The sequence below is a fragment of the Xiphophorus couchianus genome, chromosome 8, assembly GCF_001444195.1.
Source record: "Xiphophorus couchianus chromosome 8, X_couchianus-1.0, whole genome shotgun sequence".
NCBI classification, from domain to species: domain Eukaryota; kingdom Metazoa; phylum Chordata; class Actinopteri; order Cyprinodontiformes; family Poeciliidae; genus Xiphophorus; species Xiphophorus couchianus.
This window is the reverse complement of record NC_040235.1, coordinates 22,818,111-22,926,444: the sequence shown is the minus strand read 5'-3', so window position 1 is coordinate 22,926,444 and position 108,334 is coordinate 22,818,111. Positions and strand designations below refer to the sequence as shown.

Below are 108,334 nucleotides of genomic sequence, written 5' to 3'. Positions count from 1 at the left end.
CCTTTCCAAGCTTTATCCTAGACTTTTATGAAACAAAAAGAATAAAAATGAATCTTGGACAATGAATTCCAGCTTTGCACAACTGCTCAGTTATTTCTAAGCTAGACTTGGAACAATTTAGGTCAAGCGAAAGGGGAAAAACTCCTGTTGACAAATGTTTTAAAAAAGAATCTGTCTTCTTTTGAATTTCTAAGGGGACCGTGTCAAAACGTCAGGTCGTAACCCACTTCGATGTGTTGTCCTGGGCGTGTGCATCTTTTTTGTAGCTTAAGATAACTTTGTTACAATATAGTCAGCAAAGAATACGTTGCATTAACGTGCTCCAGTTTCATTGTGTCCTTCATTTGTCACCCAGAAGCTTTGCTGTGACAAGACAACATTTTTTGTCACGGTTGACATAGCGTGACCGACGTGTTGGCTGTGATTTATTGATATACAAACATCACATTTTCTAAGGTAGACTCACATTCACCCTTGATGTGTAAACATCAATGCGGAATGCCGTATTTTAACAGGGAGCCATTGTGTCTCATTCTGCAACACAAAGAAGATGCGTATTTAAAAAATTTTCCTGTCGATGTTGTGTTTGTTGTGTGATTGCAATAGGCTTAAGCGATGGATATCTGCAAGCTGCCCCCTTTCCAGTCTAACAGAGTGAGTTGTGGCAACAGCCCATATAAATAGGTACCATTGTATAGAACCGTCCTGTTGAAATGGTGCAAGGAATGTCCAACCCTTTAACTCGGCATTAACTCCCGCGGTGCAAGAATTTTATAAACGTGGCTGCTGGAAAATTCCACTCAATTCCTTTCCAAATAGAGATGAAGACTTTAAAAAAAAAGACTGAGGAAATAAAGTATAAGATTTAATCTTCACATATTTGTTTTCACACGTAGGACTTTCCTGTGCTATTGGTAGTGATTAGGCCCCTAGGCTGGTTGTTGGCATGTCTAAAAAAAAAAAAAAAAAAAAAAAAAAGTTGAGATTTCAAAACCACAATATTTCTCTTACATAATTTTTCCAGTTTAAAGTCATTTTAGCTTTACTGTGACAGGCTGTGCAGCCGTGACTGGGGTTCGTTTTCGCTTTACAAAGTTTAGAGTAACAAACCGAGTCGGTGTTCGGGCCAGATTAAACACTAAGCCTGCCAATAAATCACAAACGGGAGCTGGGGATGTATTTTCAAAACTTTAGTTGCTTAAAAATATGGCCATGCTAAGAAAAAATAATATTAAAAAACTAAAGTCATAAAACGTAAGTCTCAAAATTACGAGAATAAAGCCGCAGCATTACAAGAATGAACTCGTACATGAATAAAGTAGAAAAAAAAAAAAATACAAAAATAAAGTCATAACATTTTGACAGTTGAAATAATATAAGCATAAAATAATATTTTCTGAATAAAGTCAATATTACAAGAACAAAGTATTACCAGAATAAAGTTGTAACATTACCAGAGTAAAGTATGTTAATATTGTAACTACTTGAAAATTGCTGCAAAATTCAGCACCAGCGATGGATGGAATATATGACTTTTTTTTTTTTGCTTAAATTATTTTGTAAATGTTGATGTAGTGCATTTGTAGTATTTTCACTCAAAGTTACCATCCGCTGACACCGACTAGGGCAAAAACCTATTTTAAAAGCATTTAATCAAATCTTTCTTCTGCATGCAGCAATCAAGTTTTCTTTTTTCCCCCAGTAAATTTGTGTATTTTGATTCTGATCCATTAGTCCATCCACTTTTACTCTGTTCACTTCAATTTGGGGCACAGTTCGTGTTGTCGGCTGAATACTTATTCTGTTGCCGCCAGACAAATGAAGCAGCAACTTTACCGTAACACCCGCTGAAACCAATCAGAAGGTCTCTGATAGGGTTTAAGACTGAGCTACTTACTCCAGTTCTGCAGAAATCTCATAAATAAATTCGGTGGTGAACATGTCGCCAGAATTCAGTGAGACATGAACTTCCTCTATTTGGCATGGCCGACAGGCTCCAAACATAAAACCGATAGATTTTCTTCCGATCTCTGAGAAACGTCCTTCCCTCCTGCCCCCAATGCGTCTAGTTTATCCACAGATATCACTGATGTTACAGTATACAATTGCATAATACAAAGTCAGAAGAAAAAAAAAAACACAACGCTAATTACCAAAGAATGCTTTCACAATGCTGATTTGACAGAGAAGCTTTAGAGGATTTAAGTAAATGGATTTCACCCGTTTGACTCATCCGGGTTTCTGGTTTCTATATTTGTATCGTCGCAGGTTCAGCTCGGTGCAGCAGCGGAGTTTTGACAGGGACGGCGCCCCACCCTTCGGATTCCTATGATAGCCTGAGAACCACACACACACGCACACACACACACACACACACCCCGACAGATGCCACGGTGCCGGATAAATGCAAGAGTTTATTCTGAGGAGACCAAACACCGATTGAACTTCCTGATAGAAGCCTTCGCTCTGGACATCTGTGGAAATGTTTTAACACCAACCTTGAATTTACCGTTTTCGGTTTTCTGGTTCCCATTAAGCCGGGCTGCTGGCTGTTTTTAAAAGTGAAAAACTTTGCGACATTTGGAAAGTTTTCATGATCCTGTTTGCTTTCAGAAAAGTTTAATGGACGCTTGACTGGCTTCCGTCAAAAGACTAAGAATGTCATAGTTATAGGGGGTTAAATATGAAGTTATATTAAATAAATTAGAATACGTGTCCATTTATCAGTCAAAAGGTTCCTTTTGAAAACTATCTTTAAAAAGATATTAACCATGCTTTTCTGTATTAAATGTTTTTTATTAGGCCAATGTGTAAAAAAAGAGGTAATTTAACGCTAGTTTTGGACAAAAAGTTTTGGCTCTTTCCTCTTTTCTCTCCCGAGTCCCTGGCGAGTGGCGGCGCGCTGCTAAAAAGAAACAACAACAAAGCGTGTTGACGTCACAGATCACAGAGTTTAATCTCATACAAAGCAATCGACAACAAAGCTGTGAACAACAAAGCTGCAGAGGAACAGAGATATGCATTTTCTCATGAAAATAAAGACACACAAAGGGGAAGACAGACAGACACAAAACAAAGACAAACAAAAAGCAAAGATGTCTTTGGAGAGAGAGCCAATGCAAAAAAGGCAAAATGGTGGCCGCTCTCTCTGGATTTTCTCTCCTAACACGAAATCATATAGTAAAGAGGTGTTTCTCTATTTAATTTATGCATTCTAGGCGTTCCCCTTGTTGACCTATTGGAAACTCCCAGGGAAACTTGGAAACTCCCCTCAATCTACGCAAAGATCAAAGGACCATCTGCCTTCTACCGAAACAAAAGAGCGGATAGCTGGCCCTGACCCCCCGTGGCTCCCAAGGTCATTCTGAGTACAGAACGATCCTGAGATAAGACCTCACAGATACCTGAGAAATCTAACGTCTCTGTCTCCCAAGGAAAATGCTAATTTTATGGCTTCGCCTGTGGCCTGGCCTCACAGTGGGGGTCCCATTGAGAGATCTCGCTTAATCTGCATTTGGTTCCTGTGTCTCTGAATGCTTACCCCTCTGGTTTAGTTTTAAATGCTCAACACAAACCTGTTCAAAATAAGAGTGTTCCATATATCTTTTAAGATTAACTGTATTAAGCACTAAAATAATCATATTTCCTTAACAAATGTTAGATTTTAATTTTGAAATATCATGTTTTTGATACCTGTAAGTGAAAAATTAGCATAAGAGTAAAAGGTTTTCAAACATCCACCTGTGTAAAACTATTCTACATAACGTGTTGCATTCAGTAATAAAATTTCTGAAATAAATGTTAAGCTTTTTAAAGCAAAATTCTAAGTTATAGAATGGGCTGTAAATTCACGGTACACTTTTCAGATTTTGATATTCCATTATTTTTCATCCGCATCACATTTCTGTACTAATTAGTTTGTGTTGATTTGTGAAATAATCAAAATACAATATGATTAATTTTTTTTTTTTTTTACAATCATTTACTGTGACAACATAGTTATTTAGTTGTGAGGAACATTTTATTTATCTATTATCCTGAAACATTGACTACAGATACATATTGCGTACATGGTAGACTAAATCCTGACCTTATTTATTTTCTAAATGATAAATATGTTCTCTTTTTCTGCTTTGTGTATGAAAGTTAAAGAGATTCCCAAAACCTAAACTACATGCTGTAAAAACACTATTTGATTGTTCCAGTTGTGACAAAGTAAACAGCACAAACTCCTGGGGGTATAAAAAAAAAAAAAAACACTCCAGAAATACTTTTTGCCAACTTCATACTTCCTTCTTCCTTATTGATAATCATCAACATTTTTCATCAGCTAGAAAGGTCAGTTATTTCGAGAGCTTATTTTAGTTTGAGTTCATTTTTTTCTACTTTGGTCATATGTCAAGGTCAATAGAGTGAAATCTTAATCCGAACTTCTTTGGCAGAAATTCTACATACAGCTGCAGCGTATGAACCGCTTTTTTAGACACACAACAGCTACTACTAGGTTGGTCTCTGTTTTGCTCTTTAGAGATCTTTCATTATTCAACAAGATGTCAGAAACGTTCGGCGGTTTTGGTCCAAAGTGACGTCATGGCATCACACCGTTGTTGCAGAGCTGTTCGCTGCACGGCACCAGCTGCGTTTCCATTCCAAATGTGCTGTGAAAAATTGACTGTATTCCGCTAATGTTCAAAAAACACAATCTCGCAATTGCAATGTTTCCACCATATAAGAAACACAATAAAAAAGACACGTGAATACGGCTGCTCACGCGATAAGTCGTTAAAGAAAACCATGCAGTGCCATCGTCCTTCTGCCACTTCCTGTGACCTTCGTCTTTCCCGAAGAAGGCTTTTTTTGATCATCTGACTCATGACGTAAAAAGCGCTCCCATTGCAATTTTGCAAAATATGCTAACTTCAATTCCAATCTCCCATCTCACTACATCGCAAATGGTCTTGTTTGGATTGAGGCCTGGTGACTGGTGGTCATGGGGCGAAGTCATGCTTAAGAAACCAGTTTGAGATTATTTGAGCTTCTTGTGATTTGGTGTGACATAGTTCTGGATCAGTTGTCACTTTAGTGTGCTATAAAAATACCCTCCACACCATTAGCGTCCATTACCAGCCAAAACGTTTGCTGCCAGTCAGCATGCACACGTGATTTCTTGGAGGAGGTTTTGACCTGCTATCTACACATGATATCAGATTTCAGTGTTTCAGGCAAAGTCTTTCCAATCTGTCAACGCCCAGTTTTAATGAGTCTATAAAGCCGGGGGCCTTAATTTCCTGTTTCCTGGTTGACAGGAGTGACACCCGGTGGGGTCTTCTGCTGCTGTAGCCCATCTGCTTCGAAGCTCGACTTCTTGTGCGTTCAGAGATAATGTTCTGCATGGTTATAGTAGGTATTTATTTGAGCAGGAAGAAACTGGTGCAGCAGAGTGTGAATCAATTTTAGCAGCCTAATTCAACATGAGGAACCTGCTGTGGTCCAAAATTAACTCAAGCGACGGACATGTCAGTAGATTTGCACAATATGCTTCAACAGCTTCGCACATTTAGAAAGTTGTGTTTCTGAGAAATGCAAAACATTGATTTGATGTCCTGATTAGACCATTTTTGGTGCTATTCCCGTTGCTGGACTGCTTTCCTGTTAAAGACCAAACACACTGGAATGTCTCTGAAAGGTTATGCAATCTCTCATATGTGTTTAAATAAAAAAAAATAACAATAATAATTACAGAATAAGACATGTCCGAATAGAGAATATGATGGGAGCAATTTTTCACCGTTCCGAGTCATGATTAATTTCTATGATGTTTTGTTTTCTTTTCTGGTCACATAACTCAGGAACGAGTCGAACTGGTCGGACAATAAGAATCTCAGCAGGAAGTTGTTAAAGTAAACACCTCCTTTCTCCTACTTTATCACTTTGTCACCAAGACTCAAGGGACAAATGTGCGACTGACGTGACGGGGCCTTAATAAGCTGCTGCCGTGATCGAAAGTTGTCTTTTAAACTTCCTGCGGGGATCATTAACCCACACAGTTTTCTCGGCGTGTTTCCTCACCGCCTTTCCAAATTTATCGTCTTCTGGAGAACAAAAGGTAAGAGATACTTTGGTTAAAATCCAGATGTAATTATCTCATGATATCTAATCTTGATATATTTTTTTTTTAATCATGTTGGTCGATTTTTCTGGTCACCGTTCATCTTTGTCATTGAGTGATTTCATTTGGATGCCATAAAAAAACTCTTTTTGACATTTATTTTGCATTATGGATGAAAATGGGACAGCAAAATCTTTAAATACCTGAAATAATGTGAACTCTAATATTTTAATATCTACTCTAACTAATATTATGGTGCTATAATTGACATGTAAGGAAACAGATTTTACTAAGTGGATAAAAGACGCATTGAAAGCATGCTGTTTTTACGCCTCATGCTGATGCTGTGAGTCGCTAACACTGTTGACATTAGTCAAAAAGTTTCAGTATCACACGATGTGGCCGTGTTGCATCGATTCATCGAGGTGTTGCAGCAAGGCCCCCGATACATTTGAGAACAGCAGGAGAAAGTTCATTGGGATAACATCTTGAAATAAAGTGGGGAAGAAAATGAAATCTTAAATTTGCTCTCCTAAAAATTCTTGTTTGTTATTGTTTTCAGGTTGCAAGTGAAAATGGCGCAGGTGGAAGTCCGAGAGGAGAGCACCAAAAAGCTGATGGAGGAGATCACGGAGGAGCAGTTCCTGAAAAATCTTTACCTTTTCATGAAGAAGCGAGACACCCCGATAGAGAGGATCCCCAATCTGGGCTTCAAGCAAAGTAATTATCTGCATAAACGCTTTGAGAGGAATGTCAATATGCCCTCACTTTGTGTTTTACAAAAAAAAATGTTTACATACCGTTGTCCGTTGTAACATCCTTACGCAATTCATGTGCATCGCATTCCAGCTGCGTCAACAAACATATCAAATGTCGGATCGATTAAAAATGATCTTAGGAAACATCCTACACATCAAGATGTGAGATTTGGTGTTGAAATAGTTATTAGAGGAATTTAGATCAATATATACAGTATATATTATATTGCTAATTTTTTTAGCTAAAAACCTTTGCATACCTCTATGAATTAAGAAATATTTTCTAAAAAGTAATCCTACTGAGCATTTTATGTGGTTTATTTTTGTTCTCCCTGTGAATATTTTGTATGATCTCAAAATCAAGAAAGGGAAAAAAATTGTCTAAAAAGGCAACCAAATATGAAAAAAAGAACTGATTTGCAATAAATGACAAATACATTGATTTTACTTTTGAGTAATAATTATCACCTCACCTAGGACCTGTCTGCCCCAAGGCAGACAGGTCCTAGGTGAGGGACCAGACAAAGTGCAGCCCGAAGACCCCAATGATGAAGGAAAACCTTGGACTTGGTGTTCCCTCGCCCGGACGCGGGTCACCGGGGCCCCACTCTGGAGCCAGGCCTGGAGGGGGGGCACGATGGCGAGCGTCTGGTGGCCGGGCTTTTACCCATGGAGCCCGGCCGGGCTCAGCCCGAAGAGGAAACATGGGCCCCCCCTCCCATGGGCCCACCACCCGTGGGAGGGGCCAAAGGGGTCGGGTGCACTGTGTGATGGGTGGCGGCCAAGGGAGGGGACCCTGGCGGTCCGATCCTCGGTTGCAGAAACTGGCTCTTGGGACGTGGAATGTCACCTCTCTGGTGGGGAAGGAGCCGGAGCTAGTGCGTGAGGTCGAGAGGTTCCGGCTAGAAATAGTCGGTCTCACCTCGACGCATGGCTCTGGTTCTGGAACCAGTCTCCTTGAGAGGGGCTGGACATACTTCCACTCTGGAGTTGCCCAGGGAGAGAGACGTCGGGCAGGAGTGGGCATACTTGTTGCTCCCCATCTCGGCGCCTGTACGTTGGGGTTTACCCCGGTGAACGAGAGGGTAGGATCCCTCCGCCTACGGGTGGGGGGACGGGTTCTGACTGTCGTTTGTGCTTACGGGCCGAACGACAGTTCAGATTACCCACCCTTTTTGGAGTCCTTAGAGGGGGTACTGGAGAGTGCTCCTCCTGGGGACTCCCTTGTTCTGCTGGGGGACTTCAACGCTCACGTGGGCAACGACAGTGAGACCTGGAGGGGCGTGGTTGGGAGGAACGGCCCACCCGACCTGAACTCGAGTGGTGTTCTGTTGCTGGACTTCTGTGCTCGCCATGGATTGTCCATAATGAACACCATGTTCAAGCATAAGGGTGTCCATATGTGCACTTGGCCCCAGGACACCCTAGGCCGCAGTTCGATGATCGACTTTGTCATCGTTTCATCGGATCTGTGGCCGTATGTCTTGGACACTCGGGTGAAGAGAGGTGCGGAGCTGTCCACTGACCACTACCTGGTGGTGAGTTGGCTCCGGTGGCGGGGGCGAAAGCCGGTCAGACCTGGCAGGCCCAAACGTGTTGTGAGGGTCTGCTGGGAACGTCTGGCGGAATCCCCTGTGAGACGGAGCTTTAACTCCCATCTCCGGCAAAACTTCGAACACGTCCCGGGGGAGGTGGGGGACATGGAGTCTGAGTGGACCGTGTTCCGTGCCTCCATTGTCGAGGCGGCCGATCGGAGCTGTGGCCGCAAGGTTGTCGGTGCCTGTCGCGGCGGCAACCCTCGAACCCGTTGGTGGACACCTTCGGTGAGGGATGCCGTCAGGCTGAAGAAGGAGTCCTATCGAGCCTTTTTGGCCTGTGGGACTCCGGAAGCAGCTGATGGGTACCGGCGGGCGAAGCGGCATGCGGCTCAGGCGGTTGCTGAGGCAAAAACTCGGGCGTGGGAGGAGTTTGGAGAGGCCATGGAGAAAGACTTCCGCACGGCTTCGAGGCGATTCTGGTCCACCATCCGGCGTCTCAGGGGGGGGAAGCGGTGCAGCACCAACACTGTTTATAGTGGGGATGGTGTGCTGCTGACCTCTACGCGGGACGTTGTGGGCCGGTGGGCAGAGTACTTCGAAGACCTCCTCAATCCCACCAACATGCCTTCCACTGAGGAAGCGGAGCCTGGGGACTCTGGGTTGGGCTCTCCAATCTCTGGGGGCGAGGTCGCCGAGGTGGTTAAAAAGCTCCTCGGTGGCAAGGCCCCGGGGGTGGATGAGATCCGCCCGGAGTTCCTTAAGGCTCTGGATGTTGTAGGGTTGTGTTGGTTGACGCGACTCTGCAATATCGCATGGACATCGGGGGCAGTTCCCCTGGATTGGCAGACTGGGGTGGTGGTCCCCCTGTTCAAAAAGGGGGACCGGAGGGTGTGCTCCAATTATAGAGGGGTCACACTCTTAAGCCTCCCTGGCAAGGTCTATTCAGGGGTCCTGGAGAGGAGGGTCCGTCGGATAGTCGAACCTCGGATTCAGGAAGAGCAGTGTGGTTTTCGTCCTGGTCGTGGAACACTGGACCAGCTCTACACCCTCAGCAGGGTCCTGGAGGGTGCATGGGAGTTCGCCCAACCAGTCTACATGTGTTTTGTGGACTTGGAGAAGGCGTTCGACCGTGTCCCTCGGGGAGCCCTGTGGGGGGTTCTCCGGGAGTATGGGGTACCGGGCCCTTTGATACGGGCTGTCAGGTCCCTGTATGACCGGTGTCAGAGTCTGGTCCGCATTGCCGGCAGTAAGTCGGGCTCGTTTCCGGTGAGAGTTGGACTCCGCCAGGGCTGCCCTTTGTCACCGATTCTGTTCATCACTTTCATGGACAGAATTTCTAGGCGCAGCCAAGGTGTTGAGGGGATCCGATTTGGTGGCCTCAGGATCTCATCTCTGCTTTTCGCAGACGATGTGGTCCTTTTGGCTTCATCAGATCGTGATCTGCAGCTCTCGCTGGATCGGTTCGCAGCCGAGTGTGAAGCGGCCGGGATGGGGATCAGTGCCTCCAAATCCGAGGCCATGGTCTTGAGCCGGAAAAGGGTAGAGTGCCTTCTCCGGGTCAGGGGGGGTGTCCTGCCCCAAGTGGAGGAGTTTAAGTATCTCGGGATCTTGTTCACGAATGGGGGAAGAAGGGAGCGGGAGATCGACAGGCGGATTGGCGCAGCGTCTGCTGTCAAGCGGGCGCTGTACCGGTCCGTCGTGGTGAAGAGAGAGCTGAGCCAAAAAGCGAAGCTCTCGATTTACCGGTCGATCTACGTTCCCACCCTCATCTATGGTCATGAGCTTTGGGTCATGACCGAAAGAACGAGATCGCGGATACAAGCGGCCGAAATGGGTTTTCTCCGTAGGGTGGCTGGGCTCTCCCTTAGAGATAGGGTGAGAAGCTCAGTCATCCGGGAGGGACTCAGAGTAGAGCCGCTGCTCCTTCACATCGAGAGGAGCCAGTTGAGGTGGCTTGGGCATCTGGTCAGGATGCCTCCTGGACGCCTCCCTGGTGAGGTGTTCCGGGCACGTCCCACCGGGAGGAGGCCCCGGGGAAGACCCAGGACACGCTGGAGGGACTATGTCTCTCGGCTGGCCTGGGAACGCCTCGGGATTCCCCCGGAGGAGCTGGAAGAAGTGGCTGGGGAGAGGGAAGTCTGGGCCTCCCTTCTGAAGCTGCTACCCCCGCGACCCGACCTCGGATAAGCGGAAGAAGATGGATGGATGGATGGATGGAGTAATAATTATATTAACATATATTCATGTTTTTGTTTGTTTGTTTTTGCTTTCCAGTTGATTTATTTTTGATGTTCAAGACTGTCAATGACTTGGGTGGCTACCATCAGGTAATTCTTTTTTTCTATGTCATACATGGTATAATCATTATTTTTATAACAGTAGATTAAATGGTCTATGAGGTTAAGCTATGTTTATTGATGGGTATTGCTGAATTATATAACCAAAAACTAGCCTTTTTATTTATTTATTTTTGCCTTACAGCATCTTTTAATGTCAAATTTATGAAGACACATTTATTATAGATGTCTGAATGGAAAGCAACTGAATTTTCTTAGTTATTTGTAGTGGTTGATATTGATTGAGCACTAAACCCTTACTTCATTTTTTTAGTCAAACTGTCATGGTGCGTCTCTGTGTTTTTAATGCCGTTTCCAGACAAACAAACATGAACTAATCTCTCCTCTACACTCCAGGTGACATCTCATCAGCTGTGGAAACGGGTTTACAACACGCTGGGAGGAAACCCCCGAAGCACAAGTGCAGCCACCTGCACACGCAGACACTACGAAAAGTGAGTGGGGTTATCTGCGAGAGCAGCGCGACTGGGTGGTTTTATCTTCGCTGGAAGCTTTTGTCTGACTCGGTCCCCATTTGTTTAGGTTGCTTCTGCCTTACGAGTGTCAGCTGAAAGGCATATTGATGAGCTCCATGTCGCAGCATCAGTCGAGGCCCTACCGCGACCCCAAAGACAATGAAGGCCAGAGGCCGTCCAAACGTGGCATGGTTGGTTTCATTTCAAACTCATTTTGAGCTGTATTTCATAAGCTAATGATGTGAATAAAGTCGTTCTAATGCAAGGAATAATTCACTGAACTATGTAGGAAGGCTTACTTTTTAATTTACAGACAAGAGAAATGAGTCTCACTGAGATAATCTCTGATTTCCCCTCAGGTAAACCACTACTTCCAACCGGACCCACATGGGAATATCTACTCTCTACCTTTCCATTACTACCCAACTGGGTGGTCAGCTCACCCAGTTCTGCCACATTTTGTGTCTATTCCGTCCGCTGTAATACCACCACATATCCCCCCTCCTCCCAAGGTCCCATGTCTCTCCTCCCACCCGACTCATCGGGACACGGTGAACATGGTAAAAGGGCATGTAGGTGACCTGCGTAGGCGGGCGAAGGAGTACAAGCACTCAACTGGATTGTCAGCCTCTGAACCCCTGAACCTGAGCACGAAAGCTCCAGCTCGAGAGCCCGACACCGATACTGACCCTCCCTCGTCGTTCGGCCCACCCTCGTCCAGCAAGACCCCAAAGTTTCTGAACAAGCCCTCCACGCTCTACGCCCCCCTTAGTGCAGGCACAATAAGAAGCGACGGAACCGAGACGCAGGAGTCTGGCAAAGGTGTCCCGACCCTCTCCGAGTTTGAGAAGAAAGAGAGCAGCAACGCCGACGTCCAAGCCCCGATGCCCTCAGACAGCCCCATATTCATTTCTGCTTTGACGCCGGAGCCAAACAAAGGCATCCTCGAGATGACACCGAAACCCGGCTCTCTGAAAGCAGACTTTCCAGTCCAGCTGCCAGAGGACAGAGAGGCCAGGACAGAAGCAGAGGGTTTCGATCTCAGTCACGTTCTACATAGGACACCCAAAGACGAGGAAGGCAAGATGGAAATCGAGGTACCGCTGTCCGTGGTTCGTAACTGGCTCAGGTTTTACGGTCCTTCGGCAAAGCTTCCTGAAGCGAAAGAGCTACCTGTCCCAGATTACGACGTCTCCATGGGGAAAAAACGAGTGTCGGATGTGGACGTTCTCCCGACAGACTACGAAACACCTCGTAGTCCTCAATGCCAGAGCTCAGCTGAGGACCTGAGGCTAAGGAACAAACCAGGACTCATGCCAAACGCTCAGGCAGATCACCACCAGGAGAGCCACCTCACCAGCTGCAAGACTTCCGGTGGTCTTCTGAGAAAAGTCGGAGGTGGCTGGAACGTCTGGCCACTCGACCAGCTGGATATCAATAAGCCATACAAGCTCAACTCAACAGATTTCTGGGATGCCTGTTCCAAAGAGACGACGGCTCCCCGCAGTCCGGTGAAACCCGAATGCAGTCCCCCGAGAAGGTCTTCCAAGTTCTACATGGAAGACCTGCTGCAGAGAGGGAGGCAGAGGTTGGAAGTGGAGCCTTCAGCTGTGCTGATGCTGAACTCCAGCCCCACGTCCAGGTTTCCTCTGACCACCGACGAGATGATGAAGCTGCAGAACATCATCTCAAGTTCATCGTGACGATCAGGGAAGGACCTCCAACAGCACATTCAACTGCCTCCCATTATTAACTCAACTCAAAGCATCTTATTAGCGTCGTTGCACATCCGGATGACGTCTATGCGTCATTAACAAAGAACAGCAGGATGGCAAACTCAGCAGTTTGAATGGACATATTAAAGTAATTTGCATGATTTTCAGTATTATTGGCACAAACATGAGGGAAAACGTATATGCATAAACATTGTAAATCATTCCTAATATACTTAATTAACCCAGTGTCATAACAAATATCAGAAGATGGAGATTAAAGTCATGCATGTTCAAAAATAAAAGATTTTCACTGTCTTTTATTCTGCTTAAAATTAAGTTTATTCTTTTTTTTACATTTGGAATTTACTGTAAAGATGCAAATTAATTTGTCTTATTTTTTTTTAAACTAAGTTTTTTATTTTACCCTAATACTATTTTTTTATTATTATTAAGCTTTCTGTCTTTCTGTTGAAATGTCTGAAATAAAAAAACAAACATGAATGTAATTCAACAGTGAGGAAGTTAAAGGCACAATGTAGCAGAATGTGATTTGAAGAAAATGTCGTCATCGACATTAAGTCGTCCTGTAAATAGACGTGACTTGTACATACATTTGATTGTGAAAATAAAATAAATTCCATTAAACAATCTGATTGGCTTGCTCGTGGAATGAAGAACTTGCTACTAATGTTTTTATTTTCCGTTTGTCTCTTTTGATTTGCTTTGCATATTTGTTTGACGGCTGTGCGAAGTGCGTGCCCACAGAAAGCAATAACAAAAGCAAAACGTAGCTGCATATTTTTCTGCCAGTGGTTTTGCCACATGACTGCTCAGGGGTACTTCTTCTTTTTTCTTTTTAACCTTTGGGAGCAGTTTCAGCTTGGGAAGTTGCTTTGATTAGAAATCAACACTTACTTTAGCAACAGTGAGAAAAAAAAACGGTTTTTATGCAAGAAAACAAATATCTGGATTAAGATTTCGGTGACGTATCAGATTGAGACAAAATGTTCAGAACAGCTTTTTGTTTGGAAAGCATTACCAACAAAAGAATTGCAGTATAACACGTTTGAATTGGTGCAACAATGCTAGCTAGCTATAGCAACCATTAATATAACACAGTATATACACCTTAAAGAATCTAATTCCTCCCATTCCTTGGAAGCATTTCTGAACCTTTTTTTTTATTATTATTTTATGAAATATTTAAGAAGAAATTCCCCTGCATCAAGCAAACTTTTTTTTAAGTTTTATTATCTCTGTTTATTTTTCTGAACACTGGCACGACACGTGCAACCTGTTCTGTTACTGTCCGGGCCTCGGATACAACTGTCTCATCCACAAATACGTGCACAGATCTGCGGCGAGACAATAACATGCGGGCAGAGGCGACACGCCCTGGACTCCAACCAAACCGACTATCGCGTGCACATCGTTTGCTGACGTGACAGACGTATTGTTTTTATCACACTCCATTACGATCTGCGCTTCAGAATCTCTGTCAGGCGAATTGAGCTTTAAAATTATTAGCAGCAGAAGCGACGAGGAGAAAACTTTTACTGTGCGAGCTACTAAACACTTCTCCTGGTAGATTTGGTGACGTGTTCGGAAGGAACCCGATAGTCAACAAGATGCAGGTCCGGACAGGCATTGTACCGTCTCTTCAATTAAGTTGTTCCTTTGCTGATGATCGGCAAAGGAACTTCAGGTGTCAGTTCTGTTGCATTAAATTCCACCGAGTTTCTTGATTTGAAACCCGAGCTGCAAGCTTAAGAACACAAATGGTTCAAGGAAGATATGTTACACCAACAATCTATTAAACCCTGATATCCTATATGGATATTATAGAATTAGGCATATTGAATGCTTAATTCCAGAGCTATAAAAGTAATCTGACTAGATGGTGTTTTTGATGCTTCACTCCCAAATTCTATTGTACATCAGTATTGCAATGAGAGTTTTTGCTCATTTTTTTAATTTCATACATGCTACACTGTAAACACACTTCTTACCAAGTATTTTTGATCTAGTTTCTGAGTGTAAATGTTAGCACACTTGAATTAAGACAAAAAACCCCAAACAAAACGTAGGAACGTTTCTGCAAGATGTAGGAGCTTGTTTTAAGTCAATTCCTGAATTTTGATGAAAAGTGATAGACTATTTTTTGCAGCGTCTTGTGATAAATGAAATAATCCACCTGTGGAGCTACTACTTTTATCAATATTGAGGAATTTTCTACTTAAAACACGTTCCTATATCTTGCTGAAATGTTACTTGAAACTTAGTACACTTGATTTAAAACAAAACTAACATATTTGCATTACAATCTAGAACAAAAATACTCAGGATTTTCTTTGCAGTGTAGATATTTTTTATTCATATATTTTCTCAAGAGGTTACTGACATATGGGAAAATATGATAAACCTAAAAATCCACATATAGACTGTATAACCAGATACCTCCATAAGCGCTATAACGCTCAAGAACGTCATTACCAAGAGAAGCATGTCTTTATGAATAAAGGAAAAACCTTAAACAAAACCTTCACAACCTTATTATTGAAGATCATTTCTGCTAGAGTTTGATAAAAACCAGATGCTCAACAGGTTTGATTTTAAACGAAGTCACAGAGAGTTGTGAAGACCCAGTGGTCACTAGTAAAAGCGTCAGAGACACCTGGAATGAGGACGAACGGTTAACGAGAAGCAGTGCGCTCAGCCATATTGGCCTCCACACACACACACTCATTCAACACACATTAACCATGTTTCAATTGACCATATAATTGCACAATTTAACATCTTAAATGTAAATCTTCACAAAGGAGACGCCAATTTTGAACAAAAAAACAAAGGTCTTGTTTTGGCAGTGGGATAAGGTGCCGTTTTTTTTATTGGCCGTAATCTAAATTGGTTTATTTTCCAAAACTGCAACAGAAACACTTTTTTTCCACATCACACAAGTCACATGATCAATACCTGGATGCCACTGCCGCATACTCAGCCGTTGCAGTGGAAACGCCGCAATGGCAAAATTGCGCATTGGCAAAGTTTTGCGCACATTTGCAATGGAAACGCAGCTGCTGCTTAGACTTGATGCGCACTGGGCATCACCCACAAAACATCATTTCAAACCTGCAGTTTGGAAGTGGGAACATTACAATGTGGGACTGTTTTCCAGCCCTGGCAGACTTTGTGTATTTGAAGAAAAGATGGATGTAGAAATTTACCGGGACTTTCTTGACCAGAGTTCGAAGGTGAAAAAAAAAAAGAAAGATGGATTTTGAAACTCAAAGGCCAAGAAAACCTTCAGCTGACTTCAACACACGGCCACGACGGCCCAGTCAGTCACCTGACACGACTCTATTAGGTAATCTATAGAGAGAACAGAGTCGGATCAGAGGCCATAGACGATTTAAAGAGAATGGATCAAACCCACACCCAGTATGAGGTATTAAAAACATTTCAGTAAAAGTGTGTAATAATTAATCCCTGTATCTTTCAACTTCACTGCACATAATTTGATCCGTGGAATTTTGTTTTGATTTCTTTTGGTGTGCGGATTAACTGGGCTGCTACCGAGATACGGTTTGAACTTTATTCGCCGTTTCTTTGTTGTTTTTATTTTTATTTCCATGCAGCGTATTTGCATTCCGCAAGGTCACACATGGAATACAGAATAAACAATGCATCAAAAAGCTATGCAGCTAAACAGCTGCCATGCAGCGCTTGCCAAAGGGTGGGGTGATGTCAGCTTACGGGAAAAAATATTTGTCTGGTGAGTCAGCCCGAAAGCAGCCAGACTGGGCCTTTGGTTTCAGGAAGAGAGTCTGAGAGCTGACAGAACACTTTACTTATAGCTAATCGTAAAATTTATTTCGACAGAAATAAATAAATCAGAAGGATGGTCTATATGCACAACAACAAAAAGAAATTGACTGGATTTTGATTAGTTTATTCGCTCCGGTTCACCAACGCAAATGCTAACATATTTGTAGACAAGTGTACCATTTTCTGAAACTTAGCTAGTATCTTTTTGTGACTTTCTTTTATTTTTTTTCCTTTTTAAAATTGCAAACCAACATTCAAATGAAGTCCTGGATTTGCGTACGGGTAGAAAAAACAGCCGTAGGAGCCGTACGGTGCGCCTGGCGTCCTTAAAGAATTTGAACGAGCCGCATTCATCATGTTCTTGTCCATTTCGACCAGGTTTGAAACGAGGAGAATGGGAGCAATCGTCTGCCCGCCGCTGTATCCCTGTCAGGATGATTAATAGCTGGAAAAGAGAAGAAGAAAAGAAAAATGGTCACTGAAGTTGAGCGCTAAACAATGAATTAGTGTCCTGAATTGACACTAAAGAGGCCTTGGTGAGGCCATCCTGATTTATTTCAGGCTTTTTAAAATGTCCAATTCCTGTCCTGGCTGCTTAGCCAATCAGGACGGTGGATTTGGCAGCTTTATGTTTGTGTTGCTAGTGGAGGATTTGCCGTACAATGTAAGGGAGGAAAGGGAATATTTTTTGCGTATTTAATTTCACTCTGCAACTGGGTCATGCAGTAAGGAACACAGGCCAGAGTAATTATACATACTTTCATTATTTTATTTTATTTTTTTTGCCAGAGTTAGTGGCAAGACTAGTAGCTACAACTACCTGGAATGGCACGGTCGACTCGAGTAGCCATTTTTTTTCTCCACAATAAATAGAATCTACTCTCAAGACTCCATGTTGTATTAACTTGAGGTTGTCTGATATTAACTTTTTTTCTTTATGACCTGAAATATGTGATGTGTTGGTGAATGTGTGTTGACACAAAGGTGACTTCTTCACAAACGAGTGACGGATGGTACGGGACGGGCGGGGGCCAAGGTCCATATTTTATTTACAGATATTCAACAGTCCCTGTGCAACTCGAAGGAGGACTGTGTAGACGCAGGAACTTTCTTTTTTCCTTGTGGTTTGCACACACCCCATTTAAAAATCCTATCAATCCTAACAATCCTCCTATTAAAAAAAAATCACACCCCTCTGACAGTTGAAACTATTCAGACAGGCACTTCTCAAAAACCACAATTTGCTCTCATGTGGGGATTTGTAAGAATGAGGATATGAAGCAGCTTTTTTTTTTTTTAATGGCACGATAACACAAAACCTGATGAATCATTCTGACCAGGATGTCAGCTTCTGTTTATCAGTTTAATGAAGTGTCTTGCTTTGTTTCAGCGACGAGCCACGCAGGAGATTTCTATCATCATCATCTGGTTATTCGGTGATAAGATCAGAACGCTGCGCTGTCGCATTGTAACCTCGCAGAATTAGAAATATATTTTTTTGATTTAATATACCCCAATGTTTTGTTTAATCCCAACTTTGAAGCCATGTTGATTTTTGTTTTTCTTAAATTTATTTTTATTTATTTGTAAAGCACATTTCAGCATTTCAGCAATCCGAGTTTGGGGCCCAGATTATGTCACATCTTCTTGGAAATTGTTTCAACAATACGATATTTGTTTTTCCGTCAGAGAGAAATTCAAAGCTACCAAATAAAAAGCCAAACAAAACATACAAATTGTAATTTTTTTTTTTTCTGACTGGCAGCATGACATTCAAAGTGCCAACGCCAGGCCCAACAGGTTTACTCTCACAAGTAGAGCATTAAAGCCTTTGCCAAGATATACAACTATTAGAAATGTAATGGACACACACACACAAGGGAAAAGAGGTTTAAAAGGAATACAGACAACACAAGTCGCCCTTGTGCTCTCTTGTTTAAAACTTATTTTGCTGAAATGACTCACATCAGAAAGCACTCTGGTGGAAATGAGTGTATTCAAGGCAAAGAGAGGCCATTGTTGTAAAAGCCGAACTTTGCTGCCGTGTCCCATTGTCACCTGGCATATATCAAATATCAAACTTTGCGGTACAACCTGCTCTGTGACCAAAGGCTGGATTTCTCTCAGTACATCTCGCAGCTGTCGAACAATAGCCGTCTTTCTTTCCCGACTTGAACTTACGACTTTTGTTTGCCGGCCTGTGTAACAACTTAAATTATAGGTCTGGTTTTATTTTTTTGACTTCGACTACGTTGTGTTACAAAGTGCCATTGTGTTTCAGCTCAGAAGGCGTTTGTCTTGCCTAGTGACACCAGTGAAGGAATGCCGGCGCTGACCTGAAAAAGTCCATCATCTTGATCAACGTCTACTTATGTCGTTATTGTGAACGACTTAAATAAGCTGCGATACATGGTATAAAAATATTTGTATATTTATTGGGATGGCATCTTAATTGCTATAAATGGCAGAACACAAATATTGTCAAGCTTTGTCCATCGTCACAAAAGATGGCAAATTATCTTTCCGCTGCGGCTCGGGGAAGCATTCATGTCCGTTGAGCTGTTTGTTTGTTTGTCGTGTCACAATTCAGTGGATCTTATCGGTACTCGTTGTGACTCAGCAACACGAAGCAGCGCGATTTCGTGCAGTGGACAGAAAATTGTATAATGTCTTCCAATTTTGGTGTATGAAATTCTGAAAAGTGTGGCATGCATTTCTAGTTGGTCACACTTTACGTTAATAAACCCCAAAATAAAACTGCCTTCAGAAGACGCCATTTGTAAACCGACTAGGTATTAATACACCAGTTCTGTGAAGGCACAAATGAATATTTAAATATATATTCTTTTTTTTTTTTGGCAACATTAGTGAACAAATTAACATACCAGAAAGTTTTGGTATGTACTAGCAGAAAGGTCTAGGCGAGGTTTGTGTTATAAAATCCTCTAGGGTTTTGTAACCTCGTGGGTATTTGTGGTGACGTTATCTCCCTGTGCATGGAGATGATGTTGTGCTTTGAAAAACCGATCGTTATCTAAAGACTTGTTCCTCGTCTTATTCAACTGTTAGAGTGTCTTGAAGCCACCAGTTGTTCCAGTTAAAATTTTAAAAAAGCATTTCATCCTGAATTGAATCAGAACTGCGCAGAGTCACGGCCTCTGACATTTTCGAACAATTTGGCTTCGACGGGCTCCCTTCTTTGAGACGAAGAAGCGACAAGGTGGAGACGGGCCGGCTCAGAGTTGAAATAAAAAGAAATACCTGATATTCAGACTGCAGCTGTTCAGCACTTTTTCCTTTCCTGCTAATCATTCTGATGAATAGGTCTCACAGTTTACAATAGGAACAGAATGTTCTCCAAGAACGCTGCTTCAATCAGACTATTGTCAGCCTAAGTAGCGACGGTTAAATATAGATATTCTTTTATATATATATAATGAAAATGCTTAATATAATACAAAACCAAGTTAACTGGAAGCAGTAAAACGTGGCAAGCACCTGCAATGACGAGAGGTCAGAGCTGGCATGAAGCATCTTTAAATCACACAGCTACAGGAAAACAGACAAACTGCCTTCACTCACTGAATACTCAATAATAATTAAATTAGGTTGGTTTAATTTCAATATTTATTTATTTTTTCCTTTGCTTTCCTTTTTTAATCATAGGCCTCCATTTTTTTTTTAAAGACAGTATCAATAACAAATTAACAAGGACCAAGAAACACTCCAGAAAATTGAGAATTTGTTTTTTGGTGTTTTGTTTTGGAGTTTCTTCGTCATAGAATAATGGTAAACTGAATAAGATTTTTCCAGGCCTGGGTGTGTCTTGTAAAATTGAACTTTGCTGTCCAAAAATTATGGGTATAAAAATGAGCACACATAGGGTCAACTTGCATGACACCATCGCTTGAAAACTGCTTCCTGAAGTCATTATTGTCTGGTGCTGAAATTTGCTGGATGACAGTTTGACGTTCATGGATGTAATTCATCAAATCTCTGAATTCATCAAATCAAATTCAGTGAATTCACTGAATTCGAATTCAGTGAATGCAAATTCAAATTGTTTTTTCTTCTTTTGGGGAAGAAGAAGAAGAAAAAAAGGACTGTTTTGTGCATTTCTTTAAGGCAAAGCCTTAAGGAAATGCAGCTGCCAGTGGAGCAAAGAATAGTTGTGTGCAGATTCAAATGCCTGACACTGATTTTTATTTGTAAAAAAAAAAAAAAAAAAAATCCAAATACCCATAACAGATAGAGATTTGTGGTTGTGTCAAAAACGTTAAAAGCGCATGACTACATTAGCAAAGCGCAAATTACATTTAAGATTAATAATAAATTGGCTCCTAAGACACGTTTCAAACCATTGGCCATTTAAGTCTTTGTCAGTTCTTAGAAATCTAGATATCTTAGATAGAATAATTCTGCTCGGTGCTGGAATGTTGAACAGATTGTTCTCGGAAGTGTTTTTACCAAGTTACGAGAAAAATGACGCAAACTGTGTTGTGGATCATGTTACAGGATTGTACCGTGTAGAATGATTGATCGTCCTTCTGCAGCTACTTGTACGGCTTATTTAACGGCAACTATGGAGTATTTAAAAATATGTATACGTATTTATGCAAAGTTAGGCTCTTCAGCTGAGGATTTAGCTACTAAATACGGTGAATTTGGCTCCTGCATTTCTTTTGGAATGACGTTTGGTTTTTCTAGATAGATAGATAGCAGATAGATAGCATTTATTGTCATTGAACAGGATTCAACGAAATTTCTATTGCAACTCCCGTGCAAAAAGTCACATGTATACAATAAATAAAATAAACAAACACACAATAATAATAATAAGAATATATACAACTAAAATTAACTAAAGGCACTCAACCTTTAGTTAATTTTAGTTGTATATATTGTTATTATTATTAATTAATTATTAATTCTAGGCGGTGTGGATCACTTTCTTCTGGATGCCAGGCGATTACATTACACTGCATTGCAGTTGATCAACTACTGTATGTATCGTAGGCAGCAAGGAAGTTTATTTTTGTTGTCCGTTTTTTTTTTTTTCAAGAGGAAATGCAAACTGCATCTTTGGAGGGAAATTTTCAGATGAAATATGAGGAAAGGACAAGCTGGTGTTGGGTGATCATTCTCTACTCATTTGTTCAACATCGCCGCTTCTGAAGTGACTTTTTTAATTTGCTTTACCAGATCCCTGAGATGTGGTAAAGCGATCTCTGAGACATCTCTGAGATGTGATAAAGAGAGTAATGCACGTGCCAGAGATGCACGCCTTCGATGTGCATTACTGGCACCAATCGACTCGTGTCGTATGATTAGGTGCTCTGCAGGGTCGCCAATACGTTTTCTTTTTGCTTTCGGCCGTCTTTGGACTCATGAAACCCGTTCAGCCTTGGAATCAACACTAATGTGGAGATTTCAAACTGCGTGGAACCACTGATTACATCTGCTGCAGTGGTTAAAGCCTCAAATCCAACAAAAGAGAAACAGAAACAATGCATGCAGAAGGTTATAAAAAAAACCTGCTTTATCACTTTTAATGAATTTTCCAATCAAGGAAGAAACTAAAAATAGGGTGTGACTTATTCCCCTTCCACATCCAAATCCAATCCAGAGTATCTTGTTTAGATTCCTCCTGTGTGGTTTTTTGTTGTTGTTAATCACTCAGGCTGTTCACTGTCGACTCCCGTAAATCCTAAGCGTAACGATCTCTTCCAGACTTCAGTAACGTCAGATGATAAGTGGAAATTTCTACTTTTAGGAGAAAATTTTCTTTTAAGTTTTAAAGTGGGACAAAGAGCAGCTCACAAATTTGATTAACGTGAAGCTGAGAAAGCACCTCAAGTTTATAAATTTGAAATGAAACGAGCACATTGGGAATTAATCTCTTAACATCTTTTGCTGACATTTTGCATAAATTCAAAATGTAACATTGGGTATTTAGCTAGGGAACCGATTTTCTTCCTAAATTTACTGAAAGTGCAAGAAGGGAAAAGTTTAAACGTTCTCCGTTTAGCGTGAGCCGTGTCCGTCCAGCTGTCGCAGCAACTCAAGTGATTGTGCACGCCAGCTGAGCATTGAGAGAACTTTCTGCGATTTATCCTGAGAGCAGAAACAGAAGCAGCAGTTTGACTGCTGCAACCAAGCACACCTTTCACTGCAGTAAGACAGCAACGTTCGTATTTCACGAGACAGATCTGGAATGGCAGGACATTTTCTCAGAGAGGAGGGAGTTACTGTAAAGGAAGAGGAAGATGGACATAATAAATCCAACTATCAAACTCAAATATTTCAAGTATAGCTCGCAGAGCCAGTAAACATCTCAAGGCGAAGTTATGATGATTGGATATGAGGAAGTTGTTTGTTTTTTTTCCGGCTTCCCGCCCCTTCCTCCCTGTCGCATTAAAACTCTGCAACATCTCTTAACCACAAACATCTTGTATATATTTTCATCGGCATGACTGACGTTTTTGTCAGCAGGTGTGAGAGATAACGCGGTCGGTCCTGACGACAGCGTCTGACATTCTGTCCCGGCTCATTTATGGGTTCTGCTGTTAATCACTCAGACTCGTTTGTCTGCTTTAAGGTCTGGTTTCTCCCCAACTTGTTGGTGAGAAACACTGAACCTCTGTGTGTGTGTGTGTGTTTTATTTTTGTTTTTAGTCTGAATTTCTGGCGTGAAAGAACAGGCACAATTGCTGAAATATCAATGTGTGTATTGATGTGAAGATTTAAGTCTTCCACAATAAAGTGGTTTTTGAACTGGCGTTACGCGCAATCTGGTTTTTACAAATTCTGCTCGTCTCTACTTGATCTGTGCGGCTATCAAGTCTGCATAGATTTAATATTTCTTATCAATAATGGAGAAATCTATTCAAAAATCATATTGTAAAAAAAACAATCTTAATTCAAAAGTGTTGCAAATACAGATATTAAATATTCTCAGACGTTTTAGCTGAAATTTCAACACAATTTTGCAATATTTTTTTTGCCATACTTGTGTTTTAAATCATTTTAACAGCTGCTTTCATTTAGTTTGCACCTAAAAAAAACAACAAAACTGTATTTAAATATTAGTACTGAATTGGAAACAAGAAAAGCTGATAACTAATTCACTGAGTCTTTGAGCCAGAGGCTGCAAACGTTGGAGCCAGAAATCAATATTTTAAATTAATGTGGAAACAGAAAATTAAGATTTGTGTCAACTGCACAAAACCATAATCTTGGATTGTTGAGTATGTCTGACAAAGCAGTAAGTTCAGTGCTGTATGATTATTATATGAAGAAAAACCTCTTGCTCTGGTCCCAGTTTGTCAAATAGAAAAGCCTGTAAAGTAGTTGATTTATGACTTTCACGTCTTGAAGATTTATAGTTTTTTTTCTTCTTCAGTCATTAAGCTTTCTGAATGAACCGAATTGATTTAATATAAACGACAGTTTCTCTCTCACTGACATTAAATCAAACCAGGCGATTCTTGTTCTTGGTTTTGAATCATTACCAACGTATTTGCTAAATGCCTGAATGGAAAAAAAAAATCTTATTTACCTTCTTAAAATTCAGAAGTTTACATCCACTGATCTCATCGTTTTATGCCTTTCTAGGGTTACTTGCGCACAAATATGGATACATTTTACATCGCTGTGTGACGTCATGGAAATCCAAGACAAATTATCCAAGATATCAGGAAAATAATTATGTCTGGTTCACCGTTTAGTATCGTTTTTCAGATGTCTGAGTGTCACATTAATCTGTCCAAAAACAAAATCTTAACAAGACATTTTGGTCCAGCTTCTAGTGCAAATATCTTAGTATTCTTTGAATAAGAAACCTAACATACAAGTAATTTTTAGCTAAATATAGGAGCATGCTCCAAATTGATAATTCCTTAATATTGATGAAAAAGTTCCTGTTCCACTGGCAGATAAATTCACTTGGACATTTTTCTCATGTTACAAGTGAAATAATTTGCCATCGGAACGAGTACTTTTTCAAAATTACTAAGGATTTGCGTTAAAACGAGCACCTACATACATCTCTGTGAAAAGTTACGTTCATACATTAGTTTTGTCTTATTTCAAGCGTACTTAGACATTTGCACCAGAAACTAGTCCAAAAACACTTGGTAAGATGGGGTTCATACCTGCATACACTGCAAAAACACAATGTGGGTGTTCAGCTTTCACATGATTCAGGAAATAGTCGGGGTCTGCTTACCAGGAATTCATGTACTTTGGCACAAAACTGTACGCATCACCCCCACGTCAAATACACGTAAAAGACCAAAATCCTGTGCCTACATGGGCTGAAAGGCCACGGAGAGAAGAACGACAGATATGTCAATTTAAATCGAGGATGCCTTTCATGGCATCTTTTCAAGTCTCGTTTTCTGTACTGTAACTATGAATTGTTTGGCCTTCATTAGCATAGTTATATTTTAAATAAAATATGAAAAGCCTGGGAACTTGAAGCATCGGGGAGGCAGCATCGTGTTTTGGTGAAGGAGGGACTGGTGTACTTCAAGAATTAAATCGGCATAATGCGGAAAAACGTTATGTGGAAATATAGCAGCAACATCAGTCAGGAAGTTAAAGCTTGAGCACAAGTAAGGCTTACATTGTGGATGCCCCTCATCATATCACCAAAATAATTACAAAGTGTCTTATCCACAGCAAAGTCAATGTCTTGGAGCGGCCATCACTACGCTCAGTTCTCTCAGAACTGCTGCATTTATGCTGAGATTACTTCAGACAGCGTTGGAGTTATTTTAATTTAATTTAATTCATGTCTGAAGGAAAATGGTAAAGCAAAGTCTCATTTAGGATTTCAGTAAAAGGGGCAGACAAAAACTTTGTACCACACACACACAAATAAAATCTTTAAAACCATACATTAAAAAAATAGGAAATATATTGAAATATGTGGCTGTAGCACAAGAGTTAACTTCTAGAGGTAAGAACAGTTTTGAAATGCTCTGTAAATGTTGATATTTTCTTTGTCAGATGAGACGTTTGTCTGCCAACACTTTAAACTGAGGGCGATGGCAGCGACTGCCGTTTCAGCTCGTCTCCATAACAGTAACGTAAACAACCGTACAGCCGTAAAACACACACACACACACACACACACAGAAAACAAAACGCTGCATTGCTGTCAATTTAAATCAAGGATCCCTTTCATGGCATCTTTTCAAGTCTCATTTTCTGCACTGGCATCGGTTCAGAGGGACGTCTCAAACAAAAGGACAAAGCAAGAGGAAATTAACTGAATTGAAAAAGAATGTGTTAACTAATCGTTTTGAAAGAGGAGGAAAAAAAAAACACCTCCAAGAAAAACCTCTGAAATCAGAGATGTGGTGTGGCATCTCAGAAATGCTTGAATGCAACGGCGCCGCTGTGCGTTTAGAGACGTTACCCGTTTCATGAAACAGAGATCCCTGCTTGGCCGTTTTGGGTTTCCTGGACCGCGGCGCCTCAATCTCCATCACCTCGTCGCAACACCGTTTCCTCTGACCTGAAACAGCCCAAGTCGGCAATTACACACGCCGTAATACGAACAAAGAAGTATTCATTAACAGATTTTTGTGATTATGCTATCATGACGTCTAGTCAAGTTCAGGTTTTCGTTATACCTGCTGTACCACATGTCAGTCAGGAGGCCCAGAGGGTGAAAACACACACACACCATTACACACATGTGTGATTTTTTCAGTTGTTCCGTCTTTACATTTTCATCATTCATTGTAGTGACAGATTACCAACAGCAATTTTTCTTTTCTTTTTTTTTTTTGAGGCTTCAGCAAATTTGTGCTGACCACAAAGCAGCTTATTTTATGTCAACTAATAAAAGTCTAAGTCTAATGTTCTGTAAGAGGAATGCAGTAGTAGTCTGCTATAGTCAGGAAAACCAATCAGAAGCATTTTCAGCAACTTTGTTAAGAGTAAAGACCTTTTTTGGTTGATAAAAATGCATCAAAGTCTTTATTGGACTTTGTTTTGCCATTTCAGCAACATCCTAATTGTTTAGACCTGCCTTAAATAATGAAGGCAACAGCATAATTGGCACATGAAAAGAAAAGTGTCCAGTTTCTAGGTGTGGAAGATATGAACTCAAAGTTTTAGCACAATATTTTGCGGTGCTGTTGTAATAATGACAAAAGTGATAAGAACTATTTGTTACGCCTTTTTTTATTTTTTTTAAAGGTAACTCTACGGCTCAGACTGCGTCACAGCAATAATAGTCCCACAAACAAATGCTGCCCTGGAGGATCATTCCCACTGGAAATACTTTTCTTTAGGACTCCAGTCACACTGTGACCAGTTGCAAATTTGTTGGCTTTTGATGCTTTCATTGAACAAACAACGCAGAAAACAGTAAAACCCTCCTGACATAAAGGAGACGTTTAATCATCACTACTAATGGCAAAGAAAAATCAAAAACATTACAATAAAGGAAACAATATGGTAGGTTTCTAGATTTTGTACAATGAGCGTTAAAAGTGAACCTACCAACACTTTACATCCCCCTGAAACGGCGACGCATTGTCGAGTTGGGAGGGTAGAAAGACAGAAACTTTAAAAGATTTCACACTGGGGCAATTGTTTACCTTCTGGCAGGATGATGCCAGATGAGAAATGAACTGGTTTTAAGGTGTTAGTGGCCTAGCAAAAGTCCAAACAGTGATCTGCTTCATGGGAGAAAACTCTAGAAGACTCTAGATGTGCAAAAGTGTTAGGTGGTTCTACAAAGTATCGACTCTGTAGAAGTAAACAAACACCAATCAGGCTTTTCTTCGTAAAACCTTTTGAAAACTATGCACCATGCAGCCGAAACACAAAATCTTATCAAGTATTTTTAGTAGTTCTTTTGTGCAAAAGTCTTGGTAAACTTAAAAATATGGAGCCCTCAAGAGGACATGCTGCAACAAATGTATTTTGCGTTCCCTCGCAATACTGTACTGGTCAGTTATGCAACATAATTGAATACTGTAAGCCTTTTTTACGGTGGGCGCCGTACTTTATGCTTTAATATAAGGTTATGTGAGGTTTTTCTATGAATGTTAGTATCTTTTTGTGAAATATCTGAAGTTTTATATCTTTCTTTAGGATAGAAAGGCGCCACAAACCTACGATATAAACAGAAACTTTCCGTAAGTAGGAAAGAAATAAAAATACATCCTAATCTGGACTATTTCTGAGTTATTACTGCGGTGTAATAAGTCGTCTGACAGTTTTGATTGTGTCTCTGTTGTGCTGGTTGTCTAAAGGGCCGTTTTCATGTTCAGCTCCATCTCAGCCTTAACAGACATAAACATGCAGTGAATAAATCGATTTTCAATCAGTGTTTTGCACCAAAGACTTAATAATAACAAACAAGTTTTATTATTAAAAACACGACAAACTGATGATGGTAAAGAGCCGCACTGGTTTAACCTCATCTGTCCGTGTATCAATCAACTCCAAACCTCTTCTTTCTTTGTTCTGTCACAATTATCGATTTATTCCATTTTGATCATCAGGCTCCAAACTTTGCAAGGACTGACCGCCCCGCTCACCCGCTTCCTCACACACACAAAGCCAGCAGACTAGTATCCTTCCCATTCATACCTGATGACGTCACGCCCACATCGACACACCCACCACCCAGGTGTCAAAGTCGCGTGCTCCTGTCAGAGGAGGACATATAAAACGTCAGATATTTCACAAGGAGATATTAGCATACATCGAAAATCCTCATATAACCTTATATTAAAGCAGGAAGAACGACGGCCACAGTAAGAAAGGCTTACAGTATTCAATTATGCCGCATAACTGATCAGTAGATTATTGCGAGGGAACGCAAAAGAAAAAAAAATCCCCATGACCCCTGGAGGACTCCGTACAAAATAAGACTGAACTAATTGTAAAGTAATTTTTCAGCAAGAAATAAGAGCTTGTTTTAGGTCGGTAATGCTTTATTATTGATAAGATAGATAAGAAAATGAACTGAGATTATTTCACTTCTAATAAAACATTTTCCCCCATAAGTGAAATAACCTGCCAGTGGATCTAATACTTTATCAATACTGAGAAATGATTTACTAAAACCCACCTCCTTTAATATCTGGCTGAAAAGTTGCTTATTAGTCACTTGAAATGAGACAAAACTAAAATAAATAAATAAACTACCGAGTAAAACGTTGCGGTTCACGTTTGCTTCGGTACCTGTGAATTCCGCAAAGCTCGTCGGTTCGCTCCAAATTCCCCTCTGCTCAGTTCCCGCAAGCGGCGACAACGCCCTGCGCTGCATCGGTTTGAAACCAACGACCTGCTTTCACTTTGCTAATAATAGCCCGAGAAGTTTTCATAGCAGGAAATAGCTTAAAATTAACAAGATTTATAACTCAGATAACTCCCTTACTCAGGTTGTAGACATGTTGCTGGAGGGCCTTGTTCCAGCCTGGCAGGTCTGCGTAGGCCGCATTGTATCCTGAAGGCGGGGCGGGGGGGGGGACGGACGACGACGACGACGACAAAATACAGAAATGGTGTAAGCTTGATATTTAATTTAGATTTCTCAGACGTTTTCTGCATAAACATCTACATTAATATGATAACATAGTATATATGTATATGTACCGTATTTTCCGCACTATAAGGCGCACCGCATTATAAGGCGCACTGTCGGCTTTTGAGAAAATTGAAGGGTTTTAGGTGCGCCTTATAGTGCGGAAAATACCGTACACATTTTGGTATATATATCCAAATTTAGACTAGTCTAAATTCTCGTCAGCTAAGGCTCAGGGCAAAGGTTCTCTGATAAATCCCTTCACAGACCAGCTGTATTTATGATTAAATCACATACAGGTAGACTGTTTACTGTTTGAGGGACTTCTCTTCAATGTGTTGAAATAGATTTCATTTAAGGGCGTCGGCCCCAGTCTGTTACCATGACGCTGCCAGCACCAATGTTCTACCCAGTGCTTGTTTTTTTTAATCATTATTATTTTTAGGGCAGTTTTGGTTGAATTTGGTCTGTCCTGACCAGAGCACCTTCCTCCACATGCGAGTTTGACTTTTTTGTGAAAGAATTGGAGAAAGTTCAGGTAACAAATAAACACTTTGGACTGCAGGTGCATCCTTTACCAGGAATGGAAATTCGAGTGAACTTCCTCTTCATCTCGTGAGACAGGACAAGATCGATAGGCATTTCTTTTGGTTTCCTGAGCCGGGTCACATTTTACCACGTTGGAAGAACTGGCTTGGTGGAAGAGTACACGTGGCTTTTGAATATTGCAATGATAAACGTACTTAGCTCGTCTGAACTTCATCTCAAGTGTAACATTATCAAGATCCGTCGTCAGGAAGGTGTTTAATGTTCAAGCGCTAAGAGAAAACATCCTTTTTGCATTGGGATTTTCTTTTTTCCAACATTTGCAGTTAAATCTAACGTGACAACGATGATGGAAAAACAAAACACCGAAAAAAACACACGTCAAAGAGATTTGACATGGAATCAGAAGTAGACGCAAAACACAATACGAGCCAAAACACAGCTTTTATTTCCCCCCCCTCCTGTTTAACAATGGCTTTTCCGCTTAGCAAGCAGGTTATGCCAGTCTGTGATTGATGAGGAGGGATCCGATTGCCCGTGTTGAATGAGTGGCCTCGCATTCAGCACGACAGCAATCGATGCATAAAAGGTTTATTTTCTATCCAACGCTCAAGAATCAAGAGTGAGAAACTTACAGGAATCAGGATATGCCACTCGCTGATCAGATTAAAAGTTAAATTTGAAAATAACCTTTAAGCGGGTATTTAAATTTTTTTATTTATTGTTCTGGTGTAATATTTTAATCTTAAATATCATGTTTGTGTCAGCCCCCAGCAGAAAATCATCATGATTATTGAATATGATTGCACATTGGAATGCATTGCATTGATAAAATGTACAAATAACTTCAAGAAAAACAAAAACTCCCATCCTCATGCAGTGTATAATCCATAAGCAAAAAGTTAATGAACCGTATTAAAAGAACATTTCCTCTTCACTCTCACTTCCTCATAATTGTTTTATACTGATGCACTGGTATGTGGTAGCTGGCATTTACCAAAAATAAATGTAAAAAGAGATCCATCTGCAAAGGAGGAAACAAAGGTATCACAAGGAACAACATTTGATAAATTGTCATTATGTAAGAAAAGAGTCAGGTGGACTTTTTTTTTCTTTTAACACATGTCTGTCTGCAGGTTTCTTGGTTAAACTGGTCCTTTTTGACGTCACTGGTTAATGCCTTATCCTAAACCGTACAGATTAACCATGAGATTATTTTCTCTCCCCACCCCCCTTTCCTCGTCATCCCGCAGGCAACAACAGTCAGACATGCTGTCCAAACTCGAGGTATTTCTCAGGAAGGTCTCCAGGATGTTTGGTAAATTTGGCATAACCCAGTGGTTACATATGTACATCTGAAATAAATACTGTTTTGCGTCTGAAAAGTCAGCGATCAAAGTTAGAGGAAACATGGCTCACGTTTCATCAAGATCAACTCTGCATGCGAAATTGCAACACACTGGGAAACCTATATTTGTGTTTCGACACAATAAAAATCCACAAAACTGAAGCGCCGCACTATCGTAATTGAAAATCTTAACTCCGCTAGTGAGCCAATATTGGGTTATCATTGGGGCTTTAACCACATCATGATCCAAAGCATATGTCAAATCATTATAGGAATAATTTATCAGAAACTAAAATCTACTGTGGGTTTAAAGGAGGAACGGTGACTGTACAATCTCTCTAGATCACCTACAGAGGAATGGCGAATGATCCGCTCTGCATCCTTTCGTCTTGTGAAAAATTGTTTGCACTGCGTGATTATCCTGCCCTGCGACAGACTGGCGACCTGTCCAGGGTGTACCCCGCCTCCCGCCTGGAACGTAGCTGGAGATAGGCACCAGCAACCCTCCCGACCCCATTAGGGACAAGGGTGAACAGACAATGGATGGATGGATGGATGGATGGATGCGTGATTATCCAGGTGCAATATTGATAAATTTAGTCACTTAAATAGGTGTCCCTATAACACGCTGTGGTTAATTTAGAAGTTATTCCGTCATACTTATAGTACAAGTTATACTGTCAAATTTATACTGTCACAAACACCCTGCAAAAGTGCCTGAGGAAAAACTGCAGAGCTTCAAATGACACGCCGCAAGCTGATGAGCTATAAATCAGTAGACTGTAGCTCAGGCTGGTTTTTCTCAACTGTGCAACAGGTGAGTAGTTTGAGGTAAACAACTTCATTTCTTTACAAATCAAAAATGTTTTTTAAAAAATAAATAAATGAAAGCAGCTAAAAAAAACAAAATAAAAAAAACAGACGGCTCAGTTCCTGTGTAGATCAGCGTTTTGATGAACATGTCACTGGGTGCAATTAGTCAAGTCCTATTTTTGAGCATTCATTTTTAATAATCAACTACACCGCTCACAATTAACCCAAGACGCTAATAGACCTCAGCCATGAATGTTTAAAGAAAGTAAAAGGGGGGGTTTAACTTTCATATTTTCTAAAAATATGTTTGTGCACGACTATTGGACAAATATTACTTTACAAAACGATCAGGCAACTAAATGAAAAACGTTTTCACACCACACTTATGTTCATCTCTTGAAAGCAACACTATGTATCCTGTGAAAAACATGTCATTCACATATTTGCTATTATGTCGGCGACAGAATGGCATGACAGATAATCTGAATGAACACAAAGAGCTACTCTGCCTTCTCCTCGTCGACAGGCCGCTGCCTCCCCGTTTCCCTCTGCTGCGCTACAGCCTGTTCGGCACAGTGTAGGGTGACGAGTTCACGGCTAACGTCACGCTTCTCGTCAAACGTTCTGCACTTACTTTGCTTCTATTCTCAACGCGTTTCTTGCCGCCCTGTGGACTGTATGCGACAAAACGTTGGATGGTGATCATGTTCCTACATCAGAGCAATTTCAAACGAGACTTTTGGTCTTTTAACTGACTCAAAGTAAAAACAAAATCTCTTTTTTTTTTGGTCCATTTTGCCTAAATTAAAGAAGTTGCCTCATATATACACACATTTCGATATAAAGGGCATCGACCTCCTTCGGCCACACGCTCCCTCTTTACACAGATGCACCTCTTTACCACCTGCTGCACTTGAATGAATTGGAGTTAGAATAAAATGCCTAAAAATAATTCCAAATAATTGCAAACAGAGCAATCTCTCAATATTTTTGTTTCCCCTTAATGACATGCGGATCCTTCCATGTTCATGGACTTTGTGTAAATAATATGAATATGTTAACTTAAATGGACTTGCAGAAGAGTAGCCGTTTCAACCCCACTTCCTGAACTTGTCAAAAGCAGAGAAGGGCAACACTCGTTGCCACCCGCAGTAAAAATGTGTAGAAGTCTAAGAAATTCTAATTCCTCACCTCCCCCCACAAAAAAAAGAAAGAAAAAACACAATTAAAGCTCTTGTGGCTGATCTGAGATTTTTATTTCACCTCCCTCTGCTTGGTAAGAAAAATCTCGGCTCCTCATCCAACACCGTTTGTCACAGCCGTCTATTTTATTTTATTTTATTTTTTTTCATAAGCAGGGCTTGACATGCAGATATTTTGTCGCAGCCACTTCCTGACTCACAGCTCAACAAACCTCTGATCTACTTCAGTGTGTCGTCCGTTTTTCTCTCCGTTTGTTTACTTATTTATTTATTTAAGAGTCGGTGAGAGAATTGGGCAATCTGCTTGACATCACCAGCCTAGCAGGAAGTCGCAGATAACTTAAAAATTAAAGTGTATATTTGAAAGGAATGCTTCAGTTATGGTTGTTAAATAGGAAAATAATTGTGACACCAGACGATGTTTCTTCTTACCACAACACGCAATAAATACTCTAAAGGTGTGAATTTCAGTGGGGAATGACATTACTGTGAAGACGATCCATTTATCGATGGCTACAACATGAATTCTTATACACACTTATAAGATGATCTTATAAGTGTGTAGGAAGCTGCAACATAAAAACACTTTTGCTGTTTTAAGTGTGCATCTGCAGCTGCATTTGAGTGAATTCATTCCATACTCTGATCTTTGACAAATCCTCTTTATTAAACTACATTATTAAATAACCAAATAGATTAGTGTGATATCTGACCGAGAGTGGGGAGAAATAACCCGGATTTAAACCGTGAAACTCTCAAAACAGCTTTGTTCCGTGTTTTTACTCACTACTCTAATAGGTTTGTCCTGCGACTGCAACCGACCCAAGAAGCAACATGTCTGCATCTTTGCATTGACCTCATTCTGACTTTGCATATTTCAAACCCAAACCTTTGTGACGGGGATCACAAGCAGAGGCTCGTCCTCCGACTCCAGTTCTTCTCCACAGCAGACAGCAGAGAAGACTTTGGCCTGCGAGGACACAGTAGAAGTTTCCCCAATGACCTGCGTCGTCCTCAAGCTGAGTGAGAGCAATAAAGAAACAAAGACACACTCAAGTAAATCGGAATCAAAGGGAGTTGTTGTGATTGGTGGCAAAAAGAAATGTTACAATATGTATTCACCTTGATCTTAAATTGACACCTCTTCGCTGGCCGAGTCATGCATAAAGGCTGGGCGACTAAGCAGCAGCACATGTTTCCGTACCGAGGCAACCAGAATGGAATGGACTATCCTCTGGAAAAAAAAAAAAAGCCTAAATCATACTTAAAAAAATACAATAAGAGGGAAACAACAGGAAATTACCAGTTGCTGAAAGTGTTAAATCATGCGTCTTGAAACCCTCTCTGACATGTTCAATAGTCAGTGTTGTCTGGGCCAACAGGTTATACTTTGGGCCCCTATGAATGCAAAGAAATTCATACAATCAGAGTTTCTTTAAAAAATAAAATCATAATAATTAAACGTGTTCTAAGGGCCGCGCCCACAGTGCAGAAGGAGGTGAAACATGTCCAGGCCTCGGGCAGACGGAGCCGCACGCAGGACGCAGACTCAAACGCGGCCCGGATCTTTTTCCGGGCATCCCAACAGTTGCTGAACGAGCCTCCCAGGAAGATCATTCTCCAGAGAGCCGGGGCCGCCAGAGGGAAATCCTTGGACTCGCAGCACCTGTAGATCTCGACGCGGAGCGAGAAGCCCGGACCCGCCTCGTCGCTGGGCTGCTGGTAGCACTGTTGCCTTGCAGCAAGAAGGTCCTGGGTTCGAATCCCGGCCGGGGATCTTTCTACACAGAGTTTGCATGTTCTCCCTGTGCATGCGTGGGTTCTCTCAGGGTTCTCCAGCTTCCCCCCACAGTCCAACAACATGACTGTCAGGTTAATTGGTCTCTCTAAATTCTCCCCAGATGTGAGTGTGTGTGTGCATGGTTGTTTGTCCTGTGTGTCTCTGTGTTGCCCTGCGCCAGACTGGCGACCTGTCCAGGGTGAACCTGCCTCTCGCCCGGAACGTTAGCTGGAGATAGACACCAGCACCTCCTGACCCCACTAGGGACAAGGGTGTTAGAAAATGGATGGATGGATAATAATAATAATAATAATAATAATAATAATATTAATCTGGGTTTTGAGACACTTTTTTAGTCACCTACAATTTGTCCCTGAGACATTTAGACAAGTTCAATGAATTATTTTTAAAAACTATTACAAAGCGAAACAAAGATGCAACTATTTTTATTAAACAGGATCGTTTTTCCACTGATGTGAAAACGTGACATCTAAAATGAAAATATTACATCAGAACAACAACAAAACTAATTTAATAAAAAGGTGAGTACTTTTTTTAATCTGACAAATCTGGACACATTTTAATTTATGCATTAATGTTTTAGAACTGTGGGAGGAAGCCAGAGTAAGGCGACAGTGCTACCAGCTGCACGAAACTTACATTTGATCACTCTATGGCTATGAAGTTTTGGGGGTTTTTTGCCCTCATCTCTGCCATCCTTTGTTTTTGAAGTACTCAGTCTTTCCACATGAGGGGGATTCGCAGGTCTGCAGAGTGCAAATTAATAAGTCAGAGATGCAAAAAAAAAAAAAAGTTTGTTGCAACAAGCAGCTAAGTACAATTTGTACAAAAGACATTTTGTTACCTGAAAGTGACCCAGTACATGGCACTGCATCTTTAGATATCCTGCTGTCAAAATAACCAGTAGTCAGCCGTCCACGTCCAGGAAATATGGAAAATAAAAGAAGCAAAACGGGTTTTTTTGTCTGTTCTAAAATCGAGAAGCAATTCCCTTAAGCAGTATTGACACATCGGTTGCATGTTCACGATTCTCGCACCTGAAGATACAACTTAGAAATGGAAATTCTGGATCTATTCATTGTGTAATGTAAACACAGCTCATACATCTCCAAGTAACCTTGCCTGACATCTTGTCTGCTGGCACAGGCCCCGCATTTTCTCGCAAAAATTACTTCTTCGGTTCGCTTTTTAACGAAGAAAAGAAAGAAAAAAAATACTTTTTAAGTTCCTCATTTACATGCGTCTCCCTGAGCAATTACCTTCCAGTGAAAACATGCACACGCTCAAACCCTGTGCTTCTACCGACCCGTGTCCCTCTCTCTCCTCCCTAAGATCTGTGCTCTCCTCATCCTCTGCAGCTGGCCGAGCAGAGCCAGGATGCGGGCGTTGCAGGTCAGCAGGCTCTTGGGGGCCTCCAGGGCCTGATCTCTCTGGGAGCAGGCGGCCAGCAGTTTGTAGGCTCCCTCTCCTGCATGCGCACCTCCCTCTCAATCTGCTGCAGCGCTCTCTCCTCCTGTTAGGGACGAGACAACGGCATTAGCAACAAACAGACATTAGAAAGGTGTCAATCAAGGGAATCTTAATTATATAAGACATTTTCAGCAATAAGGCAGTTCAAAGTGCTTTACATGAATTAGAAGGAGGTACTAGAAAAAAAAGACAAAAGTACTACACAATTTAAACTCATGGGACATTCTCTAGATCTAAAGTTTGTTCTCGATTAGTAAGGTGAAGAACAAGTGCTCCACAATTTATAAACTCGCAGGAGTTTCTGTGTCTCCGTGTTTGATTCTTGTTCTGGGTCGGTGCTTAGTAAGAATAAAGCTGAATATTGGTCCCACGTGTTTAATAAGAATAAGCACTTCATAGTCTATGAACTATGAAACTACGATCTCTGGATCTTAAGTTTGTTCTGGATTAACTAGGTGTAAAACTAAATGTTGGCTCCAGTTGTTCTGGGTTGCTAAGTCAATAGTGTTTTCTAAGCTTGTTCCAGATTTGGAAAGTACAAAACTAAATGTCCGCAGATAAGACTCCCATGGCGATGCTGGAGGAGCTGCAGAAGTCCACACCTCAGGTGGGACTGTTGACATGACAACTATTTGGCCCGCTGTCCACATGTCTGACCTTTTCGAACGAATAGCAAGAACTGTGCCAAGTTTGCCACAAGGGGGCGCTGAGCTGAGACCGAAATGACAAAAGCTGTGTGTTAAATACGACGCTGCACATGGAGAATCCTTTGAATTTGAGTTTTGGATTTTATTTATTTCATAAAGGGAACAATGCATGCTAAACATGGATGCATCACGCAAGTATGCTTGATTTATCCAAATTTTCATCTGTAGTGGCAGGTTGATGGAAGGGATTTAAAAAAAAAAAACAAAATAAAAATACAATGGACATGCATAAAAACATACATGACCTGTGATTCTTGACAGATTCCAATGGATTGCATCATTTACAGAAGACGTCAATAAAAATTAAAAGTCACATCCTTAAGTAATCATTGGTTCATTGAAAAATTATTCAAAACATGAGTACAGTTTTGATGACGCAACCACTGAATAAGTCATTTCCCAAATGATGTAACATTTTAGCTCCAATGGTAGCGTATTCCACGAATTTGAAGCCCGACCACAAAATGACGATTAGCTGAAAGAACCTCTTCTGCATGGCATTTTACAGTCTCTTCCCACTAATTGCTCTTGTAGTTGTGTTTGATCATAAAACAGAAACGTAACCCATCCCTTCATCGACTCCTTGTTCAGAGGAGTTGATGACAAGATAGATGGGAACCTGTTGGAACCTGCGTTAGACTTACCGGGGCAGAAAGGCTCATCTTCCAGCAGGAAAACGACGCTCCGCCCAGACAGACCAGGCCTCGTCTGGTCTGACTGAGCTGGAGCCGTTTTGTAAAGAATGGGCAAATCATCGGTCTGCAGCACCCAAAACAACATGCAACTGTAACCGCAGAGAAAAGATGCAGTTGTAGAAAGAACTGATTCAGGTAGATTAGATCCAAATCATGGAGCGTTTCTCAAATTTTTTCCCCGTCATCCCCCTAAACACACACACATCACAAATATGCACCATTTTGAGTTGAACTTTTATAAAAAGGGAACCCAGTGAAATACACAAATATTTGTCACATTAATGTGGCAAAATGTGAAAAAGTTTAAGGTAAATTAATACAAGGCCCTGTATAGTTAATCATGCAATGGTACTGAACACTGAAATGTTTTAAATAGTCGGCGTAGCCGCCAACCTCACAATAAGCATCTACTGTCCTCAGATTCAGACTCCTTTCTCTTTCATCGGCTGTACTGTACGAATTTGCTTCTTACCAAAAGTGTTGGAGTAGTGCAAGTGTCCAAGTGTCAGTGACCCTGATAACCAAAGTTCCTTACACAAGTTTCAGTGTTGATTTGTTACTCGGAAGCAGTGTGAAAAGTGCGTTGTGCTAATTAATTTGTTTTGGAAGTCAACAAAACGTGGGATCATTTCGGCCTCGTCATTTTTCAGTTTTCTTGTCACAATTCAGCTCGTCGATAAACTACGGTGATCAGACTTCGTGGAGATTTTTCCCCCCTCTTACAAGCGAGTGTAAGGGTTTTGTGCGACACCATTAATTCTGATGTTGACTGTACACGTGAAAATGAGAACCATGACCATTAGTAACCTCGACTGAAACGCCCGGCAGACAAAGGAGGCTTTGAACCTCCAGACAGGTTGCATAAGCTCTCAGGAATCAGGGGCAGAACACGGTACGTCTGCAATGCAGGAAGAAGTTGTCGAACAACAAACCAATGCTACGCTTTGTGGCACAAAACACAACGTTCTTTGTGTCCGTAATTATTTTTTGTCCTCTTTCCAAACACTGAAAACTGCAGAGGAAGAAATCCACGTAATAAGAATTCCCAAATGCTTAAACTTTTTTTCTTCCTTTTTTAACCAAACGTACAAGAATACAGCTGCAGTTGCTGTTTTATTCATGGTTGCAATGCATTGATCATGCCCATGGTGTGGTCTGCAGTGTTTAATGCAGCTTTTGGCCTTCCACACTGAAGGACTCCACCACTGGGTTATTTACGGCCACCCCAAAACAATCGACAGCATTTAAAATGAGTGGGATGCCTTTATTCTGCCTGAAGTTTGCATTTCCCTGTTGATCCAGCATCAGATGAAACGTCCATCTGTTAACAAAACTATTGCCGGCATAACTTTGAATCTCAGAATTGTTATAAAACGTAGTGGATTCACAACGGACTCGCTTCATTAACAAGTCATGCGTTTGAGCTTTGGGGGGGATCAGAACCATGTTTCATAATTCAGCCGTGCTGGTCTGGATTCAATCTCGATGTATAATGAATAGTACATGTACCTCACTCAATAAGTTATATATAAACTCTTTTAATATTAAAGAGTTTTCTTCCTTTAATATTAAAAAACCTGATGACAAATGTTTTGTTTTGGAAACCATATGAAGGTTTTCTTTTTCTCATTGATTACTTTTTAGAGGAAATAATCGTTGATCTGCTTATCAGAACCCTGGTTTTCAGCACAGGAACCTTTTCTCCTCCGTTTGCTTACCTGGCTCCACTCAGCTGAGCCTCCGTTCTGTTCGGGATGTTCGCTCTCTGGGAGCGGGAGGATCCTGCAGCTGACTGGACCGCCGTTCGGGCTGGATCTGCAGACGGAGCAGTTAGCTACTCAACAGAGATCAAAACTATCTTAAGCCTCCATACAAGAGGCTGGAGCACGAAGGATTAGAGTCTCAAACATTACACTCGTTCGTTCAAGCAGCTCTGTAGCGGGAATAATTCAGGCCCATGTATAGAGTACTAGCTGTATAAATCATTATGAATGAATGTAAAAAATTTAACAAATATGGAAGTAAGTCTTGTCACAGTCTTCATATGAAAAACGTACTGTGGATTTCCGTGTGGGGAATGGGAGTTAGATGAACACAGCCAGTTCATTTGTGAATTTACAATAGAGTTGAAGTATTGCGTGATTCATTTGCAGGGTATCCAGCAATTACCGAGAGAGGATCAATGGTACCTTGCATAACTGGCAAAGTCAGCAGGAGTATTTCCTTACTGCCTGGTCACTTTCCAAAAATTGTCTCTGTAAGAGAGATTCAAAAATGGAGATTCATCAGAATCTCAAGTCAGGAAACAAATTATTAATGTTTTTTTTTTTTATGCAGACAGTTCCTAACAAAGTTGAAACCAGAAAAGAAAAAAGGTTGAAATTACAGCTTTACATCCTGGTATTCTCTTCAAAAACATAGCTGGACTGTTGCCTTGATTCCTTCATGCGTGTTTAAGAAATCTTTTGATCTCCCATGGCAACCATGCAGCTGTGCAAAACACCTGGGTGGAGCTAGCGCCACCTTAGAGAACAAAGTTCCTCCTTGGGGTTGCAGTTGCCCTCCCCCCAAAACTCCTTCAGACTAGCCAACAGCAATTAGCAAACACCTAGTGGAGCTGCTGAGCTCATATGAGCCACTTCTCAGTGGAACACTGGTAAAACAAACAAAAAAAACCGTTAGAGCGATATAACTTCTTAAAGGTAGAGTTTCAGAAAGGAATTTCTTTAAGAGACAAAGGCCCAAGTTCAAAGCTTTATGTGTTAAATTTCTTTTAAGTCATAATTTGCGCCATGCCACTGTTGTAAATGCTGGAAAATTTCACTTACATTGGTGAAGTTAGAGCCAAACAAAACGTCACCTGCGTCTAGTCGGAGGATCTTGCATGTTGTCCGTGAAAACACAAGCAAATCCTGGACTCAAATTAAGGCCCTCACTAATGCTGACTGCCGTCCAGTAACCATAAGGTGGGACCTGTGAGGGAAGGGCCTAAAGAACAAGCACCATGTTGGGAGGAAGTCTGACCCACATGCAGAATCACACAGAAACAGAGGTGAGTTTAAGCATTTATTTTAAATATGTACAAAAAGGTAAGAATATTGCAGAAGCTCTCCTCGGTTCAGGTCTGAGGTTCATCTGCAGGAGGAGAGGCAGATTAACGGGAAAAAAAATCTGATGTTGCAGGTTAAATGGGCTTATAGTACCTTGCAGGCTTCTCAGAGGGAGGAAGGGAGTATAGGAACCGGCTGCAGGTGAGCACACAGTTCTGGTTAGGGCTCGAAAACATGAGAGGACCGCTGAGAATCAGAGAGAGAAAAGTGAACCAAACAGAGACGGTGGAGCTAAAAAAACAAACAAACACAGGCGAGTCACATAAATCCTAGCATTTCTCAGAAGAGTCATACACAGACCAGAGGCTACCATGTTTGCGTAATCATCCAGCAGAGAGTGGAGGCCTTGCAGCTCCTTAAATCCTCCCTGGGCTGATGATCCAATGAGCTGCAGGTGTGTGGCTCTGCTGCAGCCAATCAGGAGAGACTCCAACTCGCACAAGCTCCTGAGAAGAAGACGCATTTCAAATGCCACATCTACACATCTTTAGTGAACGTAAGTATTCAGACGAGTAAATAAAATTTGTGGAGTCCAGTTGACGCCGGTAATGTTTGTAAGCTGCTGGGAGAAGAAAAAGAAGATATTCAAATGTTAGGATTTCTCAGACTTGCCTTCATTGCAGTTAAGTTCAAAATGATGCAGAACGCCAACAGATTTGGATTTAAAGTGATATTTTCATCTAACCAGCATGTGCTTTTCCCGATCTGAGTGCTGTGTGGAGCGGAGAGTCCTGATTTGAACCTGGTTAGGCCTTTCTGACTTCCAACACCTGAAGCTCATCCCTCATCCATCAAATATGAACCGTCAGAATACCAGAGGAAGCAAGTGTTGCGTTGCAGAGCTCAGCTTCGATTCACTTTTAAACAAACACAGACGAGCTGAACTCCTGAGCCGCCTGCAGTTATTATTCTGAACTAGTCTCCGAACAAAAGGCCGAGACATTTGTCTCAAAACACTGACAGCAAGGTTTGTCACAAAAGAAAAAAAAGGAAATGGCAGAACTGACGGGACAGTTAAGAGCATTAGGCCTGCACTGACAGCTGCTGTCTTCACTTGCACTGCAGAAGATGATACAAATGACAAGCATGTTTGTGTTTGGAGTTGATAAATTGCTTTTTGCAGAATGTTTAAAAAAAAAAAAAATCCCTTGAAGGGAAATTGTGTGTAGCAACGACTGTTCAGAGCAGCAGGTGGGACATGAAGATAAACTAAAACATATCAGTGTTAAAAAAACAAACAAGCCCAGACTGCCATGAAAGGGATCTAATAGTGTTGAATTTTCTTAAGTGGTTCTGGACCTGAGTGAAGTTGGCCCCCCCACCTTCTTCAAATTAGACAAAATTGGTGTCAATCAACTCGGCTACGTTTGTGCTGGTTTGTGCAGCAAATTTTTTTGTTTGTGCCGCTATCATTTTAAAGATATAAAGAAATGTTTTTAGAGGTCATCAAAGGTCAACCAGCCCCCCACCTTCTTCAAATCAGACGAAATGGGTGTCAATCAACTCGGCTACGTTTGTGCTGGTTTGTGCAGCAAAAATTTTTGTTTGTGCTGCTTCGGTTTTCAAGATATTAAGGAAAGGGTAAAGGTCAAAAGGTCAACCAGCCCCCCCACCTTCTTCAAATCAGACGAAATGGGTGTCAATCAACTCGGCTACATTTGTGCTGGTTTGTGCAGCAAAGATTTTCATTTGTGCAGCTATCATTTTAAAGATATTAAGAGGGCTGGTTGACCTTTGATGACCTCTAAAAACATTTCTTTATATCTTTAAAATGATAGCGGCACAAACAAAAATTTTTGCTGCACAAACCAGCACAAACGTAGCCGAGTTGATTGACACCAATTTTGTCTAATTTGAAGAAGGCGGGGGGGCCAACTTCACTCAGGTTGTTTCTGGCCATTAAAGGGTTTAATTCTACAACTTAATAAATTGTACTGTTGAGCAACTTAGAAATAGTTTAAGAACTTTATCAATAAAAGCAGAGAAAATGCTGGTTGGATATAATTTTATATATTGCCCCCTCCCGCCACACCGTACAGGTGTTTAAGGAGTAGTTAAAACCTTGGAGGGAACACGGGTTTAACTATCTTCTAGAAAAAGAAAAACTTTATTAAATATGTAGTAAGCGTTAATTTCATTAAGTCATAGAGAATTATGAACAGGGTTTCTTCCAATGTAATGCTTCTCTAGATGCAAATTTAAAACATTTCCCAACCATTTGAATGCAAACATTTTTCAAAAGCATAGAAAAAAAAAACACAAAACAAAACAAAATGCTGGGGAAACCAAAAGTATCAGTAAGTTCAATAAATGCTGAAGTGGAGATGTGGCGACATATGGATTGTGGATGTAAATTGGAGTTAGATTTCTGGAACTTTAAATTTCTTCCAAGAGAATGATTTAAATAGAGTCTGGCAACTAAGCTAAGCTGACGTTTTCTCCTCACACTTTTACAAATAACTCCAAGAAATTCCAGATTTTTAAGGGACCCTGTAGCTACATGACATCAAGGTAAGAGCATCAAGTGATTAGAAAAACATATTACAGTGTTGAAGTAGATAACTTATAGATTTCAGCCAGATTTGCCATGTAAATTACCCTTGGCTGACAATAACATAAATAAAACTGACAGTGAAGAGGCTGATAGTTTTATTTAAGACAGAGAAATATTTAGTATTTCAGCGACATTAGAGGGAGTTTGACAGCAGAGAGCAACTACAACTGAAAAGCATATTTCTATTAATTAATTCCATTAAATATTTGTTGCTTATACTAAATCATAAAGCACTTAGATAAGTCACTAAATCTAATAAATCTAAAGCATTCAATTAATATTTTGTGGCAACTGACTTCTGGTTGTTCTAAATTTGTTGCATTGTGCAATCATCTGCACGCCTAAAAAACAAATATTACACACTGGATGTTCAAGTTGCAAACATAAGTAGTTCAAGGTATCAAATATAATATTTTGACGGCTTCTCATCTGTACAAGGTCAGGACACACACAGCTACATATGGAAAACATTGGATCCGGCCTATTTTACAGAATGACATCTTTTGAAGTTCCGACGAACAGAAAATAAAAACATCAACTATATGTATGAGCATATATGCAGACACGGCTTCTTCTTATGCAGTTAAGTTTCTATTCAAAATCAATGACGTTGCCTAAAGTCTGAAAAAGTAAGAACATGGAGAAAAGAGGAAAAATCCCTTCTACTGTACAATATTTACATTTTCACAGCTGGTTGATGAAATTTGATAGCGATGTGTCAGTCAGCTGCCACGTGTTCAGTCTACAGCATTTTGTCGGCCATATTTACACCGTTTCACATTTGTATTTAACAGAATGTTAAAAATCGCATTTCGGTACATCTGTACACATTCAAAGTGCTGGTTAAAGTTCGTGAAATACGTCTGGTAAAAGAACTGAGAAAAAAAAAGTAAAAATAAAATACAACCTTAAATAAACCACTGTAGAAATGATAGAAGAGCGTCAAAACACAAAAAAAAAGTGGAACTATAAGTGCTTTGCAGCTTTTATCCCTCATCAACTTCTGTGAAGATGTCGCTTAGGAAGTACTGCGACACGCTCGTAGGCTCGTTGTCAACAAAGCCGCTCTCCCTTTCCGGGGAAGTTAAAGCCTGCGACAGAGAGCAAACGTTTAGGCTTTATTAAAGCTCATGTTGGAGATCAAAGATGAGCAAACACAAATCTGTATCCTCCTTACCGTAGACCTCAGGCCAATATGCGCACAATCTGCTGCTGCTGCTGTTTGACTGGGAATATTAGAATTTGATGCGGAGGCTGTAGGTTTTGAAGATGTCTGTTCTGCTTTGGTTGGAGTTTTCTTCTGATTTCTCTTACTTGCTGCTTTCCTACACTTGGAACTCCTCGTTTCAGCAACGCTCGCCTCGGAAACTTTGGCTTTCCTGTGACATATAAAAAATAAAGTTAAACTAAAAGTGTCTACCTTGACAATCTGGAGAATTACTCCCGATTTTCTTCCTCACCTGCTGAGAAGAGTTTCCTTGTCGCCTAAATCATCACCGGCTTTTTCATTCGGCCCAGCGATGGAGTTCTTGAAGACTTTAGGTTCAACAGAAACTTTTGGATGGTTTTCTTCTGCTTTCAAACTCACCTCAGAAACACTGCAAAGGGACAAGAAATGTGTGTGTGTGTGGGATCAGAAATGAAACTAAACATCCCAAATTTCCCTGAATGGAGAGCCGGTACGAACCTCGGCTGCTGTCCCGATGCACCTGCTGCGGGACAATAAGAGAGGTTCTGGGCTCCACTCACTCCCACTTCCCCTGCTGAGGGGACCGGGATCTCCGTCAGGGAGAGGATGAAAAAGGGCTCATCTGGATCTGAAGGCACTTGCTCTGGCAGTACTGAGAGGGAGCGAGGCATAATTCAGTCAAAAAAAAACCACAAAACAAAAAACAGGAAAGAGAAAGCAAACCTCAAACAAAACGACAAGAGTGGGAGAAAATCTCTGATCGACTTACTCTGAGACAGGAGCGGATCTCTCTGAATCGCCTCGGCTCTTGATGTTTCATGCTGGGATTAAAGGAATCAAAGGGAGAAAAATTGAGGGGAAAGTAACAGCGTCTTTTTGTGTAGTACAATCAAAGTGACGACACTCAGTACTACAAAGCACGAGTTCTCAGACTTATTTAGTCAAAGGTTGTTCTACAGTCTTTGGGAAAATATTTCTCACCCTTTGTGCTTTCCACATTTTGAGTTTGTCAAGTAGAACAAAGAAAAACTCAAACTTATTTTATTAGCGATTTGTTTTTTTGTTTTTTTCTTGATCTACAAAAATTTTATTTTTACCGCTGGATTATATTGGGATCAATTACCCGCTTACAAATTAGATCAGTGGTCCCCAAACCCTGGGCCGGTACCGGTCCGTGGACCAATTGGTACCGGGCCGCACAAGAAATAATTAAATATTTCTGTTTTATGAAATATTTGAGCCTGGAGGATCTTTTATTTTGAAAATCCTTTAACTGGATTCTCTCGGTTACGTCTTGCGCGCCAACATTGAGCCAACAAGTAACAAAGTGAGTCAGAAACAGATCAGATTCTTTGGAAAGTTTCTTTACGAAGGGAAAAAGGCCCAGAGAAGAGACAGGATAATGGATTTATCCCGGTAGGTGATTCCCACATTCCAAGCTCTGCATGATACGGTGACCGGATGTTAATGAGGGAATGAAGCTTCAAACTGCTTTGCTACTTAGAGACCATGAATACCCTGTGCATCACTTCAGGAGTTATTGTCTCTCTTCACTCCCAGATGGGATCGTCTGGTTGCAGAGAAACAAGCTCAGGGCTCCCATTAGTCGTTATCATGAGTTAAAATTTTCACGAAAGTAAAATGTTCGTTTTTGTGGGGCATCTGTATCTTATTTTGAAGGGATATGTAAACGTTACCATAGCGACCAGAGTCAGAGCGTTAGGGCGGTGGTCGAGACGAGAGGAGTGGAGCTTGTGAGTTTTAGGTCTGGTTCACACGATTTAAGGAATGTCGGCCGATTTTCTAAACCTCAGTGACCACAGAGCCGATAAAAGTCCAACAGGTTCGATCGGTTCGTGAGTCCAGCCACACGGCAGGAGCAACACACCACAACACGAACCGATTCCAGAGGAAAATCCAGAAAAACCCCCAACATGCCATACAGGAATTTAGAATAATCAAACACGGATGACGATGTAGAAGCAGCAGTGATAGTTTGTGGCTCATTTTAAGCGATAAAAGACGCAAAAAGAAAAGGCGTTTGATAAAAGACGGCGGGATCAGCAGCTCTATTTGCTGCTCTATGATTTGGAGGTGAGTTATGTTTTTTCGTAGTTAACATTTTTAACTGGATAAACATAACCACATATAATAAACATGTCTAAAAATGGCCTCTACATATTGTAATAAACATTTCCACATATCACCTCCGATGTCCACCGGACTCTCAGTTGCCATGTCAACTGTTAAGAATTCCCCTCCGTTCTTACATCACCGCGCTTTCTGATTGGCTACCTGTCACATTCAACAGGCTGCGTTCTCGCTCCCAGTCAGGAAAAACCCCACAGGCTGCGATAATCGGGCCAAGACAATGTTGAATATGCCCAATTTTAGATCGGGCATATTCAACACACCACCACGTAACACACCACACACTGCAGGACGTTGTAAGATTGTCGTAAAGGGAAAATCGGGCCGCAGCAAAATTGCCAAGTCTTGACCGGTCCGCGGCATTAAAACGGTTGGGGACCACTGAATTAGAGGACTTCAAAAAGCCAAATTAGTTGCACTGTATTATATTAAGGGTTGGCAAGGTAAATGGATTGAAACACAATTGTACACAAGACGTTTTGAATAATAATTTTTAAAAAGACAAAAAAAACCCCACACCTTTCACTTAGGTTACAAGAAGCAAGGTACATTTGCCAGTAGAAGAAATTGCTGTAATATTGTCATTTAGCTTTATTTAAAAAAAAGAAATAAAAAAACATTGTTGCGAAAGAATCTTGTTAATAAAGAAGCATATTTACCCCATAAGAAGATTGTGGTTTAACACAACTATGAGAAGAACGAGAATCAATTGAACTTGAGTCCTTTTCACTTGATTTCTCAATGACTCCTTTTTCTGGATCATCCGCTTTAAGTTCACGTACAGATTTCTTGATTTCCCTGGAGGCACCAAAAGCTTGCGAAGTACTGTCGGAGTCTGTAGAAAAGAAAAATGGTTTAAATCCCATTAGTTATGAAAGCCAAACCAGTCAGGATTGCTTAGAGAACCGTGAAACCTGTTTCCGTTGGTTTTGTGTTTTCAGCTGGCTGGGTTTGCCGAAGACGTCCGCTGCAGCGCAGACTGGGTTTCGGTTTAACAGCCAAGTTGCAATCTCCAGATGGAAGACAGTCAGAGTTTGCTGGGTCTTTATCTGACATTTTGTCCTTAGTTGATTCCAGCGGTTGCTCCAATGCAACAGACGACATCCCTTTACTCTGGTCTTCAAGAGGTCTACTGTGATCATCTGACTGAAGACTTCTGACTGCAACTCTACAGGTTTTTTCTAAATTGGGTTTGGGTTTGACTTTGGAAAAGCGCTGCCTTCGTTGAGGCGTTGTTTTTTCTGTAACGGCTAAACTTGAAACTTCAACATTTGTTAGTACTTTTTCCTCAGTTTCTCTATTTTGCTCAGAGGCTGGGCTTTGAGGTCTTCTTACAGCCTGCGTAGTTGTTGAGTTTCCTGTGTTTAATTTGTCACCCGTTTGATCACTGGCGGATGCAGCACAAGGTTCCGTCTGATCTCGGGCTGAACTGAAAATCTTTGAATTGCTGGTTATTGCTGATTTAATTGTTTGTGAAACATTCATGCTCTCACTTGGTCCACCTTGAGCTGTCAGGTTTGCATCTGTGAACTCAGAATACTTCTCTTTTTTTGCGATTGTCTGCTGTGCACCGAGTTGGGGTTGGACTTCAGATTTGTCATCAGCTTTGGACCTTACAGGTCTTGAGGTCTGTGATAAATTTGGTTTAGGCTTTTGTGATCGACTCCGTTTGACCAGCTGAGCAGATGGCACTTTATCCTCCTTCTGATTGACTTGTAACTCTTTAGAGGGTGCAAAGCAAGCTGAAAAGTTGCTTCTTTCTAGATCTGCTCCTGAATTCAGGTTTGACCCTTGACCAAACTGTGGTTCTTTAACTGTTGGGTTTTTATTGCTGAAGGTTGAAGATGTTGCACCCATGAGGTTTTCACTGGATGTTGACTGAGGATTGGCGTCAAAGTTTTGCTTCTTTGCTTCAGAAAGTGTCTTTTTCATTTCTGAAGATTGAGAGGTAACAGGTGGAGTTAATTCCATCACAAGATTATTATTTTCACTTTGTTTGTCCAAAGACGGGCCGCATGTTGGGTCTGGGTCCGGTTCAGGATTTGCGTGCTTCTCTGACTGGCTTTCTGATGTTCGAGGTTTCAGCTTTGAAGCTCTGGATGCTTGAGAAATGTTAGGTCTAAGTCTGATTTTTGATATTCGATTTCTCCTCAGCTGTTCAGAAGTTGTATTTTCCCCGTCAGGTTTGCAGACGGCTGACTCTTCCTCAGGTCTTACAGACACAGCAGATTGACCGCATCGGTCTTGGTCAGAATCAAAGTTTGTTCGGCTAACATGTGATGTCATCGCACTACTGCAACTAATTTCACTCGTTTCATCGAGAGAATCCGAAGCTTTATCTGTGGACTTGAAAGTCGAACATGATTCGATGCTGGTTTGCTTTTGACCTTGGTCAACTGGACGATGTTCCCTGTCAACATGAATAACAACCTCAGTAGGTGCAGGTTTGTTTGTAACCTGCTTTGCTGTCGATTCATGAATGGAGTCCGAAGCCAGTATTGGGTCCAACCTTGAAGCACAGTCAGTGTCTTCCAAGTGAATCCGTGTCGACTCTATAGAACTTTTCATTGCTGTGTCTTCTGTGGCTTGAGGTTTAGTTATCTTACCTCTTGAAGTCTGAGTTAGATTTGGTTTGGGTTTAACCTTCTGCAAATTGCTCCTTCTCAACTGAGCAGATGTAACATTACTCTCTTGTTTATTAGCTGGTTTGTTTTCTATAGGAGAGACTGAAGTAGCAGGACTACAACTATGTTCTGGGGCTGCAGCTAATTCTACATTTGATTTATATTCAGCTTGTGTTTCTGGACTAGAAAGAACCTGAAGAGTATTCTGACATTCTGCTTGAGGGGACACATCAACATTTCTCGACAAGAAACTGGTAGACTGGGTTTCCACATCCAGTATGGTTTGCTTTTGGGATTCTGAGTTTGACGTAGTAAGTGGGTCTGTCTTTACAGTCTCTTTACTGATCTGAGATTTATTCATTGCAGTTCTTGACATTTGCGGAAGGTTGGGTTTGATTTTTGACAACCTACTCCTTCTAGGTGCAGACACACCCATACTCTTTTGATTTTCAGGTAAATCTTTTTCAGCAGGAAGATGTTTGCTGCTGCTGTCTTGGATTGAGTCTGAAGGCGTGCATGGCTCTGGTACAATATGCGTAAGTTCTGACTTAGATTCCAAAGAGCTGCTTAAATCAGACTCGACAGTTCTGTCATGAGGTGCAACACTTACATCTTTACGATTGGGTGAGTTTGTACCTCTGGGAACCTCATTCCCGCTACATTCAACCTGGGATAAAGACATGGAGCAACCTTGTGTGATCGAGGAACTCCCAGATTTCTCTTCTGTTAGCTGAACATCCTTAGGAGAATCACCATCTTCTAACAATGCTTCATTAGAGTCTGCTCTCTTTGGGGATGCTTCAACAGCAAGAACCGAGTGCCTCTCTTCAGCCTCCATTTTTTTGGAAATCTCCATTTGGATTGTTGGAGGTGCGGTCCTTGAAGATCGCCCAAGGTTTGGCTTAGGCTTCACTTTAGAAAAGCGCGCCACCTTGGTTGACGGAGAATTGCCATTTGAGCTCTGTGCAGTCTTTAGCTCGTCACATGTTGGTTCAATGGTTTTAACATGAAATATGTCGCTATGACTCATTTCTAGGTTTCCTGAGTCCACACTGGCAACAGTTTCTGAAATTTCTCCACCTGTCTGAGAACATGCAGCAGACAAAGGACTTTGCGGTTGTGCATCAGCCACAATCTGTTCATCCAAGTGGTCTGATTTTTCCCCATCCGTTGCCATTCCTGAAATTAAACGTTGTATACATTAACTCAACTTAAATAAAGCAAAATCCAAACATAAATGAGGGATTTAGTGGTTTCTGATGCTCCTACCTGATGTGGAGGCTTGTGTAGTCACTTCTCCCTGTGTTGACATAGAGACGTGACTAACCTTGCCGATGGTCAAGAGGGTTTGAGCGGCCTCATTATAGCTGTCATCCTGAGATACTGAGTGTTTTAAAGAAAACAACAAACAAAAGCATAAATGAGTCTCTAAAACCATGCTGCACTTCTATTCAAGAGAGGCTTCAAAGAATGAACTCATAACATACATTCTGTTTGTTCTGAGGTAATAATGTCGATAACATCCTGCAACAGAAAAACAAAAAGATTTAAATGTCAACAGAAAAAAAAGAAATACTTAAGACACACAAAACATGCACAATTGCCCCAGTTACACTTCTTCATAATCTTTACAACAGTACACAGTCCTTTACAAATGTACTCATGCTCTTTGATCTTCTTGAGAATGTCGCTTTACAATCACAAACATGTTTAAAAACTGTGCACAAATTTCCATCTCCATCTCACAGTTATGCAGCAAATACCTCTACAAGGAACTGTAAGCTATAAATCTAACACATTGCTAAATATGCATGTTATTTGACTTTCAAGACAATACTACATTTAATTTATGTCAAAACTATCTGTTTTAATTGGAATGCACTTGTATAAAAATTTTGGGTCGATATTGAGATGTGATTTTAGAATTACTGTTATGGCGGATAGTATATCATCAATCACTGTCAAATGGCCGACTTCCTCCCCTCACTCGCCCAAAGAAAATATCAACAAGATGGAAATGAATATCGGTTGTCAATACTGGTGTGGTTTTAATCATGGGACAATACGATATGTTAAAAAGTGACAAACATCAGCAAGTACCGATGTTTGTGCCGATACATCGGGCAACCCTGCGTTTTATTTCTATGAACCACATTATGGAACGCCAAAACACCACAACAGGATATTGCCAGTCTATTATAATTAGGTCCTTATTTCTTTGTGCATTGGCTCTATTATTTTAGCTCAACATAAATATTTTTCTTTTAATTAGTTATTAGAATGTAAAACATTGCTTGGGCTGCGTATTTTCATGGCATTTTCAAAACATTCATAAAAACACTTTTGTCTTTTTTAGTGAATCTGCATGAGGTATTTCTGGTTCATTATGAGTTTGGCAGCGCCCCCTGCTGTACAGGTATCCACACTACCCACAAGACACAAATCTACCTCCAGCGTGAAAAATAGTGAAAAACTCAAGTGAACAAAAATAAAAAGACAGCATGGCTTGTAAAACAAGATTTGTGACTCGCACAAGCAGTTTTGCATAGTTAAATTCACTTACTTGTGTCTGTGTTAAGCAAAAAAAACACATTTTTTAAATGTGTCTGTGTGAAGATTTTAATGTAGGTGTTCAAACTGGTTTTGTTTGAGATGTGATGGACTTTTAGTTTTTGTGACTAAAAGTATTACCTGTACGGGTTCTTTAGTACCGAGTCACAGATACTAAGAATCTGTGATTCTTTAGTACGGGTTTGTACCTCAATACATGTTGTGGTACAAATACAAAATACAAAGACAGTTTTTTTTCTATCATTTAAAACTTAATGTGTTACAGGTCAAAGTATTTCACAAAACAGCTAAAGTACTGCAGTAATAACTCATGGAAAACAAAGCAAATCCATGACCTTAAAGCGTAAACAAATAATACATTGGAATAAATTTTATCTAAACTGAACATCTAAGGTTGGACTCGAGAAAGAATAAATTCAACACAAGGTGTAACTGGGGATTAAGATTTAACACACACTACGATTTAATCGTACGTGACTTACAACCAGCAGGTCCAACTGATGATCACATGTTTCTGCAGTGCTTGTCTCATACTGTGTCTGATGGCAAGATGAATCGGGACACAGTGCATCTTGGGAGATGCCCAGCATATCGGGCATACTGGCCAAAATATCAAGCTAATTATAGGAAGGGGAGGGGCCAAGAGTGGAGGGTTTAAAATATGTAAAGTAAAATATGAAAAAAAGAGGGGGAAAAAATAGTTGAAACACAAACAATGTTTGGAGGAGAAATGAAAATGAATGATGTGTCTCGGCGGCGTTTAAGTGGGGATTTTCTGCTTCCTACCTCGGCCATAGGGTCATCCACTTCTGAAATCACAGCATTCAGCGAGTGCAGGCCAGAAGACATGATGCCTTTACCGGAGCTGCAACCTGCATCTTCTTCGTCTTCGTCGTCGCTGAAGTCTGGCTTGGAGGATCTGAGAGTAACCAGTTTGGATTTCTTGGGTTTTTGGTCTGATTGCGGCTTCAGTGATTTGCCTCTTTTCAGAGCACCTTTGGCTTTGGACTTTGAGGCTGAAGAAGTTTCAGTTTCAGAGGAATGTAATTCATCTTTGCTAGGATAAGCAAAGGCCAGATTGGGTTTGGGGATTCTTCCATATCTACAAATCAAATGGACAAAAGTAAGTTGTACTCTAAATAACTTGGGGATTAGAAATTAATCAGTTGGGGTCCTCTGTCATTTATTTTGGCAAAAGACTTTACCTCGTGGGTCCTTGATGCTTTACCGTTTCCTCTTCCTCTTCAGAAGAAATGTCATCTCCAGAAAACTTTTCCCTACTGGTTTTGCGTGCATTTGATTCATTTTTATTCACCTAAAATATAAACAGGCTTTAAATAAGAAAAAAATTACAACATAAAGAACATTTTGATGGCTCAAAATAAAAATTAATAACCTGTTCTTCACTCGCATTCTTATCCCCTTTATCTGACTGGGTTTCTTCACTTTTCCCCTTTTTGCCTCGCATCAGGCCCAAAGGCAGGAGTGGTTTTGGTGCTCCAGCTCGTGAGAGCTTGGCTGGATGGATAACCGGATCCTTCGTTGTGTTTACGTTTGGAGTCCTAAATGTTAGAGCAAACAAAAAAGTTTCAATTTCAATTTCTTTCAAACAGTGTTGCATTCAAACCTACTGCGCAGCATTACATTTCTGAATCGGTGTGGCTCTCAGGAAGTGCTGGCTCCGAGTCTTCGGGTACGTCACCTGAAAAAACATAAAAGAAGAATCAAAACATCAAAGGGACATTTCGAACATTTATTAACAAATACACCTTTTGAGTACAAGAGAACAGGCAAAAAACAAAAAGAAATCAGCTGGTTATCCAAAACCAGCTGGTTTTACTTTTGAAAAACAGTGTACAATATTATCTTTTTTATAATACTCTTAATTCTGAAGTGAAATCCTTTTTCAACTACAAAATCTCCGACTGGTCCATCTCTAATATTAATTGGTCATAATGGAACAAACATAGAAAAACAAGAGTCAGATTTTTCCATTTAAGACCTGTTTTGTTTTTCTTCTCATTCGTTTCCTCAGGCGAGGCCTCCCCGTTTTTCCTTTTGCGTTTTTTCTTTGGCTCAGAAGCAGGAGTTTCCCCTTCGTTACACTGGTCCTCGTTCTCTTTCTCCAAGTCGGGAATTTCGTCGTCCTCCTCCTTCTCCTCCTGCTCCTCTTCCTCCATGTCACTCAGACTCTTTGCCGATTTCTTGCCTGCAAATAAAAGCAAAGATTTAGAAATGAGACAAACCTATGAAACACTTTTTTAAAAAGTCTGAGGAGTATATTACCCTTTGGCCTCGTTCTGGCTTTCCTTTTGTTGTTCTTCCCAACGAGTGACTTGAGTTTCTTCTTCTCTCTCTGAAACTCCATAATTTTCTCCAGCAGCTTAGAAAAGTATTCTATATCCAGTTTTCGCCTCTCTCCTAAGAAGCAAACATCCCATTAAATTACATTCACCAATCATGACTTACCTACTGTCACTATAAGCACTTACTAAAAGCTTTGTCGATCCTCCAGGAGTTTTGTCGCTCTTCTTTTTTGAACTTGTTCTGAAAAATATATATATGTTTGTACATTTAGATCACCTGTGAATTGCCTCTTTATGTCTTGTAAATACACATATTACAAGTAGTCAATAATCCTACTTTTATTTCTGATCGAGCTCTGTGTGGAAACAGTTGGCAAATCATGGAGAAGTCTGTCCCCACCATGCTGACTGCCAGGTAGAACATGTCAGTTTCTGAGGAAAACCAAACACAACAAAGATATGTCAAAAATGAAGTAAAGCACATTACAGCCATGCAAAAAAAATTTAGACAACAATCTGTGTCGGTTGAACCTTCAATCGACCAGGGTTTGGAGTAATTTGACTTCCTGAAGCTTGCATAAGTTGTCGTGGAGCCTCTTTCAAAGATGGGGTCTCTGTCGGACGCTGGGTTCGGCCCTTTGGCTCGCTGGACTTCCACCGTTAAGCTGAGAGGAGGTTTGATAAATCACAAAAGAAAAAAGAAAAAAAACAAACAATCAAACATCACTTGATTGCAAAATAAAGAGGGATCATAACGCACTGTGAGGAACTCTGCTTACCTCTCTTCATCAATGATCAGCGAGCCGTCTTCTGCTACTTTGAGCTGAGGAACCATGACAGATTCTTCTTGGTCTTCCTCTGCCGCAGCGTCTTCTTCCTCCTCCTCCACCTCTTCTTCTCTGGTATTCACTTTGGCAGGGGTGACCTCAGGTACCGGAGGTCGCTCCGTTGGTCTTTAGGAGTTGGGAAACATAATGTGCGTTGGAATAAAACAACATTTAAGAGACAGTGTGCAGCCCACTGCTATGACCTGCAGATGTGTATTTCAGGCAAAAATGTGCAACTTTATCCAAAATATTCCTTCATTTAGTGTCATTTAGCTTGAAGTGAAAAGCAAACTTGACACGGTGCGCTCAGAGCATTTCTGGATGAAGGGTATTACAGGCGGTCAAAGTTCAAGCTTACCAGATTTCATGCACAATAAGCACCACCAGAGGATGCTCACAAGTCATTTCTTTCACATTTTCATTTCCATGCTAGCTTTGCATAAAAAATATGATATTAGACGCAAGTTATATTCATTTTGTACCTAAAGTCATTTCCTATAGAGCTCATCTTCAGATAAATTTGTGTTAATAATTCTATAAAGTCTCGCTGCTGTTGAACGCCTCTGGTCTTATGGCATCAAGGTGCAGTTAGCCTGAAGTGCAAAACAATAAAGCTAAATTCTAGCAGACCACACTGACACCTGGTGGCCAGCTAAAGCCATAGCAACCTAAAGAGCAAGTATTTTAGTCTTCAAAAAGGACTATTCTAAATCTCTAAATGGTTTACTCTTTTTTTTATATAAATTAACACTTAAATTGTTTTATTAAGCTGAATCTCAAAAGAGCTAACACTTGTTAACATTTCAATTTTTCACGAGAAGTGTAATTAAACTCTAAGACGTTTGCTAGACTGAAGGAGTCAAGCAAACATCTGATATTGCCATTGGTATTCTAAGTTACATCAAATTAAGATTAAGTAAGCAGCTCTCATTTATGGAGTCATCTTAAGAAGCGTTTTTGCTGAATGTTCTCCATCTATAAAACCACGGTAAGGCCATCAAGTATAAATGAGACAAACGCACTCTTCTCTTCTTGGTGAAGGTGGGATCATCGTCTCGGTCTCCTCATGGTGTTCTTCCAAACTGGATCTGAAAAGATTGACAAATCAGTTTTTAAAAACGCAGCTTCATTCACAATCGCGAAATATCATCTCAGAGATGCTGACCTGGAGAAAATGTCAAGAAACGTACCTCATGGGATTGGACTCAGGGAGGTAATGGATGAGGTCTCTCATGGTCATTTTTGTTGGGTCTAAAATGTACTCCTTTCGACGTACTTTAGCTCTTTTGAGATTCTGCAACACAAAATTATGCCGTATTTTATTTATATCCAGTAATGCCGGTGTTGACAGCAATAAGAAAAATGTACTGAAGGTAAATGTCTTGTATGCTGAGAATATGAATAATCCTGAGCTAACCGTTTCTTTGCAGCGCTCCTGCCTCAGCAGCTCTCTCAGCCTCTGAGCCTTTAACATCCTCTGTACGTCTGACGGGTCATTCAGGAGTCTGCTCAGGGACATCACTGATGGGGTCATTGAAGTTACATTTTTTGATGATATGAGAGTCTTTGCTTTCTCTGATATTTCTGTAGCTTCCTTATCTGGTATAGAAGGCGGCACTCTGTCGTGTGCTCTTGAATGAACTTCCTTGGCCTGACTGGTTGAAGTGTTTTCCAGTTGTTTGCTGCGGTCTGCCGGCAGATGGGTTGGCTTTGGCGAGTCCTCAGACGGAGAATCAGACGAAGGTCCTGGTTTCTCAGAGGAGACGGGGCCGACTTTTGATTGTATTTTGTGCTGCTTTGCATCTTCAGAGAGTCTTCTTCGCCTCGGGGACTGGAGTCCTCGAGGGGCTGCCGTTTTCGCCGGTTGACTAGATGTCAACGGCTTTTCTAGGTCTGACCCACACACGCCGTCGCCTGAAGGCGCGGTGACTGCTTTGATGGGGGATTTTGGTGTCCGGGAGATGGCCAGAGGCCGTCCAGGAGCCACCTTGGGCTTGATGGAGAAGCGCTTCCGTCTCTGGACTGATGCCGAGGAGCTGGAGCCTTCCCCGTTCTGGTCATTGCCATCGCTAAACAAATATTTGAAGAGTTAGTTTGGCTGTTCAACGTAAAAGAAAGAGCTAGGGCTACTCGAGTAGCTTCAGTCGACTATCCCACTCACCCTGTACTGGGAGCCTTTTCTGATGGGGTCACGTCAGAGTTGCTTGCTAGAGAAGCGTTATTGCTCTCGTTTGGTTCCTTTTGGGTCTGACTTGTCTCCTGGCTTGCTGCTGGGGTCTCTTGAGGCGTTCCTGCTGCTGTTCTCCCGACCGTGCCGACATTGGGGCGAACACTGAATCTCGACCGACGAAACATTTTAACCTGAAGACCAGAGATTAAGAAGCAGCACAGTTAAACCTGCAAGACCAACTTATCCAGAGATAGCAAGTCATTATTTAACAACTACTTTGAACGTCTTTAACACAGACATTTAAAGAGGAATTTGCTTAGCTTACATATTTCAAATATATTCACTCAACCACAATTTACAATTTTATATTTAATGAATCACATGTATATCCTACCACAAAGCGACATCCTTAGCTAGGAAATTCCAAGTCCAGAGTTACATGTTCATCAGTTCTCCCAACCTGATGACAAAATAAAATCAGGATCAGTTAATAAGCACTACATCCTCACATACTCTCAGCTACAGCTGTGATAAAGTAGTTTATCGTGCTATTCTTTGCCTTTTCTGCCTTTTATCATTGTAATTTCAATCAAACATCCACAAGATCATACACTTTTTTTATTGACTAGCTATAATAATCATCAAGTAACATAAAGAAGGGATTCATAAGTACATAGATTGCCTTGAAAAAATATTCATATCCCCTTGAACATTTTCCCCCCATTCTGTCATATTACATCACAAACCTTCAGTGCATTTTATTGGGAATTTATGCGATGGAGTCACAACACAATGTAGCACATAATTGTGAAGTGGAAAGAACAGCTTATACGGTTTTCAAAATATTTAAGAAATAAAAATCTAAAGAAAAACTGCTTTCATTTGATACTGATAAATCAAACCCTAAAGCAACCATTTCAATTCACAGCACGTCTTTGCATAAATCAATTAAATATTAGTTTAATTTACGAAAGAGTGCTGCAGTTTCCACAACACATGTGGAATATTTATTGGGGAACCAATAAATATGCAAGATGTGCTGTTCTGATCAGATGATAACAAAACTGAGCTTTGTGGTCTATAAACACCATGTAAACTAACATTGCACATCTTCCTTAACAGGCCATGCCTTGAGTGAAAGATGGTGGTGGGAGCATCATGCTATGGAGACGATTTTCTTCACTGCTTCACTGAGAGTTGATGAGAATATGGGGGTAAATAAACATACAGCCAGATCAACAAAACTGTTCCTTCAGTTATTTGTCATGCTAGTGTCCTACTCAAATTCTGGATTTGAATCCCACTGAAATTATAAAGCATGACCAAAATCTATTTCACATAGGCAGACTACCCACTTACACTGAAATGCTACGTAATTTTGCGGAAAGAATTGGCAAAAATTACAGTCTAAAAGCAATCAATTTTCATAGCAATTAATTGTTTTTCCTTTGACTTAACATTTATGCACAACTTTCTTTTTATTGTTGATCTACTACCAATAAAAGGCTATGGCTGTAATTAAATAAAAGGTGAAATCAAATGGCTATGAATACGTTTGCAAGGTTATGTGTAAAAGATTTATTTGTTTTGAAAAGTTAGCGCAATTTAGTTTGATTATTTAAAAGTTTCGCTGCAGTAAACATGTACATCTGTTGCCCGGAAACCAAGAAACAGTTAAAACAGGAAGAGCAGAGCTTCGTAAGACATATTTTGTACAGCCAGCTTACAGCAATAAAACACTATTTTTATTGCAACAAATAATCAAAACTTGTCCAACTTCCGCACCAAGACTAAGAATGTTTTGACTATAATCTACTGCTCTTCCCGGCTAAGTCTCAGCTGTTCTGTTAACTGTCGCGGCCACATTGGACAGCGTTTAGGGTTGATGTCAACATAAGTCCGCTAAATAATTGACCACACCTTTGTGCAAAAACGACTCTTCTTTAACGCGCCAAATAAAGCGCACTTTTTCATGGCAAGTAGAAAAGTGCACAAGGCAGCGTTAACACCCCATAACAATGCTTCAGTGTGGCAGCCTGTCTGGGATATAGCTTCATGTTATCACAGTAGTGTGATCATTATTATTATTATTATTATTATTACGACCGTAATAATCTCACCGACATTTTCGTAGCAACATACCTGTTCCACAGTATCCCGTTTTCTTGAATAAGCAAGCCGCAATGTATCGAAGAAAAGAAACGGTTAGCGGATCCCGTGCTGTTACTAGTCCGCCATGTTTTTGTTTTTTTCATGACGTAAATTCTCTCAGTGAAAAGATTTGTGGGAAACGTAGTCTCGCGATACAACAGTTTGGCTGAAGCAATATGAGAGAAGCCACGAGCTTGTTTTTCTGAGGTCTTTTGAACACGTCTTTGAAGCTGTTTTAGGAGTTCTAAGCATTTCCTGAGTAAAATATGACAAAAAGGAATAATGATTAAAAAATAATAATCAATGTGTGGAGAATAAGAACGTTCTGCTAATTCATATAGTGAATATAGGGAGGAGGGGGATATTATAAAGATTTGAGATGTATACATTATGCTAAGTTTGCTGTAGCAATATACATCACTGTAAAATATGAGGTTTGACCATTACTATTTCATAATATAATTCTTGATTGTTTCATTGCAAATGAAAAAACTGTGATTCCGATGTTTTCTTTTATAATATTTTGTCTGAAATGAGCTAAACCAAACTTAATCATAGGGAAATCATCTCAAATAGCTTCAAAAGTCAGTTTGGAAAGAAAAATTAGTGGGGCAGATGTTTAAAGCTTGCACTTATATCCCTATCTTACATTGCAGCTCTATTAAAAAAGCTTATCAAAACAAACTAGTCAAGCATTTGTTTGTACCCAAACAAATAAACAGAATATAATTAAAGCTATTAACATGTTTTTAGCTACCTATTCTCACCATAGGTTCCCAATATATTGTTCATGTTAATTCACAATCAACCACAAGATGACAGTAGTTCAATATATAAAAGGATCATGAATGACCTTGAGCCTTTTCACATTTTGCCATTTGTAAACAAAAAACTTCAACGTATTTTAATAGATTTTGTGTGAGAGGTTAACAACCATGGGTGTGTATTTTCTGAATTCTGTTATTTTTTTATCTAAACATTTTCCTTTTTCCTATTATAACAGAATTATACATTATGAATCTTAAACATAGACTCTTTTTACTAGTTAGGTAACTTCTGAACATAGTTGGCTGCACTTGATTTTATTTTGTAGAATCAGACTAAAGGGGCTGAATGTAAATGCACACCACAGTGCTCAGATATATGTCAGTAAAAAGTTTTGAAAACCAAACATCATTTTTCATTTGACTTCACTATTGACAGTGTTCTGTTAGTCTTTGACATGGATGACATAGATTAATGTGACCTAAAAGTGATTTAAACATGCGGAGCAGATTTTGTATGTGTATTTGTGGCTGTGTGAGAGACACTGTGAAAGCTGTCAAATTTAAATATGAGAAAAAGTAAATTAGGAACCGTGTCAAGAGCCACTTTAAAGGTTTGAACGTTACATTGCACTTCTCTTACGATGTCGTAGATCAAAAGATACTCACAACTTTATTTAGTGTCGATGGCCACTTCTTGAGCTCCTCTTTGCATTTGGCAGAATCAATCTTGGACTTATAATTATCCACAGTCCCTTCGATGACACAACAATCGTTGTTGAAATTCTATTGATATTTTCCAGAATAAATCAGCCACTTTTAAATTCAACGTATACAGTAGTATAACATTCTTTGTGATATACCCCGAAATAAAGAAAGTCACACATCCAACATTGATTAAAGGAATCCATGAGCCTGATGTAAACTCTACAAAATTTACAGTGCCCATTTACCGTTTCTGTTCATCCATTTAAGGAGAGGAAACCATTCAAAAGAGTCCATAAAAATCCAAATTAATAGAAAACATTCACTTTTGTTAAAGCCAGAAAGGTATGTCGATGTTAACTCGCCTCTTTGTCATTATTTTACACTCCAATGAAGTTTCACCATGTTCCATGTCTCTACTTGAACAGATCTACACTGTACAATGGAGTATAGTTTCATTTAGTTTTTCCTTTTTGCGCTTTCTGATTGGCTACCCGTCACATTCAACAGGCTGCCTTAAGCTCCCAGTCGGGGAAAATCCCTGATTTAGATCAGAGCGGCAACGAGGATCTACCGTAACACACCACACAATCTTAGAAAGACCAACATGCTAAGATTGTCGTAAGGGGAAAACAGGGGAAAAAAATCATGTAGTGTGAACTATTGCATCAGGTAGTCGATGTGACCATTTTCTATATTTAAATCTAATTATTACTGAAGGGCAACATAATATACAGACTTCATAATCTGCCCTCTTTTGGTTGAATGCTGTATTTATTTCCACTTTGGCTTTATGTTGTTTAGTTTTTATTCAAGTACATTTTTTGTTAATGGAGACTGAGAATCCATTTTATTTTTGTTTTTGGTTGTTTTGTTTATTTTGTTTATCAGCTCCAGTGTTAAATATTCTTTTGAAAATAAACTGTATCTATCTTTGGCAGGAAATCACATGCATTATTACATCATTTCCATTAAATCAGTGTAGAAAGGTCTTTAAACAATATTATCGTTTATCGCAATAATTTTTGAGACAATTAATCGCTCAGCAAAATTAGTTATCGTGACAGGCCTAGATGTGATACTGTAAAGTAACCCTCTCTAGAGTGTAGTCAGCCTAATTTATTCTCAAAGAAAAAGCAACTGAACATTTTCAAACTCTCGAATGTTCCTCTTTTTTTAATCATGAAGCGTCCTCGGTTTCACAGACTGGTGAAAAGGCGTGTGCTATTTACACTCACGATGGTTTTAGAACCCCCATGTTTGTCAGCCACTCATTTCTTCACACTGTCCTCCATCAGGGTGATTGTTATCTTCTGAGGCCTTTTATAGCATTTGAAAACATGCAAGTTAAGTCTCTGCTACTGCATGTAATGTGCATAACTGGTCTAAAATCTACTCATACTGAATTAAAACCCCTGTCACAACAAAAAGTACATGTTGATGTCACTTTCATGTTTACCAGGACCTAAATACCAGTGCCTCAGCTGACATGTAAATTTACACAAATGCAAATCTACACTTTCATGGTTGTATTTACACAATTCACAAACCGACGAGGCTGGTTCCTGTTTTATGGACTGGACATGTCTACCTTAAATTTGTTTGTTTTTTTCATGTTTGGCTAAATTCAATACAGGATAAAACATTAAGCATGATCTTTATCGGCGTTTACTACAGATTCAATGAGCAAATTATCTTTTGTACCCCAGTACACAACAAAAAATTGACAATTGTTTCATGCAAAATTATAATCACACATGATCCTGAAATAGGGTGTTTAATTCATTCATCAGTTGGTATATTTGGTGGAGACTAGTGACGACTTTCCTGCTGATTTACATGTTTGCAGACCCATAGCAGTGTCTTGAAACTCTGTGGGTGGGGCTTGAAGCATCTGTGATACCTTCATTTGAGGCGGACACTGAAAAGTGTCCGTCTTCTTTTCTTCAGAAAATGTCTCAATTTGGTAGATAGAAGTGCGAAAAGGAACTGACCCATTCAAGAGCCAGATGGTCAGCTTAAAACTTTTGATGCTTGTGATTTGGTATTATCCAGATAAGACACACTTTATTGTCCCCTGCGGGAAATTTGTTGCAGGTGATTCTACAGTGACTGTAAAACATACAAACACGCTGCAAAAAGACAAGAAACATCACAGAAAAGGTAATAATTCATAACTATGCTTACAGGACGTGAGGTGGGTCCTGCAAGATCTTTTGTGCCTGTTTGATTACAGCACCCTCATAAACCTTCATTGAAGATTTCACCATATTTGGGAATGTAGATTTAGACTGCATAGTAAATAAGCCAAACAGCCATGTCATTCAAAATTATACTGCCAGGAGCGACATTGTGAAAGATCCACTTGATCTTAGATTGGACTCCACACACCCTCCAGTCTGCACCAAAAAGACTGGAGGGTCTTTGGGTTAGTATGGAGCAGAGGTAGTCACCATGACCACTACAGCACAATGTGTTGCACCTAATAGAACCAGGGTATTCAAAGATGACTACCTGTTCAATTGTATTTTTGTCAAATTTCACCTTAGCGTGAGCTCTCAACCCCCTTGGATCAAAGACAGTTTCCTTAGTTTTACTAGTATTCAAACCTGATTATAAAGGTCACAATAGGTACACAGAGTCCTACTGTAACAAATTTAAAATACCGTTTCGACATTTATAGCCACGTTACAGCTTTAGAAGCTCTCATCTGGAGGAAATTGCATCGTTTGTCGTCGCAATTATCCAACTCTCCACACATTTTCTGCTGCTTTTCTTCCTCCCGTGGATGAAGCTAATGCATGAAAGCTAGCAAGCCAGGAGAGAACCTGACTGTACTTGCTGAACAATGTGGTTGATATTTAAATTGGATCATTTGGAACCAAAAAGTAAAACTTTTGGGTCAATTATTCATTCCACAAAATGATCCCGCTTTGTAATCTCCAAACGCAAAAGGGACATCCTGCTTTTTCTGCTCTATCAGATACACACGGGGCGGCGGGGAACTGTGAGAAAGGCGTCACATCTCAGTTCAGTTTTTGTAACCATCAGAGCCTTCCTTATATTTGCTCACAGAGTCGTTTGTGTCTCAGTCATGGGGCACAGTCAATGGAGGAACTTCCTCTTTATTCAGGCTATTGGTGAGAAGTCTTTTTAGCATTTCTCTGTTTCGTTACAAATGTCAAGCTCACTTTCGGACGTGTGTATTGAACAAAAGATAATGTAAATCTGCACACTGTTTTCACAATTGCACTTTGCCAATTGTTTACAGTTGCCCATATTTGTGTCTTGCGTCCTGCTGCTTCAGGTCAGTCATGTTCAAAAAGTAAAACGTACTTTCAAATTTGTTTTTTTGTGTCACACACACACACACATTTTCTAAACTCATGTTTATCAGTTTCTGTTAGGTTTAAAAGCAACCAGTGCTACGGACAAGTTCAAATCGGAGACAGTGATTCGGAAACATTCGATGATGACAGATGGGACTTCAACAACAGCGAAGTGCTTTGCAGAAACTCCAATTGTGGGACAGCACTGAAGTCACAGGCGACACCCACACCAAAAAACCCAGATTTTTTGTGTATGGGGAATGAAAAATCTTTTATTGAATGTCAGCGCAACAATAACAAGACCCAGAGCTCTGCCAATAAGCCAGTTGTTGTCTGTTCAGGTAAGATGCTCAGTTATTATATACATCATAGAGAATCATTTTAATCATAGGGTCTAACAGTTTGCAGAGCTTTTGTAATTTTTACTCTTCTACACCTTAATTTCCTTAACGTTTGATCAGATGACGAACAGTCTATTTCAGTTTTATGGTCGTTTGATTTAAAAGGCTTACTTGGATTGTTTTTGTATCGCTCCCATTTCTTTTTATTTTGCATTTTGAAGCTCTACCTAGAGTCGTCTTAAGATCCAACAGTGCAAAATGTAAATGTCTGCCATTTTTCGACTGGCCTTAAGATTTTTAATTTGGAGTGCATGTGCAAATTTATAGCTTTAATTGGTGTTGTGCATTTTGATTCTTTTTTTTTCCAATTTGTGGGAAGAAATGTAAAGTTTCACCTAAAATAGTTCGAGCCTCACTTTCAAGAGGCTTCATTGTTCATGTAGAGGGACGCATCTCAAATACGAGTGGAATAACGCAGAGCAAAACATGTCAAGCCACTTTTTCTTCTAATATTGATAGTTATGGATTGCAGATAACAGAAATGCAAAATTGCAAAATCTTGAAAAAAAAAACAAAAAACATGAGTATTGTCAAAAAATTCAATACCGTAAAGTTGTGGTGTCACAGTTGGATCAGCCAATTAAGCTGAAACACACCCAAAGGTTTTCAGAGCCTCTAATTGGTCTCTCAGTCTGGGTCAGTAGGCGACATGATCAATCACGACTGCTAATGTCACAGATGTACAGAAAACAGTGATTTTCACCCTCCAAGACGAGGCTAAACCAAAACAGTCATTGATAAAGAAACGAGCTGAGTGCTGTGTCAAGGTATGTTCATAGAAATTTGAGTTGAAGGGATAAAGTTTGTTTTTCCTGGGCTGAGGAGTAAAACGAGCAAGACGTTTTCTTCGTGGTCCAAACTCCACTTTTCTGATAAAAACACAGTTTGCATTTCCTTTGGAGGTCTGGAGTTAGACTGGTCACGAATTCGTGTTGTTTGAAGTCAAGTGAGACAGTAGTAGACTGTGAAAACGTCTAGTCATAGACATTTCCTATGACTAGACGTATTAGCAGTGACGTCTACTACCTGATTTTCCACAGCGATCAGGTAGTAGTTGCTCTAAATCTACCAGGTGGTTTTAGAGCAATTTATGCTTCTGACAAACTTTACAGATCCTGACTTTATTGTCTAACAGGACTTAAGTTCCTAGACTGTCAGAGGTACAACAAGCAGGTTCAATGACCGTGGTATTATAGTGATTGACCAGCAAACTTGCCTGATCTGAACCTTTTAGAGAATTTATGGAATATTTTCATGAGAAAGACGAGGCAGTAGACACAACAATGGAGACGAGAAGGCCGCCATCAAAACAACTTGGGCTTCATTTACACCTCAGCAGAACCACAGGCAGATCGCCTCCCCGTCATGCTGCACTGACGCAGTAATTCATGCAAAAGGTGTCGCAAACAGGTGCTGAAATTATAAGCTTTCTGTTTAAAATATCATTTTTACTGATTTTATTCAATATTCAAATTGTCTGAGACACTCAGTTTTGTTTTGCTTTTTTTTATCTGTAAGCAATACTCACCAAAATAAGAAAATGAGGCTTGCAATATTTCACTTCGATATGAGTCTACTGTACAGTTAGTTTTCCATTGAAAAAAAAAAACTTAATTTGATTGAATCCTTTTTTGTTTGTTTGTTTCCAGATGCCTTTTCACCGCCCAGAATCTCACTGACCCTTCCTAATGGGACGTCGATTAACTCGTCGCATGCAGAAATCCCCAGGGGTTCCAGCTTCGCCATCAAGTGCACGGTTGACTCAATTCCCGACAGATCGAAGACTTTTTCCCTTAAATATATTGGCAATTCTACAAACATAACTGAATTAAAGAGCAACCGAACAGCATCTTTTAACATTTCCGTGGCTGATTATAATAACGAGGGCAACTATAGCTGTACATATGAGGTGAACCTGAATGAAATATACAAGTCTGATGAGTCAGGGTGGATTCATGTCATTGTGAGAGGTAAGAAGACAAAGTCACGATGAGTTTCACCTCAGGGATCAGCACTTAACTTAACATAGTCATTTTACTCTTGCTATATCAACACCAAGATATTTTCAGCATCAAGATAAGCCAAGGCAACCGTTTCTTGAGGCTAGCACCCTTATAAAGCACTTTTTTGGAGGCAAGAACATTATCTAGTGAGATAGATGGTAAAATAGCCGCTTAGGACAGAGATATTGCCTATTAGAGCAGGAGCGTAGAAAGATATTTATTTTTAGACAGCAGTTTCAAAACAGCGTTATTGCAAAAAGAAGTATTTCCTAAAACAGTAAAAGCGATTGCACCCTGTATTTCACCGTGAATGCGTGGAGGAAGTGTTAAGAGCCTGTGCAACATCAATGTTCATCATGCACGTTTGAAGAAATCTTTTTGTTTCGTTTGTTCAACTCTAATCTAAGATCCATGGTGGAAACTGCTGCTTTACATATTGCCTGCCGGGGTCCTGGTGCTTCTCCTGATGGTTTTGCTGGTTGCCTGCCTAGTCTGCAGAAGAAGAAAACGGGCTGAAAAGCCAAGTGGTGTGGTCTTAAATCAAGGTGAGTGCCTATGTCCAAGTCTTGAAATTCATTTGATGTCTTATAGCATGAGTAAAAAAAGAAAACCTGAGCGCCATTTTGACAGCTTATTCTCACGACACCTAATGTTGCAGTGACGGTTAGAAACAGTTGCATAGACGACGAGGAAGAGGAGGACTATGTAAACGTTGAGCCAGTGGAGACCAACAGTCTGGGAACTGAGGAAATGGACGAGAAGGACAATGATTCACACGACTATGAAGACCCTGAACAGGATAAAAGTGACAGCAGTGATGATGAGCATGATTATGAAGATCCCAATGTGGGTCCTGTTGCTCCAGCGGACGCCACAAAAGAACAGAGTGAGGAAGAGGACAGCAGTGATGAGCATGATTATGAAAATCCCAATGTGGGTCCTGTTGCTCCAGCGGACGCCACAAAAGAACAGAGTGAGGAAGAGGACAGCAGTGACGACGGGGAGGACTATGTCAACTTAGTGGAGCAAACTGTGGATATATACGGAGAAGAACTGGATATTTATCAAAACCTTTAGACAGTACACACTGCGAGAAAACACAAAATCTTACACAGTATTTTTTTTTGCGTAGTTTCTAGTGCAAATATCTTTGCAAAATTGAAGTAAGACAAAACTAACTTACAACTAACTTTTAAGCAAGATATAAAAGCTTGTTTTGGATGAATAATTCCTTAATATTGATGGAAACGTTCCAGTTCCATTGGCAGATTTTTGAAACTTACAAGACATTTTTTCCACATTATGAGTTAATTTTTCTGCCAATAGAAGAAGCACTTTTTCATTATTTACTTAAAACACAAGCCTCTATGTTGTGCTGAAAAGTTACTTTTGAGTAGGTTTTGTCTTATTTCAAGTGTAATAAGATATTTACACTAGGAACCAGACCAGAATTTCTTGGTAAGATTTTGTGTTTTTGCAGTGTAGCTTGGAGAAATCTAACCAAGTACCTCAGTAATATTTTTTTACCTAAATGCAGCCGTAGATCAGTACTGTTATTATGTTTATTAGTGTCGGTCACTACAGACACCTGGCCTCTTTCATAAACAGCCAGATTTTGAATTTGAACTCCGTCCTTTTCTGCTTTGCTTTTAAATGGCCACTAGTGACAGGATCTATTGGCAGAATATTGAGTTGAAAGATGTCTAACGTCAACACTGTCTTGTATTAACAGTTGTAGTCAATATAGGACTTTATATGTCAAATTAAGCTAAAGTGATTATTATACCAGATATAGAAAGATTGTTTTAATTACCAGTAGAAGTTATGGAGGTGGCATTTACTGCTTTGCTAGCTTGTGTTGACATTCATCTCGTTTGGCTAGCTGTCTCAAACACACTTCCCTGCCACTTTTAATTGTTTGTAAGGCATTTGGGTTTCCCCGGGAGGAAAAAAAAAAAAACAATAAAGTGACACACAAGACAGAAAGCAGAAAGTAGAAAATAGTGCAACAGGTTAACTGTTAGCTGCTAATGATGCTAAAGTTGGTGTCTGAACGTACTGGATAGGCAATAAAGGGCTTATTCACAGATTTTCTATACAAAAAAAAAGGAAATCTGGGAATTCAGTCATTTATTAAATCCATTTTTGTGAATAATCTTGTCTATTCCCAAGAAGGAAACTAAAATGTTTTGTTTGCAACAACTGGTTGACGTGCTCTACCACCATCATATGTGCTTTTTGTTTCAGGCATGTTTTAAATGTCTTTTTTTATGTCAGAGAATGCATTTTTAAATATTATCTGCAGTGAAAAACAATGGAAAAGTAATTTATAAATGTTTTCTATTTAATACACAAATTTTAGTGTCTTGGCCTCTACAATTTGAGTGGTCAGTGACAAACATCTGATAAACATGCCATGTTGCAAATTTAATAGGAACTGTTGTTGAAATGCACATGTGCATTTTTTTTTATGAAACCAGTTCTCAAGTCATGTTTCACACTTTTTTGAATTCATCTTTTTTTAATGACAAAAAAAAAAAAAGACTCATTTCTTACTCATCTTTTATGACTAATCACTCCAGACAGGAACTAAACAATTTCAGAACAAAAAAAAAAAAAGTACAATACTTTCACTCAGCAATATGTAAAGTAACTTGTAATTTATATTTATCAAGCTACACTTATTTTCTAATATAAACTGAAGCTTCTGAAGAACAAAAAGCTAGGGTAAATGTTATTTTTCAGCTACCGAAGTCTATTATTAGGACTCTGTATTATACAACTGAGCAAATGATGTGCAAACAATTTTCTCCAGTGAATTTTGTATTGTTTCAACAAAGCACAATGCAGCCTTGTTCAGTTAATTGCATCAACAACCTTTTCTGTGTCGATACAATTTACAACACGGAAAAACCTCAATTGTTTCCAAAACTGAAACTTGCCAAGCTGTTAATTCAAAATGTAGTTCATGTCCTGCCTGACTGGCTTCAATAGATTTAACTTTACAACCAAAGACTTTATATAGGAAAGATATAGAAACTGAATAAAATAAAGTCATGATAAATTGCGTAGCAGAAAGTTCCCATAACCCTTTAAACTTCAGTGTTTTGAAGTTTATTAGACCAACGCAAAGTGGTGCATAAACACAAGAGATAAATAGCTGGTTTCCATACACCAACACAAAACCTTAGACTTTAACTGGGCCATTGTACCAAACATAATTTCATCCCAACCATTTCTGTATTTTTAAAATCGCAATTGGATGCAGTTTTTTTTTGTGAGACATCAGTAAGAGAAAGCAAAGATGAATGCACCCTACTGATTTCAAAAAAGGGAAGCAACAATATTCGACTTTGTGTTCGTCCATCACATTAATGAAACTTTGAATTTGAAAGATGCAGCTCTAGATAAGCACTGCTGCAGTATTTTGCTAGTGATGCTGATAAAAAATAAAAAAAACATTCATCCAGCAACAATTTCTGTAGTTACAAACTGACACTTGCTCATCCTTACAGCAGTAAAAAAAAATTAAAAAATCTAAGAAAGCAAGGCTGTCAGAATAATTGAAATTGTGTTTATGATTTAACTTCAGTTTGGTTCCCTGTTATGTAGACGGCATGTCTCTCAGAGCAGAACTGACTGTATTTGATGAAACATTACAGTTGACAGAACATAGTCAGAACTTGTGTTAAAACCACAACAGCCGACCAATTAGAGAAACTCAATGTTTCTCTAAGTGCATGCATTATGTTGGTGTGTCGGTGCACATATACCAGAGACATCACACCTTAATGCAGACTTTCTATACTTATCAGTAGCAGTGGTTTGAGACAAATAGCTTCAACCAGGTCACAGTGCAGAGACTAGAGGAAGGAGTTTTGTGCATAGTTTGTCACAAAGTGGTGATGTAAAGTGATCGCCCGTTTCGATGTTTTACTTTTACAAATCATGATCTGTAAAATTTGACTTGACAAACTGATTTCTATAAAATTACAATATTTAACAAGATGCTTCCATAAATATTAGTGACAAGTTTTAGACTGAAGGACTGCTTAAAGCTCTAAAATGTAGGAGAAAAAAAAGAAAATCTATATACAAATGTCCATGTTCTCAGAGAGCAAGCCAGTCAACTCACTTCACCTCTTGTAGGATAGAAAAGCCAATTGTAATTCTTGATTCTTTGCATCATTGCGAAGGAAGCAACAGATCAAACAATTTACTGCATAATTTCAGATTTATTTCTTTTACAAAGATAGCATTGGCAGTGAACATTTAAACATCACAACCCTTTCATCAGAAGATCATACCAAAGCATTTACCAAGTGGATCAGTCAACAGGAACAACAGTCAAAGGTTGGTGTGTTGAAGACAAAAAAAAAAAAAAGGGTGATTCAGGGACAAGAATAAGTTCATTTGGATTGTCTTGCACATGGCAGCTTGTCCTGAAGATAAAGAGGTGGAGAGCTTTGTTTGCCCCTGTAATTCCTTTCACTGTAAAGCATTAAAAAAAAAAAAAGGCGTTAGGTTTGTTCCCTTATGAAGTAAGGAACAAGCAAACAGGTACTTACTCATGCGTCAACCTGTGGTCAAGCAAAAGGATTACCAAATGCATCTCCGAAGGCACCTGAGGAACCAGGGGCCTGAGCAACTGTATTCTGCTAAAGAAATGTGTTTCATCATCAAGAGTATCTGAGAGAATGCAACATCTTACTGATCAAGTTTCCTTACCATGGGTGCTCCAAAAGGATTAGGATCTGGGGCGCCAAAGGCTTTATCAAACATGTCCTGACCGAAGCCTTGCCCCAGCGTTTGTGCTGAATTGTTGGGAACTGGAGCAGAAGAGAAGGCGGCATCAAGGAGGCCAGGAGTCAAACTTGGAGCAGGAGTTTGCACAGGTACTTGCTTTGCAGCATCTAGAAAGAAACTTGGGTTTCTTAGAATGTACTGTAAAATGGTTTGCATGAAGGCAATGCCAGTTATGACTCCATTATGTGCTGTGATTTCAGAGAAAAGTAATTGGAGTACTGAAAGGTTAACTAGCGACCCAAATAAGGAGTTTTGAACAATTCAATAATTATGCAACAGCACAAATGACGGTATGTTTGTTACTTTCCAGTTCATCTAAAACTCAAGATGCATTGATTAGATCTGGTCAATACATACAACATAACCAGACATCAGGCCAGCCTGATAAAAGGCCAGCCCCTTGTTCTACATTTTAACCAAGGGCTCTGGATCCTCTACTTGAGAAACGATTGCTTGCTAGCATGGTCTCTGAAGTTTTCAACTTTACCCAATCACTCTCTCTAGAGAGAGAAAAAAAAAAATTTCACAACTTCGGTTCCCTGATTGGCCTGGTTGAAAACCTCCCGAAGAAATTCAGCTCAAATGTGAAAAAACCCAATGGAAAGGGTACATACAGCCCGTCATCAATCGTCGTCAATCCCATACTGCATCATCAACAGATATGGGAACTATTACTGATCAATCTCACTTCAAAAAATAAATCCAAATTATTCCTTTATTTTAAAACCATGAGCTATCTTACCATTATTAGCAAGCGAAGACATCCGACCGATGTCGAAGTCATCATGGTCTGCAGCGTCCTGGGCCACACCCACTTTATTGGAAAAGTATTCATCGAATGCCTCAGACTCTTTTGTGGCGGGTGCAGCAGCACTTGATGCAAGTTCCCCTTTCCTGGCTGGGATAGCGGGAGGTTTGGCGAGCTGGAAGTTCTTGAACATGTCCTTCCCACTCTTCTTCTCCTTATCTCCAAGAGGATCCAAAGCAGTGAAGGCACTGTTTTCCACTCGGGCCGGGGTCTCCTTAGCAGGCGGCCTCGGAGCGGGGCGTGACGGACCCTGGTCTCCCATCGTTTGGAAGGGATTGGAGGCAGCCGGCTGAGCCCACTGGAGGTGAGGTGGAGAGAGGGGTGGGACACTGAACTGGGGTGCCACCTGCGGACCCCAGGCGGGGGGTTGCATGGCAACAGCAAAGGGAGCTGGTTGCACAAAGTTGGGTCTAGGGCCAGGAGCAGCAATTCCAGGCATGTGGTACATTGTGGCTGGAGCAGGGGAGGAACCCCACATGCCCATAGCAGGTACACTTGTTGCTGGTGGACCCAACTGAAGATTGCCTGGATGTACAAAATAAATAAGTTTACGGTAAATTTACCCAAACTTGGGGAGAGAAAGAAAACAAAGCTAATTACCCAGAGCAGCCATGGATGAAGGAACAACATTTGTAGGTGTATTGTTGAAAAGGCCAGGTGGAGATGTCTCAGAAGAAGCACCAAATAGGTCTGCGCCAAACAGATCACTTGACCCAGCCTAGTTACACAAAATAAGATGCCAATGAGGGATTTGTCCACAACACAGAATTGCAAAAATATTTACCCAAAACTGCTGAAATGTAATCTAGCATGCTCAAAGTAAAACCCTGATTACTGATGTGTAAGCATGCTTCAACACTTACCAGTGCTCTTTAGTCACTTGAAGCATGAATGTTAGAAAAATAGGTTAAGAGCCAAGGTGAAAAAAAAGGAAGAAAAAAAAAAGTGGTCGTTCAGCAGCACAGTCAAAATGCAGTGTTTCAAAGCCGGATCAAACCACCAGTGCAAGCAGAGATAAAGAACATTTCCTGAAAGATTCAGAAGTCACTCGGGCCTTGCATTGCATCTACACGCAGACAGTCAAACTGTCCTTGTACCCAATAGAACCGTGAAAAGGTGAAGTTAGATGTAAACCCCAGCCTCATGCAACCCCGCTGTAACTCTGCCGGCTGTGTGATTTCACCTTTGCATTCCTTCGACCTCGTCCAGACTTAAAGTTCTGTGGAGGTGGGCTTATGACAACAGAGTCGTTGCTATGGGTCACCGGTGCTTCTGGGTTACTTATGTTGTAAGAGACGGGGGACGTTTTCAAAGAAGAGTCAAAAAATGGGTTTTTGGCCAAGATTCCTTGTTGACATTCATTCCCATCCATCATCGTTATCCCAGTCCCCTGTGTTATACTACCCCCTAGTGGCCACTGTCCATTATTGAGTGCAAGTATCATTGATTTACCAGATAGTTCGTTCATCTGCAGATTTTTCCCAGTCTCTCCATTTAAACTATTAAGATTTGTCTTAACGGTGTTGTCAGAAGTAACGTTAAGATTATTCGTAGGTGACTGATGTGCATTATGAGGTACAAAACTATTGGGTTGACTAGAAAGGGGGTCGTCGCCAAATGGATCACTATCTGGAGCAGGAAAGTAGCCAAAAGTTGATGTATTTTTAGAATGTGTGGGTGCTTCACAGTCAGGGCCAAGGGAGTTCAGAAAAGAGGCATCCTTTATGCAATTTTGATTGCTGTCAACTCCAGCAGAAAAGTCCAGCAACAGAATGTCATTAGATTCCTGGTTAACATGGACAGTGAGAGAAAGAGAGATCAATAAATCAATTTCAGAGAGTGCATATTAACAATCACATTGTGTGAGAGACAGGTTATTTAAAGCTGCTACAAGTCAAAGGTTTTAACCAAACATATCGGTGTGCAAATACATTTGGCAATTAAGCCAGAAACACACTTTAGGGGTGTAGAGAGGGGACCAAAAACTAAAAAGCTCTAGAATTATGTGCCCACAAAGGCTTTCAATTGAATTTTGAGATTATGTGATGGACAGTCTGGTGTTACTGTAAAGTAGAAGGAAAATATCACAGCAGTGTGACGTGCATTTGCATTCAGCAATTACCAGATTGGCCAAATCGCCACCAGCTTTGCACAGTTTAAGACCATAATCTTAATTCTTTAAACAATTAAATTATAATTTTCTAATCTTGCCAAAGATCCCAGATTAGAATACAAAGCAGTCAAAAAAACAGCTGCATGGATATAGTGGCACACGCTAGTGGACCATTAACCAATAGGCATCTTCTAAAGGAGTAATGAGAGCTAAAGACAAATTTACACTTTATATATAGGAGGTTTTTGAAAGCCTATCAATAGTTTTCCCTCCTACTTCACATTTATGCACTTTTCTATATTTAGTACTGAAAACCACAATAAAATGCATAAAGATTTTTTTTCCCCCCCTCAATATTTGGAAGTTTGAGTAGGAATATTTTCAGAAGGTTTTATTGATCTTCGGAAAAATATCTTCGATTTAATGTGGGCAACAAATCAAAAAAATCATGCACCCAACATTTTATTTTTGTTTGTGTCAATCATTGTTGAATAAATAAAACACTGGTCGTTTCTTGAAGTAGCATATTAAAAATGTTCAGGGGTTTTCAAAAAAAAAAGCAAAAAAAAAAAAAACAGTAAAACTTGTAGCAGCTTTAAGGTTAAGACAAACTATAAGATTGGTAAAAGGTGAATTACCCAAATTCTTAAACATGTCGATTACCTCCAGAACATTTTTTTAGTATGATGTTTAAATATTACAAATTTTTTTTTAAAAAACAGTAAAGTCATTTTTTTTTTCAAATTGGATTTTTAGCAAGTGTTATGACAAAAAGACAGTGGCACACACCGATACAAAGTATTAATATTAAGTTGCCATAATATGACTCCAAAAATAGAGTTTGCCCAGATAGAGATGACACAGCAGCTGCAAACTTACTTCTGGAGCCCTGATGTCTGGGGGAGTTTTAATGTCTCCAAAAAGGTCGAGCTGTTCCGCCGGCTGGATATTAAAACACAATATTAAAGCCAACACACACGGGGAAAGAAAAATTTTAAATAAATCCCAGACACATAGGAATTCCTACCTGTGCAGGCTTTGATTCATTATTGTCACAATTCTAATGAGAGAGAGGAGAATATTAAGAGGAAGTCTAACTTTCCTGAAAACAAGAAGCTTTAGCGAGCTTACCTCTGCAACTGCAGAGCCATTTTGAGCCTGGGAAGAGAGTTACAATGTCAATGATTATACCTTCAATAAATTTTGCCGACATGAACCTGGTCAGTGAACTAGAAGAATGAGATTCCCTGACAGAACATCGAGAGGCACTGTTGATTTTCAGGAGGTACATGCAGTACAGATTGTATCTTGGCAGCTAGGCCAGATTAAGACAAACTGTTTTGTTCCTCCACAAAGAAATACAGACAGTGCCCAACTTTAAGAGGGAGGCGGAGGAAGTTGCAGCTTAAAGCTAAAATGTTACCTTCTCTGAGGACTCTGCTTCCTTCTTCCTCGTGTTGAAGATTACTTGGAAAAGATCTTTCAGATCGATGACCAAAGGTTCTGCCTGTGTGATTCCACAGAAAACAAAAGTCTCAGTGCTGCCTGTGTGAATCTTAGATTTACTGCTCATGTCGTTACCTGTTGTGCTGTTTTTATGGCAAAGAACTGATGCTGTCCTTCAGCCCCACATACATATCCAAACGCTCTGTTGTCCGTTACATCTCTGGCAATGAAGGAGATTCTATTCACCACATGCTCATGTTCAATTACCTGATAAAAAAGGGAACGGGGGAATTTTACAGTGAGTTATCTGAAATGCAAATAGTAATCCTCCACTTGCAACATTAAACTAGACTCACTCCCGACTTTTCATCAATGATCCTTATACCAGACATGGAAATGTTGACCCAGATTCTCTGTTTGTGCTTGCCTTGGGACCGAGCAGCGACCGCCATCCCCTGCAGAGGGGGGGGAGAAATAAATAAAAAATTAAAATTTGTTCCATTGCAGGAAATTTGTTCATAAAGTCCACCACAAGCACACAGGAACAATATTAAAAGTTAAAAAAAGATTTGACTCCAGCTGAAGTTCCGACTGTCATGCCGTACCTTGAGCTTCATCATGGAGTCCTGGCACATTTTGTCTCCACGGGCCTCGGAGACGTCATCGATACCGATGAGCTTGGCTTTGTACCTCACACCGTCCCCCTGAAACCTGCTCAGGAGGTACTCATCTGTCTTCTCCACAACTAAAAACAGAAAAATGTTTATTATGCGCTTAAACCGTTACATATTTAACATTTTGACAAGCAGTTTCAGACAGACCAAAAATGCTACATCAATTGTGTATAAGCTCCAAAGACATTATATGACGTCCTATTTTAATTATTCTGACTTCTAATTTCAGCGTTGATCAGCCCGGAGTAACTGAGCCACTTCCTGCTAGTAGAAAATGTACGAGTTCAGTTCCGCATAGTACAGGAAAACAGGAAATCGACTGTAATCGTTGCTTGTAAACGCAGACAGGACACATCCTGTTGTAGGCTCCATTCATTACCCAGACCTTGAGTGGACCAAGACTGCAAAAGGCACGTAATGGGTCACAAGTCTTTCAGATAAAACAAAAACCAGTACTACAGTTTTACAGGTACTAAATCAACTGGAACTACAGAGTTTAATATTGATATCTGACACACAAGTCGATCAAAATGTTTGTGTGAAAGTCTTTTTACTGTGCAAGCCTCCTTGTCGCATGAGGAATTTAAGCCCAGCTACAAAATTCAGATATTGGCGCATTTCGTTATGTTCCATTAGCAAGACTTGTGGTTCTTCGTGCAAAGCAAGTGACCAACCCACAACATAGTCACTTTTCAGAAAATTCAATCTTATACACGCACGATAAATTGCTACACAGTGATTTAAAAAAAACAAAAAAAACAAATTTCTCAGGACAAACAAGCAGTCTTTAAACATCGTCTTGGCTCACCATCAAGAACAGTCAGGGTTGTAGCCTGTTAGTTTGCTAGCTTCTTCTGGCTGCAGGTGCTCGCTGCAGCTCAATACTCTGTACCAACTTTTCTAGTTTGAAAAGTCAGATTTCAAACACTTGTAATGTTTGAATATAATATCAATATTACTACAGAAAGTAGTTGTGCTGTGTAGCTAGTAACCGGGGGCACAGAAAGACCGTTTGTGTTAAAAATAAAATAAAAATCTCAAGACTCCTCGTTGTTCCGCCACACCCAAATCAAAGGAATGGCATACAAATCATATTAACTCATGGTTTAAAATCCATTAGCGTTCCTAGAATTTACACAAGCTCTTTATTCCCAGTGAAGGTCCTTTAACACCATTTGAGAGAGGTCTGTAGAGTTACCCAAGCCTTTATTCTGGTATGCTAAAAACTCCCCTCCCTTTAAAATTGGCTCATTAAGAGCCCTAAGTAAGGCAGTAATAAAGTTATTCAACTGACCTTTCCTCTTCTCTTTTCTCAACAGGCCCTTGGGTGTGGCCGTCAGAGGAGATGGGGGTGGGCTGTTGGTTGAGGCTGGGGAACTTGGGTCAGCGGTTGCTGGTACACCGTTTTCCACCTCTGCAGACATCGCGTGAAGGGGTCCAACTTTACGGGACAAGCGACAATCCTAGGCGAAGCAGGCTGCAGCTCAGTGTTGCAAAGCAGAGACGCGTCAACCAGGCATATGACCTAACACCCACTCATCCTTCTCTTTTAGTTCGTCTGGAGTAGAAAAAGTGAAGTGGACAGAGATAAGCATTGGTGGAAAATATAAGCTTGAAATTAAGGACTCCTGGTAAGTCTGCTTAAAAAAAAAAAAAGAAAGGGACATTAGACTGTAAGGCTGTAGTTAAGAAATTGATTAAGAGCTTCACTCATTTGCCCAGAAGCAAATTAAACTACATGCAATAAAATGTTTACAACCATATAAAGCACCCATCAGAAACAAGCCAAACAAGCCATTATGACCAATAAAAAAAAACCTCAAGACCACAAGACACTTTGACCTTCCTTTAAAAGGGAAAAAAAAACAAAACTAAAATGCAATAATGCATTGCAATAGTTTACTTAAAGTGGAATATTTAAAAATGCAATGCTGCCAAGACTATGTGGTTTAACATCTTATAAACGCCATCCTGACCGTTCATTATGCACCTAAATACTCGACTGCACAGATTGATCAAAAGTTTTCCAGAATAAATCAACAATGCTGGAGAAAAATCCCAAATGTGCCTACCCATGTTCAGTCAAACCACTGACCCAGAAAACAAGCAACGCAGCAGAAGTTAGACAATCTGTGGTACCCACACAAATGATTTACATTCGTTACAGCACAGGCGCATCTAATGAGTCAAATCATCACTGCAGAAGACTTGCAATTCCAGGCAATCAGCTACAACAGAAAGCCCACAGAGCCACCAGGGCCCTCACAGCCACAAATCCTGCCGTACCCAGTTAACAGACATACCTCAAGGACCGGCTCCAGAGGGAACACTGGCTAAAGCGCGGATGTAAAGAGCCCGTGACTACCGTTGAGCAGACCAAAGGTTGGAAACGGCCAAAGGTTGAGCAATTACCTAAGGTTAATCTTACGCTAGCAGAGCAAGGGATCTCGTGATGCCCAGCTGAGGAGGAACAAGAGGAAATTGGTGCCTTTAGAATGATGGTTTGCCCACAGTCCTCTTATGCTTAAGCCTTGGAGGAGGAATGCCAGACTATCAAAACCAGATAAGTTTAGGAGCAGAAGAAATGAGACCCGATACAGAGAGAGATAAAAGACAGCATACCTGGCAGTCAGCAAATGTGCTGCAGCTTGGTGCCAATAATCATCTGGCAATGAGCAACACCTGATCGCACAAAGCAGAGGGGTGGGAGGCTCCACAGCTGACCCTCCATCTGACTCGCTACTCATTTGGTTTAAAAAGAAAAGAATAAGGTATCTGGGTTTTAGTTGTACAGTTCTTTACAACAGCTACTGCGCAACTGTAAAACAATAAACCTCAACATTATCTACCAGTGATGGTGTTGAACACACACACCAAGTAGCACAGCAGGATGTGTTGGCCCCATCATTTGCCATGTAAATTACTGCAGGCCACTCTGACACACTTGCTGATTTTGTTGTGCTTAGAAACTGCGGAAGGCAAACTGGAAAGCTTGTTAATTCATCACTCAGATAATCCTGAGACATGATTGTTCTTGGCCATCAAGCACAGCTGTGGCAGACGTCCCCCTGACTTGAGGTAGAGCCTAATAAAACTGGTGTAATGTCAGCACTTCCTGGATATAACAGTTACATTTTAACAAAAATCTCAAGGAGTGCCTGTCAGGAGGAAAATTTAAAGTCTAGAAGGTTTTTTTTTTTTTTTTTTTAAACGTACTGGTGTCACAACAAGTTAAACTTGACCAGAGGGAACAAGCGTGAATCTCTGTGTCAGCGGAATCATGGCAGTGCTGAGTGCAGAAGTGTCACAATGTAGGGCCATCAGGAAACGTAAACTTCTGCACATCTGGAGGAAATCAGGGAATGAGTCAAGTCTGCGAATGAATGAGATGGTGAAACACCGCAGGGCCCGCTGTGAACACGAAGGGCAGTCGCGTCCAAAAAATGCTTTCAGAATTAAAACATAAATTCTCCGAGGCGGTGCGCAGCTAAAAATACACCTTTGAATTTCTCCCAGAATCAAATGAAGCACTTGAGGTAAAAGGGTGCGCGCTTGGACCAGAGGCTGCAGAAAATGTTATGAGTCATTAGAAAACAATGCATTAGGCTTAACCTTCCAAAGTGATGTCTGGATACAGCTGAAGTGACAAAACAAGGTTCCAAAAAATGTCTTACACTCGCTACAGTGAGACGAGCAACTCACAGACACTTTAGTAGCTCTGTTGCATCACCAAACCAACAACCTGTAGTGTTGCTGATTGATGGAAAAACGTCGTCAAAACGACACAGTGACGTACCTGTTTGAAGGCGCGCGGTGACACGACGAGCTACTTCGTTGTCGCGGCTCTGCGGCCAAATGAGGACGAAAACACAAAACCAAATCACAAACCTGGCTTGGGACAGCGAGCAGGAGTCTGACTTTTTCCTGCTAAATACCGTGGACACGCAGGGCAGACTGCTGCCAGCTCCAACCTTTAACTCTTCACCGACTGACTCACTGCGGCTTTAAAGTGGCAGAGGGGCGGGATCACTTCTGGGAGAGAAGGACCCAGAAAAAAAAGGCTCCTTTTTTGTTGTTGCTACATTGATTAATTGACAAATTGATTAAGGCAATTTGACAAATTGATTAAGGCAAAAAATATACACTTTATGAGATATGGTATAGTCTTACTCAAACTAATCATTTAATTTGGGAGTATATATTGAAGTTTTGCAGTATTTCAGTTTGTTAAAAAAAAAATCAGGTTTTGAATGTGGGGCCTGCAATAGGGGGTCAAAAATAACCTGTGGTACACACACACACACACACACACACACACACACACACACACACACACACACACACACACACACACACACAAATGAATAAAGAAAGAAAATAATAGACTTACTTTTTCATTAAGGCTTGCCACCTATAAATACAATAAATACTGGAAGAAACGGATCACTCGTCGGAGCTTGATACCAACTGTATAATTTATGTAATTACCTATTTTCTTATTTTTGTTTTTTCCTTGTTATCACTCAACTGCTCCTGTCAAACTAGCTGCTCTGTAATTTTTTGTTAGAGGGGGGTCTAACTGTTCAATGTATGTATTTCAAGCTTATATGTCTCTAAAACTGCAAAAATAACAAAAATAAAGTTTAAAAAAAAAAGAAAGAAAGAAAATAATAATAATAATAATACCCTTGAACAAGTCTTATATGTCATATTTATAAGGGTTCCCCACCAAGCTCGCTCTATATCTTGGTTTCAATCCCTGTTAGGTTTTGTTTTCTTACATAAACTTCCTACCCTTTGTTCTGTAGTTTTGGTTATAAACATAACTATTTATGTGAGCTGGATTATATGGAGGTATTCATGACCCCCGGCCAAAAAAATATGGAACAGTTAAGTTTTGTACTTCTAAAACGAATACCTGCGCAAGTCTACGTATGCAAATAAAATGGAGTGTGGACAGAACACTGTTGGCGGATCATCCGGGAACATCAGACGACGAGCTGTGTGGGAGTTTGCTCTGGAAAGCAACGATCCGAGCGCATTATTTCATTAGCTATTGATAAATAAAAGCGCTAGAGGCTACCTGCTGGGTTTTTTTTTTTTTTTTTTAAATCTGTCAATTTACTGACCTTATTATTATTATTATTATCAAAAAAAACATCATTTTATTTGCTTATTTCAGTCAGGTGCGCCCCAACAGATGCACCGTTTACATGGTTGGTAATGCAAACCAACCGACCCAGCCCACCGGTCGCTTCACCGGTTGACAAAAGGTGCAGACCCAATGGCTGCACTCCTCACTGAGCTGTTGCACCTGGCTGATTGACAGGAGACACAAGGCGTTGTCAATGGATGAAGCAACTGAAATGGTTAATTGCTTCAACGGGGCAATAAGCAACTTAGAAAGCTGCTGGTTGTTCCCATGTCTGCTGAGTCTAAAATCTGGAGTAAGAAAGAAAAATAAAGTGTGAACATTGTAAAAGGTCAACATACAGGCAGACATTAAAGCACAAGGACCTTAATATATGTAAGCATTTTCACAGTACGTCTTTAGCTAGCAACAAAAATATGTTGTCTTCTAGCACAGAGCTTTGAAATGGATTTAAAGGGCCTATAATAATGTTTTAAAAAGCTTAAAAACTTGACCAAAGCTGAATCATTGGTGACCACCTCAAATGTTACTTTGTAGACAGGTGTGGCTCGCCTCCTCACCGCCTCATCAAGCAGGTTAATGGCTAGTTGTTGCTATCCATCCATCCATCCATTTTCTGTTCACCCTTGTCCCTAATGCGGTCGGGAGGGTTGCTGGTGCCCATCTCCAGCTACGTTCCGGGCGAGAGGCGGGGTACACCCTGGACAGGTCGCCAGTCTGTCGCAGGGCATAGTTGTTGCTATTTTGATTTTAAATGTGTTGTGAACCAGCAGGACCTGCTAAAGGAGCTCTGATAGCAAGTAAAACTAACTACTCGTCTTTATGCAGTCAAGACAAACCCAAACAGGTTTGAAAAGTTAAAGAAGTTTCAGTTCTGAATACGGTTATGAGCTGAACAGCATTGAACACGACCAAGATTTCCACATCAAGACACGCTGGGTCACAAGTGTAAGCCAAGCAGAGATCAGGAAGTAGACGTGTCATTATCCAGCTCTACCCACAAACAGAGGATTTCAGAGCAAAGGGTTCATCACGCCACACACAAAAGCGGCTTCAAGGAGAGAAAGCCCAGCGAACGAAAGGTGGAGCGATTCTAAAACCGCAATTCTTTATGCACGCGAAGGAATCCTTCTCCAGAAGATGAAGCGGAGAAGAAGAAAAAAGTAAGAAGACGACTACGGTGACTCAAATGTTGAAGACACTAACATTCACAAAACACAAGAAAGCTAACAAGCCACTTACTAAGGTGGGAGAATTTTTTGACAGTGAAACAATCCACTCCACAAATCTGGCCTTTATAGAAGAGGGGGAAAATTAAAGAAGTTGTTGAAGTTAAAAACAAGAAATGGTTACAAGTCATGTAGGAAATGTAGCAAAAATGTGGAGGAAGAAAGAAGAAACTGAACGTTTTGGGAGTGTTTGGGAGACCTAGCAAAACACATCGCCCTGAATATGCCCTTCCAACTGTAAAACATGGTAGTGGCAGCGGCGTCCTGTGTGGAAGTTTTTCTAAGGAAAATACATGCCACACTTTTCAGAGGAGTTTAAAAGCTTCAGGTGTGTTTACACTGCTTATTTGTGAGAAAGCGGGATTATGGTGGGATAATGTGAGTCATTTGGAATTGGTGCCCAAATTTTCCCACATTTGTTATGCAACATTTTTGGGTCTTTATGTGAGAAACCAAACGAGGACATTAGTTGTTGTGATTTAGAGAATATCATTTTAAGCTACAGTACTGTATTGGGAATAGTGGTATAAAAACAAGCTAGACTTTTGACGCATCTCAGTGCTGCATGTTTGAACTTATGCGATTTATGCTTTAACTGAACCACAATGAAATCATATTATGAAAAGGAACAATGAGGGAAGACTAAGGGACTAGAAGCAGGGAAACTAAAGCCCCACTCCTGCCAACGCAGCAGAATTTTTTAAAGTGGAGGCCCGACATTTCCTCTGCCGCGTACTGATCTGACTCCAGTTCCAGAAAACCGACAACTGTAAGCGGTCCACCATCTTCCTTTGTGTGAACACCTTTGATGTCATCCAGTGATTCAGTAATAATGGTTTTTGTCTTTGCTGCTGTAAGCAGACGGTAGCCGTTGCGACGTTCCCAGGAAGAGAATCTGCGAGTCGCAGGAAGTGGCTCTGTTTGCTGTTTGCACAGGCATCAGTGAACGTTTGTTTTGGATAATTAGAGAAGGAGAGACGGGCCATTAGCTTAAAACCTGGGTTTGCATCATTCATCGACTGAGAACTTGGAAGTTAGTCGACATAAAAAGAAAAACCCTTTGGAGCCTGACTGTAAACTGGATGCATGTCGGCGTCAATGCTGACATCAGCTATGATGTCATTGTGGCTCATTTCTCTGTTCTGGTTCGCTTTCACTTCTGTAAACTTGCGGTTCAGTGCGACGGTGAGTCGTCGCATAAAAATGCTTTACAAATATGTTTTAGATAACTATTAATTCAAAAAAATGTCAATATTTACCAAAGTACACCTTATTTTCTAACTGCTTAAAGTGTAGTGTGTGTGTGGAACTACTATTGGTTTGGCAAACAGGTTGGATCTGGAAGGTAGTTGCCCTTTTGGCATTTAACAAGTGGGCAAATAATGAATGAAGCACATCATCATGAATAAACAAAAGCATAAAAATAGCAGGGCCTAATCTTTTTCTCATATGAATAAGGTTAAATTCTCCGTAGAATGACGATTAAAAGATCCTCAACACAAGATCAACTGTAAAAATGAAATTGTAAAGTTAAAGAAAAATCACCTAAAGACAAACTTAGGTTCCTTGAGAAAAATCTTTTCTGCAGCTGCAATTGATAATCCATTTTATTTAACTACTTCTACAAATCGGTTATTTTCCTCCACGTACGCTGAAGCCCAGATTTAGGGTGAAAGGTCATCACGTGAGGCAAACAGACCTTCGTGGCCTTTCTGGTAACGACATGTACAGTATAATTGTGCTATAAGTTGGGCGGCAGATAAGTGAGAGCGAAGAGGACACAGGAAGGATGTGCTTCCTGCTTTTTATCCTGTGTTCTGGTGACAGAAGAGCAGATTACCGACGAGCCTGGAGTCTGACGTTCCCTTTGTGGAGCGATCAGCCACGGGACGAAACATTTTCATAACCTACAACTTAATAAAAGGAAGCTTTCCAATAGACATAAAGCTTAAACCTGAGAAGGATCTTTCAATTAGAATAAGCTTTTATATATTAGCTTTTAAAGGCAAATTTGGAGTAAGTTTAGTGTTTGCATGTGTGGGGTGTTAATAGTGTTAATGCTGCTGTGGATTTAGAATTGACCAAGTTTCTTAGCCTTTACAGAGTATTTTCCATTTTGAGGTGGTCCCAAAATGCCAAAATAAAAATCAATAGCACTAATTCCTACTATTAGTATTTGTTTTTTTGATGGGACGTACTTTCAAGTTGAGAGTTTAGAAGTATTTAAGATTTAGGTCCACTGTGTTGTTCCATTCTAGAAGAAATATTGGAAAAATCAGCAAACCCTTCATTTAATTTGTTACTTGCTTCTAGCATGACGCTAATTTAATTACTTATCTTTGCCAATGAGCTCCAAGCTTTTGGGGTCGGAAAGTCTCCTTACTATGACCCTAATCTTTAGAACGCTGTAAAATAGTTCCAGTCTGGACTTTGACTGGGCCACTTCAAAATGTTAATATGACATCCAATCTGGAAGTCAGTCTTACCTTTTTGATCCTGCAGAGGAGGAAGGTGGGGGGAATTAGGGAGCCCCCAAATGAAACATGAGACATGTCCTTTCTTTCTCTATCGATGAGTTAATTCAGCAGCACATGCCTGAAACGTTTTATTGTACAACAGGAGATTTATTGAATGTCATTCCTAAAGCTGCAGTTTTGAGATGAACGGAAAAAAAAAAAGTGTTGGAAAGTCGACTCCACAAACAGGGAACAGGTGACACAGATGAGGACGAAGCCACCGGGAGTTTTATTTTTATGATTAAATGCTGACAAAGACGAGCTGGGATTTGTTCTTTCCTCAGTTTGACATGAAGGCCACACGGTTCAGGCACCAAGCATTCAAAGGGCGTCAATTCTGGAACTCGCCGCCACCGCAGCCAGAACTTAAGATAGCCACTTATCTCTGGGCCATAATTGAGGTTGACTTAGATTTTATCCTTTGTTTCCCTCTCTGTTCCATAACTACAACCTCCCCCCTCACCATCACCACCACCCTGGACTAAATATCTAAAAAAAAAAAAAAATCCAAGTAACAGAGTACAATTCCCGCCATCATATTCTATTGGATATAGCACACATTTTACAAAACAAAAACTCTATACAACTGTGCCAAAACAATCTATGCACGCTTCCAAGGTTCTTCTGAAAAACAGGAAGTCTTTCTAGTCAGGAGAAACGTTGGCCAAGAACCTTACCTACCCCCTGGTTTCCTGACAAAGTTGTGAGGAAACTGCAGGAACTTGTAAAAAGTGGTGACTTCAGCACATATTTGTGCTTCTTCACTGGGCTATGACCACATACCCCCCAAACTACCCCAGCTCTTCTCACAAGATGCGTACAATAATCAGTGCAGGGGCAACTCCCAGACTCTCTGTGGACCCGTCAGGGAATACTGTGACTGTTTACTTAAGTCAGCAGGAAAGTACTTGTCAGCGTGCTGAATAATGTGGAATTTATCATCAGGTTTTTTTTTCTTCCTTTTCCTCCCTCAGATGGATGAAAGCAGAGGTTTGTCCTCCGAGTCTTTTTATGCAATGATTCAGCAAATTTCATCATAATTCTGCCCACTTATGAATTTGATACTCCTTACGGCGCCGCGGAGTGAGAAGTGTTCTGTTCTCACTCTTTAATGGGAATGAAGACACACTTCGCTGCAGTTTGTAACCGCAGACTCAGCAAAAGCTTCCCAGATCACATGACGGGTCGCCGAGTGCAACAGCTTGAAACTTCCTGTACATTGTGCAAGGATTCGCTTAACGTTTTTTAATCCAGAAAGGAAAAAAAAAAAAAAGAGCTAAGATTTGTGTATTGTACAATGATTCTGCTACACATCATGCTTTTCTTCAGTCATCTAACATGAAAACCAAGCACTGGTAAATCTCTCATAGATCAGTTTTGGCGTTTGATGCTCAATGTCGCCCTCCTGTGGACATAGAGTTTCGCTGCAACAGAATCTTGTTTTTTGTTTGGTTTCTTTTCTTTTTGTTCACGTTTCCAGATTCCCCCCCCCCTCCCTGATTTCTACAATTCTGGTATCAATAGGGGATTTTTCTTGCATGGTGACCCAAATACACCATGGCCTCAGTATGCCAAAGTGTTACAACATTTAACAAGAGAAAGAGAGAGAGAAAGAGAGAAAATGAGGGAGAGGAAAATGAAACATCAAATATTTGCTCGCTTTGGTCAGGACATGTTTGTGTGGTTTCACAATCGTGGAAAGACAGAAGCGATCGGGTTTTTCTCCAACTGACAAAAAACTAAAATAACTTAAGTTATTAATATTCTTTACTTATGTAGAGAAAGAAAAGACAAGCAGCATCCTTCAAAATATTTCTTCATCCAGCACTAGATATGTCTGTCAGTAGCTTCCCGTCACCTTGAGGAAAAACCGCACAGATTTAAAGCAAAATATACACGGGCCTCGTTGTTTATGTCACATTTAGCTTCGAAAACTCCATGAATTCTCCAAAAAGTGCTTAATGCTGTATAAATGTGTATTTTGAATTTACAGCTCTGATTGTGGACATGATAAAAAAGGGAATAAAAAGCATCATGGACAACAGGTCAGCTCTGGATAGGTGTAACACAGGATTGGGTAATTAAAATAAGCTTTAAACATCTCACAGAACTCTGACCAATGCATCGTCTTACAATGAGAACAACATGGCACAACTGTATCCATCCATTCTGCCTGAGCGTGAGATAGTTTGCAAAAAAGAATAATGAGCAAAGATTTTTGTGTCTAGATCTGCAAAGATGGAAGACTCAAAAGCGAAAACAAGTCCATGCCTCACTTTGGAGGATTTTATTTGTGAAAACCGCGGAAAAAACATGTGTTTGTTTTTCACTTTACTGATAAGCATTATCCCAAAAGCCTCCCAAAAATACATTATGGTTTCAAAATATGAAAAAGCCAATGAATTCTTTTGTAAAAGGTTGTATATTGTGATAATGTGGTTACACTGAATAACAACATTAAAGACATGTAGACTTCAGTCATTTGTGTCTTTTCTAAATTTTAGGTTTATGTTTAGGTCTAAATTCTTGATTTTAGGATTACCCGTTGTATCGCAGGTGTAGTTGGACTCTTGCTGAGAAAGAACTAAAATTGCATAAAATATACACTGCTCAAAAAATAAAGGGAACACTTAAACAGGTGTTTAACACTTAAAGTGTTCCCTTTATTTTTTTGAGCAGTATATATCAAAAAAAGTACAGAAAATATTCAATAACTTTTTTCATGTGATTTTTTCTTTATTTTTCAAACCGAGCAAACTCTGCTCGGGCAGTTTCCGAACACCAAATCAATAAGGCTGCGGACGAAATCCAAACTGTTGATTGTGAAAGCTCAAAGTTTTTTGAAGGGTGATATAATGATTAACAAGAGGGCAGTTTAAAAGTCTGAACGTGAGACGTTTGTCTTTCCAAGGGTTCACGATGAGAGCGGCCATCGCTGTCCAGCTGAGCCTCAGCGCCCTGTGTCTAACTCTGACGCTTTCCGATGTAGGACTGTACGTACACTCTTCCTGTTGTTTGATTTAATGATATTGTAGAGTTATTTCTTCTGAATACCTGAGAGGATATAATGTGTGCACATAATCAGGGCAGAAGTGCTTCCTGAACCAAATGCTGTAGAATGTAAGTGGAGCCAGTGGTCGCAATGGACGTCTTGTGATCCTTGCACCAAAAGGAGAGTAAGTCAGACAAACCTTTCACAACTAACCACTCATGTGTGTGAAAACATTACGGATTCTTGCTTTGAATAACGTACCTTTGCTGCCATGTACCTTAACACCACGTTTCAGGGGGTTGATAAAGTCTATTTAATGTCTATCATAAGTTGCGTTCTCGAGGCATAGAGGTGTTTGGCCAGTTCGGTGGGGAACCCTGCACAGGAGCTATCGGTCATAGGGAGTTCTGCCAACCCACAGAGTTATGCTCGCAGCCACCTGCCTCTCCTTGCTCGGAGTCTGAGTTCCAGTGCACAACAGGTACAGCAGACTCTTAAGAGTCACCCACATTGTTCATCTGTGTTTGGGTTCTCTGGGTCTCACTGGTCTTGACCTGCATCTGTGCGCAGATCTGAAAACCTGCATCAAGAAGAGATTAGAATGCAACGGGGACTACGACTGTGAAGACGGATCGGATGAGGACTGCGATCCTGTCCGTAAACCCTGTGGGTCGTCCGACCTCGATAACAATGAGCAAGGCAGGACGGCAGGATATGGGTAAGCAGATGATCCTTGTGCATTATGACCAATGGAAGGTGTTTTTTGGGGGTTTTTTTACCCTGCTCTGCATCTACAATGCCTCCTTTTCAACTTTTCTCAGATTTGGGGCTGTATATAAAGTATTATTTGACCTTTCGAGATGCTAATCAGCTGTTCCCTTGCCCCCGTGGTTACAAATCATAGCAAATCATCCAATGCCAGAGGAAGTAATTGCCTAAATATGCAATGCATCAACCAGAACAATAAAAAACAAAAGTCTATGCAAAGAATAACTTATAACTAACGTAACAGAGCTACTCCAACATGCTGCCACCATGAGCGACACAATTCTAGAAATTATTACCCTTACTTTTTCAAATATCCATCTAACTTCCTGTTTAAACAGTTCAGACACCAAATACACCTTATGCTGTGGAAAACTGCAGAAGTTAGCATCCTCACTTTTTCTCATTTTGACCCCTGCAACAAGGAAAATGAAAGCCTCTCCAGGATTTCCTGCTTTGCAAATGCCAGCCAATAGCGTGTCAAGAAGCATTCCCTTCAGCTTCCCGCGTGGCAGTTTCTTTCATGTATTTTGGTATATGCGTTACAAAAAAAAAATCACAAAATTGGATTTACTTACCATAGAAAAATCCACGAATACTGTACCACTGCAAAAATAATTATTAGTATTTATCTTTATTTCACCTGGAAAATCCCAACGAGATTAAAACTCTCTTTTGCAAGAGAAATCTGTCCAAATGCAGCTTCTGTGCGCACGATCAGGCATGAACTACTGTAACTATTTCCTCCATGAACCAGGGTCAACATCTTGGGTGCAGATCCTCGAATGAACCCCTTCAATAATGATTTCTTCAACGGGCGATGTAGCAGAGTGAGGAACCCAAACACGGGGAAGTACGACAGACTTCCCTGGAATGTTGGTGTGCTCAACTACGAGGTTAGTCCCGGCTGCGTCTCCCTTGTACAATCCAATGGTGTCGGCTTTGCTGCTAAATATACTTTGTCATTTCAGACTCTCATAGAGGAGACTGTTTCCAGGGAGATCTATGAGGACACACACTCCGTCGTGAAGGAAATGCTGAAAGAGAAGACCTTTAAAGTCGATGCTGGACTTTCCTTCAAATTCAAGAACAGTGAATCGTCTTTGGCGAATGTTTCTGTTGAGGCCGGGTTGAATTTCTCAAAGAATGAGCTTATTAGGGATGTCATAGAGTACTCTAAAATTAAGGTAAACATTAGAACTGCGAACCACGAGTTCCAAGTCGTTACCCGAGCAAACAACTTTCACTTTGAAGACGTGTCACATTTGTACCTGTGTTGCTGATTCTTCTCTCTTTAGAACATAAGCTTCATGAGGGTAAAAGGTAGAGTACAGCTGAGCACCTACAGGATGCGCTCCCATGAGTTTAACGTTGCTGAGGACTTCTTGATGCACGTCAGATCACTGCCGTTGGCTTACGACAAGGGTATTTATTTTGCCTTCCTGGAAGACTATGGAACCCACTACACAAGAAGTGGAAAGTCTGGAGGCGAATATGAACTGATCTACGCTCTCAACCAGAACACCATCAGGGAAAGAAGTGTGTATCCAAGCAATCAATTTTTACCTTAAACTTGTTCTGATTTGTGAGCCATTTTTAGGCCTGTCTTTTGAAGAAAAATGTAGGTTATTGGTACATAACTGCTGCATTTCCTGCTTGATTCCATCAGACATTACAGACAGAAGTATTCAAGAGTGTCTCAAAGTGGGGATCTCTGCAGACTTTGTCTTTCCAGCTGACAAAGAAGATCAAAACAAAAAAGCACACGTCAGAGTGGAGAACTGCGAAAAAACAATTAGCAATAAGACAGGTTGTTTTCTTGTTTTCCTCAATCGTGCTGATTTCTAACACCTTAAGTCAAAAGCATGTAGCCATGTGAAAATCTAAAACGTGTTCTTTCTTGTGATTGGAAACACTGTAAAAAATATATATATTTCAATGAAATAATATGACGTCATACTGCGTTTCATTCGAGCACAGATTTTGTTTTTGTTTTTAATTCCTTTATTCTCTCTGGTTTTTTCTGCACAGTTAGTGCTGATGGGAAGGCATTGGTGGATAAGGTGATGACTTCAGTTAGAGGAGGAACTCTGCAGGCCGCCGTTTCTATGAGAGCTCAGCTGAGCAGGGAGGGTGTCATGGATATGAACACGTACCAAAGCTGGGCCAGGTCCATTGCAGATGCCCCCGCACTGATACAGAGTGAGGTAGGAATCCTGGAGTGGTTACTTCAAGTTTTCATGAGAATTTTTTATTTTTCAACATTTTATAATATGATGTGGTTTATTCATTCTCGTGTTATCAACATCTATTGAACTGTTCAAAAGGCAATTACACAAAATGCTCCTTAAAACCGCAGTAAGCAAAAGATGGACATTTGTTGAGTTTTTCTAAATTACCTTGGAAGGACGCAATATTCATACCTACAAAACAGCTTTTGACAATGTTAGGATATTATAGCGCAAACGTATCAACAACATGATTCTGCTCTATCAGCACACGGATCACCGCTGAGGAAACTTCGACTAAAATTTATTCAGCATTTAATTTGTTTTGGAAAGTGTTCTTCCAAGTCACGCTAGGGATGAGTGCGTTTTACTCACAGGTCATAAAACGAACAGGGATTGCTTGTTGCCTTCACGTTACATTGTCACCAACCAAAGGAATGACCAGGCACCGTTGATCAGGCGTCGTCTTGGTCTTGTGATGTCAAAATTTGAACACGAACCAGGCAATTTATTGGCTGATTCATGGATCAAACATGTTTTGTGAATTTTGCCATGAAGTTCCTCATTAGAGAAAATCTAGTTGTCCAAAATATGCTGAAACACTGAACAGTTGAACAGCTGCATTCAAAGGTTTAGAGAAGTTCACCTGCAAAAGGCTGTAGCACATTTAAGGTTCATTCTAAAAATGTACCCAAAAGCTGAGCAACGCTGACTTTTTGCTTCTTTGTTATTTGTCAAAGATTAAAAGCTTTGCGTGTCAGTTTTGATTAAGGAGACCCAAGTCGGTCTGTTGATTTGTATTAGGAACATCAAGGGAGTTGGTCCAGGTTCAAGGAATGACCAATTCCTGGTTGGAAAAGACAATGTCCTAACATTCAGACCTTAGTTAAATATCTTAGAAAGACGTCAAATGAGACAAACGTAGTGCATTAGTTACATAGTTATTTCCTGCCCTCAATAGATACATCACTGATACACAGCATTATCCATAGTATGACATAATTGACGGTTGTTCTAAATAGATACTCCGTTGACACACGTCTTTATCAACATAGATTGTCTGGGCACTGCTCAGAACAAATTGCACAGAGGCGGCCATCTTCTCTGTCTGCCTGCTGGTGTTTAGGCGGCAGAGACAGATAAGACGATTATCTAAACCACTGAGTCACTTGTTGGTTTTCCCACTTGTTCCTGTCCTCATAAACTGGCACTTAGAAAAACATCCGTACATCCAGGCCACCCTTCTGAATTCTAATTTTGTTTGACTCAAATATTCAACCAGCTGCAACAAATATCCTGTTTTTTGTTTGGTTTTTTTTTCAGCCTGAGCCCATCTACATGTTAATTCCACTGGACTCTCCTGACGCAAACGCCAGAATTATTAACTTCAGGAGGGCTACAGAAGAATATATCGCTGAGTACAACACATGCAAGTGCAAGCCCTGTCATAATGGAGGGACTCTTGCTCTGATTGACGGAAAGTGTATTTGTATGTGTCCTGAACTGTTCGAAGGCCTGGGCTGCCAGAACTTCAAGGCAGATAAAGCTTCACACCAAGGTAAGAAAGCTAAAACCAAACAACCCTTCCTATCAATTCTTTTTCCTACATTTTGTTTTTCTTGCTGTATTCACTGATGCAAACTATATTTGCTAGGTAAAAAGCCCACTCCTCTCCAGGAGGGCAACTGGTCCTGCTGGGGGTCCTGGTCCGCTTGCAGCGGAGGGAAACGTAGCAGGACGCGCCGCTGCAACACCGATGGACTCGGCCCATCCGTCACATGCAAAGGAGAGCTTACTAGTGAAGACTACTGCTGAAAAGCACCATTCCTGTCTCACTGTCAACGTGTGTTCAAGTGTTAACAACACAAATAAAGCCAACATTTTACTATGCTTGGATTCAAAGTTGCTTTTTATTTTTAGACTTCACTCAAAATATATTTCTTTTTTTTTTGCTTTTTTGTCACTATTAGGAGTTTCAGATTACCAAGCTTTTTTTTTTTATCATCAGACAAGTATAATTAAAGCAAACACAAAACTTTGTTTTCAAATCATGGTATCTTTTATCAAGTTAAAAAGGCTGTTCAGTGCCTTTATTGTTGTGGTAATGATATATGGTATCATGGTAAATCTTTCCAGGAGTGACCAGTCTAACAACGTTTTTCTTCTCAACCAGGAAGTCACAAAACAGAACAAAAATGTGCAACATTTTTGGACTATGTTCTTCCCAATTTGATACAATGTTGCACTAAAATGTTTTTGAAATAGCACATGATATTGACAGACAAACATTGGGGTGGGAATTTAACAATCTGGGGCTGGTTGTCATAATTCATGGAGTCATAAATTCTGCTCTCTACTGAAAAATCCCGTGGCGGAGCTTTTAACCTCAAGCTCAAACACACTTCAGGACAGTAACCTGACGCAAATAAAACATTCCAGCTCTAAAATTCATAAAGCAAACCAAGTTTCTGAAGTGGCCTAGTCAAATCAAGTCAAGCCACGTTTATTTGTACGGCACATTTCAGCAACGTGGCAGTTCAAAGCGCAATTATGAAACAAGCAACAAACACCACATTTTGTCAAATGCCATCATCAAGAATAATCATCACCAAATATATGGATTTGATTAATCGTTTCCGTAATTACTAGTGAGAGGCAGCTCTGTAGTTGCCTTTGATTAAATTTGCCTAGTCAAAATCTGAATTAAAATTTGATTTAGATCACAGGCGTCAAACTCCAGTCCTCAAGGGTCGCTGTCCTGCAGTTTTTAGATGTGCCACAGGTACGAAACACTGGAATGAAATGACTTAATGACCTCCTCCTTGTGTAGATCAGTTCTCCAGAGCCTTAATGACCTAATTAATCTATTCAGGTGTGGTGAAGCAGAGGCACATCTAAAAGTTGCAGGACAGCGACCCTGGAGGACTGGAGTTTGACACCCCTGATTTAGATGCTTTGGTATAGGCTTTAAATAGGGTGTGGATGCTCAAAAAACCCTCCAGGGCGGCTGAATTAAAACAGTTCTGCAAGTGAGCAACGGCCAAGATTCTTCTGCAGTGACGCAAAAGAATCAGTGCCAATGTTTGCAGACGCCTGCTGAAATTGTTGCTACCCACGGTGGCACAGCCAGTTATTAGGATTAGTGGGAAATTACTTTCTCACATGGGTCCAAGTTGTTAATGAAACACTTTTTCTTTTTTTGAAAACCAATATTTGTATTCTTTCAGGTTTTCTGTGCCATGTCCAGAGCACCAGATTCAGATGAAACTACTTTTTGATTAAACTTTCAGTTGAATCCAGAAGACGTCAGAGAACAAACAACACTGTGTGTTTCTGATTTAGTTCACTCTAACGGTATTTGTTAGGGTGCATATTAGTGGACCAATAACTCATCATGTAAAGCACATTTCGGTGCAAATTGGAACCAGATTAGGAGAAACTGCCTGGGTGGAGAGAAAGCCCAACACTGAAGTCAGCCAGAGGCAGTCAACAGACAGACATAGATCACGGATTTAGGAGCTGGACAAAAATGCAACATAACGACAGCCATTATGTGCAAACTCCATTTTTATCATTAGCCATTAAAAGTTATAAGTCGGCTTTAACACATGTCAACTAAAACACATGGGAAGACGAGCTATGAAACATCTAACAAAATGAAATCCTTTTGATTTAGTCACAGCTTATCACTGCCACGTTGTGATGAACAAATGTGCAACTTCACATAAAATGAAATAAATTTGTTCAAGCGTATTTCAATCCACTTGGATGAACAGATTCTGAACCACTAGCTCGTCTGGATGGCACATAAGATGATTTATGAATTTTGTTTCAGTTTCGAACTCTAATTTTCTATTGGATAGAAGATTAGTTCATCTATTTCTGTCATGGTTTGATTTAGTTTGCGGACCCACATGCAGAAACCACACGCTGGATGGAAAAGGTAAGTGATTTATTTACAACAGGACAAATTATATTCAGTTCTCTGGACTTCGGCAGGAGGGCGAGGGTCGCCCGACCAGGTGGCCTGAAACGACAGCTGAATTATAATGGGCTCGGAGTGAGAGAGTGTGGAGGAAGAATCAGGAACTTTCTTACATTTGGCGTGGACCTTTCAGAGCGTGGGGGTGAGGTGCCAGGGTCCGGTGCGAGGGAGTGCTACGGTGCCTAGGGCGGGTGCGAGGCGGAATCGCGGGTGGTTGGAGCGAGAGGGCGTCGGTGGAAACGGCGGAGCAGGCAGGCAGGTATTCTCGGCAAGTTCGGTATGCGTTAACCATCTAGCGAAGACTGAAGGGTTCTGCCGCTCCTATATTCCAGCACGCTGATGAGACAGATCAGCTTCACCTGCGCTGGCTCCACAGACTCCTCACGAAGATCCTCGCTGAAAGAAGATGCAACACTCGCACTCACACTCTCATGCACACGCTCTCACACCGGAACTCTGACAATTTCCCTCCAAGTTACACGATTTATGTGTTTCTGATGGCTTTTCATGGTGAGGAAATAACTCACAGGAGATGTTTAACCTGTAGCATCAATTGTCTTTAATTCTCCATCTGCATTTTCACACAGTGAGCACAGAGGTGAGGGGTCAGTCGCTGTCGGAAAAACCTTTTTTTATGTTGCTTTTCAAACATAATCATGAAACCATTAATCTGTAATCTGAAACTATTACAGTAGCAGCAGTCTGATATAATGAACGGCTGCCACATTCACTTTCCTGTCACTTTTGAGTTTTGATTATTTTTGGTTGATTTTTTTTATTTTTTTTATTTTGTCATTTGTCAGAAATACTGAATATATCACCAGATATCCTCTCGTCGTCATTGACCGTGGAGGGCAAGCAGAGACAAAGTCTGGCAGTAGCGAGAGGCCAGTATGTAGATGTATGCAGTCCTGCAAACGTGGCATTTGTTCAGAAATAATAACTATACAAAATTCAATTTACTTTGGTCTTAGAGATTTTTAAAAAGCTCATTACTTCACAAGCAGTCTTACGAAGACCAAGGAACACAACTGATGGGTTCAAGATGGAGAAATTTAAATCAGTGTTATAAAACAAGATCTAAGGCTTTCAGCAGGAACAATGAAGTTGGATGGAAGAAAACCTCTTATATGCTGCAATGGACTTGAGACTGGACTTCTCCAAAAGAGAATATGCTCAGAGCTACAGTAACATGGAATAGATCAAAACACATTCATGTGTTAAAAAGACCCAGACTCAAATACAATTGAAAATACAGTAGTCTACGGATATGGTAAGTTGGTACGCAATTAACCCAAAGTAGGTTTTACAAAATATTGCCTTGGGCGTCTCAATAAATGAAACTAAACAGATTAGATTTTTTGTGGAAAAGGGAAAAACAATCCATTGCTTTTGTCCCATTTCATCGTTATGTAAGGCTTTGTGCTGGTGTATGATTTATTCCAAGGTAACGGTGGGTCACAAGACGCTGTGTCCTTGCTCAAAGCGTTTTGTAGCGTAGTAAAGCGTTTTGACAAAACGCTTTATACAAAAAGCGCTTCACAGCGTCCTGTGTGGTATAAAGCGTTTTGGAGGCAATTTACTATTTATTATACATTGATATGGATTGGATTGTTCTTCCTTTTTTCACAAAAAATCTAATCTGTTTAGTTTCATTTATTGAGACGCCCAAGGTAGCATTTCGTAAAACCTAATTTGGGTTAATTGCGTAACCAACTTACCATATCCGTAGACTGAAATTTTTCACAACAGCTCAAGCTCAGACTGGACAGAGAGCATCTGTGCTTTGCTGTTGTAACATGACAAAGCCATAAAGAAAGTCCGACGGGTGAATACTTCTGCATGAAACTGAACTTCATGTCTTCCCAGCACATCATCTGGTGTTATCACTTAGGTAGAGAAGGCAACAATCCCAAAAACATGTGTGGATGTTGTGGTGAGATGTGAGGGGTGAATACATACTTAAATAACCACTACAGGGAGGGGAGGGGAGGGGAGGGGAGCTGAGGGGGCTTGCATACGGCCTCTGACCTTTAGGATGTCAGTATAATGGAGTAAAAGTTGAGCTTTAAGGAGATCCCATTCACGCTGCGCAGCAACCCAACCTGAAGCCATTATCTTAGTCTAAGAAAGTTTTGTTCTTTGTCCAGGCCGCAACAGAGGAGCCTCGCAAAATAATGAACCTTCTGTCCCTTTAATAGACTGCTTACTTCTCTTTTTACTAATATTTACATTGACTAAAAGCTCAATAGGAAGTAAAAAAAAAAAGAATCTAAGAATCCAGAATAGATCAGAAGAAGGGGGGGTTATGTTTTAGTTTAATTGTTCTCCATAAAATAGGAGATAAATTTTCTACATGACCAACATTCATTTCAGAGACTTAATGTCACGTACAAGTGCTTAAATCTAATAAATATGCAACAGTTTGTTTTTAAAGTTGCCGAGAACGTTAAATATTGATAAAGTTAACATTCAGATTAAACATAGTGCATTGCACACCATTGAAAACAGTAAAGGAATTTGTAACTACAAAAACAAAATGAGATAAACTAAACGTTTATCTTATCCCTTGTCCCAAAATTATTGCAATTCTTGCGGGGGGAAAAAAACTTCTTTTATTTTTTCAAAATAAGACTTATTTACTGGTCTTATTCTTATTTTGAGAAAGCAAATTGGTCTGGGACATTTCCCCCTTAGAGAGTGCGAGTGTGATCCCCTGCACTCAGAAGTGCCTGGGCACAGCTGGAGTCGCCCCTTTCTTCCTCCCCAGGTCTCCGACAGCGTGTTTTATCGGACTGCCACGGCAGATTACTCCGCACAGCCGCCCGAGCACCGTGGAAACGAAGCTATGCGCCCTGTCAGCTCTGTTTTGTGCTCCCTCTCTCACTCGTTACGCACTCGGTCTTCAATTGGACAGCGGGAGGCGAACAGAGGAGGACAACCTCTGTCCAGCATAGCCGCCAAAAGCCACCTGATTGGCTGGCTGGATATCCTTTCGCTGAATCATCATTCAACAGGGCTTAAACCCCCTCCAACATCCAACCCTTCCCCCCCCATCACTACGTTTCCTTCATAAATCAGCCCCTTCCTCCACCTTTCCCACCTCTATAAAACATGACCCCCACCTCCAACCCCTCTCAGCCTCAATACCCCTCTACTCCACCACCCCACCAACCTGTAATTACTGTGGGCCACTGTTTTGTTTTTTTCAGCTCACTTTGCTTTAGGTCAATTTGGTCATTTGTTTTCTTTTCATTAAATGCGAGGGCTTATAAATGGGCTAAAGCTTTTTAAGCAAAACCATATGTGTAGATTTTAAAGACAAAGTCAGCTGGCATTAGCTCATGTAATGCAGTAACCAAATAGTTTATCCTCTTGTCACGACTAAGAGGAGTTTTCTGTGCAACAAACTTAGTTGTTTATTTTATTTTGATTTGTATTAAATTAGAAACTACTTGATCTATGTATATTGGGCTACTATTTGAGATTTTGACAGATTAATAGACAGAAAAGCCTTGCGTTGGTGTTATGATTGTGAATATTATACATCACATTTAATGTGCATAACTCAAACATAATAAAGTCAAATCACTTGATGACGGAAATTTTTTTAAGGCTCTTTGTGCTAAGTATTTTCAAGCAGGGACTTGTCAACAAAACCTACAGTAATAAACTTTTGCAAACAGTTTTGCTTAATTTTTTTTATATGAAAATGTGTACATTTTAAGCACAAGAAATGTTTATGCCTGCATTACATAAGAAAAAAAAATCCACTGCTTGAGTGCTGCAACACTCCCACAGAACATATGTACACCACCACTATGAAATCATGACTCAAATATCACAGTAATCACCCCATATTTACATAATCATCTACTTCTACATAGCAGTATGGGATGCTTTGCTCACCTCGACATGCTGGATGCTTGAAACTAGAAGTGAAACTGACGGTGTGACCTGTTCTTTGATTAGAATTCTGTTGGGTGAGAATTTATCCTCATTCTGAAAACAATATATAGAGTGAGCAAAAGTTAATGTGGAAAAAAATAATAATTATCCAAATAAATTACACGTATTAATGTCCAGATTAGAACAAAACCTGTTGGGGTTTTTTCCGCAGGAAAACACCAAGAAATTGTGACGCAGCACGCAGTCCTTACAAAAATTGAAGCCCACAACAGCTTATGATGTTTTAAGTCACATTGTACAACAAAGTAGGCATACTATTTCATCACTTATGTCTTAAACTGAGGAAGACCTCTAAGTATTATTCCGCTAAACTAACTGTTAACCAAAACAAACGAGAAGCTGTGCATGGAGCATCAGCAGATCTGAACTCTCTTCTCTTCTGCTCTCCTCCTCCGTCTTCTATTGGGACAGCTGTCTTCTCTCTTCCCCCTCTCCATGTGAAGGGTGACAGAGGAACAGGGTGAATGAAGTGCCCCGACATTGTGCTGCTGCCCCATTGTGTGTTTTGCATCTGCATAAAAGAGGTGCCACTCGACTTTTCGTCCGACCAATGGGTCGAAGAAAAGATCCCCCCACCCCCTAGCAAAGGAGAATAGTTGCCACCGATGGTTTTAAGACCTATTATCACAAGTGAAGGAGGGGGCAAAGTTTTTCTCTCTCTTTTTTTTTTTTTAGAAATCTCAGAGAGCTGGCTCCACATGAACCACAGGCATGCCTGTTGGAGACGTCTGAAAAGTCTGCAAAACTATAATCTAAAAAGCTGTAAATGTGTTCAAGCAACAATGTTCCATATTTCCGAGAAAACTTAAATTAATAACGGAAAATAGGCTTGGAAAATAAATAAAACACACTTGTTTCTTTCTTCACTGACAATAATGTCATGTAGCTCCAGTAAATTCTGGTTATTTTGGGCCTTTTAGAATCTCTGTAGTTTTGGTCAATCTTCATTGTAAATTGAATTTTGATACAATTTTCAAGATTGGACCAGTCTTGTACATTGATCTTGTTTTTTTAAATCAGTTAAAAAATTATGATAAATGTTTCTGTTCTTCTGATCTTTTGCACAGGAAAACATGACTTGAAACTCCAGTAAACAATATTTATCAGTAGGAGGTGTTACTTATTTTTGCTGTTTCATCTTACTGCAGTTTTAGTCATTTCATAGAACTTATTTGGAACTCGCTGATATCAAATGATTTAAAATGACTGTAAAAAGTCTACTGTAGTGAAATAGAACACCAAAATAGATCCACCAGCAGGGGGTGCTGCTTTGTTTTTGTTTGGTCTCGTTTGCCATGGGGACATTTTGCCCCCACTTTGACAAAATGCCACTCAGAAATGTTATTAAAAATGATCACACAGCTCCAGTAAAGAACAAAAATATTTCCTTCCCATAAAAAATAACTTGTGTGAGGCAGAAATTACATTTATAAATCACTTTATTCAGTATAGTTTTACATTCATGGGTCTGTGTTCTTAACAGGTACATAAAATCCCTCATCAAATTACAAGAATATATTTTTTGTCCACGCTTTGTGCATTTGAAGTCTTAAAACAAACAGGCAGTGAAGACAAAACTAGCCAACCGAGCGACTTCTCTTTTTATTTTTTGGCTCCAAATCCCCCAGCAGTGTGATTTATCCTTTCTTTGGTCTGTTTGAACATGCATTCGTCTGGAATTAACACTTCTGTCTTCTACAAACATCCATGTTTACAGAGACAAGTGCATCATTCTAAGAGCTTCCTACAGCAGATGTCAGAATCTGCCCTGGGGTTGAAACTCATGTAACTTTGGTTTCTCTCAAAGGGAAGCGACGGCTTACTCTGGAACTTCAGGCACGTAGAGACAACACAAACTTTCTTCATCTGTGAAACACACACGGCTGTACAAAGGTGGTTCTCACCTTGCCATACAGTGCAACTCGTTCATATATATATATAAAAAACTCTTATAAAACCTTTTTTTTTTAATGATATTGTGTCGTTTCAACAAAATATACACTGATGTAAAGTGTGCAGTTTAACACGCGGGCATAAAAAATGCTCTTAAGTCTAATTTTCAGATGATATTTCAGAGAAAGCCCAAGGTACAAGCAAACGTTTTGACCGCTTAGGGCCCTCTGCTGGCCTGGAGGTCCTAAGAGAATTGGACTTTACTCTGAAAAGTAAAATGAAAACGCCACAGGTTGTACAAAATGTACAACAAGATATCACTTTTATTTAAAGCAGAAAAAGCAATTATTATTTCAGCCGCTGCAAAAATAATTTAGCATCCTGATTATTACACATTTAACTGTTTCACCTGTGGCATTTCTTTATTACTATTTTCAATCTTACAATTAGATTTAGTCAAAAGTATAGAATAAACTGCTGCTGACTTTAGTAGTATTTAGGTAAATGCTCTTATTGCACAGAATATGATGAATACGACCTTTATCACCCTTTGTAAAGTAACACTCGGAGTATGCTAAATTGAAATTGCTACTAACTTTGGTGCTAACTACTGTTAGCAACTCAAAACCACGAATTTTATCGACTTTTAAAATCTGATTCAATTGCATGAACAACATTTCTGCATTCCAAATGATAACCTTTGTAGCTTAAAAGTACCGTTAACTGGATCATATTTAATGCAAGATTCTTTTTTTTTTCTGCCTGTGTTTGAACTGGACTTGCATTTCGGTGACCTTTACCCCTTTAACGATAAACTCTGCCTTCCTCCCTACCTCTCTAGGGTATGTGGGGTTAGCTGCACTGGGGATCCCAAAAGAAGTTCCGCTCAGGGCCCCCATATTCCTTGGACTGGCCATGGTCTAATGTCATTTTACCACATAATTTAAAAAAAGAAAAACTGTAACAGATAACAGTCCTTCCAGATGAATCCTGCGACAGCCACCATGAAGGTCAAAGTTTTCAGATGTGTTTGATAAGTTGGAGAGCTGCCGGAGTTCTCCACATAATAATCCTGGTAAATATCATCTTCCTCCGTGTCCTCCTCAGAGTCCCCGAATCCGCTGCCCGCGAACCTGTCGCCGGACTCCGAGCACAGAGTCTTCATCCTCTCCTTGATGTACTCGCAGATGTTCCTGTCGGTGCCGTCGCAGACGCAGGCGTCGAGCTGCTGCGCCCTCGGCATGGAGCGCATTTTGGCGATCATTTTGCGGCAGCTCTCCGAGCACCTCTGGCCCCCGAAAAGCTTCCGGCAGTGGAGCAGGTAATCCGCCATCGCCGAGCTGCACGCCGGGTCCGCCTCGCACTGCAGCCGTGCCTCGGTGCAGCCCATGGCGCTGGTCCGCGGCATGCACGGGTCGATGGCTCGCTGGGTGCTCCGGCACACCGGGTCCGCGGCGCAGTCGCAGTCCTCCAGATCCGGGCCGTGCCGGGTCAGGTTGAGCTGGATGAGAGATGAGATGCAGTGGCTGGGACACTTCCTGCGCACGCCGCTGATAACGGACGCGCAGGCGTGGAGGTACTGGCCGTACGCGTAACGGCACTCGGCTTCTCCCTGACATCCGAGGATGGCTTTCCAGCACACGGGGCGATGGTTATGGTTCGGAGATCCGCCACAGGTACCGATGGCTATGATCAACTCGCAGCATATCAGAAGTAGAACCCGCTCCATTAATGACGGCAACAGCTGGATTTCGCCCAAGCATGTAAACCTAACTGCATAAGAACGTCTCCATCGTAAAGTCTACCCAGAATAAGGCGGATCGCTTCTCATCCCGTCACAGCCGGTGGCTTAACGGCAGCGAGGCGCCGCAATAAAGTGCAAAGCTGCACAGTTAGAACCATATTTCAGGTTGGGAAGCTTTCAAAGTTGAAGCATATTCTTAGTTTCGGTTCAGTAATTTAAAACAAAGGAGGGGAGTCCCGTTTTCGGGAATACACTGGGGACGAAAAAATAATAATAATTGTCCAGGTCTAGCTCAGCAAGACGATTCCGGAACACTTATCTCGAGTTTTGCTTTCCAAAGACGGTCCGCTGACCCACAGTAGCTCCAGCCTCCAAGTCTCTAATGAGGGAGTTGCAGCTACAGCATTGACTTCGTTTAGGAACAACCGCGGCTGATTGGTCCGCTGCGAGTCAATCGTCACCTATTGTGGTCTGTGACGCAAGTTACTCACACTGACTTGCTCCTGAAACGATGCGGAGTTAGTTAGTTAGTTAGTTGTCTTTAGCCTTACTGAGTCAAATTTGAATTGATAGGAACAACAACAATTATTTCTATCCAATGTGAAAGATGTTGCAGAGTCAGAGGTGGACTATGGTAAGTTGGTGACACAGCAATGTAATATACGGAAGAGGCAAGGCGACTTTATTTATTTAGCACCTTTCAGCCAGAGACAATTCAAAGTGATTGTACAAAGAAGTTAAAAACAACATACAAGAAAAAACACGTCAAACAGATTAAAATGAAAAAGCTTAAAAAATAAGAATAAGTATTTTCTTATTTTTCATTTGTCAATGAAAAATGACCAATTTTAAGAGTAGGCAAGAGCAAACGGAAATGTTTTTTTTGTTGCTTTTTTTTAAGGGGTAGTCACAAAGATGTTATGATAAGGGTCCCGAGGTTACAACCTTGAGGAACTCCCTACGTGATATTTGGCTGTACATGTCTATTTAGCACAGTGTCAAACAATTTCATCTATTTTTTTACAATTTATCAGTCAGGATGTGAATAATCAACAAAGTGGACACAGGTGGTGGGACATGGAGCTTGAGCTGTTTTACAGACAGACGGATGGATGGTAAAGTAGTTGAGGGCAAGTTATGTGAAAAGTAAACTTTACTCCTATATTTTTTTTTTTTAGTTTTGTGGGGATTTTTAATTTTTTTTTTACAACCGTTTCCTCTACTGCCCATTTTGTACAAGCGAAAACGCGCAGAAGTGCCTCCAGGATTTGCTAAAGGGTATTTCCTCCTTCTCGATTAGAACTCCAACCCCGAGGATTTGGGAAAAGAACAACCGAGGGATGCCGAGTGAACAATCTCCAAGGTTAGCGGCGCTGTAGGTGAAGCCCGCTTGGACCGGTTTGGGTCCTGAGGGCCGAGAGCAGCAGGACGGAGCACAAGAAACAAAACCCGTCCAGCGATTCACAAGGCCCTTTTTCTTCTGACCCTGTCACATCACGACACTTTTACTTCAAAAGATCCGGCAGCTCTCAGGGGTCTTTGGACCCCAAATACCAATTAGAGAGATTAGAGAGGAGTCAAAACAAGAGCCGAGAAGTTTTACTAACCTTACCGTCCGACCCCCTCCCTCCCTCTCCTCTCTGCCTCATCCAGCTGGCACTCCATTCCAACAAACCTACTTCAGACTTAATTTCAAACATCAAAGTTGAAGACTGAGAAGGCCTAAATTTCCAAATGGTCGAGCGTTTCTGCTCGCTGTAAAAGCCGCGGCCTCAAATCTCTACTTTTGAGAGAGATTCTCACTATTATTCAGAAAGAACGAAAGAGAAAAAAACTGAGCAACACACCGGGCCTTAACATACTTACATTTTACTTTTAAGGCTGAGTTTATAAAGCACAGCAGAGCCCAAATCCCTCCAGTGTTGGACGGCTGCCAAAGCAGAACAACAGCCAGAGTGAGTGGAGCCAGCGGCTCTAATGGAGCACTCCCTGTAACTGTACCTCTTAGACCAGTTCTCATTGACATTCTTCACTTCTACACCACCCATTTTCAAATTGTTCCAATTTTAGGGGGGGAGGGAGAGGCTAGTGCACCCCCATCTCCCCCCCCTTTTTTTCTAGGTATTTCAAAGTAATAGTTGGATCCATGTGGTTGTTCACGGCGACTCGCTCACGATGGCATTTCCAGAAATGGAATGCGGTTCCCCAGAGTTAGATTTTGTAAATACTTATAGAGAGACAGACGTGCTTCTTCAGTTCGTCTCCACCGCTGTCAGATGTCATTATACACAAAGCTGCCCTGCCAGAACAATGCGCTGAGCTTCGTATTAAACAGCCTCCAAAGCCTGGAAACAGGCAGGGGGTGGGGTGAGGGGACAGTAATAAAGAGCTGCCAGGAATTTCAGGGGGTTTTTTTGCATACTTTTTTAGTTTTTTGTTTTCTTCATTTTGTTTTGGCAATTGAAAATGCTCACGTGTCAGTTTTACTCCGTCAGCAAGAAGGAAAGTTGCTGATGGGAAATATTCTGTAAAAAAAAGAAGAAAAAAAAAAAGAACCTTTAACCTTTTGTTCTTCTGCGCAGGTACAACAACAATTACCAGAGCGCCGTCGTCTGCATGTGTGCTTAGCGCTCAGAGAAATGCTCTCAGTGACAGATTGCAACATGTGGATCATAGCTTTGAAAACCAGTTTTGTGTGTGTGTGTGTGTGTGTGTGTGTGTGTGTGTGTGTGTGTGTGTGTGTGTGTGTGTGTCTTTTCCATGACAGTTGCACGAAAAAACCTTTGAGCAGCACATGATGTCATTTTTGTTGCAGTAATTCACAGCAGCGGTTCTCCACCGGTTCTGCATTCTGCACTGCAAAAATTCAAATCTTAGCAAGATTAATTATCTTAAATGAAGGTTTTCTTTCTGACAAGATCATTTTTCTCACCAAGAGGTTTTTTATGTTGGAATATTTTTCTTATTTTAAGTGTTTTTGTACTCGGTATTCTCAGTGAGATATAAAAGATGGATACTAAGACGATATACTAGAAACTAGAATATCAATATTTAAAAAGCAAACTTCCAAGTCTAGAACTTATTTTGTCTAAGTAAAATGTTCTTATTTCAAGCACAAAAAAAGAAATCACTTAACAAAATCTCTTCACATAATTGTGTTATTGTCAATGAAATAATAAAAAAAAACATGAACCTATATACTTGTACAGCTGTCAGAGTGTACTGGAAATCATAAATCACCTAACAGTCATGTTTTTGGACTGTGAGAGGAAGCCGGAGTACCCGGAGAGAACCCACGCATGCACAGGGAGAACATGCAAAAAGACCCCGGGCCGGGAATCAAACCCAGGACCTTCTTGTTGCAAGGCAACAGTGCTACCAACTGCGCCACTGTGCAGCCAATTAATAGAGCTTTAATGCAATGTAGTAAAAACACGCTTTTAAACAATTAAGTCATTCTTAAGTAATTAAACTGACTTTGTCTTGGCATCTTGAATTCCTGTATTATTGTATTTGAGCAAATGAACTAAAATAAGACTTGTTTTATTTTTCAAGTAATCCAAGCCACTGCCACGGCAAAGCCTTTGCCAGACACGTCTCCATCACTTATTGCACCATCTACAAAAAAACTTTGGGAGTTGCGAATGACGCTGTCCTTCACATTCTTGAGGTAAGAGATTTATGACACTTATTCATCATTACACTGATTACAGTCCCTAAAACCAGGGACCCTAAAACAGTCCCTGGTTTGTTTTGTGATTGTTTTTCTGTCTGTGCAATTAGCAGATGACCCAAGAACTTCAATCGCACAAGACCACTTTTCAGCTCTGTGGTGATCGTGAAACCAACTCCCTACTGGCCATTGGAACCGTGTGTGTCCTGATCTTCGGAAAGGAGGACTGATAGTGTGATGGTCATCATAGTGTGCTGCTACACTTTTCAGCAGGTGTGTGTGTGGCCACTCCTTTCTGTGCTGCTGACAGATGTCTGGAAAACGCCATGCATAAATGAGACAAGACTTCCACATATAAAAGGCTATGGCTGATTGGAAGAAGTTCATTGTGGAGTAAGCTCCTGTATTAATATTGTTGATGTCTAATTCCAATTTTTTTTTTTGCATTGGACAGTTTGGTTTGCTTGACTCTTATGGCATCTTATGATTGCGGCAGATGAGTTATATCTTCATTGTTCTGTCTTTTCACGGGATTGTTTCAGAATCAGATGCCCATCCGGCCTTTAAATCCTGACCAGTAGTCTTGTTTTGTTGTGGCTATGTGAAACTTAAACATAATAAAGATGTTAAAAGTAATTGAACTCGTGTCTTCAGTCCAACAAGCCGATAACATCTCTTGTTCCAGTATTGACGGGAACAATTTTTGCCTTAGCATAACAGCCTTGAGAAAAATATGCAATGACAAAATATATATTTTAATCCTTTGTAACAATAAAAGTAAACTAGTTTTAGATGTTTCAAGAAATTCAATGTCAAGTGACATTTTCTTTACTTGAGAATATTTTTCTTAAAATAAGATAATATATCTTACAAGTAAAATTGGCTTAAGTAAAAATACACAAACTTTAAGATATTTGTAGGTTCATCTTGGTTAGATATTTTTTGTTGTTTTTCAAAATCTTGACAAAATAAAATTTCTTGTTCTGTTGGCAGATAATATTTCTTATTTTAATAAAATTATACCCTATTTTTTAAACTTTTTTTTTCTTCTTTTTGAAAGGGGACTTTTTGCAGTGTACGTTGCTGCTTTTTCCCCTAAATTTGTTATGTTAGTTTTATCCCAAAGAACTCTGTCTCATGATGACAATGTTTTTGCAGTTTTTGCCTTTGGCATCAATTACAGAAAACCTGCTAAGTCCAGCGGTAGGGGGCGCTGTAGGGCAGTCGTCTTAAGGCCTACCGTGTTTCTGAGTTTAAAAGAAAAAGTTTAATGTTGACAGAAAATTTGAAAATATTACCAGGTAATTATGTGTTATTGGAAGACATTACTAAAAATACCTAAATCCCAACTATAAATTCTTTAAAAAGTCAAACAATAAAAAATATAAAATCAGTAAACAATGCTTAGCCTGGTCAGGGTGCAAGTAAAGCCTGGTGGCCCGCCAGGCTTGTATTTTACTGGGGGGGAAATCCTGCTAAACTAGCTTGCTATGTCATTTTGGGAACATTTCCCATCATTCTTTTCTCCAGATCTTCTCAATTTCAGGTAGGCGGGATGAGCAGCATTGGTAGACAAATATTTTTAGTT

General features: G+C 40.4%; 6 protein-coding genes, 1 long non-coding RNA gene and 1 pseudogene across 18 annotated transcripts; 3 read left to right on the top strand and 5 right to left on the bottom strand.

The window, feature by feature from the left end:
• Window positions 1-5,925: 5,925 nt before the first annotated feature.
• On the top strand, window positions 5,926-13,585 carry arid6 (AT-rich interaction domain 6). The gene is made up of 6 exons (XM_028026447.1): window positions 5,926-6,106; window positions 6,672-6,829; window positions 10,680-10,732; window positions 11,099-11,196; window positions 11,285-11,408; window positions 11,577-13,585. The coding sequence occupies exons 2-6, from the start codon at window positions 6,685-6,687 to the stop codon at window positions 12,918-12,920; spliced, it is 1,764 nt and encodes a 587-aa protein (XP_027882248.1). The 5' UTR covers window positions 5,926-6,106; window positions 6,672-6,684; the 3' UTR covers window positions 12,921-13,585.
• An 8,117-nt stretch (window positions 13,586-21,702) lies between these two features.
• LOC114149930 (rhotekin-like) lies at window positions 21,703-36,563 on the bottom strand (annotated as a pseudogene).
• Window positions 36,564-43,640: 7,077 nt separating this feature from the next.
• LOC114149446 (transcription factor TFIIIB component B'' homolog) lies at window positions 43,641-59,661 on the bottom strand. 4 transcript variants are annotated; one of them, XM_028025311.1, is made up of 26 exons: window positions 59,543-59,661; window positions 57,795-57,860; window positions 57,392-57,591; window positions 56,648-57,299; window positions 56,421-56,524; window positions 56,253-56,318; window positions 55,183-55,356; window positions 54,935-55,068; window positions 54,741-54,835; window positions 54,590-54,644; window positions 54,384-54,518; window positions 54,100-54,306; window positions 53,742-53,799; window positions 53,494-53,659; window positions 53,303-53,412; window positions 52,884-53,199; window positions 52,580-52,714; window positions 51,014-51,050; window positions 50,796-50,909; window positions 47,817-50,705; window positions 47,562-47,737; window positions 45,521-45,572; window positions 45,250-45,403; window positions 45,023-45,160; window positions 44,740-44,941; window positions 43,641-44,653 (listed from the first exon to the last, which is right to left on the bottom strand). In XM_028025311.1, exons 3-26 carry the CDS (start codon window positions 57,583-57,585, stop codon window positions 44,549-44,551), a joined length of 6,468 nt encoding a protein of 2,155 aa, XP_027881112.1. In that variant the 5' UTR covers window positions 57,586-57,591; window positions 57,795-57,860; window positions 59,543-59,661; the 3' UTR covers window positions 43,641-44,548. The 4 variants fall into 4 exon arrangements, with proteins under 4 accessions (XP_027881112.1, XP_027881111.1, XP_027881110.1 ...); XM_028025310.1 differs by having other exon boundaries at window positions 59,521-59,646; XM_028025309.1 differs by having other exon boundaries at window positions 59,525-59,646.
• A 4,423-nt stretch (window positions 59,662-64,084) lies between these two features.
• Window positions 64,085-67,938, top strand: LOC114149510 (uncharacterized). The gene is made up of 6 exons (XM_028025450.1): window positions 64,085-64,160; window positions 64,292-64,327; window positions 64,418-64,690; window positions 66,400-66,720; window positions 67,161-67,298; window positions 67,412-67,938. The coding sequence occupies exons 1-6, from the start codon at window positions 64,115-64,117 to the stop codon at window positions 67,828-67,830; spliced, it is 1,233 nt and encodes a 410-aa protein (XP_027881251.1). The 5' UTR covers window positions 64,085-64,114; the 3' UTR covers window positions 67,831-67,938.
• Window positions 67,939-70,968: 3,030 nt separating this feature from the next.
• On the bottom strand, window positions 70,969-80,602 carry dab2 (DAB adaptor protein 2). 9 transcript variants are annotated; one of them, XM_028025440.1, is made up of 15 exons: window positions 80,397-80,602; window positions 77,895-78,158; window positions 76,532-76,671; window positions 76,283-76,381; window positions 76,062-76,193; window positions 75,904-75,987; window positions 75,612-75,638; window positions 75,508-75,540; window positions 75,360-75,422; window positions 73,551-74,153; window positions 72,968-73,085; window positions 72,302-72,892; window positions 71,482-71,666; window positions 71,322-71,411; window positions 70,969-71,244 (listed from the first exon to the last, which is right to left on the bottom strand). In XM_028025440.1, exons 2-14 carry the CDS (start codon window positions 78,022-78,024, stop codon window positions 71,340-71,342), a joined length of 2,277 nt encoding a protein of 758 aa, XP_027881241.1. In that variant the 5' UTR covers window positions 78,025-78,158; window positions 80,397-80,602; the 3' UTR covers window positions 70,969-71,244; window positions 71,322-71,339. The 9 variants fall into 9 exon arrangements, with proteins under 9 accessions (XP_027881241.1, XP_027881244.1, XP_027881246.1 ...); XM_028025443.1 differs by having other exon boundaries at window positions 70,969-71,229; XM_028025445.1 differs by having other exon boundaries at window positions 71,334-71,411.
• A 7,740-nt stretch (window positions 80,603-88,342) lies between these two features.
• c9 (complement component 9) lies at window positions 88,343-93,372 on the top strand. The gene is made up of 11 exons (XM_028024539.1): window positions 88,343-88,490; window positions 88,583-88,673; window positions 88,820-88,970; window positions 89,060-89,207; window positions 90,012-90,150; window positions 90,226-90,441; window positions 90,553-90,793; window positions 90,924-91,064; window positions 91,286-91,461; window positions 92,806-93,040; window positions 93,137-93,372. Exons 1-11 carry the CDS (start codon window positions 88,417-88,419, stop codon window positions 93,295-93,297), a joined length of 1,773 nt encoding a protein of 590 aa, XP_027880340.1. The 5' UTR covers window positions 88,343-88,416; the 3' UTR covers window positions 93,298-93,372.
• Window positions 93,373-95,417: 2,045 nt separating this feature from the next.
• Window positions 95,418-95,928, bottom strand: LOC114149747 (uncharacterized). Its single transcript, XR_003596582.1, has 2 exons — window positions 95,581-95,928; window positions 95,418-95,509 (listed from the first exon to the last, which is right to left on the bottom strand). It is a non-coding gene; the product is annotated as an uncharacterized LOC114149747 (long non-coding RNA).
• A 4,929-nt stretch (window positions 95,929-100,857) lies between these two features.
• On the bottom strand, window positions 100,858-103,581 carry LOC114150115 (growth arrest-specific protein 1-like). Its single transcript, XM_028026335.1, has one exon. The coding sequence runs from the start codon at window positions 103,056-103,058 to the stop codon at window positions 102,273-102,275; it is 786 nt and encodes a 261-aa protein (XP_027882136.1). The 5' UTR covers window positions 103,059-103,581; the 3' UTR covers window positions 100,858-102,272.
• Between the last annotated feature and the right edge of the window lie 4,753 nt (window positions 103,582-108,334).

Excerpts from the sequence above, each read along its gene's own strand:
- c9 (XM_028024539.1), top strand. The coding sequence starts at position 88,417 with ATGAGAGCGGCCATCGCTGTCCAGCTGAGCCTCAGCGCCCTGTGTCTA. Across the intron at positions 89,208-90,011 it reads GGCAGGACGGCAGGATATGG|GGTCAACATCTTGGGTGCAG; the intron begins GTAAGCAGATGA and ends TCCATGAACCAG. Across the intron at positions 90,794-90,923 it reads GAACACCATCAGGGAAAGAA|ACATTACAGACAGAAGTATT; the intron begins GTGTGTATCCAA and ends TGATTCCATCAG.
- LOC114149446 (XM_028025311.1), bottom strand. The coding sequence starts at position 57,585 with ATGTTTCGTCGGTCGAGATTCAGTGTTCGCCCCAATGTCGGCACGGTC. Across the intron at positions 53,800-54,099 it reads TGAGAAGAAAAACAAAACAG|GTGACGTACCCGAAGACTCG; the intron begins GTCTTAAATGGA and ends ATGTTTTTTCAG. Across the intron at positions 53,200-53,302 it reads AAGCATCAAGGACCCACGAG|ATATGGAAGAATCCCCAAAC; the intron begins GTAAAGTCTTTT and ends TTTGATTTGTAG.
- arid6 (XM_028026447.1), top strand. The coding sequence starts at position 6,685 with ATGGCGCAGGTGGAAGTCCGAGAGGAGAGCACCAAAAAGCTGATGGAG. Across the intron at positions 10,733-11,098 it reads ACTTGGGTGGCTACCATCAG|GTGACATCTCATCAGCTGTG; the intron begins GTAATTCTTTTT and ends TCTACACTCCAG. Across the intron at positions 11,197-11,284 it reads ACACGCAGACACTACGAAAA|GTTGCTTCTGCCTTACGAGT; the intron begins GTGAGTGGGGTT and ends CCATTTGTTTAG.
- dab2 (XM_028025440.1), bottom strand. The coding sequence starts at position 78,024 with ATGTCTGCAGAGGTGGAAAACGGTGTACCAGCAACCGCTGACCCAAGT. Across the intron at positions 75,423-75,507 it reads ATGAATCAAAGCCTGCACAG|CCGGCGGAACAGCTCGACCT; the intron begins GTAGGAATTCCT and ends TTTAATATCCAG. Across the intron at positions 71,412-71,481 it reads ATCCTTTTGGAGCACCCATG|CAGAATACAGTTGCTCAGGC; the intron begins GTAAGGAAACTT and ends ACATTTCTTTAG.
- LOC114150115 (XM_028026335.1), bottom strand. The coding sequence starts at position 103,058 with ATGGAGCGGGTTCTACTTCTGATATGCTGCGAGTTGATCATAGCCATC.
- LOC114149510 (XM_028025450.1), top strand. The coding sequence starts at position 64,115 with ATGGGGCACAGTCAATGGAGGAACTTCCTCTTTATTCAGGCTATTG. Across the intron at positions 64,328-64,417 it reads CTTGCGTCCTGCTGCTTCAG|TTTCTGTTAGGTTTAAAAGC; the intron begins GTCAGTCATGTT and ends CATGTTTATCAG. Across the intron at positions 66,721-67,160 it reads GATTCATGTCATTGTGAGAG|ATCCATGGTGGAAACTGCTG; the intron begins GTAAGAAGACAA and ends CTCTAATCTAAG.